Below are 144179 nucleotides of genomic sequence, written 5' to 3'. Positions count from 1 at the left end.
GAGAAAGAACAGCAAATAAAGCCTAAACCCAGCAGGAGAAGAGATATAATAAAGATCAGAGCAGAAATCAATGAAATAGAAACTAAAAGAACAGTAGAACAGATCAAGGAAACTAGGAGCTGGTTCTTTGAAAGAATTAACAGGATTGATAAACCCCTGGCCAGACTTATCAAAAAGAGAAGAGAAATGACCCAAATCAACAAAATCATGAATGAAAGAGGAGAGATCACAACCAACACCAAAGAAATACAAACAATTATAAGAACATATTCTGAGCAACTCTATGCCAGCAAATTAGATAACCTGGAAGAAATGGATGCATTCCTAGAGATGTATCAACTACCAAAACTGAACCAGGAAGAAATAGAAAACCTGAAAAGACCTATAACCACTAAGGAAACTGAAGCAGTCATCGAAAATCTCCCAAGAAACAAAAGCCCAGGGCCAGATGGCTTCCCAGGGGAATTCTACCAAACATTTAAAGAAGAATTAATACCTATTCTTCTGAAACTGTTTCAAAAGATAGAAATGGAAGGAAACTTCCAAACTCATTTTATGAGGCCAGCATTACCTTGATCCTCAAACCAGACAAAGACCCCACCAAAAAGGAGAATTATAGACCAATATCCCTGATGAACATGGATGCAAAAATTCTCACCAAAATACTAGCCAATAGGATCCAACAGTACTTTAAAAGGATTATTCACCATGACCAAGTGGGATTTATCCCTGGGCTACAGGGTTGGTTCAACAACCACAAATCAATCAACGTGATACAATACATTAACAAAAGAAAGAACAAGAACCCTATGATCCTCTCAATAGATGCAGAAAAAGCTTTTGACAAAGTACAGCATCCTTTCTTGATCAAAACTCTTCAGAGTATAGGCATAAAGGGTACATACCTCAATATCATAAAAGCCATCTATGAAAAACCTACAGCGAATATCATTCTCAATGGGGAAAAATTGAGAGCTTTTCCCCTAAGGTCAGGAACGTGGCAGGAATGCCCACTATCACCACTGCTATTCAACATAGTATTAGAAGTCCTAGCCACAGCCATCAGACAATAAAAAGAAATGAAAGGCATCCAAATCTGCAAAGAGGAAGTCAAACTCTTACTCTTTGCAGATGATATACTTAATGTGGAAAACCCAAAAGACTCCACCCCAAAACTGCTAGAACTCATACAGGAATTCAGTAAAGTGGCAGGATATAAAATCAATGCACAGAAGTCAGTGGCATTCCTATACACCAACAACAAGACAGAAGAAAGAGAAATAAGGAGTCCATCCCATTTACAATTGCACCCAAAACCATAAGATACCTAGGAATAAATCTAACCAAGGAGGCAAAGGATCTGTACTCAGAAACCTATAAAATACTCATGAAAGAAATTAAGACATAAATAAATGGAAAAACGTTCCATGCTCATGGATTGGAAGAACAAATATTGTGAAGATGTCAATGCTACCTAGAGCAATCTACACATTTAATGCAATCCGCATCAAAATACCAACCACTTTTTTCAAAGAAATGGAACAAATAATCCTAAAATTTGTATGGAACCAGAGAAGACCCTGAGTAGCTAGAGGAATGTTGAAAAAGAAAAGCAAAGCTGGTGGCATCACAATTCCGGACTTCCAGCTCTATTACAAAGCTGTCATCATCAAGACAGTATGGTACTGGCACAAAAACAGACACATAGATCAATGGAACAGAAGAGAGAGCCCAGAAATGGACCCTCAGCTCTATGGTCAACTCATCTTCAACAAAGCAAGAAAGAATGTCCAATGGAAAAAAGACCGTCTCTTCAACAAATGGTGTTGGGAAAACTGGATAGCCATATGCAGAAGAATGAAACTGGACCATTTCCTTACACCACACAGAAAAATAGACTCCAAATGGTTGGAAGACCTCAATGTGAGTCAGGAGTCCATCAGAATCCTAAAGGAGAATAGAGGCAGCAACTCTTCGACCTCAGCCACAGCAACTTCTTCCTAGAAACATCGCCAAAGGCAAGGGAAGCAAGGGCAAAATGAACTATTGGGACTTCATCAAGATAAAAAGCTTTTGCTTTTTAGAAACAGTCAACAAAACCAAAAGACAACCGACAGAATGGGAGAAGATATTTGCAAATGACATATCAGATAAAGGGCTAGTATCCAAAATCTATAAAGAACTTATGAAACTCAACACCCAAAGAACAAAGAATGTAATCAAGAAATGGGCAGAAGACATGAACAGACATTTTTCCAAAGAAGACATCCAAATGGCCAATAGACACATGAAAAAGTGCTCAATATCGCTTCGCGTCAGGGAAATCCAAATCAAAACCTCAATGAGATACCACCTCACACCAGTCAGAATGGCTAAAATTAACAAGTCAGGAAATGACAGATGTTGGTGGGGATGCGGAGAAAGGGGAACCCTCCTACACTGCAAGTTGGTGCAGCCACTCTGGAAAACAGTATGGAGGTTCCTCAAAAAGTTGAAAATAGAGCTACCATATGAACCAGCAATTGCACTACTGGGTATTTACCCCAAAGATACAAATGTAGGGATCCAAAGGGGTACGTGCACCCCGATGTTTATAGCAGCAATGTCCACAATAGCCAAACTGTGGAAAGAGCCAAGATGTCCATCGAAAGATGAATGGATAAAGAAGATGGGGTATATATATATATACAATGGAATATTATGCAGCCATCAAAAGGAATGAGATCTTGCCATTTGCAATGACGTGGATGGAACTGGAGGGTATTATGCTGAGCGAAATAAGTCAAACAGAGAAAGACATGTATCATATGACCTCACTGATATGAGGAATTCTTAATCTCAGGAAACAAACTGAGGGTTGGTGGAGTGGTAGGGGGTGGGAGGGATGGTGTGACTGGGTGATAGACATTGGGGAGGGTATGTGCCCTGGTAAGTGCTGTGAATTGTGCAAGACTGTTGAATCTCAGATCTGTACCTATGAAACAAATAATGCAATATATGTTAAGAAAAAAAAAGAAGATAGCAGGAGGGGAAGAATGAAGGGGGGGAAATCAGAGGGAGAGATGAACCATGAGAGACGATGGACTCTGAAAAACAAACTGAGGTTCTAGAGGGGAAGGGGGTGGGAGGATGGGTTAGCCTGGTAATGGCTATTAAAGAGGGCACGTTCTGCACGGAGCACTGGGTGTTAGGCAAAACAATGAATCATGGAACACTACATCAAAAACTAATGATGTAATGTATCATGATTAACATAACAATAAAAAATTTAAAAAGTAAAATTTTAATCATAATGCATATAGTATACAAAATGCCACAAAAACTGAGTAAGTCTGGGTTAGAGGACCACTGCCATAATGGTAAATCACATGACAGATGAAAAAGGTTGCTCAGCAAAATGAAGTAACCCTGTATAACTCCCAGCTGGACTGTGGTGAAGCTGGGGCTCAGACCAAGTCTGGCATGATAGGCCACCCCTCTGAGGCCAGGAGGGGAGGGACTGGGCCCAGATCCCGGGGCTCCCCCCAGTGTCTGGCCCTGCTTAGCCCTCCAGTCTCTGTTGGTTCCACATCTGCTGAGGGGGACATCCTCCTGGCCTGTGCCCTCCTCCTGCACAGGATGGCCCTTAGAGTTCTCTAGCAGCTATTTTCCAATGTGGCCAACAAGCACTTTGGCCTCTTTTGGAAATGTCTCTGGCCTAACTGACTTTAATTATTAACAAAGAACCAAACAGTGTGCTTAAGTCCTCTAGTTGGAAGTCCAATCAGAATGGAGAGATGTATGAAAATGAAACCATGGCCAGATTGTTTTTTCTCAAAATGCCGAATGATAAAATTATTTCAAGGATAAGACCTGGCCAAGCTTTTATGAAAACCAGATGCCTGAGGGCCTTCCAAGGTCTCTACAACTCAAACCTTGCACCAGCGTGGGGTGGAGTGGGACTTGACAGGGGATGGGCAGAGAAAGTCCTGTTATTGAACAAACACCTGCTTTCTCCTGGTGGCCTGGAGACCAGGTGATCTGGTGTCTCATAAGCACATGAGGCAGGATCTAGAGAACCCTGACTCAGACCTAGAATACAACTTTCTGTCATTCTCTTGCTATGACATTGATTAATCAATTTCTTCTATGAACCTCAGTTTTCTCATCTGAAAAATGGGGACAACAATCCCTGCTTCCTAGGGTTGTTGTGTAAAGATAGTGGGATATCTATTGTCTATGGGCCACAGGGCCTGGCCTGTGTAACTCCCCATCTTTCCAGGAGCCTTTCCTCTCTCTGCCATTGATAGTTTTTGCAAGCAACCGAAACAGTGTTTGGTTGACTGGAACAAGAGTCAAACAGGGATTTAGGTAGCTCACAGAATCAAAGAAAAAGTGAAAAATCAATTCTTCAGGACCAGAGGGCAGTTCCCACAGAAGAGCTTGAGAATACTTTTCTCAGGGAGTGGCAACAGCGACACTGTGGGTCAACTATTTTCCATATTTGCATTACTCTGCTCAGGATTCAGATTCCCAAGTGAGTCAGAGTCTCCTTGGCTTGTGCCATGGGCCCTTGGCCAGGAAATGTCTTGTTTGATTTCTCACCACAATGGCATGCAATATGGACCTGTGTTTTCCCAAAGCAAAATCAGTAAGTGGTATCAGAAGTGGGACTGGGTATGGAGAATGCAGGAGAAAAGGGGTGGATCGGGGAGGGGGCACAACCATAAGTTCTTTCTCCTGGATGTCATACCTCTCATCCCCATCTTCTCTTCTGACTGAGCCATCCCCTCCATCCTGTGTCTTCCAATCCCAGGCATTCTTCAAGGACTGTTAAGGTTAATGCACCTACCTGATAGTGTTCACAGTGTCACAGGCACATTAACTCCCCATCTTTACATTCCCCAAATCCACTCTCTCCCTGGCTGTTCACAGCACATCTTTGAGCTGACAAGGCCCATTTTCAGGAGGCTCTACAGAGATTCAGAATGGAGAAGGGAGAAGGAGTGGCAGATGCCAGGTCATAAAGTTTATATCTTTTTAAAAAAGTTTTATTATGTTATATTAGTCACCACATATTACATCATTAGTTTTTTTTTTTTTTTAAGATTTTATTTATTTATTTGAGACAGAGAGAATGAGAGACAGAGAGCATGAGAAGGAGAAGCAGACTCCCTGCCGAGCAGGGAGCCCAATGCGGGACTCGATCCCGGGACTCCAGGATCATGACCTGAGCCGAAGGCAGTCACTTAACCAACTGAGCCACCCAGGCGCCCCTACATCATTAGTTTTTGATGTAGTGCTCCATGATTTATTGTTTGCGTATAACACTCAGTACTCCTTGCAGAACATGCCCTCTTTAATACCAGGCTAGCCCATCCCCATACACCCCTCCCCTCTAGAATGCTCAGTTTGTTTTTCAGAGCCCATCGTCTCTCATGGTTCATCTCCCCCTCCAATTTCCCCCCCTTCATTCTTCCCCTCCTGCTATCTTCTTCTTCTTTTTTTTTAAACATACATTGTATTACTTGTTTCAGAGGTACAGATCTGTGATTCAACAGTCTGGCACAATTCACAGTGCTCACCATAGCACATACCCTCCCCAATGTCTATCACCCAGCCACCCCTCCCTCACACCCCACCCCCAAATCCAGCAACCCTGTTTGTTTCCTGAGATTAAGAATTCCTCATATCAGTGAGTCATATGATGCATGTCTTTCTCTGATTGACTTATTTTACTCAACATATACCCTCTAGTTGCATCCATGTTGTTGCAAATGGCAAGATCTCATTCCTTTTGATGTCTGCATAGTATTCCATTGTATACATACCACATCTTTATCCATTCATCTGTCGATGGACATCTTGGCTCTTTCCACAGTTTGGCTATTGTGGACATTGCTGTTATAAACATCGAGGTGCACGTACCCCTTTGGATCCCTACATTTGTATCTTTGGGGTAAATACCCAGTAGTGCAATTGCTGGTTCGTATGGTAGCTCTATTTTCAACTTTTTGAGGAACCTCCATACTGTTTTCCAGAGTGGTTGCACCAGCCTGCATTCCCACCAACAGTGTAGGAGGGTTCACCTTTCTCCGCATCCCTGCCAACATCTGTCATTTCCTGACTTGTTAATTTTAGCCATTCTGACTGGTGTGAGGTGGTATCTCATTGAGGTTTCAATTTGGATTTCCCTGATGCCAAGCGATGTTGAGCACTTTTTCATGTCAGTCTGTTGGCTGTTTGGATGTCTTCTTTGGAAAAATGTCTGTTCATGTCTTCTGCCCATTTCTTGATTGGATCATTTGTTCTTTGGGTGTTGAGTTTGATAAGTTCTTTATAGATTTTGGATACTAGCCCTTTATCTGATATGTCATTTGCAAATATCTTCTCCCATTCTGTCAGTTGTCTTTTGGTTTTGTTGACTGTTTCTTTTGCTGTGCAAAGCTTTTTATCTTGATGAGGTCCCAATAGTTCATTTTTGCCCTTGCTTCCCTTGCCTTTGGCGATGTTTCTAGGAAGAAGTTGCTGTGGCTGAGGTCGAAGAGGTTGCTGCCTGTGTTCTCCTTTAGGATTTTGATGGACTCCTGTCTCACATTGAAGTCTTTCAACCATTTGGAGTCTATTTTTGTGTGTGGTGTAAGGAAATGGTCCAGTTTCTTCTGCATGTGGCTGTCCAATTTTCCCAACACCATTTGTTGAAGAGACGGTCTTTTTTCCATTGGACATTCTTTCTTGCTTTGTCGAAGATGAGTTGACCATAGAGCTGAGGGTCCATTTCTGGGCTCTCTCTTCTGTTCCATTGATCTATGTGTCTGTTTTTGTGCCAGTACCATACTGTCTTGATGATGACAGCGTTGTAATAGAGCTGGAAGTCCGGAATTGTGATGCTGCCAGCTTTGATTTTCTTTTTCAACATTCCTCTGGCTTTTTGGGGTCTTCTCTGGGTTCATACAAATTTTAGGATTATTTGTTCCATTTCTTTGAAAAAAGTTGATGGTATTTTATTTTATTTTTTTCAGATTTTTATTTCTATTATTTTTTCAAATTTTATTATGTTATGTTAGTCACCATACAATACATCATTAGTTTTTGATGTGGTGATCCACGATCCATTGTTTTCGTATAACACCCAGTACTCCATGCAGTACTTGCCCTACTTAATACCCATCACCGGGCTAACCAATCACCCCCCCGCCACTCCCCTCTAAAACCCTGTCTGTTTCTCAGAGTCCATAGTCTCTCATGGTTGCACTCTCTCCCTCTGATTCCCCTCCCCTTCATTTTTCCCTTCCTTCTCCTACTGTCCTCCATGTTATTCCTTATGTTCCACAAATAAGTGAAACCATATGATAATTGACTTTCTCTGCTTCACTTATTTCGCTTAGAATATCTCCTCTAGTCCCATCCATGTTGATGTAAAAGTTGGGTATTCATCTTTTCTGATGGCTGAGTAATATTCCATTGTATATATGGACCACATCTTCTTTATCCATTCATCTGTTGAAGGGCATCTCAGCTCTTGCCACAGTTTGGCTATTGCAGACATTGCTGCTATGAACATTGGGGTGCATATGGCCCTTCTTTTCACTACATCTGTGTCTTTGGGGTAAATACCCAGTAGTGCAATTGCTGGGTCCTAGGGTAGCTCTATTTTTAACTTTTGAGGAACCTCCACACTGTTTTCCAAAGTGGCTGTACCAACTTGCATTCTCACCAACAGTGTAAGAGGGTTCCCCTTTCTCCACAACGTCTCCAACATTTGTTGTTTCTTTCCCTGTCCATTTTTGCCATTCTAACTGGTATAAGGTGGTATCTCAGTGTGGTTTTGATTTGGATATCCCTGATGGCTAATGATGAAACACTTTTTCATGTGTCTGTTAGCCATTTGTATGTCTTCTTCAGAGAAATGTCTGTTCATCTCTTCTGCCCACTTTTTGACTTGATTATTTGTTTTTTGGGTGTTGTGTTTGAGAAGTTCTTTATAGATCTTGGATACCAGCCCTTTATCTGTAGTGTCATTTGCAAATATCTTCTCCCATTCTGTGGGTTGCCTCTTTGTTTTGTTGACTGTTTCCTTTGCTGTGCAGAAGCTTTTTATCTTGACGAAGTCCCAAAAGTTCATTTTTGCTTTTGTTTCACTAGCTTTTGGAGACGTATCTTGAAAGAAGTTGCTGTGGCCGATGTCAAAGAGGTTACTGCCTATGTTCTCCTCTAGGATTTTGATGGATTCCTGTCTCACATTGAGGTCTTTCATCCACTTTGAGTTTATCTTTGTGTATGGTGTTTAAGAATGGTCGAGTTTATTCTTCTGCATGTGGATGTCCAATTTTCCCAGCACCATTTATTGAAGAGACTGTCTTTTTTCCATTGCGTGTTTTGTCCTGCTTTGTCAAAGATTATTTGACCATAGAGTTGAGGGTCCATATCTGGGTTCTCTATTCTGTTCCATTGGGCTGTATGTCTGTTTTTGTGCCAGTACCATGCTGTCTTGGTGATCACAGCTTTATAATATAGCTTGAAATTGGGCAACGTGATGCCCCCAGCTTTGTTTTTCTTTTTCAACATCTCCTTGGCGATTCAGGGTCTTTTCTGATTCCATACAAATTTTAGGATTGTTTGTTCCAGCACTTTGAAAAATGTCATTGGAATTTTGATTGGGATGGCATTGAAGGTATAGATTGCTCTGGGTAGCATAGACATTTTAACAATGTGTATTCTTCCAATCCATGAGCATGGAATGTTTTTCCATCATTTTGTGTCTTCTTCAATTTCTTTCATGAGTGTTCTGTAGCTCCTAGAGTATAGACCCTTTACCTCTTTGGTTAGGTTTATTCCGAGGTATCTTATGGTTTTTGGTGCTATTGTAAATGGAATCGTTTCTCTAATTTCTCTTTCTACAGTTGCGTTGTTAGTGCATAAGAAAGCAACTGATTTCTGTGCAGTGATTTTGTATCCTGCCACATTACTGAATTGCTGGATGAGTTCTAGTAATTTGGGGGTGGAGTCTTTTGGGTTTTCCACATAAAGTATCATGTCGTCTGCGAAAAGAGAGAGTTTGACTTCTTCTTTGCCAATTTGAATACCTTTAATTCCTTTTGGTGTCTGATTGCTGTTGCTAGGACTTCTAGTACTATGTTGAACAACAGTGGTGAGAGTGGGCACCCTTGACGTGTTCCTGATGTTAAGGGAAAGGCTCTCAGCTTTTCCCCATTGAGGATGATATTCGCTGTGGGTTTTTCATAGATGGATTTTATGAGCTTGAGGAATGTTCCCTCTATCCCTATACTCTGGAGAGTTTTAATCAGGAAAGGATGTTGTATTTTGTCAAATGCTTTTTCTGCATCAATTGAGAGGACCCTATGGTTCTTCTCCCTCCTCTTATTAATGTGTTCTATCACATTGATGAACATATGAACATATCTCCTTGCCTCCTGGGGATAAATCCCACTTGGTCGTGGTGGATGATCCTTTTAATGTATTGTTGGATCCTATTAGCTAGGATTTTGTTGCGGATTTTGGAATCCATATTCATCAGGGATATCGGTCTGAAATTCTCCTTTTTGATGGGGTCTTTGCCTGGTTTGGGGATTAAGGTAATGCTGGCCTCATAGAATGAGTTTGGAAGTTTTCCTTCTGTTTCTATTTTTGGAAACAGCTTCAGTAGAATAGGCATTATTTTTTCTTTGAGTGTTTGGTAGAATTCCCCAGGGACTCCATCAGGCCCTGGACTCTTGTTTTGGGGGAGGTTTTTGATCACTGCTTCAATCTCGTTACTGGTTATTGGCCTATTCAGGTTGTCTATTTCTTCCTGTTTCAGTCTTGGCAGCTTATAGGTTTCCAGGAAGGCCTCCATTTCATCCAGATTGCTCAGTTTATTGGCATATAGTTGTTGATAATAATTTCTAATAATTGTTTCTATTTTTTGGTGTTAGTCTTGACCTCTCCCTTTTCATTCATTATTTTATTAATTGGGTCCTTTCTCTTTTCTTTTGAATAAGTCTGGCCAGTGGTTTATCGATCTTATTAATTCTTTCAAAGAACCAACTTCTAGTTTTGTTGATCTGATCTACTGTGTTTCTGATTTCTAATTCATTGATTTCTGCTCTAATTTTAATTATTTCTCTTCTAATGCGTGGCTTGGGCATCGTTTGTTGCTTTTTCTCTAGTTCTGTAAGGTGTAGAGTTAGTTGGTGAATTTGGGATTTTTCTATTTTTTGAGTGAGGCTTGGATGGCTGTGTATTTCTCCCTTAGGAACGCCTTTACAGTATCCCATAGGTTTTGGACTGATGTGTTTTCGTTCTCATTGATTTCCATGAATTGTTTAAGTTCTTTGATTTCCTGGTTGACCCAAACATTCTTGACCAGAGTGATCTTTCGCTTCCAAGTGTTTGAATTCCTGCCAAATTTTTTCTTGGGATTGAGTTCCAGTTTTAGAGCATCGTGGTCTGAGAATATGCAGGGAATAATCTCAATCTTTTGGTATCAGTTGAGACCTGATTTGTGACCCAGTATATGGTCTATTCTGGAGAAAGTTCCATGTGCGCTCGAGAAGAATGAGTATTCTGTTGTTTTAGGGTGGAATGTTCTGTATATATCTATGAGGTCCATCTGGTCCAATGTATCATTCAAAGTTTTTATTTCCTTGTTGATTTTCTGCTTAGATGATCAGTCCATTGCGGAGAGTGGAGTATTGAGGTCTCCTACAATTAACATATTGTTATCAATATGCCTCTTTATTTTGGTTAACAGTTGGCTTATGTAGATGGCTGCTCCCATGTTGGGGGCATAGATATTTACAATTGTTAGATCTTCTTGTTGGATAGACCCTTTAAGAATGATATTGTGTCCTTCTGTGTCTCTAATTACAGACTTTAGTTTAAAATCTAATTTGTCTGATATAAGAATTGCTACCCCAGCTTTCTTGTGAGGTCCTTTGGCATGGAAGATGGATCTTCATCCCTTCACTTCCAGTCTGGATGTACCTTTAGGTTCAAAATGAGTCTCTTATAGACAGCATATGGATGGGTCCTGTCTTTTTATCCAATCTACAACCTTGTCTTGTTTTATGGGAGCATTTAGGCCATTCAGGTTGAGAGTGATTATTGAAAGATATGAATTAATTGTCATCATGTTGCCTGTGAAGACATTGTTTTTATAGATCGTCCCTGTAAATTTCTGTTGTAGATCAGTCTTTGGGTCTTTCTCCTTTTATAGAACCCCCTTTAATATTTCTTGCAGGGCCGGCTTAGTGGTCACATATTCTTTCAACTTCTGCTGGTCGTGGAAGCTCTGCATCTCTCCATCCATTCTAAATGAAAGCCTTGCCAGATAAAGTATTCTTGGTTGCATGTTTTTCTGGTTTAGTACCCTGAATATGTCTTGCCAGGCCTTTCTGGCTTGCCAGGTCTCTGTGGATAGGTCTGATGTTATTCTGATGTTCCTCCCTCTGTACGTAAGGAATCTTTTCCCCCTAACTGCCGTTAAGGTGGTTTCCTTGGTTCTAAGATTTGCGAATTTTACTATTACATGCCGGAGTGTTGGCCTGTTTTCCCTGATCTTGGGAGGGGTCCTCTCTGCCTCTAGGATGCGAATGTTTGTTTCATTCCCCAGATTAGATAAATTCTCAGCTACGATTTGCTCAAATACATCTTCTAGTCCTCTCTCTCTCTCCACTCCCTCCAGGATTCCAATCATTCTGACATTGGAACTGTTCATGGTGTCACTTATTCCTGTGATTCTATTTTCATGGATTCTGATTTGTTTTTCCCTGGTCTCCTCTTTTCCCTTTTTACCTATTATATTTTCTTCCAGGTCGCTTATTCATTCTTCTGCCTCACTTACCCTAGCTGTTAGATTATCTAGATTGGATTGGATCTCATTGGTAGCAATTTTAAGTTCTGCCAATTCAGCTTTCATTTCTGCCCTTAGAGACTCTATGTTGCCATTTATTGATTTCCTCATTCTAGCTATTGTCTTCACAATTGCTAGCCTGAATTCCATCTCCGACATCTTGGTTATATCTGCATCCATTTGTAAATCTGCAGCATAAGTCATAATCTCTGAGTCTTTTCTCTTTTGGGGGTTCCTCCTCCTAGTCATTCTGTTGATGAGTGGTTGAGGGAATGTATAGAGTCCAAATTATTGACCAGAACCCAAGCAAGATGCACCTGTTTTCTAGGGACCTTAGGGTTGCTGGCCTCTTGTTTTCCCAGCCTGTCTTCTGGGAGAGGGGCCTTTTGCGCTGTTACTCAGGCAATCCTGTTTGGGCGGAGTTGCCCTGCCCCCCTGTGGCGGGGGATGGGCTCAATGGGAATCATTTTTGGGGGGCTTTTGTTCTCTGGCGGCTTTCCCTGTGGCTTTCCGCGTCTCTTCTGAGAGTCAGAACAAAAGAGACCATTTCCAACCCTCTGCCTCAGAGCAGAGTGATCGCAGTCTGTTCTTCAGTGAGCTCTCTAGGCCACACTGTCTCCGTTTCTGTCTGTGCCGGTATAACTTGCAGCATCCTGTGTTGTGAGCCCCTCCCCAGCATCCCCAGTCCTGCCTCCAGGTCGGGGTATGTCTCTGCCCTTTGTGCTTCTAAAACCACCAGCTGCTCCCAGTTTGATGGTGCGACCCCACTGCTCCAGGTTTCTGCCCCAAGGGCTGCCCTAAAGTACTTTCCCCACCACTACCGGTCTGTGAGTCTGTGCCCCGTCCCCAGCACACAAGGCTGTTGCTCACCAGTGGTGTAGGATCACCACGGCCAGGGTCTCTCCCGCTGTCATTTATCCTCTGATATCTGCCCGCAGAATCACAGCTCCCCGCTTTGTACCTCTAAACCGACCACCCTCGATATTCTGTTTGTAGAGATCCAGATCTTCTGACATCTCAGGCTGATTTCATGGGTGCTCAGAGTGGTCTGGTAGATATCCAGCTCAATTCCAGGGACCAGTTTAAATGGGGTCCCCTGCTCCTCTGACATCTGTTCTCTAAAAGTTGATGGTATTTTAATGGGGATTGCATTAAATGTGTAGATTGCTCTAAGTAGCATTGACATCTTCACAATATTTGTTCTTCCAATCCATGAGCATGGAACGTTTTTCCATTTCTTCATGTCTTCCTCAATTTTGTTCATGAGTATTTTATAGTTTTCTGAGTACAGAACTTTGCCTCTTTGGTTAGATTTATTCCTAGGTATCTTATGGTTTTGGGTGCAATTTTAAATGGGATGGACTCCTTAATTTCTCTTTCTTCTGTCTTGTTGTTGGTGTATAGGAATGCCACTGCCTTCTGTGCATTGATTTTATATCCTGCCACTGAATTCCTATATGAGTTGTATCAGTTTTGGTGTAGAGTCTTTGGGTTTTCCACATAAAGTATCATATCATCTGCAAAGAGTGAGAGTTTGACTTCTTCTTTGCCAATTTGGATGCCTTTTATTTCTTTTTGTTGTCTGATTGCTGTGGCTAGGACTTCTAATACTATGTTGAATAGCAGTGGTGTTAGTGGACATCCCTGCTGCATTCCTGACCTTAGCGGGAGACCTCTCAGTTTTCCCCATGGAGAATGATATTCGCTGTGGGTTTTTCATAGATAGCTTTTATGACATTGAGGTATGTACCCTCTATCCCTATACTCTGAAGAGTTTTGATCAAGAAAGGATGCTGTATTTTGTCAAATGCTTTTTCTGCATCTATTGAGAGGATCATATGATTTGTGTTCTTTCTTTTGTTAATGTATTGTATCACATTGATTGATTTGCAGATGTTGAACCAACCTTGCAGCTCAGGGATAAATCCCACTTGGTTGTGGTGAATAATCTTTTTAATGTACTGTTGGATCCTATTGGCTAGTATTTTGGTGAGAATTTTTGCATCCATGTTCATCAAGGATATTGGTCTGTAATTCTCCTTTTTGATGGGGTCTTTGTCTGGTTTGGCGATCAAGGTAATGGTGGCCTCATAAAAGGAGTTTGGAAGCTTTCCTTCCATTTCTATTTTTTGAAACAGTTTCAGAAGAATAGGTATTAATTCTTCTTTAAATGTATGGTAGAATTCCCCTGGAGAGATTTTTGATGACTGCTTCAATTTCCTTAGTGGTTATAGGTCTGTTCAGGTTTTCTATTTCTTCCTGGTTCAGTTTTGGTAGTTGATACATCTCTAGAAATGCATCCATTTCTTCCAGGTTATCTAATTTGCTGGCATAGAGTTGCTCAGAATATGTTCTTATAATTGTATTTCTTTGGTGTTGGTTGTGATCTCTCCTCTTTCATTCCTGATTTTGTTGATTTGGGTCATTTCTCTTTTCTTTCTGATAAGTCTGGCCAGGGGTTTATCAATCTTGTTAATTCTTTCAAAGAACCAGCTCCTAGTTTTGTTGACCTGTTCTGCTGTTCTTTTGGTTTCTATTTCATTGATTTCTGCTCTGATCTTTATTATTTCTCTTCTCCTGCTGGGTTTAGGCTTTATTTGCTCTTCTTTCTCCAGCTCCTTTGGGTGTAGGGTAGGTTGTGTATTTGAGACCTTTCTTGTTTCTTGAGAAAGGCTTGTATTGCTATATACTTTCCTCTTAGGACTGCCTTTGCTGCATCCCAAAGATTTTGAACAGTTGTGTTTTCATTTTCATTGGTTTCCATGAGTTTTTTTTAATTCTTCTTTAATTTCCTGGTTGACCCATTCATTCTTCAGTAGGATGCTCTTTAGCCTCCATGTATTTGAGTTCTTTCTGAATTTCCTCTTGTGATTGAGTTCTAGTTTCAAAGCATTGTGGTCTGAAAATATGCAGGGAATGATCCCAATCTTTTGGTACCAGTTGAGACCTGATTTATGACCTAGGATGTGATCTATTCTGGAGAATGTTTATGGGCACTAGAGAAGAATGTGTATTCCGTTGCTTTGGGATGGAATGTTCTGAATATGTCTGTGAAGTCCATTTGGTCCAGTGTGTCATTTGACGTCTTTATTTCCTTATTGATCTGTCCATTTCAGTGAGAGGGGTGTTAAAGTCCCCTACTATTATTGTATTGTTGTCAATGTGTTTCTTTGCTTTTGTTATTAATTGGCTTATATAATTGGCTGCTCCCATGTTAGGGGCATAGATATTTACAATTGTTAGGTCTTCTTGTTGGATAGACCCTTTAAGTAGGATATAGTGTCCTTCTTCATCTCTTATTACAGTCTTTGGTTTAAAGTCTAATTTGCCTGATATAAAGATTGCCTCCCCAACTTTCTTTTGGTGTCCATTAGCATGGTAAATTGTTTTCTACCCCCTCGCTTTCAATCTGGGGGTGCTTTTGGGTCTAAAATGAGTCTCTTGCAGACAACATCTTGATGGGTCTTGTTTTTTTACCTAGTCTGATAGCCTGTGTCTTTTCATTGGGGCGTTTAGCCCATTTACATTCAGTGTAACTATTGAAAGATATGAATTTAGTGCCATTGTATTGCCTGTAAGGTGACTGTTACTGTATGTTGTCTGTGTTCCATTCTGGTCTATGTTGTTTTTAGGGTCTCTCTTTGCTTAGAGGACCCCTTTCAAGATTTCTTGTAGGGCTGGTTTTGTGTTTGCAAATTTCTTTAGTTTTTGTTTGTCCTGGAAGCTTTTTATCTGTCCTTCTATTTTCAATGACAGTCTAGCTGGATATAGTATTCTTGGCTGCATATTTTTCCATTTAGTGCTCTGAATATATCCTGCCAGTCCTTTCTGGCCTGCCAGGTCTCTGTGGATAGGTCTGTTGCCAATCTAATGTTTCTACCATTTTTGGTTACAGATCTCTTGTCCTGAGCTGCTTTCAGGATTTTCTCTTTATCTCTGAGACTCGTAAGTTTTACTATTAGATGTTGAGATGTTGACCTATTTTTAATGATTTTGAGAGGGGTTTTCTGTGCCTCCTGGATTTTGATGCCTGTTTCCTTCCCCAAATTAGGGAAGTTCTCTGCTATAGTTTGCTCCAATATACCTTCTGCCCCCCTCTCTCTTTCTTCTTCTTCTGGGATCCCAATTATTCTAATGTTCTTTCGTCTCATGGTATCACTTATCTCTTGAATTCTGCCCCCGTGATCCAGTAGTTGTTTATCTCTCTTTTTCTCAGTTTCTTTATTCTTCATCATTTGGTCTTCTATATCACTAATTCTCTCTTTTGCCTCATTTATCCTAGCAGATAGAGCCTCCATTTTTTATTGCACCTCATTGATATCCTTTTTTATTTCTACTTGTTTAGTTTTTAGTTGTTTTATTTCTCCAGAAAGGGTTTCTCTAATAACTTCCATGCTTTTTTCAAGCCCAGCTAGTATCTTTAAACTCATCATTCTGAACTCTAGTTCTGACATCTTACTAATGTCTGTGTTGATTAGGTCCTTGGCAGTCGGTACTGCCTCTTATTCTTTTTTTTTTATGTGATTTTTTCCATCTTGTCATTTTGTCCATAGTAGAATAGATGAATGAGAGAACAAAATGCTAACAGGGTAACAACATCCCCAGAAAAATATACACTAAACAAATCAGAAAAGACCCTTCTTGTGATGATCTTGTAAGATGAGAAAATGCCTGTGTGAGGAGACCTGGGAAGTGAAGGCTGCAGGTCATGTGCCCTCCTTAATATCCATCACTGGTCTAACCCATCCCACCAACTTCTTCTTCTCTAAAACCCTCAGTTTGTTTCTCAGAGTCCATAGTCTCTCCCTCCAATTCCACCCCCTCTATTTTTCCCTTCTTACTATCTTCTTCTTCTTTTTAACATATAATGTATTATTTGTTTCAGAGGTACAGGTCTGTGATTCAACAGTCTTACACAATTCACAGCACACACCATAGCACATATCCTCCCCAGTGTTCATCACTCAGCCACCCCATCCTTCCCACCCCCCAGCACTCCAGCAACCCTCAGTTTGTTTCCTGAGATTAAGAGTCTCTTATGGTTTGTCTCCATAAAATTTATATCTTAATAATGATAGTTTTTCTGTTTAGTCTCTTGGGTGTTCTGTGGATCAAAATCACTATATCTGAAAATAGTAATAGTTTACTTCTTCTAATAAATATGTACTCTATTTTTTTTTATTTCTTTACACTATTCCAATATTTTACAATAAAAATGACAACTGATACTCCTGTTTTTTTTTCCGAAACTTAATGAACATGCTGCTTATCTCCTTTAAGCATGATGTTGGTTGACATGTAAAGTGCTTAAAATAGTGTTCGGCATATAGTAAGTGCTACATAAGTGTTATAGAACTATTATCATCACTCTTTAATATAATCACTATAAATTCTGTGCCCATCTGCTTCATATGCATAGGCAATTGCCTCCTTACCCCATCGTGCCTTAGATTTGGGTGTAGCTGAAGAGTGCCTTGGGTTGTGAGGCCAGAGCTCACACACATAGTGTGGACTCAATTAATATTTATTGGCTTAAAATGTATGCCTAGTGAATCTGTTGCAGGAGTTCTAGTAACTTTTATCTGGGACATCCTGGCCTTATGATAGAAGGGAGAGAGCATGGTGGAACCACATGATGGTCTTTAAAGTCTGAGGTACAGATGGCCACCATCAATTCCTTCCCCCCTGCATGAGTGGACTATTACCTTATCCCTGGAATCCGGACTGGCCTTAGGGACTGGCTCGACCAATAGATTGTGGTAGAAGTAACCTTTTGGGACTTCTGAGGCTAGGCCTATCATTAGCCTAGCAGCTTCCACTTGGATCTCTTAATGCATTCACTCTTGGAATACATGGAATTGAACTGTCATTCTGTGAGAAGCCCAAGCCACATAGAGATGCCACATATGTGAGTGCTCTAGTCAAGAGCACTAGCTGAGTTTCCAGGTGACAGCATTAACTGCCAGCTATGTGACAGAACCATCTTGGGTGTTCTGCCCAGATGAGCTTTCAGATGACTTGTAGTCCCAGCCAACAACTGAATATGACCACATACAGAACCCCAGGAAAGAACTACTGAACCCAGGCAATCAACAGGACACACCCTGATTAGGAGTACACACTGCTTCCCCTCTCAGGATCCAACAATGAACAAATTCATTGACCAAGAACTGATGTTCACCTGGTGAAGTATAGTCCTCCCTCAGAAAAGGTAGCAAGTGTTCAGGAGCAACAATAAGAAAATAAAGAAAAGCGGCTGGATATAAGATAAACACAATTATAAGTTGCATTTTTGTATAATAGCAAATAACCCTTTACAAAGTAAAGTAAGGGCCCCATTCACAGCCACAGTAACAACAACAACAACAAAAATATCTAGAAACAACAGTAATGCCTTGGATGCATCTGGTTTCTGGTATAATCCCCCAGGGACACTCTGAGAGGTTTTGTAATGAGCTCATTAGCAGAGATTGAATATTGGAAAATTTCCAGAGAATTTGCAAATAGCCATACTGTTTCTGCCAAATGACTAAAAATGTTCTTTTGAACTGTTAAAATTTTACTGTGTATGTGCTGAGGTTGGTAAAGTAGGGTAGCTGGTCTGATTGGACTATAATTGAGAAATTCTTTCAAGTATGTGCCAACATAGAAAAGCATGATGTCAACTGCAAGTGTGGGACTCATTAAGCTGGCATATCAGCTCCCGTGAGCACAGCTGACCCTGCTGAGCCCTCTCCCTCTCTGGGTGCCCAGCCTAGTTCTGGATGGATGACCCTCCAGGAAGAAACAGGCAGCCCTCAGGGCAGAGTTCCTGACATAAGGCTTGGCAAGTGCCTCTGATCATCCCTTCCTCTAGAAAGGGATATTCTTTAATAAGCCATTAGATATTCTTAGATATTCTTTGATAAACCATTGCATTCATAAGTAACATGGAGTAAACACCCCAAGATTCTTTTTTTTTTAAAGATTTTATTTTATTTATTTGACAGAGAGAGAGAGACAGCTAGAGAGGGAACACAAGCAGGGGGAGTGGGAGAGGGAGAAGCAGGCTCCTGGCTGAGCAGGGAGCCTGATGCGGGGCTCGATCCCAGGACCCTGGGATCATGACCTGAGCCGAAGGCAGACGCTTAACGACTGAGCCACCCAGGCGCCCCCACCCCAAGATTCTTAACTTTTGGGGGTGAGACTGTAACTAAAATTGCAAATCCTCTCTCTGGAAGAAAATACCACTGTGCACAGTACATATAAAATCCTGCATAGTACTCTAATGGTTGTTCATTTACTGAACATTTACTGTGTGCCGAGTACTATTCCAGGACATGGCCCCTGCTCTCACGGAGTTTGAATGGGACAAGTAAGTGAGTAAAATTACATTAATAAACAGGACAATTTCAGGCACTGCTCAGGGCTGGAAGGAACTGTTTCAGGAATGGGAGAGAAGATGATAGGGAAAGCACTTTCCATCAGTACCTGGATGAAGAAGCTTGCTGAGGATAAGAGCACCACATGGGGGAGACAGCGAGTACAAAGGCCCTGTGAGGGGTTGGGCTTTAGGTCTGTCTCCAGAGACTATGAATTCTCCTTACTGGGCAACTCCTCCCTGCCTACCACAGGGCCATAAGTGAATAAATGAATGAAAAGGATGATGTGTGCTCCATGGCCCTCCATGATCTGGGCCCTGGAGGCACCGTGATTCTCATTTACCCCATTTTTCCCTTGCTCACTCAGAAGCTAGCCAGACGCACTTCCTCCCCAGAGCCTATCTTCAGTGTGACCTTCCCGTAGGTATGCCCTTCCTCCAGGTGTATCTTTCTGCCCCCCAACCCCCCAGCGAGGAGGGGGCATTGCCCTTTCCCAGAGGCACATGGCTCCCTCACTGGCTTTAAGCCTCTGCTGAGCCATCACTCTATCATGAATCTTCCCTCCACCCTGGCCCTGATTAAAAGGCAACCTCCCAACTCTCCTCTCCCTCCACTTAATTTTTCTCTATCTCACATACCCTATAATTCCATGTTTATTTTATTTATTGTCCATTCCCAATCATCAGGCATTAAGTTCCATGATATTGTGATGTATTTTTAAGAACTGTTCTTTGCTGTATCCCCAGTCTGACTGTCTGACACATAGCAGGTGCTCAGTGCATACTTATCAAGAAAAAGAATGGATTTTGACACATCCATCTCCCTTCCCTGACTTTGAACTTAAGGAGTGAAGGGAAGTTACCTTTTTTTATCAGGGCCAACACACAGTGGGCACTTGTTTAAATGTTGGTTGAAGTCAGTGGCCCATCTGCTGCAGTGTGGAAACACCAAAAATTTCATGAAGCTTCAGAAAAGTCCTTACAGGAAAGCTCCCTGCACCAATTGTGAAACTTCATGCCCCACGAGTAAACGTTTCATAAGAAGGTGACCTCACTGGGGCTTACTCGGTCTGATCAACAAAGAAATTTCACAAGCACACAGTGTCACTACCATGGGGAACCTAACAATACAGAAAATCAGGAGCTGTCCACCCTTGTCCAAACTCCCAGGAACAAGGAACCAAGTGCTTTAATCAAGCTCACCAGTAACCCTAGAAATGCAGCAATGGCTGTCTGTGAGCTTAACCAGACAAGGCAGCTTGCTGAAGAACTTAGGAGACCAGGGACACGGTGCCCATGTGCCTATTTGAGTGGGGCTTTGTATGTGCAATAGTAGTTGCTCCAAAAAGGTCATTGGGGCCCCCACCTGGAACTGAAACCAGAGCTTGCAATCCCTGGGTCTCCTTCCTTCCCTTCCTGAGCCCATAACCCCTTGCCAGGGGTGGCTCTCCTGGTCCCACATGGCTTGGCCCTTCTGTGGTCTATGAATGCCCTATTCACCTTCTGGTATGCGTGGCTGCCTTCAGGGCCTGGCAGGGTGGGCTAAGCCTGGGTGCAGGTGGGGACTTCAGCGAAACTACCCAAGGTGTAAGTTCTGAGGGCACAGATTCCTGCACCCCTAGGGTCCCAGAGGGATATCCAAGGGTCTATTAATTAGTTCACTCTAGAACTTATTTGAGTACTTCCTACTGCTGGCATTGTGTCAGGTGCTAGAGATCCAACCGTGAGCCGGTAGATCCATTTCTAGACCTTGCAGTGGGGAGGTAGACTCATTAACCGATCTACCTGCAAGTGCATGTTATTGGGTGAGTGGACACTTCCTATTGCCTACATCTCTCCTCTAGTTCCTTCTGACCTCCCATGGTCCTCCGTTGCCCCCAAGGAAGAGTAGAACTCAACAAAGCTGTTGGTTTCTTGGCTTTTTAATTCAAAACCCTTATTCTAAGTTTTGTCAATTGAGAAGGGCTAGATTATGTTGCACTAACATGTTAACCCTCAAATATCAGTGTCTTAGTGCAGCAAAGGTTTATTTCCTGCTTACTCTAAATGTGCCATGGCCCATAGCTCTCAGGATAGCTCTCTTGCAAGCAATGGCTCAGGGACCCTACTGCTGTGTCCTGTGACTCCATCATTCCTCTCCTGGGGGACAGGGAGCTGGAGAGTTGTGTGTATGCTCTTAAATTCTTCAGTCTCCAAGTGATGTTTCTGTTCACAGCCATTGGCCAGAAGAGTGGGGCACACATGGGAAGGTGGGAATTGCAAATGGGGATGTGGGGGGCACATGGATATTTGGAGAGTAGCACATGTCTCAGCCACCACTTCCTCCTACAAAATAAATACTCCACAGCATGGGGGTGGGTGAGGAAGAGGAGTAGAATCACACCCACCACAGAAGTTCACAAAGGTGACAATGAGCTACCCCCAAACAGCACCTGAGTCACTAGTCCCAGGGTGCCCCCGAGGAAGAGCCCAAGCAGAGAGACTGCTGTTAGCCTCTAAGCCATCCTGGGGCCATCTGCTGGCATGGTTAGCATGCTGTCCATAGATCTTCTAGCCAAGTAACTTCTTTGTGTGGGGTCAGGCCTCCCCACCTGACCCCACACAACTGGCCAGTTACTTTCAGCCTCCCAAGACCCCATGGATGGAGGTATGTGTGGGGGTGGTAGGGAGCCCCCAGCACCTGAGTAAGGTGAGCCTGTGCTGAACCAACCTGAGGTGTTACTCTGCCCAGAGCAGACAGCTGTGGCAAACAGCTACTGAGTGGGAATTGGGCGCATTGAGACCAGCACTGCAAAGGGAGGGGACATGGTGCTGTGAGAGGGAGAGGTCAAAGAGGGCCACTGTGACCTGAAGGATGAGTAAGAATTTAACAGAAAAAGTGAGCAGGTAGTGGGAGAGCACACTCAAAGTCTGTGAGTGACACTGAAGGGACCGAGAGGAACATAAATTGAGGTTCGCTGGGCAACCAGAGCAAGTGGATGGTTGCCACATCCTGGACACAGGCTCATGCGTGAGTCCTTGAAATGGGAATGTGGCACCGGAGTGGGACTGAGAGACAGGAGGTGACAGGAAGAAGAGACAGCAGCAGAGCCCACCCTGCAGAACTGGCTTCCGATTGCTTGATCCCATGGAACTTTTGGCAGTGCATCTCAGATCTGTCTTTCAGAAGAGGGGAAGTCAAGGGCTGCCTCGTGGGGCATGGAGATCCCTCACTTCTGGATTGCCCACCAACCCTTAGCCAGGAGCCTGGGAGCCCCCAGGCAGGAGGCAGGAGGTGTTGACTGCCTTCCCTGGCTGCAACATTGCCAGCACCCACAGAGACAAGTGGAGGTCAAGTTCACACAGGCAAACATTTCGACACTAGCTAAACAAAGCATCTTCGATTTCCTACCCTGACAAATATATTTCGAGAATAACCTGGAAGGCAGGTTTGAGTGCAAGCTCTTAGGCACCCATGGGGACAGGCCTGGCTTCCACGGGGATGGGGGGTGGGGGGGGCCTGGGAGAAGCACGGAGGTGATCTGTATGGAGCTGGGGCAGTTTTGTGTGGACTTTTATTTTTATGTTCCTATATTTTAACTTTCAAAAGAAGTCACAGAAAACTTTGGTTGAAAGACATCCTTCCAATCCTTCATCATTACTTGAGAACCAACCCCCCACCCTCTGCCCCTGACCTTTCACTGTTCCGGACACCTAACAGCTAGGCACCCACCTGGTTAAAGCATTCTCTGTTACTGTTATTACTTGAACATAATTTGACTGTTTACATTTGTCAGTTATGTAAGTTTATTCTGATGCATTAATTATTTTTAATTGCTCTCTTTTCATCCAACTTTAATTACTGAACAATACCTTAATTCTCCAATATTTTTGGAATCCTCCTTGATTACACATTGAATTGGAATGTTCTCACCATCATGTCTACCCTGTTGTTCTGTGTGGGGTTGAAGAAACCTGCCAGAATCCTAGCCCACCCTCATGGCGCCTCCAGGGCTCCAGTGGGTGATGTGGGGTTCACAGGGTCTGACGGAAGCGTGCCCCTGCTAGGCCAGGTGGGGTTGCTGTGGCTTGGCCTCAGTGAGTCTGGGAGAGGGCAGAACCTCTCAGCAGTTTGACATGGCGGAGGTAATATCTCCCGTGACCAGAGAAACACCATCTTTTCACCATTATGTGTCCACTCTGTTCTGCAAATACAAAAACTCATCTTCATGAGTGTGTTTTACTACAAAGGAAATTTAGTGTAGGGAACGCTGCACATCATATCTCGAGTTTGGGGCAAAACTGTGGACTTGAGGAAAGGAGAAAGAGAGTGTCCTGGGGATACCTTCTGCTCAAAGGGCTACCTCTAGAAGGGTTTCCATCCCTGCGCTGGGTAAGGAAACACCAAAGATACCCCAAATCTGCCTTTGGGGATTTTCCAGGTCCTCGGTAAAGAGCGGACTGCCTCTCTCAGCATTCCTGTGGAGGAACTGGCAACTGGCAAGGCCACGAGTAATGCCCTTGGTTGCTGTAGTAACAGAGATTTCCCAGAAGCAGAATTTTCAAGAGTAAGGTTGGGTTTGCTTTGCTGCTCAAAGCAGGTGACAGAACAACCTGCTTCTGCTGCACACCAGGTGACATCTAGCTGGTGGCCTCACCTCAGCTACTGCCCGGACCCTGTCCTAGCCTTTCCCTGAATCTTCACCTGCATGTGGCTGCAAATAATTTGAAATCATTGCAACCGGTACCAAACCAAAGGATTTTTCTACTCCAGTCAGGACAAGGCGGGGCAGATAGCCCAGAACTCAACACTGTGGTTAGGGATCCTGCTGTGGCACCCCAAGCAGGCACTCTGTCCCTCCTGGTGGACAGAGAGCAATGGCATCTGCAGGTGTAAGCTGGGATCTGGGGCAGAATGTAGGGGGCAGCCCTCTTCAAGGACATCTGTCACATCCCACCTGACTGTCTCATGGCCACCTGAATGTCAAGAGGGATGGGAAATCCTGTATGATGTAAGAAAGACATTCGAGTTTGAAGGTGACGGCCAAGAAAGAATTCTTGAGACATCTTTGGTGCAAAAAGGTGGTTTTATTAAAGCACAGGGACAGGACCCTTGGACAGAAAAAGATGCAATGGGTCATAAGGAGTGGCCCATTATATACTTTCAATTTGGAAGGGGGTTAGAGATAGTGTAGGTCTCTAAGTAATTTTGGAAGCAAGGTTTCCAGGTCCTTGAGGGGGCTAGCTATTGTTGGGAAAAGGTCATTTATTACAGTCTAATAAAACCTTAGTCATGAGACCCCTCAGATGTATATCAGTGGGCCATATGTTTACGGGGTGATTGCCAACAGGTATCTTCAGCAGTTTAGAGATAAAGGAAATTTCTAAAGGAATTCTTACATGTTAAAGTAGACTTATAGGATGCTGGGGACAGGGGCGGGGAGAGGGGTGTTGCCTTTCGACCTTAGTGAAGTATTAACATCCAGGCAGTTGAGTCCCTAGAGGAATGTCACTCTGCCTGTTTCAAGGACTTGTCAGTGTGCTGTAGGTAGTAAGGAAATTTAATAATTTTTCTTCTGCCTTTGTTTCCCACATCACTGTATTTTACTTTTCTAGTCCCTGTAGAAGAGAAAAGGAAGAAAGCAAGTAATAATAAATGTTAGGTGATCCTGCTTAGAGTTTCCAACACAATTATTAATGTTTGTTTTTATAAAAACAATACATGCACAGAATGAAACATTCAAATAGCACTAAAAGCATATGAAAAAAAAAAAAAAGACCAGCTTTTCACACCCCACCTATCTGCTTGCTGGCTCTGTTTCACACAGGCAATCACATCCATGTCTTCAGGTGCTGGCTATGCTCACCTTCATGTCCCCAGTGCCTGGAACAGGGCCTACCACATAGTAGGCATTTCACAACTATGAGCTGAGTACTGAGGTGATCAATATTTCTAAATAATATGTTTATACTATTATTGCTTGATGAGCCATTTTTGACATGAGCTATTGAGAGTCTGTTATGACAGATAAGGATTTAGTCCTTATCGGTGACCCCCTTTCTCTGTAATTTTCCCTCAACAACCCCCCATCTCCCCATATGGGTATAGAAAAATGTTGGTAAAATGAATAGTCTGTTACAAAATTAATAACCCACTATGGTTATGTAATGCTATGCATTGCAGAGGCAACTGTGGTATATGGTGATGTTCTCCTGGTCCAACTCTTGTTAATCTTAGAGCTGGCTTAAGACTTTTCCTTAATTTTCAGTGTACAGTAGTTCCCACTTACCTGCAATCTTGCTTTCCACAGTTTCAGTCATCCGTGGTCAATGGTGGTCCAGGAAGGTCATAGTGACCTAACACTACAGCATGATGCCCATGTCATTCCCCTCACTTCATTTCATCACGTGAATATGTTATCATCTCACACCATCACAAGAAGGGTGGGTATAGTATTGTAAGGTATTTTGAGAGAGAGAACATATTCACATAACTTTTACGATAGTACATTGTTATAATTGTTCTATTTTTTTATTAGTTCCTGTCGTCAGTCTATTAAAGTTTATCAGAGGTATGGATATATAGGAAAAACAAAGTATATATAGTGTCCGGTAATATCTGTGATTTCAGGCATCCACTGGGGGTCTTGGAACATATCTCCCCCTAAGAGGGGAGGACTGTACTGATCCTTATTTTTTGTTTTTTCAAAATGTCCCATTAGACCTGTCAAATGCACAAAGACGTTCTTTCTAAGGTGCTTCATCCCAGCGGAGAACCTGGTAGTTCCTCTCCTGGTGCCTCCAGCTCCCACTCTATGTGGACTCCTTGTTGTCCAGGATGACCTGCTATCCTGAGACCACCTTTAACCCATTTCCTGTACTGCCCCCCCCCGCCATTTCCGTGATCCAAATCATACTGTTTCTTGGTTTATCCTGTTGTTTTCCTAGCTTATGTACGTCAATGACTTCTAAGAAAGAATGTGGTGTGTGCACGTGCATGTGTGTGTATAAATTAAGTACTGGTTTGTCTTCAAAAGTGCTCCTTCCACTCTCCATGTGTTTCACTTGATTTGGGAATAAAATATGTGGTTGAAAGAAATTCCCCCTCCTATTTTTGAGCGCAGTGATTCTTGCTTTGGGGAAGATTACTGTATTTGCTCCCCCATTTCTTTTTCTCTGACCTATTTGGAGCTGAGTTTTTTTGTGTTTCCTCTTTTTCGTGTGCTCTGAGGTTGCATGGACATGCGCTTCCCATCTGGACATCAGGGTCCTTCCATTCCTTCATGAGAGCAGACTGAACTTAACTTCTGAGGGCGAGAGGAGGGGTCATGGATAGGAAGGCACACAACACCGCTATCCGAGACTGTCAAGTTATTTTTCACAGGAATCTTGTTTCAGAACATAAGAGCCTTTCCTAGTTCTTGGCTGATATTAATTTATGAGTTGGAACTTTTTTTTGGTCCTCTACAATGTCTCTAACTTCCTTGAGGTGTGCGTGTACGCTCTTGCATGTGCACGTTCACATGTGCGCTCACCTGTCTACAAAAGACACAAAGCAGACAAAAGGTTTAACTTTATTTTTAAAAAGATTTATTTATTTATTTATTATTTATTTGAGAGTGCAGGGGGGAGAGGCAGAGGGAGAGGGAGAGAGAGAATCTCAAGCAGACTCTCCACTGAGCAGGGAGCCTGACATGGGGCTTGATCCCCAGACCCATGAGATCACGACCTGAGCTGAAATCACAAGTTGTTTGCTTAACCGACTGAATCATGCAGGCGCCCCCAAAATGTTTAACTTTTGTATACAAAGGGCTTCTGTAAATTGACAAAAAGACGGCAAAGAGAAAAAAATAAAATGCAGAAAAATTACAGAAGAGGCATTCAGATCACCAGTAAACAGTAAAAGATGATAATAAAAGATGTGGTGGCCAGAGAACCATTATCGTAAAGCCACAGAAAAGATTCCAGTTTCACAAGTCTGAACGGCAAAAATGAAAAAGTCAGATAACGTCCAGGGCTGCCTAGTCACTGCTTTCTTACCCTGAGCTGGAAGGGTCGGTAAAATGTTATATTTTAAAAAAGCAAATTTGGTAATACCTATGAAGATCAAAACTATCCATACCTTTTAACTCAGTAGTTCGACTTTTGGAAAACTATCCTGCAGAAAAAGTTCCAGCATATAAGGATATTTGCTACAATGTTGTTGGTTGTTGGGAGGATGGGATACGGAACCAGGGTGATGTGCATCAGAATGGCTGACTACACCATGGTACACCTATGTGCATTCCTTAGCAAATGAGCCCATGTCCCCCAGCTGTGCGCTTGTGGATAAATGATGGTACACACACTCAAGGGAGTCCTATGGAGATACACAGAAGAATACTAAAAGGAAACAATTCAAATATTTTCAGTCATCAGATCATCAGAGGTAGTGTCAGAACAGTTATTCCTATACTGTTGTATGGTGTGGGATAAAGAAAGTGGATATGACCATTGGTATCCTCGGGATCAGGGATTTTCAGCATGGGAGGAAAGTGATACAGATGTGAGATCAAAGAGGCTAAATAAAATGTTGCAAGCCTAAATTTGAATGGAAAGTTTCAGTATGAACTTTTGATAAATTTTACCTTACTGAAAGTATTTCCTATGACCACAAATACTGAACACATACTAATTTTGTAATTTGGGGGTGCAGGTGTTTTGAGAAATAACTGATTCCTGGTCTGGGGTAGGAAATGCACAAAATGAACCTGCCACATCCTCTCATATCAGAAAACAAGAACTTTCAAATACCATGGGAGGCATGGCAACCGTGCCCAGGAGCCCACTTAATTGGTTTCACTGGCTGAAGACAGGACATTTGAACAATAGGAAATAATGAAAATTAACTGCAAAAATAGGAGTACAGAAAATATACCAAATTCCATGAGGCCATATAGTGGTTAAGAAAAATTATTGGCCACTGTTAGAGATGCTAGTGAACCTCATAAAATGAAATAATGGATCCTGGTTATCAACATTGATGATAAATAACACAAAAAAAGAGACACAATCAGATATCACATGCCTCTTGATGAAAGTAACAATACTACTTAAGAAGTGTTCTCACCAACAAACACATGAACAAATCAAACCCAGGTCTGACAATGCCTCTAGCTCCAGCTACAGATGTACAACAAAGGGATGTAACCCGAAAATCCAGCAGGAAACTCTGCAGGGAAAACCACTTTGTTTCTTCAACAAGTGAATTGCAAAAAATTGACAGAATGGGGTTGGGGGGGAAATACGGAAACGGAGAGGGAGAAAGAGGGAAGGGGGAAGGGAAAAGAGGAAAGGGGAGAGGGAGTAAGGGAAGAGGGAAGGAGAGGGAGAAAGAAAGAAGGGGGAGAGGAAAGGGGAAGGGAAAGGGGGAAGGGGAGAGGGGGAGGGAGAGAAAGAAAGAGGGAAGGGGGAGGGGAAGAGGGAAGGGGAGGTTGAAAGGGACTAAAGAGACTTACCAACAAATTGCAGTGTGTGGACCTGACTCAGACCTGCTAAATGTACTATATTTGACAACTGGGGGAATTTTTAACACATCTTGGATGTTTGATGATATTGAAAGATTATTGTTAAATTTTAGTTGTGATATGATGTGGCTGTTTCTTAAAAATAATTTTATCTTTCAGACATGCATACTTGATATTACAAATGGGATGACATGATGTCTGGGTTTTGCTTCAAAATAAGCTAATGTTGGGGAGGAGAAAGTGGGTACAAATATACAAGATTGGCCATGAGCTGATAATTTTGAAGTGGGAGTACATATTTAAAATATTCCATAATAAAAATTTAACCAAAAGCAGGCAAATACATGCAACACACATTTAGTAAATATTCCTGAGGCCAATGCTTTTTTAACTATTGAATCTCCTAAAAAATAAGACTTTTAAAGGGCACTTGAAAAAGCAATCAATAAGTGGTAGCATTCTACAATATTTTTCTACAAATTATGAATATACACTTGCAGAAGGATTTTAAATAAACCCATCAATGTGATGCAGTGGGTTCTTGTGGCTTAGGACAAATTTTCTAGTGACATCACAGATTTTAAGGCTGCTGTATTTCTCTTTGACTTGAAGATGATGAGCTCTGGAAAAGTATGTTAAGGACTTGACAATGGCCCTATAATGATAACAAAGGCACTCATACAGTTTCTATAAAATTGTTTTACAGGGCAAAAATTAGTTAGATTTCATATCTGCTGACTTCTAGGGATATCTGTGACGCATTTTTAAATGAGAAGAGGCATTGGGGCGCCTGGGTGGCTCAGTGGGTGAAGTGTCTGCCTTTGGCTTGGATCAGGACCTCAGGATCCTGGGATCAAGCCCCCATGGGGCTTCACACTCACTGGGGAGTCTGCTTCTCCCTCTAGCCCTCTCTCCACTCATGCTCTCTTTCTGTCTTTCTCTCTCAAATAAATTAAAATTAAAAAAAATAAATGAGGCATTGCAGAGTAACAAACATAGTCATGTGACTGTGATTTTATAAAATCAACCATCATAGTATCAGCTACGTCAGAAAAGTCCAAAGGGGGTGGATGTGTGCATGTGTGTGTGGGGATTATTCTTTAACCACCTTTGAGTTGTTTTGCATTTTATACTGAGCATACATTAATTTTGTATTATTTTTTAGCTTTTTAATATTTCAATGCACAGATCTTACGTGTTCAGTTTAATGAGTTTAATGGTAACTGCATGACTTGCGCAGCTGTCATTTGCATTATCTCAGAGAGTTTCCTGGTGTCCCTTCCCAGCCAACTCCCGACCTAGTCAACTGCTGTCTGACTTGTACCACCAGGGACTGGTTTTGTTCATCTCAGACGTCCAGCCTGTATTTCTTTGAGTCTGGCTTCTTCCACTTAACATAAAGTTGCTTCATGTATTCCTTCCCTTTCATTGATAAGCCACATACTACTGTATAAATAAATCACAAGTTGCTTCCTCTTTCTCCTATTGGTGGGCATTTGGGTTGTGTCCTGTTCTTGGCTATCATGAATAAGGCGGCTGTGAACACTGTGTAAGTCTTATATGGATATATGTTTTTCTTCTCTTGGGTAAAATATCTGGTTGTGAAATGGCTGGGTCACAGGGTTTGTGATTAATTTTTAATAAAATAAATTGAATAATAAAGCTAGAAAGCTACAGCAATTAGAAAACTTGGCTGCTGGCCCAGGAATAGGCAAACTTCAATTAATTACAGGGAATACAAAAATGGGGCTCTTTCGGGCGCCTCGGTGGCTCAGTTGGTTAAGCGACTGCCTTCGGCTCAGGTCATGATCCTGGAGTCCCGGGATCGAGTCCCATATCGGGCTCCCTGCTCAGCAGGGGGTATGCTTCTCCCTCTGCCCTCTTCCCTCTCGTGCTCTCTGTCTCTCATTCTCTCTCTCTCAAATAAATAAATAAATAAAATCTTAAAAAAAAATGGGGCTCTTTCAATTGCCAGCCTCAAACGGGCCCTCACAGCTACTCATGACACTTCCTTAGAACTATGTCACCTGGGACCTCTCCACTTCCAAACCACTGATTCAGGCATCCCTCTCCTCCCATTCTCTGTACACATGTCCTCTCACTCAGTCTCCGGTTCAGCTGCTCCAGGATGACCGTTCACCCATCTTAGTGGACCTCTAGTTCACTGACCTCTTTAATTTCCCACACCCACCAGCATTTTCCTTGTCCAGCTGAGATTCTAAAGTTCACTACTGCCCTTTGCTTTTCACTGAAACCATCTGAGCAAATTTTCAGCCTTGGATGAATCCAAAGACCTGTTTACTTTTCCTTAGTGCTTGCTCTTTGAGTAGCCTGGTGCTGCTGGCAGAGTGTCTCAAAACAGTATAGATTGGTCCTACTCATGACCACTAATATCAAATGAACCTTCAGTACTGCCCAGGCTACTCACACTTGCCCAAACCAACCCCCTTTCCTCTATTCCACCTCAGCAGATAGCTTCACCTTGTTCTTTAGAGAGAGAAGCAAAGCTGTGAGGTGAGATCTACCATCTTATACCAACAAGAAACACAGTCAAATCCACCATTCATCCAATTACCCACCCATCCATTCACCCATCCATCATCTATCCAGCTACTACATATCTGTTCCTCCGTTCTCCCTCCCTCCCTCCCTCCCTCCCTCCCTCCCTCCCTCCCTCCCTCCCTCCCTCCATCCATCCATTCATCCATCTATCCAATCCACTCATCCATCCTGCCTGCCTGCCTTGTTTCCCTCTGGTTATAGTGTCATTGAAGGCCACTCCCAAATCTGTTTTTAGATGCCTTCCCTTCCCACCTTTTCAGGAAACTCAGACACTAATAATTCTTCTCTTTCTTTTTACTCAACTTTTCCTGCTCAGCTGAATCCTTCCCCCTGGCCTTTTACACTCTTAAGTCCCTCTCATTAAAAACCTTTCCCTGACTTCAGGTCTTTGTCAATCATGCCCTCTCTCATTATCTTTCCCTTCACGGTCAAACACTTAACAAGTGCTTGTGTCCATGTCTTCACTGCTTTCTAACTTCTCCTTCCCTCCATGCTGGCTCTGTCCTGTCACTCTACACAGTGCTCACTGAGGTCACCAATGACTTTTAGGTTGACAAACTTAATGCACATGCTTCTTCCCCCCCCCCACCCTGACCTCTCCATAATAGTCAATATCCTTGACCCCCTGTGTCAGCCATGTGCCTGGTTGCTCTCAGGTTTGCTCTTTTTCTCTTCCTCCTCTGCTCCACATTGCAAGTGCCCAGCTCCCAAAAAACACACTTCTCAGGCTCTCTTGCCAAGTGAGTGGCTTCCAGTTCATTGAGGCACTAGGAAGCCCTCGTGGGAGATGGGAAGAGAGTGAGCCAAAGCCAGGGTATTTCCCCCTTCTCTTTGCTTCAGGAAGAATTTCCAGGAGTAGCTGCATCTCTTCTTTGATCCAACTCCCCTTGGGCAGCCCTGCCAGTCCCAGTTTCCGAGTGGTCCTCTTTTATGTTTTTTTTTTCTTCTGCTGAGTGACTCCAACTTCAGAGTCTGCTATAATGGACTAGAACAGGACAAGGATTTGAGCAACCAAGCCCATGGACTGACATGGGCCAGCAGTATTGACTATAATGGAGGAGTCATGATGGGGACAAAGTGTGTGCATTAGGTTTGGCAACACAAAAGGCATTGGTGACCTCATCTTCCCTTCATGTGTCCATCTGGCTTTAAGGCAGTGTCAGCTTTCTATCTGCTGCTAATCTTTGGCCTGCCTCACCATTTCATGTTTGCACTCTCAACTCTTCTAATGCTTTTGTAACCATATATTAAGTTCCCGCTATTGAACTTTGGTGGGCTCATCTATTGGTCTCTCTAGGTCTACTCTCCACCCTTCCCTTGTTGCTTGCTGCCCAGGGGTCTGACTTGATAGAATGAATCCACTGGCTTCTTTGTCTTTGACTAAAATGGATTTAACCATTAGAGAGTCCTGGAAGGAGATGGAGAAGAAGGAGGAGAGTGAGATGGGTGCTTTTTCCCTGGGCTCTGTTGGTGGCTGGCTGTGTCCCTGCCCAAGGTTACTGCTCTTAAACAGTCCTCTTTCCACAGCACCCTCCACTGGGTGCAGCAAATGCTCCCTGGCCCTCTTTCTTAACCCCTGAGGGCCTAGAGGTGGTAACACCTCCACTGTCACTGGCCCTGGGCACCACCTGTGCTCCTTGGGACCAGTGCCATGTTCTTCTCACTGGTCTCCTACCTTCTAGTCTCTCTACCTCATGTTTCTCAAACGTGGAAACTGCTGGTTCTACAGCCAGAGGCTGCTTCCCAAATGCCAGGCCCAGGACCAGGATAAGCTGCACAGTTTCCAGCAAGGCCCATCCATCCATTCATCCATCTATCCAATCCACTCATCCATCCTGCCTGCCTGCCTTGTTTCCCTCTGGTTATAGTGTCATTGAACTTTGGTGGGCTCTCTCCTAACTGGATAGGAGTTTTTTGATGCTGAATAGCCTTTTTTTAAAAATGAAATTAAGATGAAGGTCAATGGAAATTACTTTTAAAACAATTAATTGTGGTAAAATAACATAAAATTTGCCATTTCAAGCATTTTTAAGCGTCCCATTCAGTGGCAATAAGTACATTGATGTTGTTGTGCAACCATCCATCTACATACAGAACTCTTCATTTTCCCAAACTGAAACTCCATCCCCATTGAACACTAACTCCTCACTCCCTTTGCTCAAACCCTGCAACCACCACCTATTTTCTGTGTCTAGGAATCTGTTGACTCTAGGGACCTCAGATAAGTGTAATCACACAGTATTTGTCCTTCTGTGTCTGGCTTAACCAGCTACACGGTGAGTCATGCTTTCTCATTGTTCCTTAGAAACCACTTACACTCACAATCCCACCTCCACAACCCCTGCATTCATTCTTACTCTTCTCTCTGGCTGGAGTCTTTCTCATTTTTTCCTGGTAAAATTCATCCTAGTCTGCCAGTCATATTGTCACATCATTTCCCCACCTTTGATTTCTGCTGTGTCTGCACATTCATGTCCCACACTAGGCTATAAGCACTTGAGAAAGAGTTCACCTGCCTTTCCTCCATTCTCATTTGTTCCTATGCCATGAGCTCCTATCTTCAGGCTAGGGACTGTCCTGGGCACTGGGATACAACCACAAAACAACCCCAAGCTTTGATTTAACACAGGGGTTAACAGGTTCTGCTGGAGGCTGGCAAGGTCCTCACAGGAGATGGCTGTGAACCTCCTGACCATCAGCTTAGCTCTTCAGAAATATTTCCGTTTGTAATTCCGGGTCCTCAGATGGATCCTGGTTCAAGGCCTAAGTTGTATTAAAGCTAACTCATATTTTTGCCTCTATACGTGCTATGGTCTGAATATTTGTTTCCCCTCTATAAATTCATACGTTGAAATCCTAACCCCAAAGATGATAGGATTAGAAGTAGGGCTTTGGGAGTGATCAGGTAATGAGGGTGGAGCCCTCACCAAGGGGATTAGTGCCCTTATGAAAGAGACTCCACAGAGCTCTCTGGCCCCTTCCACTATGTGAGGACACAACGAGAAGTTCCCCAAAAGAGGGCCCTCACCTGAGCATGCTGGCATTAGCTTGGACTTCCAGCCTCCAGAACTGTGAGAAATAAATTGTTGTTGTTTATAAGCCACCTGGTCTGGCATTGTGCTATCACAGCTGGAACAAACTATGACAATATGTAAAATCACAGGTTGGCCATTTTAAGAGGGAATATCAAGGAAAACCCTTCTAAGTGCTCAGCTCCCACTGGGGAGAGATTCTAAGGGATAGGACATCGTATGACACCATGAGCTATTCACAAGGTGGGATAGAAGTGTGGGGTGGTCTCACTTTGCATTTGAACTGGAAGCCTTAGGAGTTCAGCAAAGTGGAGCACTAGCCCCAGATTTGAAAAGAAAGTTCAGGCCATGCACCCTGCCAGCTTTGCTTTCCAATAGGCCACAGACCTTGGCAAGTTAATGTTTCCTTTGCAACATACACAGAGCACTCAGTTATTGAGTTCCCAAAAGATAAGCTGAATCATCCTTACACAACAGAAAGAGAATCCATCTCTTTATCCATCTTGTCACTTTTCTGTGTGGGCCTGAGCCAGACTCACCTCCTAAACTACCTCAGGTTTGGAGCAGTAGCTCCATCCCCTTACTCGCAGTGTAGGGCTTGCAAATCCGCTTACCCACAGCGTAGGGCTTGCAAGTACTCACTATATTCCCAGTCACTGAGGAACCAGCAGAAAGCTCAAGGAGAGGGTCTCTCTGTTGGGACACCCTCCATCCACACTCACACACTGGTACCTTTTCTGAGTGAGGTCCTGTGCAAGTCTCTGGGGTACACAGATGAAGTAGACCCTGCCCTTGCCCTCAGGGGTCTTACAGTTGAAAGACAGGGAGACAGACAGACAAACATAAGGGAAATTATATTAGACTGTGAACTGGGCTATGAGTGTGGGAATTCCCAAGGGACGAGAGTTGGGGAAGGCTTCCCAAAAGAGATAATGCACAGACCAATCCCCAAAGCATAACTGGGGCTCAGAGAGATGAAGTGAAGGGGCATTCCTGGCACAGTGAACAGAACTGGCAGAGGTGGGCTCAGTATGACTCATTCAGAGAGTATCATCATTCTAGGGTATAGTAGAGCTGGCTCTGCCACTATGAACTCAGGCCCTGCTTCTCTCTCTAGTCTATGATAGTATAGATTTAGGAGTCACATGCTGTCACTTCTACTATGTGTTCTCTTTGTTAGAAGCAAGTCATTGAATCCAGCCCATGCTCCAGGGCTTAAGGAATTGCACTCCTCCTCTTGAATGCAGGAAGTGTCCACCCAGTCCACAGTCCACCCAGTGGCCACAGATTATTTACAGACCTCCCACATGCAAAACATATGCAGTCTTCCAAATACCCCCCACCAAAAGTCCCATGCTATTACAGAATCAGCTCAGAGCCTAGACTCTGCATCTAAATCAGGTCCTGATGTGGAGGAAGCTCCTTGGGCATATTTCATTCCATGGAGCTCCTTGAGTACAATCACTATCTGAAGAACTATGGATTCAAGGGACAAGCTGTCTGCACCCCTTCCCCCCTGCCCACACCCAACATATAATGGTGGGACAGGCACAGCATGACCACCACAGACATCCTTGTTCCAAGGGGATGGGGATGGGAGGCACACAGTTCTGAACCCTACCTGGGCAGAAGTTGGAAGTTCCTTGATTAGCACTCAAGCCGACTTTGGCCTGAATGTGATTCTCTGTGCTCTTCTTCCACCCTTTGAACTCTTCATTCTGCTCTCCAAGTTGTCCTTTTGTTTCCATGAAATACAGCCTGTGTTTGCATCTGTGTGCTTTCTCAGGCTGCTTCTTGCCAGTAGAATTTGAGAGGAGGGGGTTCTAGAAGTCTCTTTTCACTTAGTACTATCTCTGATTCTTTCAGTCCAAGTTGGCACTGTTTTGTCAATGTAATTCTTTTGAAAACTTTGTGTCTTCTGTGAATCTTATTGAGGTTTATTCCTTTAGCCAACTGGCAGACCCACACATGTCTTTGAGATAAACCCTGCTCTACCTTGGGCTTCTGCTAAATGGCAACTTCAAGTGTCTTGGAAGTCCTACTGTTTAACCAAATACTCTGAAGTGCCACTTTTGATCCTTTTGAGGACTTAACAAAGGATGTTTAGCCACCCCCTTGGCTTTATCATGCCATCTCTTCCTGGCATGGCCCCGCATTACATCTTTGCCGGGAAACCATTTGTTAATTTTAGCATCATTTGACATCTGGGAACTTTCAAAACCAGCATTCTTTTTTATTTAGTAGTCTCTCTTTTGGCTTATTTCTCTTCTCTCACATTTTAGTATAAGCAGCAATAAGAAGCCAGGAGGCACCTTCAACATTCTGCCTGGAAATCTTAGCCAGATCATCCGGTTCATCTGGCGCATTTTTTATTTTCTCTGTGACCGCATAAACTTTCTGTGTAAACTCCCCTCCTCTTCAGCTCCATGCGCTGCTAAGGCTGTGGGTTCTTCCCTGACTTCCTGACACTTTTAAGGGTGTCCAATCTCCCAAGCCCATTTTTCAGGATTTCCGGTCACCTATCCTTCTGCCTTCTCTATTCTAGCCTCAAAGCTCTGCTCATGCTATTTTCCCAGTCCAGGCCCCTGACAAAAGTGAACACATTCTACAGGTTTCCTGTCCTCAAAGAGTTGTAGTAGCTGGAGAGGCAGATTAATAACCAAATAATGAACTAAAAAATGTCAGATATGCAGTAAGTGCTGTGCAGGAAATAAAAGAGTGAAGTGATGGGGACTGGCTGAGAAACTTCTTTAGATTGTGTGACTTGGAAAAGCTTCTCTAAGGCTCTGGATCAGATATTGGATATATCAGCTAGGATGTGAAGGCAGGGGCATGCCTCTGTAGTATTTGAGAGAGGAACATTCTGGCAAGGGCCAGTGTAAAGGCCCTGAGGCCAGAACACACTCGAGTGTTCAGGCACTGTGTAGAGGTCCAGGTGGCTGAGCTCAGGTGGAGAGAATCTCAGAAGGAGCGAGGCTAAGAAGGCCATAGCAGAGTCCAACAGCAGGTGTGGCAGGAAGGGCATGCTTGGTGGCTTGTCCAGGAGCCACTGGACATGGGCTCACAGTCAGAAAACAATGTGCAGATTTATCTTCCTCTGTATTCTCTTTTCTGGACTTTGGCCCAGAGTGGGACAGATAACCCTGCCTGAGACAGGGGAGGCATCGGGGCACCAGACTAGGTGGAAGGGAGCAAAAAGAAGAATTGTCTAGAGGGAGGCCTGGGGCTGCACCAGGCAGGAAGAGCGCTGGGCAGGCAGAAACCCCATTATTCACCTGGACACAGTTACTGTCTTTGGCTCTGCCCTTGTCCATTGCAGACGGTAGGAACTTGGCACATTATTCTTGAATGAGTGAGTGAGAGTGAAATTATCAGGGTTGGCGAGTTTCTTCCCACCAACTCAGCCTTGCAGATATCCCTAACCGCCAGACATTTGAGCCTTTTCGAAGCCCTGTGAATTCTGAAGGGTCCATAGCAAGTCCTTTCGCCTGTAAATGCAAGCAAGCCCAGAGAGGGTGAGTGACACGCCCAGGCCACACTCACACAGCCAGTGAGAGCCCTCCCCACCCCTGCCCAGGGCGACATTCCGCCCGCCCCGCGCCCCGCCCCTCTGGCCTCAGCCAGGGGCCCCTCCCTTCTGAGGCTCTGGCCTTGGCCGAGGCTCTGGGACAGGCAGGGGCGGGTCCCACCTCTCCGCCGCCCTGGGCCGGCCTGCGCCAGCCTCTGTCCCCCGACCGAGGCTCTCAGAGGTCCCTTCTGGCCCGCGACTCCTGTGCCTCCTCCCGCGCTTGGTGAGTCCCCCCACCCCCAGCCCCGAGCCCCGACCCTCCGAGGGAAGGAGGCTGCCAACTCGCGACTCCAGGGTTTCTGGGCTCGGGTCCCCCAGTGGGGGCGCCTGGTGGACGCACGAGCTTCGCTGCGGGGACGCAGGGCCTGGGGTCCAGGTCCGGGATTCCCCCTGGGGCAGCCGAGCCTCCAGCTTAGCCAGGGGTCCTCAGGCTAAAGGGTTTGGGCTCGCCGAGGATCCAGCCGGGCCGGGTGGGCAGGGCGCTTTACCGAGCCCGCTCAGCCCTGTGAGGCGGGCGTTATCTGAGGATCAGAGAAAGAAAGGGACAAGTCGAAGGTGACAGGGCTGGTCCGTGGCGGAGGGGCCCTCGGTCTGCTGGGCTAAGTCCCTCACCCCATTCTCGGGAGTGGAAAAGATTGCCCCCCCCCCGCCCCGATTGGCCAAATCTGGGGGCCGGGCACAAGGGCCTTTTGTGATTGGAGAGTTTCCACCCCCTCCCCCTCCGCCGTCCCTAGTGCACAAGAGCATTGACCCCTGGGCCCCAGCTTGACCCCAACACAGTTCTTGAGGTCGCGCTACTTAGAGCCCAGCCCCTCCTCCCCGCACCTGTTCAGGTCCCTCATTTGTCACCTCCCTAGAAGAGGCAGGAATATCCCTTAGGTGCAGATGGAGATAGAATTTAACAAGTATGCTCAGACGCTGAGTTAAGGGTGGTGGGCTTTGGCTTCAGGTGACTATTTTCTCCCTACTCCCTCGCTTCTCAGTGATCTTGGTCAAGTTTCTCAAACTCTGACTCTTAGTTTCTTTGGCTAAAATTGGGGTGGAGGGATAAATACTAAGTTGCTTCAGAATGACATTAGATTATGCACTTTGGACCTAGGAGACCTTCTGTGAATGTGGGCAGCTGTCCCTTCTACGAGTATTAACCTTCAGGACAATGTTGGGAGACAATCTTGTGACGTCTCGTTTGGAGACAAGGAAATTGAGCCTTAAGAGTTGAAAGCGATTCCTTAAGGTTGATTACAGGTCTGCGGGCTCAGGTGTTCTGGGGAGCCTGTACCATGGCCAGCCCCTGTGCACAGGATAGTGGGAAAGACAGCAGATGAAACAGGACCCCCCAGGGACCCTGCTGTGGGAGGGACACAGTAGCCTCCCTGCCAGGTGCCTAATGGAGCAGACTGATTGCCGAAGAAGAGTCAGCTTTGCTCTCCCTTGCCTCTCCTGCCCCCCCTCCCCTGCTGCACCCAAGGCAGCTGGTGGAATGGGATGCCTTGGGGCTGTGCCTTGCAGCTTGGCTGAGCCTCTCCCCGCTACTAGAGCTGCATTCTTCTGCAGGCTCCCAGGACCACAGCTTGAGAACAGGTGGCCCCGAGCTGCTGCTCCTGCACAGTGCCACCCAGCTTGGGTGAGTCTGAGAGCCGGGTCCTGGTAAAGCGGGGGAGTGAGTTTTTTGTGTCACGGAGTCGAAGAATGAATCTCTAGGACAAAAGAGAGTGAGTAAAGAGAGTTTTATTAAGCAAGGATACAGAAAAAGTTCTCAGGAGTGAGAGGGGTCCTTACAGGGTTGCCACGGAGGGCTTTTAGGGTTGGTTTTTTATTGAAGACTAACCAGGTAACTTAAATCCTTTTAACATCTCTAATGATAGCACCATTCAATAAGGACTAGTGATTACACCTTTAACAACTTACTTCCTTTTTAGGGTCTGGTAGTTCTTTGTTGGTCACAAGTGACTGTTATAACAAGACCCCACTTCTGACACCTAGGGGCAGGGTGGTCTCGTTTGTTCCCTTATCTCTGATTTTCTTACAACTCTGCATTTTTGGGATTTCTGTGAGCCTGATCCTGTGGCCCCCGAACTATCTCTCCCTACCTAGACCAGCCTGTCCCTTAATGAGACCCTTCAGATGTATATCTGTGGGTCATATACGTGGGGGATGATTGCCAACATGTATCTTGGGGGGTGGGGGTAGAGATAAAGGAAGTTTCCAAAGGAATTTTTATATGTTAAAGTAGACTTACAGGGTCCTGGAGGTCAGGCTAAGATTGCCTTTTGCCCTTAGCAAAGTGTCACCGTCCAGGCAGTGAAGTCACTAGGGGACTGCCACTCTGCCTGTTTCAGGGACTTGGCAATGAGCTCTAAGTAGCAAGGAAATTTCACTGGGGACCGAGGTCTGAGCTGGGTGCTTGGGGTAGGAAGCCTGGGAAGCCCTGACAGTCCTCCTGCTGCCAGGGCAGCCCCAGAGTGTACCCACGCAATGCCGGGGCAATGGTGCTGAGCACGCCAACTCAGGAAGGAAGAAGAGGCTTGTTGGCTGCCTGCCAGCCAGCCCAGCTGCCTGGCAACAGCTCTGTAGTCCCTTCGCTGACTCCGCCCCCTTGTGGTTCCTGATCTTTTCCGAGGCCAAAGGTCCAGATTGGCTGAGGCCCCTCCCAGAGCACCTGTGCCTGCCAAGCTCAACTTCCTTGGATTGTGACAACAGCCCCCCTGGTGGCTACCCTGACTCTACCTCCCCGCTTCCAAAGGGATCTTTTTTGTACTGCTTTACTTTCCTGCAAGTAATATACGCTCAGGATAGAAAAAGCCAGAACATTCTGGTAAAAAAAGATAATTACTGTCATTGAAAATGCCCCAAACCCAAACACTCTACTCAGTGACATTTAACATTTCTGTGTGAATCCTCCCAGGTTTTTGCGCTGCAAGTACCCAAACATACACACACACACAGCACTTTTAAAAATCATGGTGGCTTGTTATCTGTTGGGGTGTCATGGCCTTCATATTCCTGGTGGTGAAGCAAAGTGTGTTGCCCTAACCGGCTGTATGGCCCACCCAGTGTGAATGTATCATAATTTTACAGTACTCATGCCTTTATTTGCTCACCCAAACATAATTTAGAAGTGAAAATGCTGAGTCAAAAGAAAAGAACCATTTCTAGGATTTTTATATTTATTGCCAAATTTTCCTTTAGAGAATTTGCGCCAATTTGTTATCCCATTAGTGTGACAGGAGAGTGTTCATTTTCCCATAACCTAGACAACATCAGATATTTATATAGTCTTAAGTGCCTTCCAATTGTATAGGAGAAAAACAGTCCCTCGTTTTATTATGCATTTATTTGATTAATTGTAATTTGAACACATTTTTATTCATCTTCTGGCAATGGGCTTTTATTCTTTTGGCAAATTGCTTCAGATACATGTAAAATCTCCCTGCATGAAAATTTATCACATGCTTCCTTTATGTTTTTCTTTTAGAGTCAAGTTTCTAAAGCCCATGATGTTTTTTTCCTATATTTGATTTTTAAAATATTTATCTTAACCCAATTGAACTGCATTTTAAAGTAAGAATGTGAACTATAGACCTAGATTTGTTTGTTTGTTTAAATTAGTTTTTAGAACAATTTTAAGTTTACAGAACAAGTGAGCAGAATACAGAGTTCCCACATGCTCCCTCAGCCCCCATGCTCCTCCACTGTCCCAAATATATAAGTAACACCTTGCATTAGCACCAATGTGTGGCACACTTGTTACTCTGGAGGAGTGGATATTGATACAGTATTCTTAAAGTCCATAGTTCACATCACTCTTTGTGTTATGTATTCAGTGGGTTTTGACAAATGTATAAGGACCTGCATCTGCCATTATAGTAGGTAACTGTGAAAAAATCTCCTGTGTTCCACCTGTTCATTCCTCTCCCCCCTCCTCCAAGCCCCTGTCAAACACTAATTTTTTCTCCCTAGTTTTGAGACTGTTATTATAGTTACAATAATACAGTATGTAGCCTTTTAGAATTGGCTTCTTTCACTTAGCAATAGGCATTAAAATTCCTCTGTATCTTTTCATGGCTTGATAGCTCACTTCTTAGCGTAGAATAAAATCCTATTGTCTGGATAGACCACAGTTTACTTACCTACTCACCTACTGAAGGACATCTTGGTTGCTTCCAAGTTTAGGTAATTATGAATAAAGCTGCTATAAACATCTGTGTACAGGTTTTTGTGTGGCCCTAAATTGCCAACTCATTTAGGTAAAGACTGTGGAGTGTGATTGCTGAATTGTATGGTAAGAGTGTGTTTAGTTTTCTTAAGAAACTACCAAACTATTTTCCAAAGTGACTGTACCATTTCTCATTCCCACCAGCAATGAATGAGAGTTCCTATTGCTCCACCTCTTCACCAGCATTTTGTGTGGTTAGTGTTTTGGATTTTAGTCATTCTAATAGATTTGCAGTGGAATCTCATTGTTGTTTTAATTTGCAATTCCTAGTGACATGTGATGTTGAACATCTTTTCGTATATTCATTTCCCATTGGTATTGCTTCCTTGCTGAGGTGTCTGTTCAGATCTTTCCAATTTTTAGTTGAATTGTTTTCTTATTGTTGAGTTTTAGGACTCCTTTGTATATTTTGGATACTACTCCTTTATCAGATGTGTGTTTTGCAGATTTTCCCCCCTCTCTGTGGCTTGTCTTTTGCAGAGCAGTTTTTTTAATTCTAATAAAGTTCATTTTATCACTTTTTTTCTTCGATGGTTTTGTTGTTATATCTAAAAAGTCAGACCCAGCATCATCTGGATTTTCTCCTATGTTATCTTCCAGGAGTTTTATAGTTTTATCTATAAAATCTCCTGTGTTCCACCTGTAATGGTATGTAAAATGTAAATTTTACATGTGATTGATGTATTGATTTGAGGGTTTTTTTTTTAATGTGGATGTCCATTCATTCAAGAATTATTTGTTGAAAAGTCTATCTTTTCTCTATTGAATTGCCTTTACTACTTCGTCAAATATCAGGTGACTTTTTGTGTGATTCTATCTTCTATTTGTCTACTCTTTTGCCAAAATCACACTGTCTTGATCCCGAAGTTGGGTAGTGTCAGTATTTTGACTTTGCCCCTCTCCTTCATTATTGTGTTGGATATTCCAGGTCTTTTGCCTTTAGTATAAACTTTAAAATCAGTTTGTTGCTATCCACAAAATAACTTGCTGGGATTTTCATTGAGATTGTGTTGAATCCAAAGGTCAAATTGGAAAGAACTGATATCTTGACAATATTGAGTTTTCCTAATATCTCCACTTATTTAGGTTTTATTTCACTTCCTTAATTAGTCTTGTGGTTTTCCTCACATAGCTCTTTTACATATTTTGTTATATTTACACATAAATAATTCCAATTTGGGGTGATAATGTAAATGATATTGTGTTTTTAATTTCAAATTCCAATTGTTTATTGCTGGCATATAAGAAGCAATTGACTTTTGCATATTAACTTTCTCTCCTGTAACCTTCCTGTAACCTGAACTTATTAGTTCCAGTAGTTTTTTGTTGATTCTTTGAGATTTTCTATATAGACAATCATGTCATCTGTGAACACAGACAGTTTATTTCCTTCTTTCCAATCTGTATAGCTTTTATCACCTTTTCTTATTTCTTTGCTAGAATTTCCAGTAGAATTTTGAATGGAAGTAATGAAAGGGAGCACCCTTGACTTGTTTCTGATCTTAGTGGAAAAGTTTCTAGTTTCTCACAATTAAGTGTGATGTTAGTTATAGGGTTTGTTTGTTTGTAGATGTTCTTTATCAGGTTAACTTCCTCTCCATTCCTAGATTGCTGAGAATTTTTATCATGAATGAGTGTTGGATTTTGTCAAATACTTTTTCTGCATCTATTCATGTGTTCATATGATTTTCCTTCTTTGTCCTGTTGGTGTAATCTATTACGTTAATTGACTTTTGGATATTGAATCTGAATCTTAAATGTTTGGTGGAATTTCCCAGTGAAGGTTGGTGCTTTCATTTTGGAAGGGTGTTAATTATTGATTCAATGCCTTTAATAAATATAGGCCTATTTCTATTTTTCCTTATATAACTTTTGGTAAATTGTGTCTTTTTTATTAACATATAATGTGTTATTTGTTTCAGGGGTACAGGTTTGTGATTCGCACAATTCACAGCGCTCACCATAGCACATACCCTCCCCAAAGTCCATCACCCAGCCACTCCATCCCTCCCACCCCCCACCACTCCAGCAACCCTCAGTTTGTTTCCTGAGATTAAGAGTCTCTTATGGTTTGTCTCCCCCTCTGGTTTTGTCCTGTTTCATTTTTTCCTCTCTTTCCCCTGGTCCTCTGCCTTGTTTCTCAAATTCCACATATCAGCGAGATCATATGATACTTGTCTTTCTCTGATTGACTTATTTCCCTTAGCATAATACCCTTTAGTTCCATCCATGTCATTGCAAATGGCAAGATTTCATTCCTTTTGATGGCTGCATAATATTCCATTGTATATATATACCACTTCTTCTTTATCCATTCATCTCTCGATGGACATCTGGGCTCTTTCCATAGTTTGGCTATTATGGACCTTGCTGCTATAAACATTGGGGTGCAGGTGTCCCTTTGGATCACTACATTTGTATCTTTGGGGTAAATACCCAGTAGTGCAATTGCTGGGTGGTAGGGTAGCTCTATTTTCAACTTTTTGAGGAACCTCCATACTGTTTTCCAGAGTGGTTGCACCAGCTTGCATTCCCACCAACAGTGGGAAAGGGGAAAGGGTTTCCCTTTCTCCGCATCCCCGCCAACATCTGTCGTTTCCTGACTTGTTAATTTTAGCCATTCTGACTGGTGTGAGGTGGTAGCTCATTGAGGTTTTGATTGGGATTTCCCTGATGCCAAGCGATGTTGAACACTTTTTCATGTGTCTGTTGGCCATTTGGATGTCTTATTTGGAAAAATGTCTGTTCATGTCTTCTGCCCATTTCCTGATTGGATCATTTGTTCTTTGGGTGTTGAGTGTGTTAAGTTCTTTATAGATTAAGGATATTAACCCTTTATCTGATAAATCATTTGCAAATATCTTCTCCCATTCCATCAGTTGTCTTTTGGTTTTTATTAACTGTTTCCTTTGCTGTGCAAAAGCTTTTTATCTTGATGAAGTCCTAGTAGTTCATTTTTGCTTTTCTTTCCCTTGCCTCTGGAGATGTGTTTAGCAAGAAGTTGCTGCGTTCGAGGTTGAAGAGGTTGCTGCCTGTGTTCTCCTCTAGGATTTTGATGGATTCCTCTCACATTGAGGTCTTTCATCCATTTTGAGTCTATTTTTGTGTGTGGTGTAAGGAAATGTTCTAGTTTCATTCTTCTGCATGTGGCTGTCCAATTTTCCTAACACCATTTGTTGAAGAGACTGTCTTTTTTCCACTGGACATTCTTTCCTGCTTTATCAAAGATCCATTTCCGGGCTCTCTCTTCTGTTCCATTGATCTGTGTGTCTGTTTTTGTGCCAGTACCATAATGTCTTGATGATTACAGCTTTGTAATAGTGCTTAAAGTCTGGCATTGTGATTCCACCAGCTTTGGTTTTCTTTTTCAACATTCCTTTGGCTATTAGGGGTCTTTTCTGGTTCCATACAAATTTTAGGATTATTTGGTCCAGGTCTGTGAAAAAAGTTGATGGCATTTTGGTAGGGATTGCATTGAATGTGTAGATTGCTCTAGGTAGCATAGACATTTTAACAATATTTATTCTTTCAATCCATAAACATGGAATGTTTTCCATCTGTTTGTGTCTTCCTCAATTTCTTTCCTAAGTGTTCTACAGTTTTCAGAGTACAGATCTTTTACCTCTTCAGTTAGGTTTATTCTTAGGTATCATATGGTTTTTGGTGCAATTGTAAATGGGATCAGTTCCTTAATTTCTCTTTCTTCTGTCTCATTGTTAGTGTAAAGAAATGCAACTGATTTCTGTGTATTGATTTTATATCCTGCCATGTTGCTGAATTGCTGTATGAGTTTTAGCAATTTTGGGGTGGAGTCTTTTGGGTTTTCTATGTAAAGTATCATGTCATATGTGAGGAGTGAGAGTTTGACTTCTTCTTTGCCAATTTGAATGCCTTTTATTTATTTTTGTTGTCTAATTGCTGGGGCTACAACTTCTACTTCTATGTTGAACAGCAGTGGTGAGTGTGGGCACCCCTGTTGTGTTCCTGCTTTTAAGGGAAAAGCTCTCAGTTTTTCCCCATTGAGAATTATATTTGCTTGGGCTTTTTGCAGATGGCTTTTATGATATTGAGGTATGTTCCCTCTATCCCTACACTGTGAAGAGTTTTAATCAAGAAAGGATGCTGTATTATATGCAAAATGCTTTTTCTGCATCAATGGAGAAGATTGTATGGTTCTTGTCCTTTCTTTTATTAATGTGATGTATCACATTGATTGATTTGCACATGTTGGACCACGCTTGCATCCCAGGAGTAAATCCCACTTGGTCATGGTGAATAATCTTTTCAATGTACTGTTGGATCCAATTGGCTAGAATTCTGTCGAATTTTTTGGCATCATGTTCATCAGGGATATTGGTCTGTAATTCTCCTTTTAAAAATTTATTTATTTATTTATTTATTTATTTGAGAGAGAGAGTACGAGTGGGGAGGAGAGGGAGAAGCAGGCTCCAGGACCCTGGGATCATGACCTGAGCCAAAGGCAGAAAATTAACTGACTGAGCCACCCAGGTGCCCCTGTAATTCTCCTTTTTGATGGGGTCTTTGGTTTTAGGATCAAGGTAATGCTGGCTTCATAGAATGAGTTTGGAAGTTTTCCTTCCATTTTTATTTTTTGAAACAGCTTCAGTAGAATAGGTATTATTTCTTCTTTAAGTGTTTGGTAGAATTTCCCTGGGAAACCATCTGGCCCTGGACTCTTGTTTTTTGGGAGGTTTTTGGTTAGTACTTCAACTGCCTTGCTGATTATGAGTCTGTTCAGTTTTTCTATTTCTTCCTGTTTCAGTCTTGGTAGTTTATAAGTTTCCAGGAATGCATCCATTTCTTCCAGATTGCCTAATTTTTTGGCATGTAGTTGCTTATAATATGTTCTTAAAATTGTATTTCCTTGGTGTTGGTCATGATCTCTCTTCTTTCATTCATGATTTCATTAATTTGGGTCCTTTCTCTTTTCTTTTTGATAAGTCTGGCTAGGGGTTTATCAATCTTAATTCTTTCAAAGAACCAGGTTCTATTTTTGTTGATCTATTCTACTGTTCTTCTGGTTTCTATTTCATTGATTTCTCCTCTAATCTTTATTATTTCTCTTCTCCTGCTTGGTTTAGGCTTTACTTGCTGTTCTTTCTGCAGTTCCTTTAGGTGTAAAGTTAGCTTGTATATTTGAGATTTTAAAAAATTTTTTGAGAGAGACTTGTATTGCAATGTACTTCTCTCTTAGGACCGCCTTTGCTGTATTCCAAAGGTTTTGAACATTTGTGTTTTAATTTTCATTATTTTCTATGAATTTTTTAAATTATTCTTTAATTTCATGGTCGACCCATTCATTCTTTAGTAAGATGGTCTTTAACCTCCACGTGTTTGAGTTCCTTCCAAATTTCCACTTGTGATTGAGTTCAAGTTTCAAAGCACTGTGGACTGAGAATAGGCAGAGAATAATCCCAATCTTTTGGTATAGTTGAGACCTGATTTGTAACCCAGGATGTGATCTATTTTGGAAAAAGTTCCATGTGCACTCGAGAAGAATGTGTATTCTGTTGCTTTAGGATGGAATGTTCTGAATATATCTGTGAAGTCCATCTGGTCCAGTTTGTCATTTAAAGCCCTTGTTTCCTTGTTGATCTTCTTAGATAATCTGTCCATTACTATGAGTGGGGTGTTAAAGTCCCCTACTATTAATCTATTGTTATCAATATGTTTCTTCAATTTGGTTATTAATTGGTTGATATAATTGGCTGCTCCCAAATTAGGAGCATAAATATTTATAATTGTTAGTCCTTGTTGGGTAGACCCTTTAATTATGATATAGTGTACCTCTTCATCTCTTACTATGGTCTTTGGTTTAAGATCTAATTTGCCTGATATGAGAATTGCTTTCCTAGCTTTCTTTTGAGGTCCATTAGCATGATAAATTGTTCTCGACCCCTCACAATCAGTCTGGAGGTGACTTTAGGTCTAAAGTGAGTCTCTTGTGGACAGTATATGGATAGGTCTTGCTATTTTTTTCTTTACTTTTAATTTTTTTAATGGTTTAATGAAGTTTAAGTCTTTGGTTTAAAATCTAATTTTTCTGATATAAGGATTGCCACCCCAGCATTCTTTTGATGACCATTAGTGTGGTAAATGGTTTCCCACACCCTCACTTTAAACCCAGAGGTGTCTTTGGGTCTAGAATGAGTCTCTTGCAGGCAGTATATTGATGGGTCTTCTTTGTTTTGTTTTGTTTTGTTTTTTAACCAATCGACAGCCTGTGTCTTTTGATTGGGGCATTTAGCCATTTACATTCAGGGTAACTATTGAAAGGTATGAATTTAATGCCATTGTATTGCCTGTAAGGTGACTGTTACTGTATATTGTCTGTGTTCCGTTCTGGTCTATGTTGTTTTTAGGCTCTCTCTTTGCTTAGAGGACCCCTTTCAATATTTCTTGTAGGGCTGGTTTCGTGTTTGCAAATTCCTTTAGTTTTTGTTTGTCCTGGAAGTTTATTATCTCTCCTTCTATTTTCAATGACAGCCTAGCTGGATATAGTATTCTTGGCTGCATATTTTTCTCATTTCGTGCTCTGAATATATCCTGCCAGTCCTTTCTGGCCTGCCAGGTCTCTGTGGATAGGTCTGTTGCCAATCTAATGTTTCTACCATTTTTGGTTACAGATCTCTTGTCCCGAGCTGCTTTCAGGATTTTCTTTGTCTCTGAGACTTGTAAGTTTTTACTATTAGATGTTGGGGTGTTGACTTATTTTTATTGATTTTTAGGGGTTTCTCTCTGCCTCCTGGATTTTGATGCCTGTTTCCTTCCCCAAATTAGGGAAGTTCTCTGCTATAATTTGCTCCATTATACCTTCTGCCCCTCTCTCTCTTTCTTCTTCTTCTGGGATCCCAATTCTAATATTGTTTCATCTTATGGTATCACTTATCTCTCAAATTCTGCACTCGTGATCCAGTAGTTGTTTATCTCTCTTTTTCTCAGCTTCTTTATTTTCCATCATTTGGTCTTCTATACTGCTAATTCTCTCTTCTTTCACCTAGGAACTCAACTGGAGATCGAAGAAAAGAATAGCAGCAACTCTCTGAACAGAAAAGTGACCACTTTCTGGAAGGTAGGACATGTGGAGAAGTGAATCCGAGGCAATATTCGGGAGGATAGACAGCAGGGGAGGGGTCCTCTATCGGCCACTAAGTGGAGAGGTGGGGGGAGGTGTGTGGAAGCCTCGCTGGGACAGTGTGGTCTCAGGACACTTGGGGCTACAGAAAGACTAGGGGTGCCTGAGTGCAGCAGAGCTCCCAGGTATCAGAGCAGGGAAACTGGCTACAGAGATGGAGCCAAGGAGTGGGCTCTCAGCTCGGGATTGCCATAAACCATGATCTGTGGCACAGTCAGGCCACTGCTACTCCAGCAGGGACCCAACAAGCAGCAGATCCGGGGAGACTCTCCTTCCTCCCCTGGGAGGAGTGGTGTGGGAGAACACTGCAGGAATCTGCTGGGTTTGGAGACTCCACACGTGGTCGTGTGCCAGAGATAGAAATGCTAGGTCACAGGCCAGGTGAGCACAGAGTGGGGCCAGAGACCAGGGAGACGGGAGTGACTGCTTTTCTCTGGGGGCTCACTGAGGAGCGAGGCCCTGAGTTCCCGCTCCTCCGGGGCAGACACTGGGAGGCTGCCATTTTCACTCTCATCCTCCAAAGCTGTACCGAAAGCTTGCAGGGAACAAAAGCTTCTGAGAGCAAACCCAAGCAGATTACTTAGCCCAGACCAGGCAAGGGCAGGGCAATTCTACCTCCAGCAAAGACATTTGGGAACCATGGCAACAGGCCCCTGTCCCCGAAGACCAGCAAGAACAGCCAGGCAAGACCAAGTTTACCGATGGATGAGAATGGCAGAACTCCAGTGCTAGGGGAATACAGCACACAGAATTCATGACTTTTTTCCTCCTGATTCTTTAGTCTTTCAAAGTTAAGTTTTTTAATTTTCTTTTTCTTTTTCTTAAATTTTTCTTTTTCCCTTTCTCAACCAACATTTTATCATCCCTTTTTTAAGAATCTTTTTTATTTTTCATTTTTAGAGTCATATTCTATTCCTTCATAGTAGTTAACCTTATTTTTGGTATACATATAAGTTGTTTTCACTTTAAAATTTGGGGATACAGTTTCTTCTACCAGACCAAAATATACCCTAAATCTCTACTGTATGGTTTTGTTCTACTCTCCTGCCTGATCACATTCTCCACCCCCCCCTTTTTTTTTCTTTTTTAATTCCTCTTCTTCCTTTTTTCAAACCACTTCCTTTCTTATTAACTCCTTTTATAAAATCTTTTATAATTTTCATCTTTATAATCATATTCCATCCCTTCATTGTATTTACCCTTATTTTTGCACATATGTAAGTTTTTCTTTCTTTAAAATTTTGGGAGGCACTTTCTTCTAACAGACCAAAATATGCCCAAAAGCTAGTGTGTGTCACTGATCTATGCACCAGCTGGATCATATTTGATCATATTCTCTTTTTTTTAAATATTTTTTTTCTTTTTCTAGTTTTTCTTTTTTCTTTCTTTCCCCCCAGTTTCAGGTCTTTTCTGATTTGTTTAGTGTATATTTTCCCAGGGTCATTGTTACCCTGTTAGCATTTTGTTCTCTCATTCATTTGTTGTCTTCTGGACAAAATGACCAGATAGAAAAAATCACCTCAAAAAAAAGAACAAGAGGCAGTCCAACTGCCAGGGACCTAATCAATACGGACATCAGTAAGATGAACTAGAGTTCAGAATGATTATTTTAAAGATACTACCTGGGCTTGAAAAAAGCATGGAAGATATTAGAGAAACCCTTTCTGGAGAAATAAAAGAACTAAAATCTAACCAAGTTGATATCAAAAAGGCTATTAATGAGGTGAAATAAAAAATGGAGGCTCTAACTGCTAGGATAAATGAGGCAGAAGAGAGAATTACTGATATAGAAGACAAAATCATGGAAAATAAAGAAGCTGGGGAAAAGAGAGATATAAAAACCACTGGATCACGAGGGCAGAATTTGAGAGATAAGTGGTACCATAAGATGAAAGAATATTAGAATAATTGGGATTCCAGATGAAAAAGAAAGAGAGAGGGGGGCAGAAGGTTTATTGGAGCAAATCATAGCAGAGAACTTCCCTAATTTGGGGAAGGAAACAGACATCAAAATCCAGGAGGCAGAGAGAAACCCCCTAAAAATCAATAAAAATAAGCCAACACCCCAACATCTAATAGCAAAAACTTACAAGTCTCAGAGACAAAGAGAAAATCCTGAAAGCAGCTCGGGACAAGAGATCTGTAACCTACAATGGTAGGAACATTAGATTGGCAACAGACTTATCCAGAGAGACCTGGCAGGCCAGAAAGGACTGGCATGATATATTCAGAGCACTAAATGGAAAAATATGCAGCCAAGAATACTATGTCCAGCTAGGCTGTCATTGAAAATAGAAGGAGAGGTAAAAAGCTTCCAGGACAAACAAAAACTAAAGGAATTTGCAAACGCAAAACCAGCCCTACAAGAAATATTGAAAGGGGTCCTCTAAGCAAAGAGAGACCCTAAAAGCAACATAGACCAGAAAGGAACACAGACAATATAAAGTAACAGTCACCTTACAGGCAATGCAATGGCACTAAATTCATACCTTTCAATAGTTACCCTGAATGTAAATGGGCTAAATGCCCCAATCAAAAGACACAGGGTATCAGAGTGGATAAAAAAATAAGACCCATCAATATGCTGTCTCCAAGAGAATTATTTTAGATCCAAAGACACCTCTATTTTTAAAGTGAGGGGGTGGAAAACCATTTACCATGCTAATGGACACCAAAAGAAAGCTGGGGTGGCAATCCTTATATCAGGCAAATTAGATTTTAAACCAAAGACTATAATAGAGATGAGGAAGGACACTATATCATACTTAAAGGGTCTATCCAAGAAAAAGAGCTAACAATTGTAAATATCTATGCCCCTAACATGGGAGCAGCCAATTATATAAGCCAATTAATAACAAAAGCAAAGAAACACATCAACAACAATACAATAATAGTAGGGGATTTTAACACCCCCCTCACTGAAATGGACAGATCGTCTAAGAAAAATATCAACAAGGAAATATAGATTTTAAAAGACACACTGGACCAAATGGACTTCACAGATATATTCAGAACATTCCATCCCAAAGCAACAGAATACACATTCTTCTCTAGTGCCCATGGAACATTCTTCAGAACAGATAACATCCTAGGTCACAAATCAGGTCTCAACCAGTACCAAAAGATTGGGATCATTCCCTGCATATTTTTGTACCACAATGCTTTGAAATTAGAACTCAAACACAAGGGGAAAGTTGGAAAGAACTCAAATACCTGGAGGTTAAAGAGCATCCTACTAAAGAATGAATGGGTCAACCAGGAAATTAAAGAAGAATTTAAAAAATCCATGGAAACAAATGAAAATGAAAACACAACTGTTCAAAATCTCTGGGATGCAGCAAAGGCAGTCCTGAGAGGAAAGTATATAGCAATACAAGCCTTTCTCAAGAAACAAGAAAGGTCTCAAGTACACAACCTAACCCTACACCTAAAGGAGCTGGAGAAAGAACAGTAAATAAAGCCTAAACCCAGAAGGAGAAGAGAAATAGTAAAGATCAGAGCAGAAATCAATGAAATAGAAACCAAAAGAACAGTAGAATAGGTCAATGAAACCAGGAGCTGGTTCTTTGAAAGAATTAATAAGATTGATAAATCCCTGGCCAGACTTATCAAAAAGAAAAGAGAAAGGACCCAAATAAATAAAATAATGAATGAAAGAGGAGAAATCACAACCAACACCAAAGAAATACAAACAATTATAAGAACATATTATGAGCAACTCTATGCGAGCAAATTAGATAACCTGGAAGAAATGGATGCATTCCTAGAGATGTATCAACTACCAGAACTGAACCAGGAAGAAATAGAAAACCTGAACAGACCTATAACCACTAAGGAAATTGAAGCAGTCATCAAAAATCTCCCAAAAAACAAAAGCCCAGGGCCAGATGGCTTCCCAGGGGAATTCTACCAAACATTTAAAGAAGACTTAATATCTATTCTTCTGAAACTGTTCCAAAAAATAGAAATGGAAGGAAAACTTCCAAACTCTTTTTATGAGGCCAGCATTACCTTGATCCCAAAACCAGACAAAGACCCCATCAAAAAGGAGAATTACAGACCAATATCCTTGATGAACATGGATGCAAAAATTCTCACCAAAATACCAGCCAATAAGATCCAACAGGACATTCAAAAGATTATTCACCATGACCAAGTGGGATTTATCCCTGGGCTGCAAGGTTGGTTCAACATCTGCAAATCAGTCATGTGATAGAACACATTAACAAAAGAAAGAACAGGAACCATGTGATCCTCTTAATAGATGGAGAAAAAACATTTGAAAAATACAGCATCCTTTCTTGATCAAAACTCTTCAGAGTGTAGGGATAGAGGGTATACACCTCAATGTCATAAAAGCCATCTGTGAAAAACCCACAGCGAATATCATTCTCAATGGGGAAAACTGAGATCTTTCCCCCTAAGGTCAGGAACATGGCAGGGATGTCCAGTAACACCACTGCTATTCAACATAGTACTAGAAGTCCTGGCCTCAGCCATCAGACAACAAAAAGAAATAAAAGGCATCCGAATTAGCAAAGAAGAAGTCAAACTCTCGCTCTTTGCAGATGATATGATACTTTATGTGGAAAACCCAAAAGACTCCACCCCAAAACTGGTAGGACTCATACAGGAATTCAGTAAAGTGGCAGGAGATAAAATCAATGCACAGAAATCAGTGGCATTTCTATACACCAACAACAAGACAGTAGAAAGAGAAATTAAGGAGTCCATCCCATTTACAATTGCACCCAAAACCATAAGATATCTAGGAATAAATCTAACCAAGGAGGCAAAGTATCTGTACTCAGAAAACTATAAAATACTCATGAAAGAAATTGAAGACGCCACAAAGAAATGGAAAAATGTTCCATGCTCATGGATTGGAAGAACAAATATTGTGAAGCTGTCAATGCTACCTAGAACAATCTACACATTCAGTGCAATCCCTATCAAAATACCATCAACTTTTTTCAAAGAAATGGAACAAATAATCCTAAAATTTGTATGGAACCAGAAAAGACCCCGAATAGCTGGAGGAATGTTGAAAAAGAAGAGCAAAGCGGTGGCATCACAATTCTGGACTTCAGGTCTGTTACAAAGCTGTCATCATCAAGACAGCATGGTACTGGCACAAAAACAGACACATAGATCAATGGAACAGAAGAGAGAGCCCAGAAATGGACCCTCAACTCTATGGTCAACTCATCTTCGACAAAGCAAGAAAGAATGTCCAATGGAAAAAAGACCGTCTCTTCAACAAATGGTGTTGGGATAATTGGACAGCCACATGCAGAAGAATGAAACTGGACCATTTCCTTACACCACACACAAAAATAGACTCAAAATGGTTGAAAGACCTCAATGTGAGACAGGATTCCATCAAAATCCTAGAGGAGAACACAGGTAGCAACCTCTTCGACCTCAGCTGCAGCAGCTTCTTCCTAGAAACATCGCCAAAGGCAAGGGAAGCAAGGGCAAAAATAAACTATTGGGACTTCATCAAGATAAAAAGCTTTGCACAGCAAAAGAAACAGTCAACAAAACCAAAAGACAACTGACAGAATGGGAGAAGATATTTGCAAATGACATATCAGATAAAGGGCTAGTATCCAAAATCTATAAAGAACTTATCAAACTCTACACCCAAAGAACAAAGAATCCAATTAAGAAATGGGCAGAAGACATGAAAAGACACTTCTCCAAAGAAGACATCCAAATGGCCAACAGACACATGAAAAAGTGCTCAACATCGCTTGGCATCAGGGAAATCCAAATCAAAACCTCAATGAGATACCTCCTCACACCAGTCAGAATGACTAAAATTAACAAGTCAGGAAATGACAGATGTTGGTGGGGATGTGGAGAAATGGGAATCCTCCTACACTCTTGGTGGGAATGCAAGCTGGTACAGCCACTCTGGAAAACAGTATGGAGGTTCCTCAAAAAGTTGTAAATAGAGCTACCATACGAACCAGCAATTGCACTACTGGGTATTTATCCCAAAGATAAAAATGTAGGGATCCAAAGGGGTACATGCACCCTGATGTTCATAGCAGCAATGTCCACAATGGCCGAACTGTGGAAAGAGCCAAGATGTCCATTGACAGATGAACAGATAAAGAAGATGTGGTATTTATATACAATGGAATATTATGCAGTTCTCAAAAGGAATGAAATCTTGCCATTCACAAAGACGTGGATGGAACTGGAGGGTTTTATGCTGAGTGAAATAAGTGAATCAGAAAAAGACATGTATCATATGACCTCACTGATATGAGGAATTCTTAATCTCAGGAAACAAACTGAGTGTTGCTGGAGTGGTAGGGAGTGGGAGGGATGGCGTGGCTGTGTGATGGACACTGGGGAGGGTATGTGCTGTGGTGAGCGCTGTGAATTGTGCAAGACTGATGAATCACAGTCCTGTACCTCTGAAACACAGTATATGTTAAATACATACATTATATGTTAAAAGAAGAAGATAGTAGGAAGGGAAAAATGAAGGGGTGAAATTGGAGGGGGAGACGAACCATGAGAGACTATCGACTCTGAGAAACAAACTGAGCATTCTAGAGGGGAGGGGGGTGGGGAATAGGTTAGCCTGGTGATCGGTGTTAAAGAGGGCACGTATTGAATGGAGCACTGGGTGTTATATGCAAACAATGAATCATGGAACACTACATCAAAAACTAATGATGTAATGTATGGTGATTAACATAACATAACATAACATAACATAAAACATAACATAACATAACATAACATAAATAAAATAAAATAATCATGAGAAAAAAACCCCTCCAATTCTATATATAATTTTCCCCTAGTGCTGGAGTTTTACAGTCTTGTGTCTTCCATAAACTTGCTCTTCACCTCTTCTGGAGGAGGGGCCTGCTGTGCTGATTCTCAGGTGTCTTTGCCTGCCCCTTGCCAGGGAGCCAGGCTCAGTGTTAAGCTGTTTTTGGTTGCTCTCTGTGGCTTTTTTTCCCTGAAGCCTTTCAGTGCCTCCTTAGAAGATCAAAATAAAAATGGCTATGCCCTGATCTCCAGCCCCAGAGCCAAAAGATCATGGTCCCCTCTCTTCAGTAAACCCTCAGGGATAAGTGGTCTTCACTTTTGTGTGTGCCAAATGCTGCTGACTCCTGGGTTGTGCACTCACACTGATCCTCCCGGGGGGAAGGCAGAGGGTCCTGGACTTCTGCACTTTGTAGGGCCCTGGCACGGAAAGTGGTCTCAGGATCATGTGTGCACCCGCTCCATCCCTACCCAGGGAAAGTGGAGGGTCATCACTTTCCTGTCTTTTGCAAGGCTCTGGCACTGAGAGCTGTCCCCCGGTCATGTGCACACATGCTCCGCCCCTCCCAGGGCAAGAAGGTTGGTCCCCACATTCCTGTCCTTTGTAGGGTCCCCACATAGAGAGCAGTCACCTGGTGGGGCCATGGCTCATGGTTTATGGTGAAGGGGGCTGAGAGTCCCCTCCCAGTCTCGCTGGGTGTAAACAGTTTCCCCACTCCACTGCTTGGGAACTTTACTGGCTCAGGCACCCCCATTCTTTCTGTGACTCCAGGGATCCTGAGACCACACTGTCCCACTTAGAATTATGCCCCGTTTCACCATCTGAGCACCTTTCATGCAGGGATATCTCTCACTGGAGCAGATTTTTTTTTAAGATTTTATTTATTTATTCATGAGAGAGAGGCAGAGGCAGAGGGAGAAGCAGGCTCCCTGCAGAGCAGGGAGCCCAATGCGGGACTCAATCCCAGGACCCTGGGATCATGACCTGAGCTGAAGGCAGATGCTTAACCGACTGAGACACCCAGGCGTCCCTGGAGCAGATTTCTAAGGGTGCTGATTTTGCCCTCTGGGGCTATATCACTTTCTGGTAGCTGGCTTACTGAGACTTCCCCCAACCCCCGCCAATTACCTTCTGATATATCCCCTCTGAATCATTTCTCCACACATCCTACTTTGCAAAAAGTGGTTGCTTTTCTACTTGTAGAGTTCCAAATACTCTTTTCTTACATCTTGGGTTGAATTCATGGGTGTTCAGGATGATTTGATAGTCATCTAGCTAAATTCAACAGACCAGATGAAACATGGTTCCCTACTCCTTCACCATCTTGCCTCCTCTAGCAGCCCTGGGTATTGTATGAAAGCAATGAATCACTGAATTGTACACCTAAAACTTTAAAAAATGTATGAAACATCTAGGAAGTAGTTTAACCAAAGAAGTGAAAGTCTTGTACAATGAAAATCATAAAACATTACTAAAGGAAATTACACAAGACCTAAATAAATAAAGACACGCTATGTTCATGGGTAAAAAGCTTTAATATATTTACAATACTACTCAAAGTTATCTACAGATACAACACAATCCTTATCAAAATTTCAAGAGCCTTTTAGGCAGAAATAGAAAAGCCAATCCTAAAACTCTGATGTAATTGCAAGAGGCCCTAACTAGTCAAAACAATCTTGAAAAAGAATACATTTGAAGAACTCACTTTCTTTTTGTTTGTTTGTTTTTTTGGGTTTGTGTGTGTGTGTGTTTTGTTTGTTTGTTTTTGAGAACTCACTTTCTGATTTCAAAACTTACTACAAAGCTACTGTAATCAAAACAGCATCACCCTGATCAATGGTTAGAAGTGGGAGTCTAGAAATAAACCCATACTTGTCTGGCCAATTGGTTTTTAACAAATCCACTAAATGGGGAAAGATTAGTGTCTTCAATAAATGTTGTTGGGGCAGCTGGATTTCCACATGTAAAAGAATGAAGTGGGATCCCTAGCACACAGCATGTACAAAAACTAACTTAAAATTGGTCAATCACCTAAACGTAACAGCTAAATCATAAAACCCTAGAAGAAAAGATAGGGGTAAATCTTCATGATGTTGTGTTTGGCATTGGAATTTTAGATATATACCAAAAGCAACAAAAGAGAAATAGGTAAATTTGACTTCACCAAAGTTAAAAGCTTCTGTGCAGCAAAGGATATTATCCAGAAAATGAAAAGACCACTTTCAAAATGGGAGAAAATATTTGCAAATTATATATGTGATAAGGTATTAATATTCAAAATTTATAAAGAATTCCTACAACTCAAAAACAAAAAGACAACCCAATTATATAATATACCTAGGAGTGGAATTGCTGAGGAATATAGTAATTTTATGTTTGGATTTTTGAAGATCTCCAAACTCTTTTCCACAGTGACTGCACCATTTTACATTCTTTACCAGCAATGTATAATAGTTCTAATTTTCCACATCTTTGCCAACACTTGTTTTCCCTGATTGAAATATTATAGACGAACCAAAGTAGGTATGAAGTGATATTTCATTATAATGGCATTATAATTGGCATATAATTTCATTATAATTGACATTTCCCTACTGACTAATAAGGTTGAACATTTTTTTATGTGCTTATTGACCATTTGTATATCTTCATTGGAGAACTGTCCATTCAAGTCTTTTTTCCATTTTTAATTGTTTCACAAAACAGATATTCAAACAGATACTTGGTTTCATTTTTTTATTTTTAAATTTTTATTTTTAAATTTTGTATTTAAATTCAATTTAATTAACATACACTGTCGTATTAGTTTCAGAGGTAGAATTCAGTGATTCATCAGTTGCATACAACACCCAGTGCGCATTACATCAAGTACCCTCCTTAATGCCCATCACCCAGTTACCCCACTCCCCCAGACACCGCCCCTCCAGCAACACTCAGTTTGTTCCCTGTAGTTAAGAGTCTCTTATGGTTTGCCTCCCTCTCTGTTTTCATCTTACTTATTTTTCCTTCCCTTCCCCCATGTTCATCTGTTTTGTTTCTTAAATTCCACATATGAGTGAAATCAATGGTATTTGTCTTTCTCTGACTGATTTATTTTGCTTAGCATAATACCCTCTCGTTCCATCCATGTCATTGCAAATGGAAAGATGTCGTTCTTTTTGATGGCTGAGTAATATTCCAGTGTGTGTGTGTGTGTGTGTGTATTTTGGCAATTGTGGGCATTGCTGCTATAAACATTGGGGTGCATGTACCCCTTCGAATCACTATGTGTGTATCCTTTGGATAAACACCTAGTAGTGCATTCCTGGGTCATAGGGTAGTTCTATTTTTAACTTTTTTAAAAAAAGATTTTATTTATTTATTTGATAGAGAGAGACACAGCAAGAGAAGGAACACAAGCAAGGGGAGTGGGAGAGGGAAAGGGAGAGGGAGAAGCAGGCTTCCCGCTGAGCAGGGAGCCCAATGTGGGGCTCCATCCCAGGACCCTTGCTGGGATCATGACCTGAGCCAAAGGCAGCTGCTTAACGACTGAGCCACCCAGGTGCCCCTATTTTTAACTTTTTGAGGAACCCCTGTACTGTTTTCCAGAGAGATTGCACCAGTTTGCATTCCCACCAACAGTGTAGGAGGGTTCCCCTTTCTCCACAACCTTGCCAACATCTGTTGTTTCCTGAGTTCGAACAGATACTTGTATACCAATGTTCATTGCAGCATTATTCACTATAGCCAAAAGGTAGAAATGGCCCAGTGTGCATCAATAGATGAATGGATGTATACAGACATGCACGCACATGCATACACACAAATAGATAAAATTCCTTCATAAAAAGGAGTAAAGTTCTGACACATGCTACAACATGCTTAAACCTTGGAAACATTGTGCTAAGTGAACTAAGCCAGATACAAAAGGAAAATATTGTATGATTCCACTTATATGTTATACCAAGAATAGTCAAATTTGTAGAGACAGAAAGTAGATTAGAGGTTAACAGGGGATACTGATGGTGGTTGGAAATGGGAAGTTATTGCTTAATAAACATAGAGTTTCTGTTTGGGGTGATGAAATAGTTGTGATGCTTACACAATACTGTGAATGTAAAAAATGTCTGAACTGCACATTTAGAAATGATTAAAATGGCAAGTTCTTTTTTTTTTTTTTTTGCATTTGTAAATATTTTATTTATGAACTTTTTTTTTGGTAGTTTTTAATTTTATTATATTATGTTAGTCACCGTAGATTACATCATTAGTTTTTGATGTAGTGATCCATGATCCATTGTTTTCGTATAACACGCAGTGCTCCATGCACCACGTGCCCTCCTTAATACCCATCACCGGGCTAACCAATCCCCCCTCCCCCCTCCCCTCTAGAACCCTGTTTGTTTCTCAGGTCCATAGTCTCTCATGGTTCATCTCTCCCTCCAATTCCCCCTCCCCTATTTTTCCCTTCCTTCTCCTAATGTCCTCCATGTTATTCCTTATGTTCCACAAATAAGTGAAACCATATGATAATTGACTTTCTCTGCTTGACTTATTTCACTTAGCATATCTCCTCTAGTCCCATCCATGTTGATGTAAAAGTTGGGTATTCATCTTTTCTGATGGCTGAGTAATATTCCATTGTATATATGGACCATATCTTCTTTATCCATTCATCTGTTGAAGGGCATCTCGGCTCTTGCCACAGTTTGGCTATTGCGGACATTGCTGCTATGAACATTGGGGTGCATATGGCCCTTCTTTTCACTACATCTGTGTCTTTGGGGTAAATACCCAGTAGTGCAATTGCTGGGTCCTAGGGTAGCTCTATTTTTAACTTTTTGAGGAACCTCCACACTGTTTTCCAAAGTGGCTGTACCAACTTGCATTCCCACCAACAGTGTAAGAGGGTTCCCCTTTCTCCACAACGTCTCCAACATTTGTTGTTTCTTTCCCTGTCCATTTCTGCCATTCTAACTGGTGTAAGGTGGTATCTCAGTGTGGTTTGTTTTTTTTTTTTTGTATTTTTATAATTTCCGCAGTTTATTTTGAAAACAATCTTTTCTGCCATATATCCATATGAATTTTAGATTAGTTACCTCCAAGTGCACAGAAATTACCTATATTTGTCTATAAATTAAGCACTGATGAAAGAATACTTAATGTCTCAATATTTAAGCAGCTCGACATAAAAGAACTTTCCCCGACTTTTTAATTATTTTTTCCCACCTAGGCTAATCTATATTTGACATTTGGGTTCTACAGGCATTGAAAAACAGACACGTTCCTCAAACAGACAATAAGATAAACCAGCATACAGTGTCCTTCTTTCTGGCTGTAACTTTCCAGAGGCAAAATGGTTCCAATGGAATCAAGCTGACTTCCTGATGAAATAAACTAGCAGGTTGGAAAGGTTCTGCAGACTAACACCTTAACTCTTCTATGTAAACAGTGTGCACTGCGAGCAAGGGTGAGTCTCGGCTGGGAGCTCCTGTGGATGGGCTGCTGGGGCTGGCTTGTGCAGACAGCGGAGGACAGGGTCCCCATCGGTCGTCCACAAACTTGAGGAAGAGGCAGAACTCGTGTGCCCGAAAGGGACGCTGGATGTCCTCATGCTCTGGTGCCTGTTCTATTTTGTTTGTTCCACTATTTTTGTAACTGGGGCAAAGCGGGAGGTTCAGCGGGTCTAAGAACACTTCTCATACCCCATAAACTGTCTGGATGAAACATTTTTATTCATTTGTCTGTCAGATACAATAACTGATTTCCATCTACAATTATTTAAGGTAAGAAACCGAGTGTCAACTGAAGAAACAGCTGCAGCCTCACAGCAGAGCCTGCGGGGCCCAGCCTGGGGCTGCAGGGAGAATGGGTGTGGCATTAGCGGGCCTTCTCCAGGAAGGTTCTGCAGCACCTCACACACTGCTGGTAGACAGTCTCAAAGTTGGACTCATTCCCATAATAGGGGTCTTCAATAATGAGATGATTTTGCGGATCATAGCTCCCAAGTAGTTCAATTTTAGCTTTGCAGTTTTTAATTTGATTACTTTTTCTATTCAAGTCTCTTAGATTGCTTTCATCCATATATAGTATATAATCAAATGTGGCAAAGTCTTCCTTGGTAACCTGTCTTGCTTTATGGGCTGTGTTAATGCCATGATTTCTGAGGAAGCTCAGAGTTCTTGGATCTGGTGACCGGCCCACGTTCCAGTCAGAAATAGCACCACTGTCAATGACCCAATGATCTGAAAGCTTTTGATCATTTACAAGTTTTCTGAAAACTGTTTCTGCAATGGGTGACCAACAGATGTTACCCAGACACACGAAGAGCACAGATTTCGGCAACTGCTCAGCCATCTTCCCGCGCGCACACCCAGGCACCCACTCTCAGTGTGGTTTTGATTTGGATTTCCCTGATGGCTAATGATGATGAACCATTTTTCATGTGTATGTTAGCCATTTGTATGTCTTCTTCAGAGAAGTGTCTGTTCATCTCTTCTGCCCACTTTTTGACTTGATTATTTGTTTTTTGGGTGTTGAGTTTGAGAAGTTCTTTATAGATTTTGGATACCAGCCCTTTATCTGTAGTGTCATTTGCAAATATCTTCTCCCATTCTGTGGGTTGCCTCTTTGTTTTGTTGACTGTTTCCTTTGCTGTGCAGAAGCTTTTTATCTTGACGAAGTCCCAAAAGTTCATTTTTGCTTTTGTTTCACTAGCTTTTGGAGATGTATCTTGAAAGAAGTTGCTGTGGCCGATGTCAAAGAGGTTACTGCCTATGTTCTCCTCTAGGATTTTGATGGATTCCTGTCTCACATTGAGGTCTTTCATCCACTTTGAGTTTATCTTTGTGAGTGGTGTTAGAGAATGGTCGAGTTTCATTCTTCTGCATTTGGCTGTCCAATTTTCCCAGTACCATTTATTGAAGAGACTGTCTTTTTTCCATTGCATGTTTTTTCCTGCTTTGTCAAAGATTATTTGACCATAGAGTTGAGGGTCCATATCTGGGTTCTCTATTCTGTTCCATTGGTCTGTATGTCTGTTTTTGTGCCAGTACCATGCTGTCTTGGTGATCACTGCTTTGTAATATAGCTTGAAATCGGGCAACGTGATGTCCCCAGCTTTGTTTTTCTTTTCCAACATCTCCTTGGCAATTCGGGGTCTTTTCTGATTCCATACAAATTTTAGGATTGTTTGTTCCAGCACTTTGAAAAATGTCATTGCAATTTTGATCGGGATGGCATTGAAGGTATAGATTGCTCTGGGTAGCATTGGCATTTTAACAATGTGTATTCTTCCGATCCATGAGCATGGAATGTTTTTTCATCTTTTTGTGTCTCCTTCAATTTCTTTCATGAGTGTTTTGTGTTCCTAGAGTATAGATCCTTTACCTCTTTGGTTAGGTTTATTCCGATGTATCTTATGGTTTTTGGTGCTATTGTAAATGGAATCGTTTCTCTAATTTCTCTTCCTACAGTTGTGTTGTTAGTGTATAAGAAAGCAACTGATTTCTGTGCATTGATTTTGTATCCTGCCACATTACTGAATTGCTGGATGAGTTCTAGTAATTTGGGGGTGGAGTCTTTTGGGTTTTCCACATAAAGTATCATGTCGTCTGCGAAAAGAGAGAGTTTGACTTCTTCTTTGCCAATTTGAATACCTTTTATTTCTTTTTGTTGTCTGATTGCTGTTGCTAGGACTTCTAGTACTATGTTGAACAACAGTGGTGAGAGTGGGCACCCTTGACGTGTTCCTGATGTTAAGGGAAAGGCTCTCAGCTTTTCCCCATTGAGGATGATATTCGCTGTGGGTTTTTCATAGATGGATTTTATGAGCTTGAGGAATGTTCCCTCTATCCCTATACTCTGGAGAGTTTTAATCAGGAAAGGATGTTGTATTTTGTCAAATGCTTTTTCTGCATCAATTGAGAGGACCCTATGGTTCTTCTCCCTCCTCTTATTAATGTGTTCTATCACATTGATTGATTTGCGAATGTTGAACCACCCTTGCATCCCAGGGATAAATCCCACTTGGTCGTGGTGGATGATCCTTTTAATGTATTGTTGGATCCTATTAGCTAGGATTTTGTTGAGGATTTTGGAATCCATATTCATCAGGGATATCGGTCTGAAATTCTCCTTTTTGATGGGGTCTTTGCCTGGTTTGGGGATTAAGGTAATGCTGGCCTCATAGAATGAGTCTGGAAGTTTTCCTTCTGTTTCTATTTTTGGAAACAGCTTCAGTAGAATAGGTATTATTTCTTCTTTGAATGTTTGGTAGAATTCCCCAGGGAATCCATCAGGCCCTGGACTCTTGTTTTTGGGGAGGTTTTTGATCACTGCTTCAATCTCGTTACTGGTTATTGGCCTATTCAGGTTGTCTATTTCTTCCTGTTTCAGTCTTGGCAGCTTATAGGTTTCCAGGAAGGCCTCCATTTCATCCAGACTGCTCAGTTTACTGGCATATAGTTGTTGATAATAATTTCTAATAATTGTTTCTATTTCCTTGGTGTTAGTTGTGATCTCTCCCCTTTCATTCATAATTTTATTAATTTGGGTCCTTTCTCTCTTCTTTTGTATAAGTCTGGCCAGTGGTTTATCAATCTTATTAATTCTTTCAAAGAACCAACTTCTAGTTTCGTTGATCTGATCTACTGTGTTTCTGGTTTCTAATTCATTGATTTCTGCTCTAATTTTAATTATTTCTCTTCTAATGCGTGGCTTAGGCGCCATTTGTTGCTTTTTCTCTAGTTCTTTAAGGTGTAGAGTTAGTTGGTGAATTTGGGATTTTTCTGTTTTTTTGAGTGAGGCTTGGATGGCTATGTATTTCCCCCTTAGGACTGCCTTTGCAGTATCCCATAGGTTTTGGACTGATGTGTTTTCGTTCTCATTGATTTCCATGAATTGTTTAAGTTCTTCTTTGATTTCTTGGTTGACCCAAACATTCTTGAGCAGAGTGGTCTTTAGCTTTCAAGTGTTTGAATTTCTGCCAAATTTTTTCTTGGGATTGAGTTCCAGTTTTAGAGCATCGTGGTCTGAGAATATGCAGGGAATAATCTCAATCTTTTGGTATTGGTTGAGACCTGATTTGTGACCCAGTATGTGGTCTATTCTGGAGAAAGTTCCATGTGCGCTTGAGAAGAATGAGTATTCTGTTGTTTTAGTGTGGAATGTTCTGTAAATATCTATGAGGTCCATCTGGTCCAATGTATCATTCAAAGCTCTTGTTTCCTTGTTGATTTTCTGCTTAGATGATCGGTCCATTATGGAGAGTGGAGTATTGAGGTCTCCTACAATTAACGTATTGTTATCAATATGACTCTTTATTTTGGTTAACAGTTGGCTTATGTAGATGGCTGCTCCCATGTTGGGGGCATAGATATTTACAATTGGTAGATCTTCTTGTTGGATAGACCATTTAAGAATGATATAGTGTCCTTCTGTGTCTCTTATTACAGACTTTAGTTTAAAATCTAATTTGTCTGATATAAGAATTGCTACCCCAGCTTTCTTTTGAGGTCCGCTGGCATGGAAGATGGATCTCCATCCCTTCACTTTCATTCTGGATGTATCTTTAGGTTCAAAATGAGTCTCTTGTAGACAGCATATGGATGGGTCCTGTGTTTTTATCCAATCTGCAACCCTGTGCCGTTTTATGGGAGCATTTAGGCCATTCACGTTGAGAGTGATTATTGAAAGATATGAATTAATTGTCATCATGTTGCCTGTGAAGACGTTGTTTTTATAGATTATCCCTGTAAATTTCTGTTGTAGATCACTCTTTGGGTCTTTCTCCTTTTATAGAACCCCCTTTAATATTTCTTGCAGGGCCAGCTTAGTGGTCACATATTCTTTCAACTTCTGCCGGTCGTGGAAGCTCTGCATCTCTCCATCCATTCTAAATGAAAGCCTTGCCGGATAAAGTATTCTTGACTGCATGTTCTTCTCATTTAGTACTCTAAATATGTCTTGCCAGGCCTTTCTGGCTTGCCAGATCTCTGTGGATAGGTCTGACGTTATTCTGATGTTCCTCCCTCTGTACATAAGGAATCTCTTCCCCCTAACTGCCCTTAAGATGGTTTCCTTGGTTCTAAGATTTGCAAGTTTTACTATTACATGCCGGGGTGTTGGCCTGTTTCCCTTGATCTTAGGAGGGGTCCTCTCTGCCTCTAGGACTCGAATATTTGTTTCATTCCCCAGATTAGGGAAGTTCTCAGCTACAATTAGCTCAAATACATCTTCTAGCCCTCTCTCTCTCTCCACTCCCTCCGGGATTCCAATTATTCTGACATTGGAATGCCTCATGTTGTCACTTATTTCTCTGATTCTATTTTCATGGATTCTGAGTTGTTTTTCCCTGGCCTTCTTGTTTCCCTTTTTATCTATTATACTGTCTTCCAGATCGCTTATTCTCTCTTCTGTCTCAGTTACCCTAGCTGTTAGATTATCTAGATTGGATTGGATCTCATTGATAGCATTTTTAAGTTCTGCCAATTCCCCTTTTATTTCTGCTCTTAGAGACTCTATGTTGCCATTAATTGATTTCTCCATTCTAGCCATTGTCTTCACAATTGCTAGCCTGAATTCCATCTCTGACATCTTGGTTATATCTGCATCCATTTGTAAATCTGTAGAATAAGTCATAATCTCTGAGTCTTTTCTATTTTGGGGGCTCCTCCTCCTAGTCATTCTGTTGATAGGTGTTTGAGGGAATGTATAGAGTCCAAATTATTGACAGAACCCAAGCAAGATGCACCTGTTTTCTTGGGACCTTAGGGTTGCTGGCCTCTTGTTTTCCCAGTGTGTCTTCTATGGGAGGGGCCTGCCACGCTGTTACTCAGGCAATCCTGTTTGGGCGGAGTTTCCCTGCACCCCTGTGGCAGGGGATGGGCTCAGTGGGAATCAGTCTTTGGGGCTTTTGTTCTCTGGCACCTTTCCCTGGTGGCTTTCTGTGTCTCTTCTGTGAGTCCGAGCAGAAGAGACCATTTCCAACCCTCTGCCTCAGAGCAGAGAGACCTCAGTCTGTTTTTCAGTGAGCTCTGCAGGCCACACTGTCTCTGTTTCTGTCCCTGATGCTATAAACTGCAGCGACCTCGGTTGTGCACCCCTTCGCAGTGCTCCCAGTCCTGTCTCCAGGTCGGGGCTCGTCTCTGCCCTTTGTGCTTCTAAAACCGCCAGCTGCTTCCAATTTGCGCACGCGCGTGCACACGCGACTCCACCGCTTGGGGTTTCCACCCCCGCGGGTTGCAGTTCACCGGCGTGACCCTGGCGCACTGGGTTTCCATCTCCGAGGCTGCAGTTCGCGTGCGTGTGACCGTCGCTCCGGTTTCTGTCCGGGAGGCCTGCGGTTCACGTGCGCGTGACCCCACCAGTCTGGTTTTCCACGCCAGGGGCTGCCCTAAAGTTCTTTCCCGACACTACTGGTCTGCGAGTCTGTGCGCCGTCCGCAGCGCGTGAGGCTGTCACTCACCGGTGATGTAGGATCCCTACATCTAGGCACCCTCCCGCCTCCTTTTATCTTCCGCTATCTGCCCGCAGAATCACGGCTCTTCGCTTCATACCTCAAAACCAACTGCCTGCAATATTCTGTTTGTAGAGATCCAGATCTTCTTACATCTCAGGCTGGTTTCGTGGGTGCTCAGAGTGGTCTGGTAGATATCCAGCTCAATTCCGGGGACCATTTGAAATAGGGTCCCCTACTCCTCTGCCATCTTTCCCCCTCCTCGAAATTCCTATTTGTTCCATTTCTTTGAAAAAAGTTGTTGGTATTTTGATAGGGATTGCATTGAATGTGTAGATTGCTCTAGGTAGCATTGACATCTTCACAATATTTGTTCTTCCAACAAAATTTTTAAGCTATAATGAACTCAAAGATAGACAAACTGACAATGGAATAGAATACAAGTCCAGAGACAGATTTACCCATATATGGTACTGGAAAAATATCTCTGGACTTCTATGTCATACACAAAAGTCAATTCCAGAAGGATTGCATGCAATGAAATATAAAAAAGCAAAACAATGAATTTTTTTCCTAATATCTCTTTTAAAACTAAGAATTTATTTTTTAGAGTAGTTTTAAGTTCACAGCAAAATTAAGGGGCAGGTACAGAGATTTCTTATATACCCAGTGCCTCTTGCCACACAAAACATCCTCTGTTATCAACTTCCTCCACCAGAGTGATAGATTTGTAATGACTGATGAACCTACACCAATACAGCATCACCCAGAGTCCATAGTTTACATTAGGGTTTACTCTTGGTGTTGTACCTTATATTAAGGGTTTGGACAAAAGCATAATGATATGTATCCATCATTATGGTATCACACAGAGTGCTTTCATTGCCTAAAAATCCTGTGCTCCACCTATTCATCTCTTTCCCTTCTCCCACCCTTAGTAGCCTCTGATTTTTTACTGTCTCCATAGTTTGCCTTTTCCAGAACGTCATATAATTGGAGTCATACATTATGTAGCCTTACAAGATTGACTTCTTTTACTTAGTAATATGTATTTGTTTCCTACATGTCTTTTTATGGCTCGATAGCCATTTATTTTCAGTGCTATTGTCTGAATGTACCACAGTTTATCAATCCATTCACCTACTGGAAGACACCTTGGTTGCTTCCAGGTTTTGGTAATTATGAATAAAGGTGCTATAAACAGCCATGTGCAGGTTTTTGTGTGCATGTAAGTTTTCAACTCCTTTGAGTAAATACCAAAGAATGTGATTGTTGGATCGTATGGTAACAATATGTTTCCTTTTGTAAGAAACTGCCAAAATGTCTTCCAAAGTGACCATGTCATTTTGCATTACCATCAACAGTGTATGAGAGTTCCTGTTGCTCTACATTCTCACCAGCACTTCATATTGTCAGTGTTCCAGATTTTGGTCATTCTAATAGGTGTGTAGTATCCCTTTGTTCTTTTAAGTTGCATTTCCTTGATTACCTATGATGTGGAGCATCTTTTCATATACTTATTTGTCATCTGTATATCTTGTTTGCTGACATGTCTGTTTAGGAATTCAGCCTACATTTTATTCAGGTTTTTTTGTTTTGTAATTGTTGAGTTTTCAGAGGTTTTTTTTGTATATTTTGCATAACAGTCCTTTATCAGTGTGTCTTTTGCAAATGTTTTCTCCCAGTCTGTGAGCTTGCCTCCTCATTCTCTCTTGCAGAATGGAAGCTTTTAATCTTAATGAAGTCCAGCTTATCAATTTTTCTTTCATGAATTGTACTTTGATGTTGTATCTGAAAAGTCACTGCATACACAAGGTCATTAAATTTTCTCCTGTGTTATCTTCTAGGAGTTATAATCTTGCATTTTACATTTAAGTCTGTGATGTATTTTGAGAAAATTTCTGTAAAGGGTGTAATATCTGTGTCTAGATTCACATTTTTGCATGTGGATGTTCAGTTGTTCCAGAGCCATTTGTTAAAAACTATTTTTGCTCTATTTTATTGAGTTTGCTCCTTTGTCCAACAATAAAGACTTTAGGACACAGAGAGGACATCTTCATGAACTGGCATAAGCAACAATTTCATAAATAGATTACAAAACCCACTAACCATAAAGGGAAATTTTGATGAGTATACTGTGTTAAGTTTAAGAACTTGGGTTCATTAAAAAACACCATAAGACAGTGAAAAATCAAGCCACAGAATTGAAGTTATGTTTCATAAATATATGTGACAAAGGATTGATAGTCTAGATTATTAAAAAACAAAATAAAACAAACAAACAAAAAACCCTCTTGCAAATCAGTAAGGAAAAGACCACCTAATAAAAAAAGACAAAAAGCTTAAAGAGGCAGTTCCCATAAACAGATGTTCAAGTGGCCAATAAACATAGAAAAAGGTGCTCAACCTCAATAGTCATCAAGGAATTGCAAATTAAACCCCAATGACATGGCTATATTTCACGTTAGCAAAATAGCTGAAAAGAAAAAGACACAAGGCCTCTATGCCAAGTACATGGGCTTGGAAATAGGTACAACCACTTTGGAAAATGGACAGAATCTGTTAAAGCTGAACATTTTCATGTCTCTGACCCCAAAATTCCACTCCTAGGAATAGAATTTGCCCAACGGAAATTCATATCTATATACAGTAAGAATCGTGTGCCTGAGAATCTTGATAGCATCCCTATCGTAATAGCCTCAAACTGGAAACTACCCAAATGCCCATCAACAGTAGAATGGATGAATAAATGTATTTATTTACATTCACACAGTGAAATACCATGCAGCAATGAGAATGAACACAGTACAACTACATGCAACAATGTGGATAATGTTGAGTGGAAAAAAATCCACAGAACATTACACTGCATGATTCTATTTATATAAATACAAACATACATATATGTGGACTGCTGGAGTATTTCTTTCTCTGAGTGCCGATTACTGGGGTGTGCTTAGTTTGTGAAATTCATTGAAGTATATACCTATAATTCTGCACTTTTCTGTATGTATGAAGCATGCTAATACTACAATAAAATTTTCCAAAAGACATGTATATTTTTACAAATGGATGATTTAAAGAAATGTATCAAGTGAACAATTGGTGTTATAGATATGAGCATGGTAATTGAGTGACCAAACTTTGGAGACATTTGCATGATGTAACTACTCATTATTTCACATATCTTCCCTCTACTTGGCCAGCCCAGTGGCACCCCATTTCATTCCCCCTGGCCCCACCTTCAGTCCTCAGGGCCCATCCACCCAGGCATTCTTTTCTGTGAGGCCGAGATAAACAGGCCCTTAGGTCCAGGCTCCCTTGCTGCTTTCTGGCTCAGGGAAATAAGCCTGATGTGCAGGCTGAAAGCTGTTTGAGGAACACAGCATCTGAGAAAACTGAGGCTTGATGTAACCAGGTCACAGAACTGGTTAGTTACAGAAATATGCTCAAATACATCTCAGAGGTCTTGACTCTCAGTGTTCCATGCCAATTTGGAGGGTTTCAAGGAGGAATCCCTAATTCTATAATCTCTATTCGAATCACCCACTGTGGCATCTAAAATCCCTTCCTTGCAAAACCTTCTCCTCTGGCCCTTTTACAGTAGTGGTTCTCTGCAGAGATCTGATGCTCAGGGAGCCCCAGAGGTGACCCCAAGTGGTTGAGGTGGGCTGGGCAGGCAAGGTGCTGTGCAGTTGTCCACTTGGACTAGGGCCGGCTTCCTGAGGCCAGTGAGCCCTGTCTAACACTATGGTCTTATTCCATCCCCAGATCCTTCTGACCCATCCCTTCTGTCATGAAGATCGCAGTGATTGGGCAGAGCTTGTTTGGCCAGGAAGTTTACTGCCACCTCAGGAAGGAGGGCCATGAGGTCGTGGGCGTGTTCACTGTCCCAGACAAGGATGGGAAGGCGGATCCCCTGGGTGAGTGGATGGCCCAGGAACAGGGAAAGGGGGTGCCCAGGCAGGCAGGTAGCAGTGGGCAATGGGTGGAAGCAGAAGTCTTGCGGTGGTCATGGGCATCCCTGGCTGGAGGCAGGCTTACATGGTTCACCTTGAATCCTGCTCAGGTGCCAACCAGCTTCCCGGCTTTTCTAGAACAAAATAGCGACCCCTTCCCCAACTGATCATAGGATGGAGTTTGTGTCCTGGAGAAGGGCCAGGGAGAAGCCCAGTCTGCCCCCAGGGCCCTGCTGTCTGACCATTCCAGGCTCCTCTGACCCCAGCACCATGCTCTGAAAGGGCTGCTAGATGCGAGACACTGAAGGTCAGTGTTCTCAAATGTGAATGTGCAGGGTATCCCCAACAGTGGGAGTGCCTGTTATGCAAAGTGCTGAGCCCTTCCCTGGGAGTTTCTGTTCAAAAGGATGGGATTGAGTCTAAGAATTTGCATTTCTAACAAGTTCCCAGGTGATGCTGATGCATCTGGCTCTAGGAAGAGCACAGTTTAAGAATCACTGGCCTCTAGGCTGGGAGCCTCAGCAGCACTTCAGGATGCAAGGACCCTCAGCTCAAATGAACCTCCAGGATCACTCAAGTCCTTCTCAGGCCAGATGGATGCAGAATATAAAGCAGGGCTTAAAATGGAAGGCCAGATTGAGAAAGGAGCCTTGTGGGGCTGGCCAAGCACAGGGGCATGGTTCATAGGAATAATGAATCTCCCTAGACTGAGAAGCCCAGCTGACCCCTGGACCCAGCTCCAGGACCACTGCAATGCTAACCAGGCCTCAGTCTTAGACTTGACCCCAGTGTGACCCATGATATAGCCTGACCTCACCACAGCCTGAGCCCTGCCCTCAGCCACTAAGTGACCACTGATACTAGTCTCTGAGCTTAGACCCAGACAGAGCTTAGCTGGGACTTGACCCTGACCTTGGATGTCTTGTGGAAGTGTTTCTTTGATCACAGCATGGACAGCTTTTTCAAGCACAGTGTCCAGTCTGCTCGCTTTGATCCCACCCTCCCTCAATACCCCCGAATGCAGGGCAGAGGCAGAGAGGGCTAGAGAGCAGGTCAGGTCCAGTCAGAGGCCAGTCATCATACTGGCTGTTCTAACAGAGAACCCAGTACAGGGATGTATTTGTTAAGTGCTGCAGAGGGCAGGCAAAAGAGAACTCCAAGCTGTCAGGGTAGTGACTGCCGATGGCAGCTGCCGCCTCTCAGGCTGGGGCAACAGAGGGAAGCTCTAACTCTTACAACTTGGCAGCTTGAGGCTCTAATTCAGACCTGTGAGGACTGAGCATGCTGCCCATAGGTGCTGGTAACTAGGTGGGGTGGGGTGCCTGAAAACTGAGACCCCGACCCTGGAGGGCAGACATAGTGGGAGGAAGGTGTACATTGGGGCTAATTCTGCAGATATTGGGAAAACAGCAAACTAAGTCAGCTGCTACTCTGGGAAGACAATGCTGCCTCTAGGGTGAAGAAGTGAGGTGGGGGATGGGGGACTCTCAGGACAGGAACCTGACCGAAAGGAGTGAGTCCCTGCTCCCTTGCCTTCTTTCCTCTTCTCTTCAACCTTTTAGTCTCCCTCCAGCACCCCTTATCAGCAGTGCTTGGCAGGCAGCTGATGAAACAGGAATGTAGTTTGCAGGGTCCCAGCTGCCATCCCAGAGAGCAGTAGAAGGGTGGAGGACATTAACTTGGGGACAGCATGATGAGGCTGTGGGAGGGGTTGAGGAGAAGAGCTCAGTCTTTGGGGGCCAGACAGGAGTCTGGGCAAGGGGGACTTAGATGTCTTGGAGGTCAGCAGCAGTCCGTCCGTGCGGAGCAGCCCCTGAAACCTTGCCATTGGCCAGTGCTATCCCCTTGGTGCTGTCCCTTCTGCACTGCCCAGTGGAGCCTGTGCAGTGGGGAAGGACAGGCGGGACAGACTGGGAGAGAAGATGCAGGAGTCACTTTGCTGGGAAGGCAGCGGTAGCTGTGGTTGGGTGCATGCAGGGAGGGGCCAGTTTCTCACCTGCTGTCCCACAGGCCTGGAAGCTGAGAAGGATGGAGTGCCAGTGTTCAAGTTCCCCCGCTGGCGGGTAAAAGGACAGGCTCTGCCTGATGTGGTGGCGAAATACCAGGCTTTGGGTGCCGAGCTCAACGTCCTGCCCTTCTGCAGCCAGTTCATCCCCATGGAGGTCATCAGTGCCCCCTGCCACGGCTCCATCATCTACCACCCAAGTCTGCTCCCCCGGCACCGAGGGGCCTCGGCCATCAACTGGTGAGACAGGGCAAAAACACCCCCATCTGTCCAGAAGTCATCCTCCCTTAGCCCAGAGCTTTCCTCTGGGGCTACAGAGCAGGCATCATGCAGGGGCCTGTCCTACGCTGCCAGATGGCATCCACACAGCTGACTGGTGAGGTGTGAGGGGTAATCAAGAGTGCCGGAGAGAACCGGGACAGGCATCATCAAATGCTCTGCGTTCCCCCAGTAAACTGTGAAGTGAGCACTTCAGTGTTCCCATCCTGCAGCAGGGACACTGGGACAGAGGGGGTTAAGGTGTTCACCCAAGGGACCAACCCAGGCCATGTGGCCAGAGGCCTGTTTTAACCCACACCCATTGCCAGTACATGATAGCATCCCACTTGGAAAGGGATAGAGAAGAAGTAAAAGGGCACCTGAACAAGATAGTTTGACATGATAAGCACTCAGGAGACAATAAACGGGATGATGTGACTGATGGGTGGTGCAGTTTAGTTGGGTGATCAGCAAGGAGAGACATCTGAGCTGGGAAAAGAGTGGGTTTGTAGTCAGACTGGGATTCAGGCTCCCTGACCTCTGGTTACATCTCTTCACTTCTCTGGGCCTCAGTTTCCTTATCTGCAAAAGGGGCATACAATGCCTGTGACACCTGTTGGGGTATTATGTCATATCAGGCATATAGGGCTTTTACCACAACACCTAGCATGTGGTTGGTGTCAGTAAATACCCTCTCTTTCCAGGTCTCACCAGAGCAGGTATCGGTCCTCTCAGGGGCGGGGCATGAAGGGGGTTGTTGGAGGGTGACCAGGGGCCACAGGAGCTGCCCCCAGTTTGCCCTTCTCCCTGGTCCTTCCTCCTGGACTCAGGCTTTCATACTTGTGCTCCCCAGGACCCTCATTCATGGAGACAAGAAAGGGGGGTTTACCATCTTCTGGGCAGATGATGGTCTGGACACTGGGGACCTTTTGCTCCAGAAGGAGTGTGAGATCCTCCCGGACGACACCGTGAGCACTCTGTACAACCGCTTCCTCTTCCCTGAAGGCATCAAAGGGATGGTAAGGGCTGGGATCTGGCCATGCCACATGTGGGCCTCCCTATGCTGGTACCCTTTCTAGGCCCAGCCTGCCCCCCCACCCAGGCTGCTCCCCCAGTTCCAGGATTCTGGAGGGAGAGAGCCCTCATGTCAGGGTCTCAAAGAGGCAGGATTAGGACATACAATGTATGGTGTCAGGCGAGACTCTTGCTTACAAGTGACAGAACCCTATTCAAAAAGCTTTATCCAAAAAGGGAACATTTTTGGCCCATTTACTATAGAAGACAAAAGGCAAGGGTGGTGTCAAGCATGGCTGAGTCCAGAGGAATAAGCCATGTCATAGGATTCTGTATCTCTGTCTTCCTACTGATTCTACTTTTCTGTTTGATTAGCTTCATCTTCAGGTGGGCTGCCCTCAAATGGGAGGAAAGGGAGTCACTGGTGGCTCAAGGCTTATACCTCTTGATTCCAAAGGAAGAAAAACTCCTTTTCTCACAGAATTCATGAATGAAAAATCAGAGAGGCCGACTGGTAGTCATGCAGGCTGAGTTGTCTGCAGAGAGAGGTTTCTGTCATCAGAGCAAGACAGACAAAAAGGCCTGAAGTCAGACACAGTTGTGGTTGGCACAGAAGGCAGGCCCCGTGGGGCCTCACCTCCCAGGGACTGCTGTGTCTGTGGGGCTACTGGTGGCGGAGCCAGAAGAGGCCAGCCAGGGTTGGCCAAAGGCAGACACACTGGAGCTTCCCATTGATACCATCAGGAGGCAGGAGGCAGACAGGAGGCCATATCGAAGGGGAGAACAGACCCTGTTTGGAGGTAGCAATAAACATTGCAATGACTGAGAGTGTTCACCACTGCCCCTATGTCAGCCATCCCCTTCCTTCTGCTCCTGCTTCTTGCCAGCCACCTTTTATTTTTCACATTGTGTCAAACAAGATGCCTCTTGTATTCTCTCCCATGGAATCCCCCTACTCACAAAAGTAGTGAACAGAGTAGATTTGCTGGAGATTTGATATGAGAGACAGAGAAGGGGGTTATCGGGCACATCCCACAGGAAACACTAAAAACACCCTTTGGGGCTACGCTGTCCAATATGGCAGCTGCTAGTCATATGCAGCTATTAAATTAATTAAATTGGATTTTAATTAAAAATTGAGTTCCTCAGTCCCACTAGCTACCTTTCACGTCCCCAAGACAGGAACTATGCATGGCCGATGGCCATTGTATTGGAGAGTTCTGACATAGAACATGTCTACCACCACAGAACATTCTGCAGGGCAGTCCTACTTTAGACATTTCTGATGCTCATCACTTCTTGGTTTGGGCGGCTCTGGGGCTCTTCCCCCAGGACCCCTTCAGGATGGGCCCAGGCTCCCTGGCTCTCCTTCTCACTTCCCTGATTCTTTCTTCCACAACCTTCCCCTTTCTTTAACAGAGAAACTGCTTCCTGCTTAATCTCAGACTTCCAAACACATCATGGGGCTCAGGATCCATTGTCCTTAAAAGATAGGGAAGGTTTTAGACAAAAACATGGCAATTTGTGTTTGTTATACCTCTACAGGGCTCTGTAGTTTATATAGTCTTCTAAGATCTCAGAAGGTACAAGATCTTCTATATAATCCTCTAAAACTGTGTGTGGTAGAGAGGGCAGGATTTTGTACTCATTGTTCAGATTGGAGTTAGATTCAGGCTAACTGTACCCATTCCTATGATGGATATTCCTTGGGTGCCCATTGTGTACCAGGTGTGGGGCCAGGCAAGTCTGGTCGGTGTGGGGCTGAGTCCAGGCTCATGGTGAACCCAGGGGCTGGGAGTAAGGGGAGGATAGTAATGCTGGGGATGCCAACTCACCTGGTCTCCCCAGGTGCAGGCTGTGAGGCTGATTGCAGAGGGCAAAGCCCCCAGACTCCCTCAGCCTGAGGAGGGAGCCACCTATGAGGGCATTCAGAAGAAGGAAACAGCCAAGGTGAGTGCAGGGCCCTGCCCACCCTGAAGCTTGCCTGTGCATGGGCTGGGATGCAGAGGGTGTCCCAGGGAAGCTGGGGTTCAGGCTGAATGGCCAAGTTGTAATTGCTTAAGGCCTGAAGAGAGAGCAGCCCAGGCAGGAGACGCATGAGCAAAACTCATGTGGCACCTGGACAGGCAGGGAGCATGGTGTGTTCTGAGTTCTTCTCTGTTCCCTTAGGGAAGAATGGGCAGGGAGGGTCCCCCAGGAGAAGAGCTGGGGTGGGGCAGTGTGTAAAAAAATCAGCCATAGGGCTGGAAGTCTCTAAGATGGGGTATGAGAGGTAATTCAGTTTCTTGGAGCTATTGCAGCCTTGGGGGTCTGGGCGGGACCTATGGGCTGTACCTCTGCTCAGGGCTTATGAGGTGCATAGAGATCTATGTGAGCCCTGCAGGTGAGGAGAAGCTGTCGGGGTGCCTATGGGATGGGCCTGCACTCTGTACTGGGGAGGTTGTGTAAAGCTTTGGCCATCTTAACAGAGTGTTTTCTTCCCTTATCATCCTAAGGTTTATCTTCACCCAGTCAAGGGTCATCAGGGCACAGTTGGGGTGGGAGGTGGCTGGGAGGTGGGGAGTTGAGGGGAGGTGGGGGAATGGCAGGGACCAAGGAGTAAGGAAGAGACTGGCTGAGCACACATGTCTTGCCCCACAGATCAACTGGGAGCAGCCAGCAGAAGCCATTCATAACTGGATCCGAGGGAATGACAAGGTGCCGGGCGCCTGGACAGAGGCCTGTGGGCAGGTATGTTTGTGCATGGCTGGGATTGGGCTAGATGCACTGGTGTGCCCTACTGGCTGTAACTATCAGAATATGTTTGAATTGGTTGGCAAATAGACACTGCCCTGACCCCCAACCCCACCCAAGTGCCCTCAGTCACCTCAGCCCCTCCCCCAGGACCATGAGACCTGTCCACCATCTGGTAGCTGAAGGATAAAGATCCAGGACAGCTCAAGGCCTCCAGGTCCCTGCAGCAACTCTGAGTTCAAGCTATATTTCTTTCTTTTTCTTTTTTTTTTTTAATTTTATTATGTTATGTTAGTTACCACACATCATTAGTTTTTTTTTATTTTTTTATTTTGTGACTATTTTACACTTTCCATGCATTTACTTATTTAATCCCTATGTAACATGTTCTACCATTATCGCTGCTTTGAAATTTTCTTCTCATTACTTTTTTTTTAAATTTTATTATGCTGTGTTAGTCACCATACAATACATCGTTAGTTTTTGATGTAGTGATCCACAATCCATTGTTTTCGTATAACAACCAGTGCTCCATGCAGTACATGCCCTCCTTAATACCCATCACCGGGCTAACCCATTCCCCCTCCCCCCTCCCCTCTAGAACCCTGTTTGTTTCTCAGGTCCATAGTCTCTCATGGTTCATCTCTCCCTCCAATTCCCCCCACCCATTTTTCCCTTCCTTCTCTTAATGTCCTCCATGTTATTCCTTATGTTCCACAAATAAGTGAAACCATATGATAATTGACTTTCTCTGCTTGACTTATTTCACTTAGCATAATCTCCTCTAGTCCCATCCATGTTGATGTAAAAGTTGGGTATTCATCTTTTCTGATGGCTGAGTAATATTCCATTGTATATATGGACCATATCTTCTTTATCCATTCATCTGTTGAAGGGCATCTCGGCTCTTGCCACAGTTTGGCTATTGCGGACATTGCTGCTATGAACATTGGGGTGCATATGGCCCTTCTTTTCACTACATCTGTGTCTTTGGGGTAAATACCCAGTAGTGCAATTGCTGGGTCCTAGGGTAGCTCTATTTTTAACTTTTTGAGGAACCTCCACACTGTTTTCCAAAGTGGCTGTACCAACTTGCATTCCCACCAACAGTGTAAGAGGGTTCCCCTTTCTCCACAACCTCTCCAACATTTGTTGTTTCTTCCCTGTCCATTTTTGCCATTCTAACTGGTGTAAGGTGGTATCTCAGCGTGGTTTTGATTTGGATTTCCCTGATGGCTAATGATGATGAACATTTTTTCATGTGTCTGTTAGCCATTTGTATGTCTTTTTCAGAGAAGTGTCTGTTCATCTCTTCTGCCCACTTTTTGACTTGATTATTTGTTTTTTGGGTGTTGAGTTTGAGAAGTTCTTTATAGATTTTGGATACCAGCCCTTTATCTGTAGTGTCATTTGCAAATATCTTCTCCCATTCTGTGTGTTGCCTCTTTGTTTTGTTGACTGTTTCCTTTGCTGTGCAGAAGCTTTTTATCTTGACGAAGTCCCAAAAGTTCATTTTTGCTTTTGTTTCACTAGCTTTTGGAGATGTATCTTGAAAGAAGTTGCTGTGGCCGATGTCAAAGAGGTTACTGCCTATGTTCTCCTCTAGGATTTTGATGGATTCCTGTCTCACATTGAGGTCTTTCATCCACTTTGAGTTTATCTTTGTGAGTGGTGTTAGAGAATGGTCGAGTTTCATTCTTCTGCATTTGGCTGTCCAATTTTCCCAGCACCATTTATTGAAGAGACTGTCTTTTTTCCATTGCATGTTTTTTCCTGCTTTGTCAAAGATTATTTGACCATAGAGTTGAGGGTCCATATCTGGGTTCTCTATTCTGTTCCATTGGTCTGTATGTCTGTTTTTGTGCCAGTACCATGCTGTCTTGGTGATCACTGCTTTGTAATATAGCTTGAAATCGGGCAATGTGATGCCCCCAGCTTTGTTTTTCTTTTCCAACATCTCCTTGGCAATTCGGGGTCTTTTCTGATTCCATACAAATTTTAGGATTGTTTGTTCCAGCACTTTGAAAAATGTCATTGGAATTTAGATCAGGATGGCATTGAAGGTATAGATTGCTCTGGGTAGCATAGACATTTTAACAATGTTTATTCTTCCGATCCATGAGCATGGAATGTTTTTCCATCTTTTTGTGTCTCCTTCAATTTCTTTCATGAGTGTTTTGTAGTTCCTAGAGTATAGATCCTTTACCTCTTTGGTTAGGTTTATTCTGAGGTATCTTATGGTTTTTGGTGCTACTGTAAATGGAATCGTTTCTCTAATTTCTCTTCCTACAGTTGCGTTGTTAGTGTATAAGAAAGCAACTGATTTTGGGGCACCTGGGTGGCTCAGTTGGTTAAGCGACTGCCTTCGGCTCAGGTCATGATCCTGGAGTCCCTGGATTGAGTCCCGCATCGGGCTCCCTGCTCAGCAAGGAGCCTGCTTCTCCCTCTAACCCTCCCCCCTCTCATGTACTCTCTCTCTCTTAAATAAATAAATAAATCTTTAAAAAAAAAAAGAAAGCAACTGATTTCTGTGCATTGATTTTGTATCCTGCCACATTACTGAATTGCTGGATGAGTTCTAGTAATTTGGGGGTGGAGTCTTTTGGGTTTTCCACATAAAGTATCATGTCGTCTGCGAAAAGAGAGAGTTTGACTTCTTCTTTGCCAATTTGAATACCTTTTATTTCTTTTTGTTGTCTGATTGCTGTTGCTAGGACTTCTAGTACTATGTTGAACAACAGTGGTGAGAGTGGGCACCCTTGACATGTTCCTGATGTTAAGGGAAAGGCTCTCAGCTTTTCCCCATTGAGGATGATATTCGCTGTGGGTTTTTCATAGATGGATTTTATGAGCTTGAGGAATGTTCCCTCTATCCCTATACTCTGGAGAGTTTTAATCAGGAAAGGATGTTGTATTTTTTCAAATGCTTTTTCTGCATCAATTGAGAGGACCCTATGGTTCTTCTCCCTCCTCTTATTAATGTGTTCTATCACATTGATTGATTTGCGAATGTTGAACCACCCTTGCATCCCAGGGATAAATCCCACTTGGTCGTGGTGGATGATCCTTTTAATGTATTGTTGGATCCTATTAGCTAGGATTTTGTTGAGGATTTTGGAATCCATATTCATCAGGGATATCGGTCTGAAATTCTCCTTTTTGATGGGGTCTTTGCCTGGTTTGGGGATTAAGGTAATGCTGGCCTCATAGAATGAGTTTGGAAGTTTTCCTTCTGTTTCTATTTTTGGAAACAGCTTCAGTAGAATAGGTATTATTTCTTCTTTGAATGTTTGGTAGAATTCCCCAGGGAATCCATCAGGCCCTGGACTCTTGTTTTTGGGGAGGTTTTTGATCACTGCTTCAATCTCGTTACTGGTTATTGGCCTATTCAGGTTGTCTATTTCTTCCTGTTTCAGTCTTGGCAGCTTATAGGTTTCCAGGAAGGCCTCCATTTCATCCAGACTGCTCAGTTTACTGGCATATAGTTGTTGATAATAATTTCTAATAATTGTTTCTATTTCCTTGGTGTTAGTTGTGATCTCTCCCCTTTCATTCATAATTTTATTAATTTGGGTCCTTTCTCTCTTCTTTTGTATAAGTCTGGCCAGTGGTTTATCAATCTTATTAATTCTTTCAAAGAACCAACTTCTAGTTTCGTTGATCTGATCTACTGTGTTTCTGGTTTCTAATTCATTGATTTCTGCTCTAATTTTAATTATTTCTCTTCTAATGCGTGGCTTAGGCGCCATTTGTTGCTTTTTCTCTAGTTCTTTAAGGTGTAGAGTTAGTTGGTGAATTTGGGATTTTTCTGTTTTTTTGAGTGAGGCTTGGATGGCTATGTATTTCCCCCTTAGGACTGCCTTTGCAGTATCCCATAGGTTTTGGACTGATGTGTTTTCGTTCTCATTGATTTCCATGAATTGTTTAAGTTCTTCTTTGATTTCTTGGTTGACCCAAACATTCTTGAGCAGAGTGGTCTTTAGCTTTCAAGTGTTTGAATTTCTGCCAATTTTTTTCTTGGGATTGAGTTCCAGTTTTAGAGCATCGTGGTCTGAGAATATGCAGGGAATAATCTCAATCTTTTGGTATTGGTTGAGACCTGATTTGTGACCCAGTATGTGGTCTATTCTGGAGAAAGTTCCATGTGCTCTCGAGAAGAATGAGTATTCTGTTGTTTTAGGGTGGAATGTTCTTCAAGCTATATTTCTTGTAAAATATTTTGAGTCCCACCCCTGGGCTCACAGAGATCCCAAGTCCAGCTCTGACTTTGACTTGGCCCTAGTGGAGAGGGGCAGTATGCTTAGGCCAGGGTTTGGGCAGTGGCATTCTTCAGATGCTGAAGATGGTGAGCCCTGGGGCTCACAGGCTCTTGAGAGGCACTGGGAGTTGTTGGCAGGACTGTGAGTGGGGACCTTCATCTGTTCCCCACAGAGGGCAGTCCTGTCCTCCACAAAGCTTCAGACTGTCCAAACCCCTGACTGCTGTCCAGCTGCCCAGACTCTGTCCAGGAGTCTCTCTCCTGCCCTCATCACCACAAGAGTCTTTGCAAAGTGACCAGTGCTTGGTGGCATCCCCAGGGCACTCTGTGATGCCTTGAGCATATTTTCTCCTGGTGTCTGTCTGCCTGAGATCTGAGGCCAAGGGCCAGTTAATAGGGTCTAAAGGACGTCCAGGGCTTGAGGGCTCCATGAGGCCTCCAAGGCTCCTCCAGGTCTTGTTTGTGCCCCCAGAGGCAGAGTTCTTGGGTTTGCAGTTCTTGCGTTGTGGCTGCCCTGGCCCCCTCCTTCCTCTCCCTGGCCCTGCCTGGCCCCCCTTCATCCCCTTAACCCTGCTCAGACTTGCCTGGGCTGCCAGCAGTGGGAGGTTTTTTCATCCACCATCTTCTGGTTTTCCTGTCCTCAACAGAAGCTGACTTTCTTCAACTCAACGCTGAACACTGCAGGCTTGGTGCCCGAGGGAGAAGATTTGCCCATCCTGGGAGCCCATCGGCCAGGGGTAGTCACCAAAGCGGGACTCATCCTTTTCGGGAATGATGACAGAATGGTAATGGTGCTGCTGTCAGTCACGTGTCTATACTGTAGGCTCCAGGGGCTCAGGTCTGGAATTAGCCCCCCAGGCTGCTCTGGAGAAAATGGGAAAATGAGACTGTAGGCTCTGGGAGTCTGGAAAACCCTATGTTTGTACTTCCCTGTTCTGGGAAGGCTGGCCCCTTCCTTGCTCTTCCTGACCAGGCTCCTCAGCCAGAGCTGGGTGCCCTGTGAGGGTACTGGAATCAGGGAGAGGCCCTGTCCCAGGGGCCCTGAACTTGGAGCCTCATTTTGGTCCAGCAGAGTGTCCAGGTGCCACTGGTTGTGGTCACTGAATCTCTGTGCCTCAGTTTCCTTCTTTCTGAACAGGGACATCACGGTGAAGAACCCCTGAAGCCATGCTGGGCACACTCCATGCCCTGACTCACGTTAGGAGACTCTGCGACTCTGAGTAACAGCTAACATTGATGAAGTGCCTTCTGTGTGCCTGGGCACTATTTTAAAACAATTTATTAAATTTGATTTTCCCAACAACATATAATACATATGAGATATGTATTATACTCATTTTACAGAAAAGAAAACTGAAGCAAAGAGGTTTAAATAACCCTCCTAACATCACCAAATTAGTTTGTGGCAGAGCTGGGATTCAAGCCCTAAAATTCTGGCTCCAAGGCCCACCTCTTCACCACTAATACTTACTCCATCCAGTGGTTGGCAGGTCTGGACCTTAAGATACTGGGGGCAGAGAAGAAGGAGTACAAGGAGGGGTCTCCAAGCACTTTGAGGATTTCAACTAACCCTATGGATGTTGAACCATTGGCTGCATCGGTGTGTATAGGCCAGATGGAGAGTGGAGCAGTTTTGCTGGGGCTTGGTGTGAGCTCACTCTGGGTGCCCACCCTGCTGTGCCCTGCCATTGGAGGGCCTGAGGCTGCCATCAGTGTCTGCAATTTATAGTGATCAGGTGTTTTAGGTATTCATGCTTGATACATGCAGTTGAAATATGCTATCTGTCTTGGGTCAAGTTCCCTAGAAGCAGCATCTGAGATAGGAGTTCTTGTGCATCTAATTTATCGAGGGAGTACTCTTGGAAAATCCCATACAACCTAGGGCTAAGCTGAGGCAGAGGACAATGATAAGCAAAGATATAGGGGTTCTGGAGTCTTCCAGCCTTTATCTCATCCAGTGTGAATTGCATCTGCTGATTATGCCCCTGCATGCTCACATCACTAAGTCCTCAGTTTCTGCTGCCCCTGGGGAAGGGGATTGGCAATGAGGCATAGTCCCTGGGCCTCTCTGTCTGTGGCTGTGTCTATCCAGCAACATCCATGGAGTAGGAAGGTGCAGATGTAGGCTGCTAATGGCTCACCCATGCAGCAGCTGGAGGATGGGGACACCATCCAAGAGGAGCTCTGGATAGGGGGGCACCAACTGCACCTTCCATGATGTCCACAGGACAGCAAAGCAAAGGAAGCAGCCTTGGCAGAGACCCCTGGTTGAAGCATCTTTCAGAAACTTCTAGCTGAGTCTGGCTGGGCTTTAGCTCACAGAAAGCTCCCAAGTATCTCCAAAAGGCAAAAGGGTGGAGATCAGGCAGGGAACCTGGCTCTAGTTATATCAGAGTGGATATAGAGTGTGCCATTCTTAGAAACCACTCTTGTCAAACACAGATGTCCTCGTCTGCTCCTCTTCCCACCTCTAGGCCCCATGGGACATCCAATGACCTTCACCAGATGTTTCCATGGGGTTTCTGGGAGCTGGACTATTGCGGGATTAGTTGTTTTCTTGATTGACTTTCAAAGTCGTGATTGAATTATTTTTGTCTAATAAGTAGGCATTTTTATAGAAATAATAAAATCATTACACTTAAAAAGAAGTGAGAGCTTGGTGGGGGTGGGTGACCGGCAGACATGAGCTCTACCATTCCCTCCGTGTCCCTAGGTTAGCCAGCACGCCCACTCTGAACGTCTCTCTTCCTCATTAATCTTGTGCCTTTCTTGTGGTGAGGGTTGGAGATGAAGTGTGTGGGGTGCCCAGCACAGTGCTCTGTGTGAAATTGCTCTTTTCCCTGAGAGGAGGGCAACCTTAGGTGCTGTGAAACCTTCTTTTTGCAGTTGCTGGTGAAGAACATCCAGCTGGAGGATGGCAAGATGATCCCAGCCTCCCACTTCTTCAAGGGAGTGGACAGCAATGCCCTTGAGCTGACTGAGGAAGAGCTGGTCATGGCAGAGGCTGTGAGGGTAAGAGACCCCTCAGGGATTCTGTCTGATTGTACAGGTTGTGCACTGCACATGTGTTTTTTGACTCATGCTCCCTGGAGTTGGGTATGCACACGCTCTATGGATTTATGTGCTTACCCTAGGCATAGTGATGGTTCTGTCCTGTCTTGGGGTTTTCTGATGTCTCCTTACTCTCTTCTTCTGTCACTGGAGCACTGGGATTTGGCTGGCTGGGTCTGACTTTCCTAAGGACTCCTTGTCAGTGGTGGACAAATGAAGCAAGAAGCCCCTGGGTAGATGACAAAGGCAGGTGCCAAGTCCATGACACTTTGATGAGAATGTGTGCACTGTAACCTTCCAGAAAAGCTCCCTGAGAAGGAGTCTCTTGCACTGTGACCAGCATGGGCATCATAGTCAGGCAGACCTGGGCTCCAGTCCAGCTGCCCTGCATGATGCCAGAGAGCACTTCCCTCTCTGAGACTCAGTCCCTCCAACGACAAGTTGAATCAGTGGTCACCTCCTAGAGTTGTTCCTCGTCCTGCCTGCTCCCCCCACTCATCTCTCTCTCCTTGGGAGACATGGTATCGATGGCATTTAGCCTTATTGAATGGAAGGCGTTAGATGAATTTTCACTCATTCAATCATGTACTCAGTGACTTATTTAAGAAATACATATGGGCTCCTATCAAATACCAGGTGCTAAGTCAGACACTAGGAATATGACAATAAGCAGTGTCCCTGTTGTCATGAAGTGTCCCTTTCCATGGGGAAGAGAGCCAATGAACAGCCAAACATAAACCAGATAATTTCAGACAAAGAGAAGTACCATGAGCGAAATAACAGGGTGATGGAAACAAGGTCCTTGGAGGCCGGAGGACGACTTCAGAAGGAATAATCAAGGCAGGCTCCCCTGGGCAGGAGGAGGGGAGGTGAATGGAGAGAGTTCTGGGGGAAGGAGAGATGTGTTTAGTGAAGGTGGGCCAGTTTGCAGCCACAGTGGTGACCGTGGGTGTTGATGACAAGTGCAGGGGACAGGACTCAGCAAGGGAGGGACATGAGGAGCTGGCCTTGCTCCAGAGGGCACTGAGCACTTCCTTAGTAGAAAGCTAAATATTCTGAATGTCTGTAAAAAAAGGAGAAAAAAAAAAAAAGCCTGTTCATTCAAAACTATTCTTGGAGCCACTGCTCTGGCCCCAGCCCTGTGCCCACTGGGGATTACTGGGCCAGCTGCTGGACAAATTGGCCTTCTGGAGCTTCCAGTTGAGTGGCACTTGGGGTGGGCTAAGGTTGTATGTTAAACCTGAGTCAGAAGCTGCTACAACTGTGTCCTTCATCTGTGCACTGGGAAGAATAAACCCCACACCCATGGGTGTTGTGAGTGGTAGAGGAGAGAACACATATGGAGAGGGTCCACTCAGCAGCACCTATGAGGGCCTCAATAAATGTTGGCAGGGAGCCTAACGGTCATCAAAAGAAGCACATACTTGCAGAGTGTGTACCCGTGTCATGTTCTAAACACTTCAGGAATGGTATTGTGTTTAATTACTGTAATAATTCCATGAAGCAGGTGTTATTATTACCTTCATCTCCCAGCCGAGGAGCTGAGGCCCAAGGCGGGGTCACAGCAGATGAGCACAGGCCTGGGCTTGGAGCCCAGCTGGTGGGGCTGGAGTCCTGGCCTCCACTGCTGTGCTGCTTGCCACATGGCCTCGGTCATCCATAGCATTGTTATCATGACACCTATTGGTCATAGCTGGGCTGGCCCTTTCAGAATGCCTGGAGGCAACTGAGGGGGAGGGGATATAGCCAGGGAGGAGAGGGCAGTGTGGGGTGGTTGTGGCCCTGGTGTTGATAGAGAGAGCCCAGCCTAGTGGCGCTAGCAGGGGTCAGCTGTGTTCTCCATTCAGCAGACCTCACCAAGTGCATGCCATGGGCTGGAGTGGGCCGTGGGCAACAAGCCCAGCCAAACACCCTCCTGAGCCAGGGCTGTGCAGAGCACTGCAGGTGGCACAAATGCCACATTTGCTGAGCTCCTCTGTACACCAAATGCCCTTCCTGCCTCAGGCAAGACATCTCCACAGCCGTTATCAGCCTCTTGCACAGATGAAGAAGTAGGCATTGAGGGGCTGTCTACATCTCCATGGCTTGTCAGGAGCCAAGCTGGGGTCTGAGTGAGGCAGTGCGGCTTTGAGGTGCACTGCCTCTCAGAGGTTCCATATGCATCTTATAAGGGCCAGTGCATCTCGTAGGCATCATAGGATGGTACACCCATATATCAGCAGGTGACTTGTGGCCCCAGGCCACTTGAGTCTGAAGAGGGTAGCCCTTGCCAGCAGAGCAGTCAGTGAAGATTTCAGGGAAGAAGTGACACAGCAGTTGGCCCCAGAGGATGCCCAGGATTTAAACATGAGCTGGGGTTCAGAGAAGGGCATCACTGGTGGGCAAAGACCCAGACGGAGGCCTGAGGGCAGGCAGGAGTCCAGTGGGGATAAGGAGTGGCTCAGCATGGCTGCTGACGGTCACACTGAGGATGGGAAGGGCAAATCACAACACCCTTCCAAGAATGAAAGAGCCAAGGAGAAGTTGGGTTAAGAGTGCCAGGGGGCTGGTCCTAACTGGACCTTCCCACCTCCATCTGGACCAGTGACCAGCCAGGCCTGAAGTTCAGACAGAGTGTGAGGCATCCTCTTCTGTCCTGAGAAGCCCAACTGGGAACTCAGCCAGAGAACAGCCATCCCATCCTGACCCACTGGATGGTCTTAGAATTCTGGATGGTGTTGGCCACTGGCACTGCCCTTTCCATGCTCATCCATGGAGCTGGCTGGTGGGCACTGCTGCCCTCCACAGGCCCCAGGACAGAGGGGCATAGAACCAGCTATCAGTGAGAAGACCCAGGCCTCCTGAGCCCCATCAGTGTGCCTCATTTTTACCCTGAGAACCACCCCCACACTTTGCTTTCCCTTCCACAATGCAACATACCCAAACACCAGTGTCACTCTGGGGACCTCCCTTGGATGACAGCACCCAGGTGAGGCTGGGCATGAAGTGGGCTTGGGAGTAGCTGGTCCACAGCCACGCCCTGAGCTCTCTATGTCTGGTCTTCCTGCTGCCCCTGAACTGGTATGGAGATCCCAAAGAAGTTGGGGTCAAGGTGAGGTGGGCAGGAGGACAGTAGCTGAGCTCCTTGGGCTTCTACTTCCCCAAGGAGGCAATTGCTCCATTACCATGAGGCTCCTGAGAGCAGCAGCGCCTTGGAGTGGGCAGAAAGCCCAGCCTGGCAATAGGTGGTCCAAACACATATCAGGGGCTGCTCTCACCCCAAAGGTGCCTTCTCCCAGCTCCCCTGTGAGCCCTTTCTCATTGCACCTTTTTTTTAGAGTGCCTGGAAACGGATTCTCCCCAGTGTTCTGGAGGTGGAAGACTCCACTGATTTCTTCAAGTCAGGGGCTGCATCAGTGGACGTTGTGAGGTAAGGCCAGGAGTGGAGGGGTCTGGTCCCAGGTGTCTGTGGCTGTGTCACAAACCACACTAAAACTGAGTGGCAGGAAACAATCTCCATTTGTTATGTCTGTGGATCATTTAGATCAGGATCCAGAAAGGACCCATGTGTATAGGCCTTGGGGGATCACCTTGAATGGTGATGGGTCAGTGGACTGGCAGGATCTGGAAGAGCAGGGAAGGGGTATTGTCCTCCAAGGTGGCTTCTCACTGCCGTGTCTGGCCATTGGGCCTGGAGGGCTGGCATCTGCTGAGGTGGCACTGCCGACTAGGCACCTATGTGTTGCAGCCCCAGAGTGGCTGCTCTGGGATTTGGTGGCATTGTAGGTGGTGGCTTATGGCTCTGAGCATGCTGGTGCCAACAAACAAGGCAGATGAAGACCAAGCCTGGAAGGTCACATGACATCACTGCCACTGACCTGATTGTTCTCCGTGGTCACAAGCCTGTCCAGATTCAATGGCAAGAGCTGGGGCACTGAGACCCAGCCCTCAGTGGGAGGAGGATCAAACAATGTGCAGCTCCATCTTAAAACTGCCATAAGCTCCGACATCCCCAGTGAAAGACAAAGTGTATAGGGAAAGGAAATGGGCAGCTAGGGATCACCATAGACTAGGTTAACCATTCTTCAACTTCATATGAATCATCCTGCTTTCCATTTAACAGTGGTAAGTTCTAATCTGTATAAAGGGAAAGATGTGGGATGTAGTAGAACATCTTTGTTTGCAAGCAACCGTAACTTAGTTCAGTCTGGTTTAAACAAAAAAGAACAAAAAAGTCAAAAGGATCATGATAGCTTTCTTAGGCATGGCTGATTACTCCAAAGACTCAAATTATGTCATTAACATTGTCAGTGTCTGTTGCTTCATTTTGGGGCAGGATTTCTCTTCATAGTGACAAGATGGCTGCCCAGTAGCTCTGTTCTAATTTCTTGTGTTATCAGCATTTCCAGTCAAAAGGTGGGTGGTCTCTGACAGTTTCCACATAAGTCCTAGACTTGAATTTGACTGGTTCTGATGGAGTCATGTGCCCCAGTAAGAATCGATTGCTGGCCAGGAGGAGGCATGCTCTGACCTGCCAGAGCTGGGTCACGTGCCCACCTCTGCAGCCAAGGGTTGATAGGACTACATTCAACCCACATCTCTAGAAAGAGAGGAGGAAGTTGTTCCCTTGGAAAGTGTCAATGCTGTTCCCAGAAGAAGGGGAAGTGGGTGTTGTGAAGGCAGAAGCAAAGATGTGTACCACACATGGAGAGAGGTTTCTTGTGCTTCAGGAAGGTGCAAAGGAAATTCTGTGGAGCTCACTTAAGTAGAGAAAAATTCATGTGTGAAATTAAGGAAGTATGTGCTATTGATACAGTGTTCAGAAGAGTGTCAGAAACACTCAACTGAGCTCTGCATTTGGGTTCCTTCAGTAGAGCTGTAGAGTGGGGAGTGCCAATCAGAGGAGTGCACTGATGAGGGAAAGGGATCCAGAGTGACCTAGAATATGTGAAATCTAGTCCCCTGTGAATGCAAGGGAAGACTTACATGTTTCCAAGAACTTTGGGGGAAAAAAACAAGGAGGAGGCTAACATTTGTGCTCTGGGGTGAGCCAAGAATGAAGCTGCTGTCTGACCAAATTGAAAAGTCCACCTGAGCCTGAATTGAGTAACGACAAATTATCCTGATGAGAGGCCTCTCTCCTTTATTTTAATGATATTATAATAAAAAGCTTCATGCAAATAGTAGTTTGAGGAAGAGATCCATGCTGTGTACCTGGAGGAGATTCTGGGGAGGATCTTAAAAGGGGTTAATTCAGAAGAGCAACTATGATCATAAGAATTGGGGATATATATTGTATCAGTTAGTTTTTGCTGTGTAACAAAGCACCTCAAAAGATAGTGGCTTAAAACACCACCATTTTTTAAGCTCATGGTTCTGTGGGTCAACAGTTTGGGCTGGGCTCAGTTGATCTGGGCCAGACTGATGTCAGCTGGGCTCACTTAAGTGTTTGTGGTCAGCTCCCAGGTCAGCTGGGGGCTGGTTGGTCTAGGATGGCCCCGTTAGAGGGCCAGTGCAGGCTTGTTCATATGATGGTGAGAAGGTCCTAGGAGGCAGAGGGTCCAAGAAAGTACATCATATCTGCTGCATTTATTGGCCAAAGCAAGTCATGGAGTTGGCCCAACTTCAAGGAGTAAGGAAATGGACACCACCTTCTAATGGCAGGTGCTCTAAAGGCTGGGACTACAGAAGGGGTGGAGCATTGTAGCCAGTTTTGCAACCTACCACACATTAAAAGGGCTGAAATGGGCCTGTATGCTTGGAAACCTTGGACACTATAGGTCTCTTATATCTCATTCTGATTTATGTGTGTGGTCAGTATGAAGAATAAAATCAGTGTTTGCTTTTTTTTTTTTTTTAATACTGCTCAGAAGAAGAATTTCAGACACCTGAGAAAATGATGTCCTGAGGACAAGCCAGAACTGCCTAGAGCTTCTGAGCTGAGGTCAATTGGAGGATGCAGATAAAACTGATGCTTTTTTTTGTTTTGTGAATACTTAAGAGCATATATCCTTTTGTTTCTATTATGGTAAAAAAACATATGAGATCCACCTTCTTAACAAATTTTTAAATGTACATTCCAGTATTGTTAACTATAAGCACATGGTGTACAACAGATATCCAGAACTTTTTAATCTTTCATGAATGAAATTTTATACCCATTGAACAGCAAATCCCCACCCAGCTCCTGGCAACCATCATTCTACTCTCTGCTTCTATGAGTTTGATTACTTGATATACATTATATGAGTGGAATCATTTAGTATTTGTCCTTCTTTGACTGGCTTATTTCACAGCATAATCAGGTTTAAAAGTGTTGTAGTATGTGACAGGACTTCCTTCTTTTTTAAGGCTGAATAATATCCCATTGTATATCTACACCGCATTTTCTTTATTCATCCATTGGTGGACATTTAGGTTGTTTCTGCCTTTTCTTTATTCATCCATTGGTGGACATTTAGGTTGTTTCTGCCTTTGGCTCTTGTGAATAATGAATATGGGAGTGCACCTATCTCCTGGAGATCCTGATTTCAATTCTTTTGGGTAAATACCCAAAAGTGGGATTGCTGGGTCTTATGGTAGTTCTAATATTTTAAATTATTTATTTATTTAAGTAATCTCTACACCCAATGTGGGCTTCAAACTCATAACCCTGAGATCAAGAGTCATATGCTCCTCTGACTGAGCCAGCCAGGTGCCCTTGGCAGTTCTATTTTTAATGTTTTCAGCAGTATCAACACTGCTGTCCATAGTGGCAGCACCATTTCAGATTCCTACCAACAGTGCACAAGGGTTCCAATTTCTCTTTTAGCACTTAAAAAAAGACCATCCTCATAGTTGTGAGGTGATATCTCATTGTGGTTTTGACATTCATGTCCCTAATGATTGGTGATATTGAGGATCTTTTCATATACCTGTTGGTCATTTGTATATGTCTTTGGAAAAATGTGTATTTAAGTCTTTTGCCCATTTTAAATTGGATTATTTGGGGGGTTTTGCTGTTGAATTGTAGGAGTTCCTTATATATTTTGGATATTAACCCCTCAGATATATTGTTTGCAAATATTTTCTCCCTTCCTATAGATTGCCTTACCACTCTATTGATTGTTTCCTTTGCTGTGCAGAAGATTTTTATTTAATGTAGTTCTACTTGTCTGTTTTTGCTTTTGTTGCCATGATTTTGATATAATACCCAAGAAATCATAACTAAAACCAATTTTATGAAAAATTTCCCTATATTTTCTTCTAGGAGTTTTGTAATTTCAGGTCTTTGATTAAGTCTTTAATACATTTTGAGTTGATTTATTTATTTATTTATTTATTTATTTATTTATTTATTTTTATTTTTTATTCTTATGTTAATCCCCATACATTACATCATTAGTTTTAGATGTAGTGTTCCATGATTCATTGTTTGTGCATAACACCCTGTGCTCTATGCAGAATGTGCCCTCCTCAATACCCACCACCAGGCTAACCCATCCTCCCACCCCCCTCCCCTCTAGAACCCTCAGTTTGTTTTTCAGAGTCCATCGGCTCTCATGGTTCATCTACCCCTCCGATTTCCCCCCCGTCATTCTTCCCCTCCTGCTAACTTCTTCTTCTTCTTTTTTTTTTCTTAACATATATTGCATTATTTGTTTCAGAGGTACAGATCTGAGATTCAACAGTCTTTCACAATTCACAGCGCTTACCAGAGCACATACCCTCCCCAGTGTCTATCACCCAGTCACCCCATCCCTCCCACCCCACCCCCCACTCCAGCAACCCTCAGTTTGTTTCCTGCGATTAAGAATTCCACATATCAGTGAGATCATATGATACATGTCTTTCTCTGTTTGACTTATTTCGCTCAACATAATACCCTCCAGTTCCATCCACATCATTGCAAATGGCAAGATCTCATTCCTTTTGATGGCTGCATAATATTCCACTGTGTATATATACCACATCTTCTTTATCCATTCATCTGTTGATGGACATCTGGGCTCTTTCCACAGTTTGGCTATTGTGGACATTGCTGCTATAAACATCGGGGTGCACGTACCCTTTAGGATACCTACTTTTGTATCTTTGGGGTAAATACCCAGTAGTGCATTGCTGGATCATATGGTAGCTCTATTTTCAACTTTTTGAGGAACCTCCATACTGTTTTCCAGAGTGGCTGCACCAGCTTGCATTCCCACCAACAGTGTAGGAGGGTTCCCCTTTCTCCACATCCCCGCCAACATCTGTCATTTCCTGACTTGTTAATTTTAGCCATTCTGACTGGTGTGAGGTGGTATTTCATTGAGGTTTTGATTTGGATTTCCCTGCTGCTGAGCAATGTTGAGCACTTTTTCATGTGTCTATTGGCCATTTGGATGTCTTCTTTGGAAAAATGTCTGTTCATGTCTTCTGCCCATTTCCTGATTGAGTTATTTGTTCTTTGGGTGTTGAGTTTGATGAGTTCTTTATAGATTTTGGATACTAGCCCTTTATGTGATATGTCATTTGCAAATATCTTCTCCCATTCTGTCGGTTGTCTTTTGGTTTTCTTGACTGTTTCCTTTGCTGTGCAAAAGCTTTTTATCTTGATGAAGTCCCAATAGTTCATTTTTGCCCTTGCTTCCCTTGCCTTTGGCGATGTTTCTAGGAAGAAGTTGCTTCGGCTGAGGTCAAAGAGGTTGCTGTCTGTGTTCTCCTTTAGGATTTTGATGGACTCCTGTCTCACATTGAGGTCTTTCAACCATTTGGAATCTATTTTTGTGTGTGGTGTAAGGAAATGGTCCAGTTTCATTCTTCTGCATGTGGCTGTCCAATTATCCCAACACCATTTGTTGAAGAGACTGTCTTTCTTCCATTGGACATTCTTTCCTGCTTTGTCAAAGATGAGTTGACCATAGAGTTGAGGATTCATTTCTGGGCTCTCTATTCTGTTCCATTTATCTATGTGTCTGTTTTTGTGCCAGTACCATGCTGTCTTGATGATGACAGCTTTGTAATGAGCTGGAAGTCCGGAATTGTGATGCCGCCAGCTTTGCTTTTCTTTTTCAACCTTCCTCTGGCTATGCGGGGTCTTTTCTGGTTCCATACAAATTTTAGGATTATTTGTTCCATTTCTGTGAAAAAAGTTGATGGTATTTTGATGGGGATTGCATTGAATGTGTAGATTGCTCTAGGTAGCATTGACATCTTCACAATATTTGTTCTTCCAATCCATGAGCATGGAACGTTTTTCCATTTCTTTGTGTCTTCCTCAATTTTTTTCATGAGTATTTTATACTTTTCTGAGTACAGATCCTTTGTCTCTTTCGTTAGATTTATTCCTAGGTATCTTATGGTTTTGGGTGCAATTGTAAATGGGACCGACTCCTTAATTTCTCTTTCTTCTGTCTTGTTGTTGGTGTAAGGGATGCCACTGACTTCTGTGCATTGATTTTATATCCTGCCACTTTACTGAATTCCTGTATGAGTTCTAGCAGTTTTGGGGTGGAGTCTTTGGGGTTTTCCACATAAAGTAACATATCATCTGCAAAGAGTGAGAGTTTGACTTCTTCTTTGCCGATTTGGATGCCTTTGATTTCTTTTTGTTGTCTGATTCCTGTGGCTAGGACTTCCAATACTATGTTGAATAGCAGTGGTGATAGTGGACATCCCTGCCGCGTTCCTGACCTTAGGGGGAAAGCGCTCAGTTTTTCGCCATTGAGAATGATATTCACTGTAGGATTTTTCATAGATGGCTTTTATGATATTGAGGTATGTACCCTCTATCCCTATACTCTGAAGAGTTTTGATCAAGAAAGGATGCTGTACTTTGTCAAAAGCTTTTTCTGCATCTATTGAGAGGATCATATGATTCTTGTTCTTTCTTTTGTTAATGTATTGTATCACGTTGATTGATTTGTGGATGTTGAACCAACCTTGAAGCCCTGGGATAAATCCCACTTGGTCGTGGTGAATAATCCTTTTAATGTACTGTTGGATCCTATTGGCTAGTATTTTGGTGAGAATATTTGCATCCATGTTCATCAGGGATATTGGTCTGTAATTCTCCTTTTTGATGGGGTCTTTGTCTGGTTTTGGGATCAAGGTAATGCTGGCCTCAGAAAATGAGTTTGGAAGTTTTCCTTCCATTTCTATTTTTTGGAACAGTTTCAGAAGAATAGGTATTAAGTCTTCTTTAAATGTTTGGTAGAATTCCCCTGGGAAGCCATCTGGCCCTGGGCTTTTGTTTCTTGGGAGATTTTTGATGACTGCTTCAATTTCCTTAGTGGTTATAGGTCTGTTCAGGTTTTCTATTTCTTCCTGGTTCAGTTCTGGTAGTTGATACATCTCTAGGAATGCCTCCATTTCTTCCAGGTTATCTAATTTGCTGGCATAGAGTTGCTCATAATATGTTCTTATAATTGTTTGTATTTCTTTGGTGTTGGTTGTGATCTCTCCTCTTTCATTCATGATTTTGTTGATTTGGGTCGTTTCTCTTTTCTTTTTGATAAGTCTGGCCAGGGATATATCAATCTTGTTAATTCTTTCAAAGAACCAGCTCCTAGTTTCATTGATCTGTTCTACTGTTCTTTTAGTTTCTATTTCATTGATTTCTGCTCTGATCTTTATTATTTCTCTTCTCCTGCTGGGTTTAGGCTTTATTTGCTGTTCTTTCTCCAGCTCCGTTAGGTGTTGGGTTAGGTTGTGTCCTTGAGACCTTTCTTGTTTCTTGAGAAAGGCTTGTATTGCTATATACTTTCCTCTTAGGACTGCCTTTGCTGCATCCCAAAGATTTTGAACAGTTGTGTTTTCATTTTCATTGGTTTCCATGTATTTTTTTAATTCTTTAATTTCCTGGTTGACCCATTCATTCTTCAGTAGGATGCTCTTTAGCCTCCATGTATTTGAGTTCTTTCCGACTTTCCTCTTGTGATTGAGTTCTAGTTTCAAAGCATTGTGGTCTGAAAATAGGCAGGGAATGATCCCAATCTTTTGGTACTGGTTGAGACCTGATTTATGACCTAGGATGTGATCTATTCTGGAGAATGTTCCATGGGGACTAGAGAAGAATGTGTATTTCGTTGCTTTGGGATGGAATGTTCTGAATATGTCTGTGAAGTCCATTTGGTCCAGTGTGTCATTTAAAGTCTTTATTTCCTTGTTGATCTTTTCCTTAGACGATCTGTCCATTTCAGTGAGGGGGGTGTTAAAGTCCACCACTATTATTGTATTGTTGTCGATGTGTTTCTTTGCTTTTGTTATTAATTGCCTTATATAATTGGCTGCTCCCATGTTAGGGGCATAGATATTTACAATTGTTAGATCTTCTTGTTGGATAGACCCTTTAAGTAGGATATAATGCCCTTCCTCATCTCTTATTACAGTCTTTGGTTTAAAATCTAATTTGTCTGATATAAGGATTGCCACCCCAGCTTTCTTTTGGTGTCCATTAGCATGGTAAATGGTTTTCCACCCCCTCACTTTCAATCTGGGGGTGTCTTTGGGTCTAAAATGAGTCTCTTGCAGACAGCATATCGATGGGTCTTGTTTTTTAATCCAGTCTGATAGCCGTCTTTTGATTGGGGCATTTAGCCCATTTACATTCAGGGTAACTATTGAAAGATAGGAATTTAGTGCCATTGTATTGCCTGTAAGGTGACTGTTACCGTATATTGTCTGTGTTCCTTTCTGGTCTATGTTGCTTTTAGGCTCTCTCTTTGCTTAGAGGACCCCTTTCAAGATTTCTTGTAGGGCTGGTTTTGTGTTTGCAAATTCCTTTAGTTTTTGTTTGTCCTGGAAGCTTTTTATCTCTCCTTTAATTTTCAATGACAGCCTAGCTGGATAGAGTATTCTTGGCTGCATATTTTTCTCATTTAGTGCTCTGAATATATCCTGCCAGTCCTTTCTAGCCTGCCAGGTCTCTGTTGATAGGTCTGTTGCCAATCTAATGTTTCTACCCTTGTAGGTTACATATCTCTTCTCCCGGGCTGCTTTCAGGATTTTCTCTTTGTCTATGAGACTCGTAAGTTTTACTATTAGATGTCGGGATGTTGACCTATTTTTATTGATTTTGAGAGGGGTTCTCTGTGCCTCCTGGATTTTCATGCCTGTTTCCTTCCCCAAATTAGGGAAATTCTCTGCTATCATTTGCTCCATTATACCTTCTGCCCCTCTCTCTCTTTCTTCTTCTTCTGGGATCCCAATTATTCTAATATTGTTTCGTCTTATGGTATCACTTATCTCTCAAATTCTGCCCTTGTGATCCAGTAGTTGTTTATCTCTCTTTTTCTCAGCTTCTTTATTTTCCATCATTTGGTCTTCTATATTACTGATTCTCTCTTCTGCCTCATTTATCCTAGCAGTTAGTGCCCCCATTTTGATTGCACCTCATTAATAGCCTTTTTTATTTCAACTTGGTTAGATTTTAGTTCTTTTACTTCTCCAGAAACGGTTTCTCTAATAACTTCCATATTTTTTTCTAGCCCAGCTAGTATCTTTAAAGTGATGATTCTGAACTCTAGATCTGACATCGTACTAATGTCCGTATTGATTTGTCCCTGGCAGTCGGTACTACCTCTTGTTCTTTTTGTTGAGGTGATTTTTTCCGTCTTGTCATTTTGTGCAGAGGAGAATAGATTAATGAGAGAAGAAAATGCTAGCAGAGTAACAACGTCCCCAGAAAATATACTCTAAACAAATCAGAAAAGACCTGAAGCAGTGGAAAAAGAAATGGAAAGAGAGAAAAAAGAAAAAGAAAAAGATAAAGATAAAAACAAACAAAAGCAAACAAAACAGAACAACAACAACAAAAAAAAAACAGAATGTGATCAAATATGATCAGACTGGTATATAGATCAGTGCCACACACTAGATTTGGGGTGTATTTTGGTCTTTTAGGAGAAAGTGCCTCCCAAAATTTTAAAGAAAGAAAAACTTATATATGTACAAAAATAAGGGTTGATATGATGAAGGGATGGAATATGACTGTAAAGATGGAAATTATAAAAAATTTTATAAAACGAATTGATAAGAAGTTGTTTGAAAAAAGAAAGAAGAGGATTTAAAAAAAGAAAAAAGAAAAAAAAGGGAGAGAATGTGATCAGGCAGGGGAGTAGAAAAAACCATATACTAGATATTTAGGGTATTTTTTAATCTGTTAGAAGAAACTATCTCAAAATTTTAAAGAGAGAACAACTTATATATATAAGCCAAAAATATGGGTAACTACTATGAAGGGATAGAATATGACTCTAAAAATGAAAAATAAAAATGTTTTTTTAAAAAAAGGGATTGATAAGATGTTGGTTGAAAAAGGGAAAAAGAAAAATTCAAAAAAGAAAAAAAGACAGTTAAAAAAAATTAACTTTGAAAGACTAAAGAATCATGGTAAAAAAGCCATGAATTCTATGTGCAGTATTCCCCTAGCGCTGGAGTTCTGCTGCTCTCATTGATCGGTAAACTTGGTCTTGGCTGGCTGTTCTCGCTGATCTTCTGGGGCAGGGGCCTGTTGCTGAGGTTCCCTAATGTCTTTGCCAGAGGCGGAATTGCCCTGCCCTTGCCAGGTCGGGGCTAAGTAATTTGCTCGGGTTTGCTCTCGGGAGCTTTTGTTCCCTGCAAGCTTTCCGTACATCTTTGGAGGATGAGAGTGAAGATGGCAGCCTCCCAATCTCCACCCGGGAGGAGCTGAGAACTCAGGGCCCCACTCCTCAATGCACCCCCAGAGAAAAGCAGTCAATCACTCCCGTCTCCCCGGTCTCCGGCTGCACTCCATGCTCACCCAGCCTGTGACCGCGCGTTTCTGTCTCTGGCTCATGACCCCATGTGGAGTCTCCAAACCCATCATCCCTGCAGTGTGCTCCCGTGCTGCTCCTCCAGAGGAAGGAAGGGGAGTTTCCCCCAATCTGCCGCTTGTGGAGTCCCTGCTGGAAGAGCAGTGGCCCGACTGTGCCATGGATCACAATTTATGGCAACCCTGAGCTGAGAGCTCGCTCCTTGGCTCCGTCTCTGCAGCCGGCTTCCCCACTCTGATACCTGGGAGCTCTGCTGCACTCAGGCACCCCCGGTCTTCCTGTGACCCCGAGGGTCCTGAGACCACACTGTCCCTCAAGGGTTCCACCCCCCGCTTAGCCACTGGAGCGATGTCCCTCAGCGGAGCCGACTTCTTAAAGTTCCGATTTTGTGCTCTGCTGCTGTATCACTTGCCAGTAGCAGCTGATGGAGGCCCCCTCCCCCGCCATCTATCTTCCCAAATATTGCCTCAGATTCACTTCTCTGCACGTCCTACCTTCCAAAGAGTGGTCGCTTTTCTGTTCAGAGAGTTGCTGCTACTCTTTTCTTTGATCTCCTGTGGAGTTTGTAGGTGTTTGGAATGGTTTGATCCCTATCTAGCTGAATTCCTGGGATCAGAAGAAATTTAGGTCTCCTACTCCTCCACCATCTTGCTCCTCCCCCCATACATAATTAGTTTTTGATGTAGTGATCCACGATTCATTGAATCGTGTTTCCAGGAATTTTAAAAAATTCTTCTTTAATTTCCTGGTTGACCCATTCATTCTTCAATAAGATATTCTTTAACCTCCATGTATTTGTGGTTCTTCCAATTTTTTTCTTGTGGTTGACTTCATATTATAGCATTGTGGTTTGAAAATATGCATGGTATGATCTCAATATTTTTTTACCAGTTGAGGCCTGATTTGTGACCTAGTATGTGATCTCTTCTGGAGAACATTCTATGTGCACTCGAGAAGAATATGTATTCTGCTGCTTTGGGATGAAATGTTCTGACTATAGCTATAAAGTTCATCTGGTCCATTGTGTCAATCAAAGTCTTTGTTTCTTTTTTGTACTTCTGCTTAGAGGATCTGTCCATTGCTGTGAGGGGGGTATTAAAGTCCCCTACTATTATTGTATTATTATCAATGAGTTTCTTAATTTTGTTATTAATTGGTTTATATATTTGGCTGCTCCCACATTAGGGGCATAAATACTTACAATTGTTAGATCTTCTTGTTGGATAGACCCTTTAATTATGATATAGTGTCTTTCTTCATCTCTTATTACAGTCTTTGGTTTAAAATAAACCAAGTTGTTTGTTTGATATAACAAAGAGTTATTGTTTGTGTGATATAAGGATTGCTACTCCAGCTTTCTTTTAATTTCCATTAGCATGACCAATGGTTCTCCACCCCCTTACTTTCAATCTGGTGGTTTCTTTGAGTCTAAAATGAGTACATTCTGAGTAATTGTTGAAAGATATTAATTTAATGCCATTGTATTACCTGTAAAGCCACTGTTCCATAGACTGTCTCTGTTCCTTTCTTTTTTTTTTTTAAAGATTTTATTTATTTATTTGAGACAGAGAGAATGAGAGAGACAGAGAGCACATGAGAGGGGGGAATGTCAGAGGGAGAAGCAGGCTCCCTGCCGAGCAGGGAGCCCGATGCGGGACTCGATCCCGGGACTCCAGGATCATGACCTGAGCTGAAGGCAGTCGCTTAACCAACTGATCTCTGTTCCTTTCTGATCTTATTTACTTTTGGGCTCTGTCTTCATTCAGATGATCCCCTTTAATACTTCTTGCAGGGCTGGCTTTGTGTTCACAGATTCCTTTAGGTTTTGTTTGTCTTGGAAGCTCGTTATCTCTCCTTCTATTCTGAATGACACCTTGCTGGATAAAGTATTCTTGGCTGATTTGCAACAACGTGGATGGAACTAGAGGGTATTATGCCAAGCAAAATAAGTCAATCAGAGAAACACATGTTTCATATGATCTCACTGATATGAGGAATTCTTAATTTCAGGAAACAAACTGAGGGTTGCTGGAGTGGTGGGTGGTGGGAGGGATGGAGTGGCTGGGTGATAGACATTGGGGAAGGAATGTGCTATGGTGAGCACTGTGAATTGTGTAAGTCTGATGAATTACAGACCTGTACCTCTGAAACAAATAATACATTATATGTTAAAAAAAGAGAGAGAGAGAAGATAGTAGGAAGGGAAAAACGAAGGGGGGGAAATCGGAGGGGGAGACGAACCATGAGAGACTATGGACTCTGAGAAACAAACTGAGGGTTCTAGAGGGGAGGGGGGTGGGGAGATGGGTTAGCCTGGTGATGGGTATTAAAGAGGGCACGTATTGAATGGAGCACTGGGTGTTATACATAAACATTGAGTCATGGAACACTACATCAAAAACTAATGATGTAATGTATGGTGATTAACATAACATAATAAATTTTTTTAAAAGTATTCTTGGCTGCATATTTTTCCCATTTAGCACACTGAATACATCATGCCCATCCTTTCTGGCCTGCCAGGTCTCTGTGGACAGGTCTGCTACCAGCCTATGTGTCTACCATTGTAGGTTAAGGACCTCTTGTACCAAGCTGCTTTCAGGATTTTCTCTTTATCTCTGTAATTTGCAAGCTTCACTATTATATGTTGGGGTGTTGACCTATTTTTATTGATTTTGAGGGGTTTTCTCTGTGCCTCCTGGACTTGAATGCCTGTTTCCTTCCCTAGATTAGGGAAGTTCTCAGGTACAATTTGCTCAAATAAACCTTCTGCCCATTTCTCCCCCTCCTCCTCTTCTGGGACCCCTATTTGGATATTATTTTGCTTTATGGAATCACTGAGTTCTCTAAGTCTCCCTTCACGATCTAATAGTTTTCTTTCTCTCTTCAAGTTCCTTATTTTCCATCATTTACCTTCTATATCACTGATTCTCTCTTTTGATTCATTCATCCTCATTTTTATAGCCTCCATTTGGGATGGTGTCTCAGTAATAGCATTTTTAATTTTGGCCTAAGTTTTAATTCTTTTATCTCTACAGTACGGAATTCTCTAGTGTCTTGTTTGCTTTTTTCAAGCCCAGCTAGTATCTTTATTACTGTTGTTTTAAATTGTAGTTCAAACATCTTACTTATATTTGTATTGATTAAATCTCTGTCAATAAGTACTACCTCCTTTGAGGTGAATTTCTCTGTGTTGTCATTTGGTCTAGAAAAGAAAAGAAGAAAGAAAGGGAAACAATGACAAAAGAAAAAGCAAAAGAAACAAAACAAAAACAAAAACAGAACTAAACAAAAACAAACAAAAAACAAAACAACAAGTTGGATCCTGGGTGTGTTTTGGTGTGCTTGTTAAAAGAAACTAGATCCCCTGGGCGCCTGGGTGGCTCAGTCGTTAAGCGTCTGCCTTCGGCTCAGGTCATGATCCCAGGGTCCTGGGATCGAGCCCTGCATCGGGCTTCCTGCTCAGCGGGAAGCCTGCTTCTCCCTCTCCCACTCCCCCTGCTTGTGTTCCTGTTCTCGCTGTCTCTCTTTGTCATATAAATAAATAAAATCTTAAAAAAAAAAAAAGAAACTAGATCCCAAAATAAGAAAGAAGCTGAAAGTTCACACCCCTCACTCCTCAGTGAGCCCTCACAGAAAAGCAGTCAATCACTTCTCTCCCCAGTTTCAGTCCAAACTCTGTGTACACCAGACCTGTCACTGAGCGTTTTTATCTCAAGCACATGACTGAATTTCAAAACTGCAAGTTTTATGGACTCCTGCAGCACAGACCCATGCTGTTCCTCCCAGGGGATGGAAGGGGGTCTCACCATGCTTCTGCCTTTGCTGGACCCCTGCCAGGAAGGTGGTCACATGACCATGCAGCAGTTCACAGTTAATGGCAACACAGAGCACTGTTTTCAGCCAGCTTCCCCACTCTTGTGCCTGGGAACTCTGCCACACACAGACACCCCTGTTCTTCTTGTGACCCTGGGGATCCTGAGACCATCCTTTCCCACCTGGGATTCTGCCCTGCTTCACCACCTGAGCACCTTTAAACCAGGGACATACCCCACTGTAGCAGAATTCTAGCTCTGATTTTGCTCTCTGTTACTTATAACACTTTGCAGTAGCCTCCTTAAGCAAGCCCCTCCCCCTCCACTGTATCCTCAGATATATCACCCCAGCTCAAGTCTCCACACCTCCTGCCTTCCAAAAAGTGGTCACTTTTCTACTTGTAGAGTTGCAGCATTTCTTTTCTCAGATCTCTGATTACTTTCACAGATGTTCAGAATGATTTGACAACTATCTAGCTATATTGAAGAGACAAGACAAACCTAGGGTCGCCTTACTCTTCCAACATCTCTCCTCCCCGTGAGATCAGACTTTAATTTTAGATATTCTGGTATGTGTGTAGAAATATTTCATTGTTGTTTTAATTTTCATTTCCCTAATGATTAGTGATAGTGAACATATTTTCATATGGTTTTTGCCATCTGTATTTCTTCTTTGGGGAAACATCTGTTCAATCTTTTGCCCATTTTTACTTGGATTGTTTTTTTTTTTTTTCTTAGTATTGAAATTTGAGGGTTCTTTATATATTCTGAATACAAGTCCTTTATCAGATATGTTATTTGGAAATATTTCCCCCAATGTGTGGTTTGTCTTTTCATTCTTTTAACAATGTCTTTCAAAGAGTATTATTAATCTCATATTGATTATTATTACCAGCATGTAGATTGTGTCATTTACTCATCAGAAACTGGTGAAGGAGCTATTACTATTCCAATTTTGCAGCAAAGAAACTGAAGTGCAGAGGAGTTTTTCACTTGCCCAAGGTCACAAATTAGTAAGTGGTGGAACCAGAACTCGAAACTGGGGCCTTCTGAATCCATGGACTGGGCTCTGAACCCCAGTTCTAAACTAATACTCACACTTTGGGTGTTGAGATGAAGGTCCGTTCTAGGAAACTGTTTGGCACCATAACCTCTGCAACTACAATGATGCAGTTTTGCCAAGCCTCTTCCCATGCTCCCACTTTTCCATCTTCTTTTCTCCAGACTGGTTGAGGAAGTGAAGGAGCTGTGTGATGAACTGGAATTAGAAAATGAAGATGTTTACATGGCAACCACTTTTGGGGACTTCATCCAACTATTAGTGAGAAAGCTACGAGGGGATGACAAAGACCACGAGTGCATCATTGACTATGTGAGTCCTGGGCCTTCCACATGGGCTTGGCCCTACAGACACCCACATCTGTGGATCCACAATGACACATGGAGGAAATCTGGACATCAGGAAGGCAGGGCACCTAAGAGCCCACCTTCAGTGTCCCAAGCTCTCCCTGGTAACCGTGGATACCCTGAGGGTGCCAGTGCAGTTAGGCAAATACAACAGAGGAAATTGTTATCTATAGAACAAATTCTGATCCCCAAGACATGAAACTAGGATATATTTTTTTATTTAAAATATTTTTTTAGAGAGAGAGAGATTGAGCATCAGCATGGTGGGGAGGGGCAGAAGGAGAGGGAGAGAAACTTAAGCAGGATCCACACCTAGCGTGAAGCCAGACACAGGGCTCACGACCTGAGATCATGACCTGAGCCAAAATCAAGAGTTGGATGCTTAACAGACTGAGACACCCAGGGGTCCTGAGACTATGGTATTAAGAAGAGACTGGGATGCCTGGTGGCTCAGTTGTTTAAGTGTCTGCCTTCGGCTCAGGTCATGATCCAAGGGTCCTGGGATCGAGTCCCGAGTTGGGCTCCTTGCTCAGTGGGGAGCCTGCTTCTCCCTCTGCCTGCTTCTCCCCCTGCTCGTGCTCTCTCTCTCTCTATTTCTTTCTCTCTGTCTCTCTGACAAATAAATGAATAAATAATCCAAAAAAAGAGAGAGACTTTTACAGTGTACTTCTCACCCTCCTCCTTTGGTGGTTTTTCCCAGCAGTGGCCTCATCTCTCCTGTGGCTCCAGCCCCTGCCAGATCACCCTGCCAAGATTCTAGTTCCTCTGGGGGACTCTAGACCCTAGTTCTGGTCCCACCACTTTCCTGTCCTTCTAGTCTAGTAATTTCTGGGACTGCCTGCTATTGTCAATCTCTGGGTCAATCTCTGGGTTGACTCATGGCCTCTCAGCTCTTTCATCACCTGTGAAACCAATTTCCTGCATTAAATTCCTTTTGTTGAAATGCCAAAAGAGGAAGAGAAAGAAAGGGAGAGAGGGAGGTAGAGGGAGGTAAAGGGGAGAAAGAGAAAAGAAAGAGAGAGAATGGGGAATTGGGAATATTTTCCTATTAGCAAAACAAGTGATCCTGTACATTCAACTTGTATATATGGAAGTGTAATGATACAATTGCAAATTATATATATATATATATATATATATATATATTTAAGATTTTATTTATTTATTTGAGAGAGAGAGTGAGAGAGAATGAGCAGGGAGAGTAGTATCTCCACTGAGCAAGGAGCCTGATACGGGGCTCAGTCCCAGGATGCTGGGATCATGACCTGAGCTGATGGCAGATGCTTAACCGACTGAGCCACCCAGGCACCCCACAAATTTAATTTTAAAACAGACTCTTGAAAAATCATTCTGAGGTGTCTTGGTAGGCTACCAGCTCCCATAGGACTCAGCATTGGGATAATTTGTTTGGAACAAAAGATGAAGTGACCAGGTGGCCAGGATGAACACCAGGTTGACCTTGGGATTGTGGACAGATGATTGATTAACAAATTTCAGGAGAGAATGACATCCCAAAGGATGCCATTCAGTGTGAAATTTCAGGTCTATAGGGAAGTGAGCAATGGAGTTGGCGTCATGTCTGGTGACTCACAAGTGTCTGTCTACCAGCTGGCACTTCCTACGTGTGGAGGCCAGGCAACCAGCCTGAAGTTACACAGTGGGTAAATGGCAGGACTGGGGTTGTAGCCCAAGCAGTCTGGCCTCAGATTCTGTCATCTCTTCTTATCACTCAGCTGCCACCACTGTGCACATTGGGCCAAGGACGGCAGCAGGACCAGATTTGGCAAAAGAAACCTGAGAAGGCTGAAGGACCTTAAGCCCTGGCCCCTTTGGCAGTGTGTGCATCTGTGTTTGTGTGTGTGTGGTGTGTGCACAAGTGGTTACCATCTGTCTGTGAGTGTTTCCTGTGTCTCTCTGTGGGTTTGTATCTGTCACTGATGCACCATGTGAAGAATCCACACTGCAGCTAACACCTGCAAAAACTCCCTTCCCAGGTGGAAAAGGCAATGAACAAGCTGAACCTCCGAATGCCCCACCAGCTCTTCATTGGGGGCATGTTTGTGGATGCTGAGGGTGCCAAGACCTATGAGACCATCAACCCAACAGATGGAAGTGTGAGTGCGGGCCTAGAACCCCCTCCTACCCTCTCTCCCCCCTTCTTACCCCATAGCCTCTTCTCCCATCTACTCCACCACCTGGCATCTGGGGATTCTGGCCCAAGAGGGCCTCTGCTTGGATGCAGAAAGGTTGCAGTCATTTTCCAGTCCTCCCTACAGGAATGGCCCAGAGGGGAGAAATGGCAGGGAGTCAGGAGGACTCTAAAAGTCTGGAGCCTGCTTCATAGAATGGGAACAGAGTTCAACCACCCCCCCACGCCCCACCCCAAAGAGGAAATGAAGCCATTCCCTCCTCCTCCACACTTCAACAATAACCCTAGCATGGCCCCTATCTTCTTAAATATGTGTGCACCCTACTGTTGGGAAATTCTTCTTGAATCCCATGTTTGTCAGACTGTCTTGACAGTGACCCTCTTATGTCATGACCCAGTACACAGATACTGTATTCTCTTATGCACACACCTACCTGAAACAACACTTACTCCTACAGGTGCATACTGATAGTTTTCCATTCTGCCCCACCCTATAGCATCCTTCAGGGCCTGCAGAAAACAGATAGCACGCTCAAAATGAGTCCTTTGAGGGGAGTTTAAAGAAAGTGATGGACAAAGGGGTGGACAGGGAGTGGGGGCACACACAAGGGGGTGCAGTGCCCTCAGGCAGAAATCGGGAGCTGTTACCACCTTGAGGCCTATTTTGAGAATCCCAGAAAGGAGGTTGTGTGGACAGTGCTGCCTGGGTGCTGGGGTCTTGGGCAGGGAGGGTGCACCTTACCTGTAGTGACCAGCAAGGTGCTGGCCTTGCCTCTCCCACTTCTGTCTCCTCCTGGCTTTCCCTTTGGTCAAGCCCAGGTGGCAGGCGGTGTGGGAGCCTGCCCTGTAGTGCATGTGGGCACTGTCAGGACACAGAGCAAGGATGGGGGACAGGAATGTTTCTGCTACCGTCAATGTTTAGACTATTTCACTTAAAAATAAACCTTCCACCTGGGACTCACTAAATTAATGGGCTTCTGTTCTTGGCTTGAAAACACTTAGCTAATCCTCAGCCTTGTAGCTGCAGCCTGAGTCTGTTGCCCTGTTTGGGCTCAGTGGCAAGTGAAAAGAAGGATCCTGGTATGTGGAAACACAAATAGGTCTCTCTGAAGGCCCTTGCCTTTCCTAATTGTGCACACCCTTCCAGGGCCCTCCCATTGGCCGACCATCCCCTCTGAGCCCTTCCAGGTGGCCGGGGGAGTGGGTGGTGTGGGGCTTCTGTGTACATGGAGCCCAGGGAGGGCCTCACAGCTCTGATCCACCACAGGTCATCTGCCAGGTGTCCCTGGCCCAGGTCAGCGATGTTGACAAGGCAGTGGCTGCCGCTAAGGACGCCTTTGAGAACGGATTGTGGGGGAGGATCAGTGCACGGGACCGGGGCCGGCTCCTGTACAGGTGAGAGCCCCACAACCACCTGTCAGACACCCGACCTTTGGCTTGGGTTGGGGCTGCATGCCTGGGTCCTGCCAGGAGGAGGTGGGGTCCTGGACACATTTGTGTGACCAAGGCCTGAGGCTCAGAAAAAGTTTCTCAGAAGAAGTGGCTTGAGAGACAGGAGGGATTTCGCCAGACACAAGTAACCTTGAAAGGAAAGGTGTCCTCGGTGGAGGGGACAGTGTGATAGAAGATGAGAGGGTACAAAAGTGAAGGTGCTAATCAGATTGGAGCAGCAAACTGGCAAAGCTAACAGATGGTCCTGGGCAGATTCAGACAGGTACAGAATTTACCTGGAGTGGCCTGAACTGGAGGTGGGATCAGGGCTACTTTATGCCGAAGCCAGCAAAGGAAGGATGGAGCCTGTTCTTGTCTCCAAGACCTCTCAAGACCTGTCTGCTGGTCCTTGCTCAGCTTGACCCTGACTGCTGGAATCTCACACTTCCCTTTTTTTTAAAACCAGGGCAGAAGGGACTCTCTCCCCTTAGTTCTATCAGAAATCTTAGGGAAGGACTTGGGGTTGCTCTAGCTTATGAGAATGGGGTGGGAGTGAGGCCTGAAGGAGAAATACTGCTCCCTTAGAACCAAGTGGTCCCAGTGGGGGAGGAGCAGCCACCCCCAAGGAAGTGGAGTGATGTTTCCAGAAGGGGGACTGCTGGGCAGATGAACTAAACAGTGATGAAAAGACTGGTGATCACTGCTTTGTAATATAGCTTGAAAGACATACAAATGGCTAACAGACACATGAAAAAATGTTCATCATCATTAGCCATCAGCCTTACATCCACAGCCAAGAATGTGGTGGTGGCCCATGCTGCTGTTAGGGAGCCAGGGGGAAGCAAGGCTGAGCCTGCCTGGCACCCCACACTTGCCCTTCCTCACGTCTATCCAGCCAAATCAAAACCACACTGAGATACCACCTTACACCAGTTAGAATGGCAAAAATGGACAGGGAAAGAAACAACAAATGTTGGAGACGTTGTGGAGAAAGGGGAACCCTCTTACACTGTTGGTGAGAATGCAAGTTGGTACAGCCACTTTGGAAAACAGTGTGGAGGTTCCTCAAAAAGTTAAAAATAGAGCTACCCTAGGACCCAGCAATTGCACTACTGGGTATTTACCCCAAAGACACAGATGTAGTGAAAAGAAGGGCCATATGCACCCCAATGTTCATAGCAGCAATGTCCGCAATAGCCAAACTGTGGAAAGAGCCGAGATGCCCTTCAACAGATGAATGGATAAAGAAGATATGGTCCATATATACAATGGAATATTACTCAGCCATCAGAAAAGATGAATACCCAACTTTTACATTAACATGGATGGGACTAGAGGAGATATGCTAAGTGAAATAAGTCAAGCAGAGAAAGTCAATTATCATATGGTTTCACTTATTTGTGGAACATAAGGAATAACATGGAGGACATTAAGAGAAGGAAGGGAAAAATGGGTGGGGGGAATTGGAGGGAGAGATGAACCATGAGAGACCATGGACCTGAGAAACAAACAGGGTTTTAGAGGGGAGGGGGGAGGGGGGATTGGTTAGCCCGGTGATGGGTATTAAGGAGGGCACGTACTGCATGGAGCACTGGGTGTTATACGAAAACAATGGATCGTGGATCACTACATCAAAAACTAATGATGTATTGTATGGTGACTAACATAACATAATAAAATTTAAAAAAAAAAAGAAAAGACTGGTGAACAAGCTGGTTTTAGGAATCTGGCTTTTGTGCTCTGGGTCCTGGGGAAGCTGTCAGGCATACAGCCTGGTCATGATGTGGTCCAAATGTGCTTGTCATCTGGTGGGAGAGAGACCCCGTCTTGGCCTTGCAGTCAGAATGCCATTTTTTTCTATTCCAGAGACCAGACACACCAGGATAGCCCCCAGCACAATGAAACAGAGAGGGGGTCCTGTATGGTTTTGAAATGGAAGAAATGGTGGGGTTTGGGGCAGACCAAGGTGCACCCAACCTGCCATAAGTCAAGTTAGTTTCAAGACCCCTTGAAGAGCCCATCAATTTTAGGAAGCCATTGGCTTCCTAGAGCCCCCAGATTAGGCAAAACTGAAACGTGAAAGCCCAGGCTTACGGTGCTGAGCCTTCTGGCCCCGAAGCAGGGACTCTAATGGTAGATTGTGCTGGCCCAGAAGAGGTTTTGTTCCTTGAGGTGCTCTGCTGCCATCTAGTGGCACATGCCATAACAACACCACTAGCAACACAACAGTGAGGGGTTGGTCCCTGCGCAGCTCTAAGTAGAGACCTGGACTGCTTGGACACACATCTCAAGGCCAGGCTTGAGAGCTCCTAACAACCTGGTCCCTGCTTCATGCAGTCTCCCAGTCGCCATGGTGGAGGTGTGCCCATTGCTGGCCCAGGAGGGAGCAGCCCCTCGTTCAATGAGGAAAACAGGACCACCATGGATAGATATTACAGAATGCATTATAGGGATAAGTTGGGAAGAAAGATCCAGAAAGGAATGTTAGAGAAAGTCACTAGACAGCTCCAAGAACCACTGAGGGACAGGATAGAGTCTCTCAGGAACCTGGAGAGCCAGTGTCCCCAGCTGCCAGAGCAGGACCACCAAGAGCTGGTGGGAGAGTCTGTGGGAAGCTGTCACCTTGTGTTCAGACACTTCCTTACGTCCACAGCCAAGAATGTGGTGGTGGCCCATGCTGCTGTTAGGGAGCCAGGGGGAAGCAAGGCTGAGCCTGCCTGGCACCCCACACTTGCCCTTCTTCACGTCTATCCTGCAGACCTGTGAGGTGATGGAGGTTGCTTCCTCTGCTTCCCCCACTGGCACTTTCTGGGGGCAGGACTCTGGGAGGCAGAGCTGCAGCTTGACAAAGTTGATGGTAGAACAATCCCACTCAGTTCTCCTGGAAGAGCTTCCCAAATGGTGTGCTTGGGTGATAGTTACTTTAGGGATTTATGACATGGCCACATCACATGCACGTGACATTGTCTGGCAGAGTTGGAGGGATTTGGGGCTGATCAAGGAAAAAGATATGACCATGAGCAGTAGTAACACGCAATGGGCTTCATGGCATGGTTGCCCCCACAGGGGGAGACCCTCCAGAGATTGTAGTCAGGGGGTCCCTACTCAGAATGGGAGGGGTGCGAGGGAACTCTCGGTGCCAGGGGGTCAGGGAGGGGGCTCCCATGTCCCGGCACTGTTGCTCAGTAGCAGAACAGGAGTCTCTGGGTCAGAGGGCTGGGAAAAGCGGCAGTTAAAACTGCATGGTCCATCTCACCAATGGTAACAGCTGTCAAGTGAGGTTCCTGGAGGATGCAAAGCAACAAGGCTCTAAATGGCTAAAAGTTTGGACTATTTTTAAAATAATTGGATACATTAACGTGTATTCAGCAAGATTTTGAGCTGACAGGTCTCACCCTGCAATGAAGATGTGAACAACCTAGGGGCCAATACACAGAGGCCATCTTTGGCTTATTTATAATATAGATTTATGCCTTTGGCACATCTGTTTTTCTAGTTGATGAAACCCTAGGCCTTGAAATGCCACAACACAGTGTTTCCCTTATTTGGTCTAGAATAGTTCTCAAAAAGTGATTTACACCTTTGTTATTCTTAACTAGAGAATTACCTGGGTATATCACCATCTCTGAGGTAACAGTGTGGCTCTGCCACTAAATTGCTTGTGTCTGTTTGGTCCACTTTCACTCACCAGCCTTGTGGTACATGCTGACTGTGTGCCCGGTGGGTGTAGGAGGTCCAGGAAGGAGCAGAAGACCAAATACTGTCCCAGCCCTCAGAGAGAGGCACATAGTACTAGAATACTTGTCTAAGAGGGTATCTATAATAGTCAGGCGAGGTTTGAAGAAAGAGGGAGGGCGCTAGGAGGACACTGCAGGGAGATATGATTGGTGTGGGATGAGGGTTGGCTTCCCAGAGAGTGTGAGTGTGTAATTGGGAGTTTAAGACATGCCATTGCTGTGTGCAGAGAGGAGCAGCTCAGCAGGCTTTGGCCCCAGACTCATCACTGGGCCAGAGCTCCCCCATGTACAAAATTGAGAGCTGCTCTAGATCTGTGGTCTCCACCTTCCCCTGCCCACCCTGCCCCCTGGGTACCCTGCTCCCTGAGCTCCCTGACATCAGGGAAGGGGGCAGAGTCCTAATTCCCAGGCTGCCCATAGCAGCATACCCACCAGAAGCATGGGAGGGCAGCTGGCTGTCGGAGTGCTCACACTTAAGGAGGGCTGTGTAGATGCACCTTCCCTTGAATCTCTCCCATCATCCCCCCCCAACTTCCCACAGATGTCATCTGTGGGGGCGCACTCCACTGGATCGGCTGGTGCTTGAAGCCAGACATGATTTCCCCTGGTTAAGGCTGTCCAAGATGGAGAGGGTGGCCTTTTGGAATGGTAACCTTCTTATTATAGAGGCAGAGGGACTGTTTTTGCAGGATTATTTGTAAGCATTATTATAAAGTAGTTAATCCATCAATATTTGAGAAAGGAAGAAAGGAAAAGAGAGGAGAGGAGAGAGGGACAGAAGGGCACCATTTCTTACACTCACCCAGCAAAGGAAACCTTACTGTCCCATCTCACAGATGGGGAAACTGAGGTGAGCACATCGGAGTGTGGCAGAGCTGGGAGTGCAGGGCCGGGCCCCTGACTCATTGAAGAAGGGCCTTGAAAGAGCAGGCAAGGCTATTCCAGGCCTGAACCCATCTGCCTCCTGTCCCCACCCACCCCCTGGCCAGGTTGGCAGACCTCATGGAGCAGCATCAGGAAGAACTGGCCACCATCGAGGCTCTAGATGCAGGTGCTGTCTACACATTGGCTCTGAAGACCCATGTGGGCATGTCCATCCAGACCTTCCGCTACTTCGCTGGCTGGTGTGACAAAATTCAGGTAAGGCTGAGGCTCCTGCCCACCAAGTGAGTTCACATAAACAGGCTGGGCCCAGCAGGAAACTCTGAGGGCAGTGCGTTAGGCTGCATGCTGCATAACAAACGAGCACAGCTTCCTGGCTTAAAACAACCCCATTTATCAGCTCACATTTCTGCAGATGGGAAGTCCAGGCAGGCTGGGCTGGGTTCCATGCCAGGGTTTCACAAGGACAGTGTCAAGGTGTGCCCAGGCTGGGCTTTAGCTGGAGGCTTTGGGGAGACCCTGCCTGCAGGCCCATTCAGGTATTGGCAGAGATGCAGGACTGAAGCCCAGGTCCTTGCTGGCTGCTGGCCAGGGCTGCTCTCAGCTACTGCAGGCCTTGCTCTGGCCCTTGCCCCAGCCCTCCATCCCCTTGCCATTCTCAGGCTTGGCATTCCTCTGCCATGAACTGAAGAAAACTTTGCCTTTGTGGGGGCTCCTCAGGTGGTTCTGGGGACACCTGCATCATCTCCCCTTCCTAAGGTCAACTGTGCCATTCCACATCTTTGCAGGAGTAGCTCACCATCTCCCAGATCCCAGGGATCAGAGTGTGACCATGGGAGCCATTTTCAGAGATTTGCCCGCCATAGGCAGTGATGGGACACCTACCAGCGAGGGTTTTGTGGGGTCTCTGCCAGAACTGGGCTTCACGCCATCGGCTTCACGCCCTCTGTCCTCTCCATGGGGCTGAGGGGTGCAGGTGTGATGGAAGGCCCACCTTCTGCTCCTGCTGCTGCTGCGTCTCTGCTGGCTGGAGTTGCCCCCCCCCCGGGGCCTCCTGGGCTAGCACGGCCTCCAGAGGCAACGTGGCCCCCCACTCCCCGCTTCCTTGCCTCAGTGTCAAAGCCAGAGGTCTTACCTGTACCAGGACCAACTTCCCACCTGAAGGCTGTGCCAGGCCCAGTGCAGCAGGCACCTTGCGCCTGTTGGCTGCCCAGTCCACCTCTATCTGGAGTCTTCAGATGCCCCTGTCATACATAATCTGGAAGGTTTGGGTCTCTTACCTGTCTGGTTCATGGGGGCTTCAGGACACAGACAAGACTCTGTTTAATTCTGAGCTCCAGGCACAGTCTGGCTGCCCAGGGGGAACGGGTGAGGAAACAATGGAGCCCCCTCCCAAGTGACCCCCCCCCACTCCGTGCTTCTTCCAGGGCTCCACCATCCCTATCAACCACGCCAGACCGAACCGCAACCTGACCTTGACCAGGAAGGAGCCTATAGGGTGAGTCATAGCACAGGGCGAAGATTCACCACACACTGGGTGCTTTTCAATGCTGTATGTTGTACGGGCACTCATCCCCTTTCTGCATATCTATCCAATGTCTATCTGTTCACCAATTACTACAGGCCAGACACTTCAGGTGCTGGAGATACAGCAATAATCAGAACTGATGAAAATGCGTATCCTCAGGGGACTACATTCTAGCAAATAAAACAGCTTTGGCTTCCAAAGTACCTGCTCTGCGCCAGGCAGTTTTAATGACTTTACAAGTATGATTTTACTTAATCCCCTCAATAACCCTATAGCAGTCAGTCTCGTAGAGGGTGCACCTGAAAAATTTTATCTGAGAAGAGTGTAATGATGAATGTGTGCATAAAAACAGAACTACAGCACCAAGGAACAGGAAAAAAAAATAATAAATAGGCAAAGGATAGGAACCAGTGCTCCACAGGAGAAAGACAAGTGTCCGCTCCACACAGAACAGACTAGGGGCTGGGGAAATGATTTACACCCAGCAGTGAGGGGCCTCGCCTCACCATCAGATGGCCCAATGGCCTAGGGAGAGAGAAGCCCCCTCATGCTGCCTGGGGGCAGCGGAGGGGGTCCCCCCTTGTGAAAGGCAGCTTGGCAGTGACTGTTCAGTCCCCAAATGCACCCCTGCCACAAGGCACAGCTATGGCAACTCACTGACACCGGTGTGCCAGGAGACCAGCCCGAGAGTGCTCACAGCAGCTGTGCTGGGGCCCTGACCGCAGAACCCAGCACAGCCCCTGCTGAGCTCTGCAGCATCCTTACCAGGGCATGGAGTGCAGCTGTGCGAACGGGTGGGGCAGAGCTAGGGGGACCCCAGGGAACAGCTCCAAGAGAAACTTGCGTGAGGAAAGCACACTGAGGAATGTCCTCTAAAATCATCTAAAATGGGTCAGAGGCCCAGTGTGGTCAGCACCCAGCAGGCATTCCCACCTGCTCTGTGTCCCTTACGGTGTGGGGACATCGTGACCCACGAGCAGGGACCTCGCATCCCCATGCATGGTGGCCAGAGGCACTCCGTTTCCTGGAGAACGTGGGAGTGTTTCAGAAGGAGAATGGGTTCCAGTGTCATTTGGATCAGCAGAAATGAGCACAGATGAATGAACATGCCAGGTCCTGAAGGACGGGCCTGCTGGTAAGGGAGGCTCCTGTCGGGAGAGTGGCTGTGGACACAGTAAACCCTCTCCTGTAGCCCACAGAGAGGGGCAAGGCTGGGGGGAGATGGCACGGACTCAGGGCAGCGGTGCCCACCCAGCCTTTCCCCCAGAGGACACGAGATGGAGGGAGTGCTCCAGGACAGCTCCCCACAACAAAGAACTACCCAGCCAAGGCATCAGAGTGTGGAGTGAGAGTCCTGTAGGGCCAGAGTGCTGGGAGCCCCTTCCTATGAGAGGGGCTGGGCAGGGGGACCAGGGCCCAGATGAACACTGGCTGCCAGTCACATGAGTCTGTAGGGTCATTGATCATCCAGACGCCTCTCGGGGAGTCCGTCCTGTCAGACTGAGGAGGACACTGGTGCTGAGCCTCCCAGTGAGTTGGGGGAGTGGGGAGGTTTTCCCTATGTCGGCAGGTGTATGAGTCTGCTAGGGCCATCATAACAAAGTACCGAAACAGGAGGCTCAAACAGCACACATTTACTGTCTCGGCATTCTGGGGCTGGAAGTTCCAGATTCAGGTGTCAGAGAGTTGGTTTCTTCTGAGGGTGTGAAGGAGAATCTGCTCCAGGCCTCTCCCCTAGCTTCTGGGGGTTTACCGGCAATCATTGGTGTTTCTCGATCTCTGCCCTCATGTTCACATGGTGTCCTCCTTCTGTGTGTCTATGTCTTCACATGGCCCTGTTTTTATAAAGGCATCAGTCGTTTTGGGTTAGGCACCCACCCTGTTCCAGTAAGGCCTCATCTAAACTAATTAATCTGGAATGACCCTAATTCCAAATAAGGATGTTCTGGAGTTAGGATTTCAACACGTGAATTTTGGGGAGTACAGATAAGCCATGACAGTGGGACTTCCCTGATGTCTTTTTTTCTTGGAGCCCTTACAACCCTGATGACCTCACCCCCTTCCCTGAAAACACTCACTGTGCTCCCTCAGCCGTCTCAGCCTGCTGAGTGTACTGGGGGTGGGAGCGGCTTTCCTAACCCCTCAGTGCACCCCATTGCTCCCAGAATGATGTGCCAGCCACCCCCAGTTTGTCCTGCCCTCAGCCTTTGTCCACACTCTTCCCCCTGCCTGGGTTTAGCTAAGAAGTCATCTTTTTGGGAAACGTTCCCATGGTGATCATGATCATGAAAATGATGATGATGAAGAAAACAAGTCATGTAGCCTGTGCAAAGTTCTTGTGTGGACAGGCTCATTAATTGTCTGACACTGACGAAGATAGTGCACTGTATTTTACAGGAGTCAGGGGAAAGCAGGGCCACATGCCTACTAGGACCACATGTGTCATCATTAGGCCCCTCAGGACAGTGGGGAGGTCTCCCCTTGAGGGATACACTGCTCAGCACAGGCTTTCTCTGGGGCCGAGGGGCACACTGACACTGGGTACCATCTCTTAATGCAAAGTAGGCAAGCCTATCGGGCCTCCCAGGCTGACTGCTTCCTTCTCTCCATGGGACTGACCCCTGGCCTCATGCCTAGGAAGACCCTCACCTGCTTCCTCCTATCCCACCGTGTGATCCCAACCCTCTCCCATATGCTCTCAGACTGCCCGTGTGATCCTTGGCCTTCTCCCAGGCCCTGCCTGCTGTCACCTCCCCACTGCCTGGTGTCATGCCCTACTCAACTATCCCTATGCAGGTCTCAGAGCTCCCCTCAGAAACTTCCCGGCCATCATGCCCTGCTGGGAAGAGGGGCTACTGCCAGATTGAACATACTGCCCCATCAGGGACTTTTGGAAAGGCAGGCATGAGCTATCTCTCAGGGGACTTTTGGCTCCATATCAGGAAGCCCGGAGTGGAGTGGGGTAGAGTGGAGTGAGCAGAGTGGAACAGAGTGGAGTGTTGTGGAGTGGAGTGGAGTGGGGTGGAGTGGAGTGGAGTGGGGTGGAATGGAGTGGAGTGGAGTGAGCAGAGTAGAACAGAATGGAGTGTTGTGGATGGGGTGGAGTGGGATGGAGTGGAGTGAGCAGAGCGGAACAGGTGGAGTGTTGTGGAGTGGAGTGGAGTGGGGTGGAGTGGAGTGGAGTGAGCAGAGTAGAACAGAGTGGAGTGTTGTGGAGTGGAGTGTTGTGGAGTGGAGTGGAGTGAGCAGAGTAGAACAGAATGGAGTGTTGTGGAGTGGGGTGGAGTGGGATGGAGTGGAGTGAGCAGAGCGGAACAGGTGGAGTGTTGTGGAGTGGAGTGGAGTGGGGTGGAGTGGAGTGGAGTGAGCAGAGTGGAACAGAGTGGAGTGTTGTGGAGTGGAATGGGGTGGAGTGGAATGGAGTGAGCAGAGTAGAACAGAGTGGAGTGTTGTGGAGTGGAGTGGGGTGGAGTGGAGTGGAGTGAGAAGAGTAGAACAGAGTGGAGTGTTGTGGAGTGGAGTGGAGTGAGCAGAGTAGAACAGAATGGAGTGTTGTGGAGTGGGATGGAGTGGAGTGAGCAGAGTGGAACAGGTGGAGTGTTGTGGAGTGGAGTGGAGTGGAGCTGAGTGGGTGTCAGGCTTGGGAACGAGGACACCGTTGGCAGGTGCACTCTGGCCCCCAGGCTGTTTGGAGAGATGGAGTCCCCCTTCTTTTGTATGGCAGGGTCTGTGGCATTGTCATCCCTTGGAACTACCCCCTGATGATGCTCTCCTGGAAGACGGCTGCCTGCCTGGCTGCTGGGAACACAGTGGTGATCAAGCCTGCCCAGGTGGGTGTGGATGTGTTCCGGGCAGGGCCTGTGAGCTGTAAAGGGTATCAGTAAGCACCCTATAAAGGAGATGGGTGGCCCCTTGGCCCCTTTACCCACCCAGGACTGGTTTCTCCTCAAGGGAGGAGGGGTACTACTGATGAGGGCTGGCCTTCTGTGGGCCCTGTTCACAATGGCGGGGACAGCATGCAGCAGGGGCCGGTGGGGGCTGTAGGCAGGGTCTGTTCTTTCAGTGGTAGGGTGGCTGAGTCACGTTAGCTGACCCTGTACTTACAGCTGCTTGGTGAGCAGTCAGAGATTTCTCCACAGATGCCAGCATTCTGGGCTTGGGGGAGCAGAAACCCTGTTTGGTAACCCTTGTCCAGGCCTCATGCTCTGAGACTGAAGCCCAGTCCCTCATAGAGAAGCTACAGAGGTAGGATGTCGGGGTCACTCAGGCTGGAAGGGCCTGAGCAGGGTCCCCCAGGGATGAGGACACCCCCTGCATTAGCCTCAGCTTCTTGCTCTGTATAGTGGCAGTAGCAGCCCCTCCCCTGCCTCCCCCCGGGGTGTTAGGAACCGAAGGCAAGATGCTCCATCACGTGGCTCTGGACAGTGTGCCCAGGAGGTCTCTTGCTCCCCTGGCTGCTTTGGGGCAATTTGGCTCCCAAAGTATTATAATATAAAAACCAACCACAACAATAGTTGACATTTAGTATTCATCCTGAGTCAGGCACTCCTAAAGCATTTTAATACATAACAAATTAAACTAAAAATTTGCATATATTTGCTTATTGAGCATCACAACAACCCTCAGATGACCCATAACCTCCCCCGTTAGCATGGGGGTGCTGCGCACAGATCCAGGCGATTGTCTCTGGAAAAGCACCTGACAGGCCTGTGCCCTCCCAGGGCCAGCACCCCACAGATGTGGCGGCTCTGAGGGCTGGTGGTGGGTGGGGCACAATCCAACCTTTACAAGGAAAATTACCTGGGTCTGAAGAGGAATGGCTGCTGGCAGGTCAAGAGGAGAGGAATGGCCTCCAGCAGTGAGGCGGTAACCAGAATCTTGCACAGACCACTGCGTGCTTCCAGGCAGTCCTGGGACTCCGCACTCCCTGAGTGAAGGAGTTATGAACATTCAGGAAGGGGCCAGGCCTGGCCACACGGCTGGAGCCTGCCAGGAGAAGGCACTAGAAGGTACATGAAGTAGCAGGCCTTCCTCCCAGCTTTCCACTGGAGCTGTAGGGGAAGCTGGCTGGGTTGGCAATACCCGCTATGATGGGGCTTCCTCTGGAGGGTCTTCCTGCCATGACTGCTCCTCCCTGCTTGCTACCTAGGCTGCTGGGAGAGGAGGAAGAACCCCACTTCCCAATCCCTCCTGACCCAGTCTTCTTTCCTGCCTCCTCAGGTGACCCCACTCACAGCCTTGAAGTTTGCAGAGTTGACCTTGAAGGCTGGCATTCCCAAGGGTGTGGTCAATATCCTCCCAGGATCTGGTAAGGGATGGGGACATGGGCATCTGGGGGCGCCAGGGCTCCAGGCAGCTGGAGATGCATTTGGTCAGAACAGGGCTTGCTACATGATGTACTCTAGTGGGACAGAGCAACTGGGGGCAGAGTGATCCAATGGGAGTGGCCAGCCTGGTAGGGAGATGGCCCTCTCCCATGGTGGGAGAGACACACACCTGGAAGTGTTCTCTCTTTCAGATGCTTCCCATTTTCCCCAAAATGCTTTTCCATTTTTTTTTTTTGTATGTAGATATGTGCTCTGGAATAAATTACATAAGTTGGGAATTATCTGTCCTTGGAAGTTGGACAGGATTTATCTAGGCTTAGAGCATCTGGGGAGGTATTACATGAATTGCTTTTTTCGTTTCTTCTGTGATTAGTAGTCTAGTTTATTGGAAAAGTTGTCTCTTCTTGCACACATTTAAAATATATTGACATAGAGTTGTATTCATAATTTCTTATAAGTAATTCTTTTTTGATTCTCTATCCCCCTTATACTTTTCACTTTTTCTTTCTCTTTTAAAATTGATCAAATTTGTGAGAAGTGCTTGTTTGTCCCCATACTCTCCTCAAAAACAGAAATAAAAACAGCTCTCAAATTTCTTTACCCATTCCATTGCTGTTTTGTTTTTTTCCTCTGCTTTCATCATTATTTCCTTCTGTGTTCTCCTCTGTGGTTTTGGGTTTTTTTTTTTTTTTTTTGTAACTTTTTGAGTTGAAAGTTTAATTCATTTATTTTTGTTTTTTGTCATTTAAATAAGGAAAGCGTTCAAAGAGAGCTTTGGTTACACCTCATACCTTTTGATTGACATTTTCATTATTATAAATGCCCCTTTTTATTTTTCATAATAGTTTTTGTCTTATAGTCTACTTCATCTGATATTACCATAGATTTCATATGGTCTTTGTTTGCATGATATATATTTTTTCATCCTTTTACTTGCAACCTACTTATATCTGATGTCTCCTTGGACAGCAGGTACTTGGATCTTGTTTTGATCCAGTGTGACAGTCTCTGCCTTTCTGAATGGATTGTTTAATCCATTCACATTTACTGTTATTATTGATAGAGTTGGATTTATGTCTGCAATTTTACTTTTTGCTTTCTGTGTCTCCTGTCTTTTGTTTCTATTTCTCTTTTATGGTTTTCTTTACATTGAGTGAATATTTTCTAGTGTAACATTTTAATTCTTTTAACGATTTTTTTCACTATATAGTTTTTAGTTATTTTCCCAGTGGTTACTCTAGGATTTACCATATGCTTCTTTTTTTTTAATTTTTTTAATTTTTTAATTTTATTATATTATGTTAGTCACCATACAATACATCATTAGTTTTTGATGTAGTGATCCACAATCCATTGTTTTCATATAACAACCAGTGCTCCATGCAGTACGTGCCCTCCTTAATACCCATCACCGGGCTAACCAATCCCCCCACCCTCCCCTCTAGAACCCTGTTTGTTTCTCAGGTCCATAGTCTTTCATGGTTCATCTTACCATATGCTTCTTAACTCATCAGAAAATACCTCAGATTTATGCTAACTTAATTCCAGTGAAATATACAAATGCTATTCCTACCTGGCTCTGTTATCCCTACTCCCTTTCACATATTTTTCACATATTTCTGTGTACTCTTCACTATGTTACAAACTCAATAGTACATTGCTATAACTTTATATAATTTTATGTCTGTGGAAGAAGTTAAAAAGGAGAACAAATATGTAATTACAGAGTTTGCTATACTAACCTTATTTACATTTCTGGTTCTCTTCATTTGTTTCTGTTGTTGAATTACTCTGTTATCACTTTCTTACTGCATTTCCTTCCTACCTTCTTTCTGCTATTATTGTCAAATATATTTCATTTGTAGTTGTTATAAATCCAACAATACAATTATTTACATATTATTTTATATAATTGCTTTTTAAATCAGTTAAGAAAGGAAAGGAAATATTCATTTAAGCTTTCTTTTGTAATTATATAATTACCTTTACTGGTGCTGTCTGGTGGATTCAAATTATTGCCTATGTCATTTGCTTTCAGCTTGAAGAACTTCCTTCATATATTTCTCTTAAGGTGGGTCTGCTAGCAATAAATTATCTAAGTTTTTGTTTATCTGGAAATGTCTTTATTTTTTGAAAGATAACTTTGCTGAATATAAGATTCTTGGTTGACAGTTTTGTTCTTTCAGCATTTCAAATGTATCATCTCACTCCCTTCTGCCTCTATTGTTCCTGAGAGGTCAGCTATTAATCTTATTGGGGTTCCTTTATATACAATGAGTCATTTTTCTCTTACGGCTTCCAAAATTTTCTTTTGTATTTGTTTTTCACCATTTTTACTAAGATGCCTTTGGGAGTGGATCTCCTTAGGGTTATTTTACATGGAATTCATTGAATTTCATGGATTTTTAGACTAATGTTTTTCATCAAATTTGGGAAGTTTCAGCCATTATTTATGCTAACATTTTTCTCTGCTCCTTTCTTTTTCTCCTCTCCTTCTGGTACTCCCATTATACATATGTTAGTATGTTTAATGGGAACCTACTCTCCTCTGAGGCCCTTTTCATTAATTTTTTTTCCTCTCTCTGTTCTTTAGATTGCATAATCTCTAACTATCCTCAAGTTCATGGATTCTTTCTTCTGCCAGTTCAAACCTACTATTGAGCCACTCAATTTCTTATTTCAGTTACTGTACTTTTTAGTTCCAGAATTCCTACCTGTTTTTTTTTTATTTATTGCTTATTGTCTACTTGATGAGACATTGTCATCATAGCTTCCTTTATGCATGGTTTCCTTTAGTTTGTTGAACATATTCATAATGGCTGCTTAGAAGTCTTTGTTAAGTATAACATCTGGGCCCTCTCAGCTTATATTGCCTGCTTCTTTTTTTTTTCTTGTGATGGGTTACACTTTTCTATTTCTTTGCATGCATCATAGCTTTCTTTGTTAAAAGCTAGATAAGTTAGGCAATATATTGTACCAACTCTGGATACTGATCTTCGTCTTCCCTTTCCAAAGCTTGTTTTCATTATTTGCTTGTTTATGTCTTTATTGACTTGGCTAGGCTATAAAGTGAAGTCTGTTTTCCCTGTGGTGTATAGCCAGTGATGTCACTCAGGGAGCACAGCCTTGAGCACAAGATGACAGCAGTTTTAGTGGGGCTCTCTTTGACTCTCTTTTTCCCTGGTTTCCCTGTTAAGCTATCTGCCTCCTTTGGTATCACACTCAACAGTTCAGTTCCACTAACTACAATCTGCTTGTTCTATTGTTTTCAACAATGCCCTGGGTCATAAATTGCTCTACAATCTGATCCAATTAAATTTGGGCCCCTTTGCAGGGGTAATTTTTGAGGACATCCTTTGAGGTTTGTTCTTACCCAGAGAGCTCTTCCCTGGTTCTCTCTGGTAAACTAACTGACCTGCAGTTTACCTCATTGCTGTCATAAAGCTGTCAGCCTTCCCTAATTGCTCACCCCCAAAATCTCCATTGTTTTTCAGAATGCCCTTAGAATTGAACTTTCCCACAGTTTCAAATAAAGTCAATATCTCTGTTCTTATAGAAAGCTTCTCCCCCTGCCCCAAATCACAGAACCACTGCATCAGGTGTTGGGCCCTGTAAGGAAGCTGGGGCTAGGTGGATTAGGTCCCAGTAGTCTCAACCTGCCACACCCAGGTTAGAGCCTTCACTTTCTGAATGGGGACTGGGTGGAAGCCATACTCACCAGGAATTTAGCCTCTAAAACTCAGAGTTGGAGGAGATGAAAAAGATGTCATATCCCTGGACTGGGAGCTTGAGGAGAGGAACCATACCTTCCTGACCACCCCTACCTGGGGTGGAGTTTCCATTAATTGGAGGGAGAGGGGAGATGTGGAGGGAGAGAATTGTTCATGGCTCAAGTACCACAGACTCTCATTGTTCTGCCTGAAAGTTACTAGATTTACTTGAATAAATGTTTCTTTTCTTGCTATATGGAAATTTAGGAAAATTTCCATAGACTTTAAATGTTTTCTTTTAATGATTTTCACCAATTATACTTATTTCCCTGGGAATTGTCAACAAGGCTCCTCATGTTAGCCTTCAGAAGTGACTCCAACCTCATACCTTTTGAGTTTATTGTGTTCATATTTTTATTATTCATTTCTTAAGCTGACATTTTTATTTTATTTTAAAAAAATTTTTTATTAAGTTCAGTGATTCATTAGTTGCATAACACCCAGTGCTCATCACATCACATGCCCTCCTTAATACCCATCACCCGGCTACTCCATCCCCCCACTTCATCCCTTCTATAACCCCCAGTTTGTTTCCCAGAGCCGAGTCTCTCATGGTTCGTCTCCCTCTCTGATTTCTTCCCATTCAGTTTTCCTCCCTCCCCCTATGGTCCTCCATGCTATTCCTTATGTTCCACATATGAGTTTTCACTGTATGATAATTGTCTTTCTCTGCTTAACTTCTGTCACTTAGCATAATCCCCTCCAGTTCCAACCATGTCTATGCAAATGGTGGGTATTCATCCTTTCTGATGGCTGAGTAATATTCCATTGTATATATGAGCCACATATTCTTTATCCATTCATCTGTTGAAGGACATCTTGGCTCCTTCCACAGGTTGGCTTTTGGGACATTGCTGCTGTGAACATTGGGGTGCATATGCCCCTTCTTTTCACTACTTCTGTATCTTTGGGGTAAATACCCAGTAGTGCAATTGCTGGGTCATAGGGTACCTCTAATTTTAATGTCTTGAGGAACCTCCATATTGTTTTCCAGAGTGTCCATACCAGCTTGCATTCCCACCAACAGTGTAAGAGGGTTCCCCTTTCTCCACATCCTCACCAACATTTGTTGTTTCCTACCCTCTTAACTTTAGCCATTTTAACTGGTGTAAGGTGGTATCTCATTGTGGTTTTGATTTGTATTTCCCTGATAGCTAGTGATGATGAACATTTTTTCATGTGTCTGTTAGCCATTGTATGTCTTCTTTGGAGAAGTGTCTGTCTGTTCATGTCTTCTGCCCATTTCTTGACTGGATTATTTGTGTTCTGCCTTTTCATTTCCAGAGCCACTTTCAGAGAGGGATGTCCCTCCCTAGAGCAGATTTCTAAGGGTTCCGATTCTGTGCTCTGGTGTTATATCACTTTCCAGGTGCCAGCTTATGGAGCCTCCCTCCCCCTTCTGTTTATCTCTCTATATCTCCCCACAGATTCACGACTGCACTTCCTACCTTGCAAAAAGCAGTGCTTTTCTGCTTGTAGAGATCCAGATATATACTCTTACATCTCAGACTGATTTCATGGGGGCTCAGAATGGTTTGGTAGATATCAAGCTAAATTCAGGGGACTGGTTGAAACAGGGTCCCCTACTCCTCTGCCATCTTGCCTCCTCTATTTTTATTATTCTTAAATAACATGCAACTGTAGTTTTGATATCTTCTCTGACCCAGTAAGTAAGAAGACTAAAAAACTCACCAAGTTTTTTTTTCTAAAATTCTGTTCTTATATTTCTAGTTTTATTATGTCATGATTAGAGAATATGGCTTGTGTGTGTGTTTGTTAGTGCTGCGATAACAAAGTACCACAAACTAGATAGCAAATAAAGTCACATTCTGAGGTACTAGAGGTTAGGATATCAACATATGAATGGGGGAAGACACAATTTAACCCATAATAGCTTGTAAACATTCTTCTTTCTAAAATGGAGAACTTCATGGGGTGCCTAGGTGGCTCAGTCATTAAGCATCTACCTTCAGCTCAGGTCATGATCCCAGGGTTCTGGGATTGAGCCCCGCATCAGGCTCCCTCTTGTGTTCCACCTGCTTGTGTTCCCTCTCTCACTGTGTCTCTCTGTAAAATAAATAAAATCTTTAAAAGAAATAAATAAATAAAAATAAAATTGAGAACTTCTGGGGCACCTGGCCAGGTCAGTCAGTGGAGCATGCAACTCGTGATCTCAGGATTGTGAGTTCTAGCCCCACATTGGGTGTAGAGAGTACTTAAAAACAAAACCTTTAAAATGGAGAGTTTCTTTGTAATCTGATATGTGATACCTTCTTATAAATATTAGTATTATTAAATACACTTTATTTTTCAGACCAGTTTAAGGTTCACAGAAAAATTGAGTGGAAAGTGTAGAGAATTCCCATATACCCTACATCCCCATATACTCACACCTCCTTCACTACCAACATCCTACGCCAGAGTGGTCGGTTTGTTACAACTGACAAACTTACACTGACACATCAGTATCACTCAAAGTCCATGGTTTTCATTAGGATTCACTCTTGGTGTTGTACATTATATGACTAATGTATAATGACATGCCTCCACCATTGTGGTATCATATAGAATAGTGTCACTGCCCTAAAACTTCCCTGTGCTCCACCTACTCATCCCTCCCTCCCTCCAATCCCTGGCAGCCACCAATCTTTTACTGTCTCCATAGTTTTGCCTTTTCCATAATGTCATATAGTTGGGCTCACACAGTATATAGTCTTTTCAGATTGGCTTCTTTCACTTAGTAATATGCATTTAAATTTCTTCCACATCTTTTTATGGCTTGATAGCTCATTTCTTTTCAATGCTGAATAATACTCCACAGGTTACTTATCTGTTCACCTAGTGAAGGACATCTCAGTTGCTTCCATGTTTTGGCAGCTATGAATAAAGCTACTAATAACATCTATGTGCAGTGTTTTATGTAGACAAGTTTTCAACTCATTTGGTAAATACCAAGGAGTGTGATGGATGGATCTTACGGTAAGGTTATGTTTGCTTTTGTAAGAAATGGCCAAACTGTCTTCCAAAGCAGTTGTACCATTTTGCATTCCCACCAACCATGAACAAGAATTCCTGTTGCTCCATATCCTCTCTAGCATTTGATGTTGTCAGCATTTTGGACTTTGGCCATTTTAGTAAGTGTGTTGTGGTTGTTTTCATTTGCAATCTCTAATGATATATGTTGAGCATCTTTACATATACTCATTTGCCATCAGTATATCTTCTTTGATGAGGTGTGTGTACAGATATTTTCCCCATTTTTTAATTGGGTTGTTTATTTTCTTATTGTTGAGCTCTTTGTATATTTTGGATAACAATCCTTTATCAGATATATCTTTTGCAAATATTTCTTTCCCAAACAGTTTTCTTTTTAACAAGAATGGTGGAATGGAATTAGTATCAAAATCATTTATAGAGCTGTGGCATCTGGGTGGCTCAGTCAGTTGAGCGTCTGACTCTTGGTTTCGGCTCAGGTCATGATCTCATGTGTTGTGGGATGGAGCCCTGTGTCGGGCTCTGCACTCAGTGGGGAGCCTGCTTGAAGATTCTCTCCCTCTGCCCCTTCTCACACTCACGCTTTCTCTTTCTCTCTCTCTCTAAAATGAATAAGTAAATCTTTAAAAAATCACTTATAGAGCTTTAACTATATTTAGAGCTTTAACAATATATAGAACTTTAACTATATAGAGAGGATGCAAGTATCCCACTCCAAAACTACTAACCAGAATCTTCACAGGTGCACCTGAGCACATGCAGTTTTATGAGCTCGGAGGCAGGGGAGCAGTGGAAATGGAGGGACTGGGTGGGTGGAGGAGCCCAGGACTGGGCAATTGATAAGGTGGGGAAGAGAAGTGTCAGGACTGACTCCCAGGTTCTTAGCTTCAACAACTGATTGCAAGGAGAGGCTGTTTGCTGAAATGGAGAACCTGGAGGAGAAGTACATCAGGGGAAAGATTAAGAGCTTGGTTTCAAATATGTTGAATTTGAGAGGCTGTTAGATATCCAAGTGGAAATCCCAAACAGTCAGAGGAATCACAAATGGATCCAGATCCAGACGGACTTAGAGGATGATGTGTCTGGAGATGGCATTTGAAGAGGTGTGCCAGGGTGAGATCAGCTGAGGAGACAGTGTGTGTTGAAGAAAGGAGAAGATAGCCTCATTTTAACTTAATCACTTCTTTAAAGACCCTGTCTCCAAATACAGTCAGATCTGAGGTACTGGGGGTTAGGACTTCAACATAATGAATTTTGAGAGGACACAATTCTGCCTGTGGCAGGCAATGAAGCCCAGTGAGCCCTGGGCACTGAGGGCACTAAGCACTTGGGGTGCACAGCCCAGAGTTCTAGCCTCAAGATGGACATGTGGAGAGTGGTGGAGCTTGTATCTCCCCTTCAGCACCTGGCAGCCGCCCTGACCCCCTTGCCCACTCTTACCTACAGGTTCTCTAGTTGGCCAGAGACTCTCAGACCATCCCGATGTACGGAAAATTGGGTTCACAGGTTCCACAGAGGTGGGAAAACACATCATGAAGAGGTAGGTGGTTGAGGCTACCTCTGGTCACAGTGTTGGGATGTGGACAGTGCTGTGTGTGAACTTGATGCAGGTTCTGACTCTGTGTCTGGGTTTCTGACAAGCCCTTGGTGGGTCTGGTGCAGCTGCTCTGTGGAGCATACTCAGACCAGGGGGCTGCTGAAGACAATGTGATTTGGGGCCATGAGCACAAGTGGGACAGAGCTGCTCTGAATTGAGATGTGCTTCAAGTATAAAAGGTCCACTGGATTTTGAAAACTTAGTACACAAAGTGGCTCGTTAATAACTTCTTATATTAGGGCACTTGGGTGGCTCAGTCGTTAAGCATCTGTGTTCAGCTCAGGTCATGATCCCAGGGTCCTGGGATCGAGCCCCGCATCAGGCTCCCTGCTCTTCAGGAAGTCTGCTTCTCCCTCTCCCACTCCCCCTGCTTGTGTTCCCTTTCTCGCTGTGTCTATCTGTCAAATAAATAAAATCTTAAAAAAAAAACCAAACATATTGATTGCAAGTTGAAATAGTACTTTTTATTAATTGGGTTAAATAAAATATATTAGAATTAATTTCATTGGTTTCTTTTTCGTTTTCCCTTAAAACTGGGGCGCCTGGGTGGCTCAGTTGGTTAAGCGACTGCCTTCAGCTCAGGTCATGATCCTGGAGTCCCGGGATCGAGTCCCGCATTGGGCTCCCTGCTCGGCAGGGAGTCTGCTTCTCCCTCTGACCCTCCTCCCTCTCATGCTCTCTGTCTCTCATTCTCTCTCTCTCAAATAAAAAAAAAAAAAAAGAAAATCGTTTTCCCTTAAAACTAAAAGAAATTTAACTTAGTTTTTTAGTGGCTACTAAAGAACTGCCATTACATACGTGGCTGGTATTTGAGGCATTTTTTCTAGTCTATTGGACAGCCCCGTTCTAGAACATCCTCTCATATTCAGTGGACTTGCCTCAAGCAGCTGGGGTTGTGTTTCTTTCTCTGTCACTAATTCATGATATGACTGGGGCCAAGCCTGACCCTTCCAGGCCTCAGTTTCCCCATCAGTTCAGCAAAGGTAGTTTGCATGCTCCATGGCGCTGGTCTATGTAGCTGATGAGCTTGGAGAGGGCTGGACCACAACACAGTACCTTGTAGCCCTGGCTTCCCCAAGACAACCATGGGATGCCTGAGCCCCACCCCACTGAAGCTGGATTCTGGAGGTGGGTTTCAGGCATCTATAGGTGAGTGAAAGGTACAAATAGAGAGGAGCTGGGGCTTCTGTTGGGCATATTAACACCTTTCTCTGAGGTCATGTGACCACCCTCATCTGTCTCTTGTTGTAAGACTCATGCATGGGAACTCCCGGGGCAGTCCAGCTATGACATGACAATTCCATGGGGAGAAAGATTTCTCTTGTGTTAAAACAGCATCTCATTGTAGCCCCCAATGCAGAGCAGTGTTTTTTCTCCCTGGGACTCTTCTTCAGCCTCTGACCCTGCTCTCCATGGGCCCCTCTGTGTGCCACAAGATGGGATTCTCACCCCTTGGCCCCACGACCCCTCTGTGAGCTGGGGTGCAATCTGGCCCTGCCCCCTTACTTGAGTGGCACCCTGCTTGATCACAGCAGCTTTACATGAGATCCTCTTCTGGGTCAGGAGCCACAGCCAGTGTGGCTCAGGGAGCATGTCTTTAGGGTCGGTAGGGGCTGATGTCACAGCCTGTGAGCGGGCCTGGTGGAGCTGTTCTGATTCATTTTGAGTGTAGGAGAACGAGCCTGAGCATTGAAGAGAGGGAAGCTGGCGGTGGTGCAGGACTGACGGACAGAGGGCAGATGGATGGATGAGAGAGTTGGAGGGGTGGCTGCAAGTAGTCACAGCAGCTTATTTACCTGTCCTTACTCAAAAGCTAGCTAGTGTCTCCTGTGCTGTACAGGCGATAGTCATATGTGAGCACATGTGTGCTAAGGCCAGAGGGAGGGCTCAGTAAATATCAGCTCTGAGGAGTCCAGGGCAGGAGGGCTTGGGTAGGTATCCTGTGGCTCTGGGACTGCCATCTTCTGGGGGCTTTCCAAAACCCCTGTGGCTGGTGCCTGAGATGGAAGCCCTCTTCCTGGGTCAGTCCTGAGTGAGGAGACCCCCCACTCCCACCCTGTGCCATGCCTGTGTTTCACTGGTCCAACCCTTTAATGTCCCTTGAGAGGACAGTATCAGTAAGCCCACTTTATGCCCACCGATGCAGCGTGCACAGGATCCCCAGCTTCTCTCTGCACCTGTCAGTAAAAATCTGAGGTGCCAGAGTCCCTGTGGCAGTGCAGCTGCCCCAACTGGGGAATGGTTCTGTGTTTGGTTTATTCATTGGATATTTACCAAACACAGCTGCATGACCAGACGAATGCCCACCTGCCCCACTGGGGCTTATGTTTTGATGGGCAGGGTTGGAAACAAATACAATGTGCAGCAAAACACAGCAGGGGCGGAGCACAAGAGCATGCTATTTATAGGGAGCAGTCGGGTCAGGTACCCCAACCAGGGGATAGAGCAGAGGCCAGAAGGAAGTGAGGAACAAGTTTTGAGGATATCTGAAGGAAGAGTGATCCAGAGAGGGCTGTGACAGCAAAGGCCTGTGGTGGGTGTGGGCCTGGGTGTGGAAGAGGAGGAAGAGGTGTGGCAAGGGGAGGGAGGTGGGGAGAGCTGATGAGCATGGGAGTGGGGAGAAGCTCCTTCTGACCCCCTGCTTGCTCTTTGAGTAAAGCATGCTTTGGAGCTTCCCACCTGGAGCCCCTGTGTCTCAGTCTCCCAAGGACCCAGCCCTACCAACCTCTGTCCCTTTCAGTTGTGCCCTGAGTAACGTGAAGAAGGTGTCCCTGGAGCTGGGAGGGAAGTCGCCCCTCATCATCTTTGCTGACTGTGACCTCAGCAAGGCTGTGCAGATGGTAAGGGCCTGCCTTGTGGGGTGGAGGTGGGGCACTTATCTCTGATTCTACAGTCAAACTCACACATTGGGCCTAGACTGGCAGGAAGGGGCCTAGGGGACGGATGACATATGCCTTCTAGAAAACAAACTTCCCAAGAAGTTTCATTATTGTCAAGATTACTGAGATCAACTTCACAGGATGGGAAATGTAAGCCACGGTTCCATCTGTTCTGAAATCAGCATGACTTTTCCTTTTTGCCATGTCCACTTGCCCAGCTCCACCGCTGACCCACTGGGCAGCCTCAGGCAAGTTACTCAACGTTTCTGGGCCTCCTGTTCTCACCTATACCCTAAGGTATACTTACTTAAGTATATATTATACTTAAGTATATATATTACTTAAGGTATAACCTACTCCTTTGGTTGTTACAGGGATTCAACAAGCTATTAAGTCTGAAGGGCTTAGAAGATGTGGCAGGTGCTGTGTGTCAGGGGTTCTTATGCTTGTATTATCATTGCCATTGTTATGCTTCGGTCCCCCTCTCCACACCTGTGGGAGCAAGCCAGTTCAACCAGGTGTCCAAGTATGCCCCATTCTGTCTAAGTCTCACTGTGCCTTGGAGGACAATGTGATGCCCAGCATGGGCACGAAGGGGAGTGAAGCCTCAGATAGGGAAACTGAGGGAGGCAAGTCCAACAGCCCAAGGGTCTTGGCCCCAGTGCCAAGGCCACTGCTGCAGGGCCAGAGGCCCAGGCCATGTCATTGGGCAATGCAATCCCAGCTGCCAGGAGAGCCAAGCTCTCCCTCCTCCCTTGGCCCCCCACATAGGGCTTCCAGGTCCAAAATGCAGGCTCCCTTGAGCCTCTGAGGACATTTATTCTGGAATCCTGCGAGGAGTTCTCTCAGGCCTGGGCTGCCACCCAGTCTCTCCCAAGACAGGGGGGTGCCTGCCTGCCTTTGCCTTCCATCTGCTGCCTGCCCCAAGCTAACAGACTCTCCAGGCTCAGCCCCAGGAGTGTGGACTCTGACCCCTCCTGCGTCACCCCAGGGAGCACACCGGCATACAGGGTCTCCAGGTTCACTCCACTCCTCTCCACTCCCTCTTGTTCTCCACTCTCTGTAATGTGGACACAGGTGTCTCCCCAGGGGATGGGACTCAGCTCTCCTCTTGAGGTGACTGAAGAATGAGTAGAGCCTGTATGTCCATTGCTGGCTGGGCCTGGCCCACCATCCCATTGGAGGTCAGGACACACACATTCCTCCCCTTCCCTATAAGAAGGGGGTACATGGGCCTGGTGGGGTGTGGGGGGCTGGCACCCTGGGAGCAGTTGTAAGCCAGCATCCTTATCCATTCTCCAAAGGGGATGAGCTCCGTCTTCTTCAACAAAGGGGAAAACTGCATTGCCGCGGGACGACTTTTTGTAGAGGACTCGATCCACGACCAGTTTGTACAGAAGGTGGTAAGTTCTGCTGCGGAGTCTTCACTGAGACAGCCACCTGTGCTGCAGGGGGTAGGGGGCAGGGAGGCAAGGCTGGGCCAGGTGGAGTCAGGCACTGTCCATCTGAGTCAGGAAACCCTCACACAAAGCTGTATCCTTTTTCACGTGTTTTCATTATTTCAGCAAGAAATAGTAACTCTGCAGCTCAGACTGACATAACCAGAAAGGGCCTGTCCTAGGTCAGCTCCCCAGCAGTGAAGCCTAAGCCAGGAATTCAGGTGCATGTGGCTCACTATTGGCGAGCTGTCAGGTGAAGCCTGGGAGGTGAGAGGGACCAGGAGAGGACAGGGACAGGACATGTTCTCAAGTGATATCCAGCCCTAGCCTGACCCACAGATAGGAGCTCTGGAGCACGAATGATACCTCTTAGGTGTACCCCTGGGGTCCAGGGGCCAGGCTTTTGTCCCCTGTCAACAGTTGTTGGCTGTGAGTGTTCATGGGCTAAAGGAGGTCTCCCTGGGACCTGGGATCATCAGCAGCCACCTCTCTTGGCTGCTGCAGGGTGGGTACTCACAGGTAAAGAGGATGGGGTGTGGTACTCACAGCATCTCCTACATTCTTACAACATAGAACCAGAAAGGAAGTCACTCTGTCCCCACTGATTCTGTTGGAAAAGGTTGTGGGGAAGGATGCTGGTTGGTGTGACTGGGTCCCAGGTCTATCGCTGGTCCATTCAGTGATTGCAGGGCCTACAGAGCTCTGGTTGGCTCAGCTTCAGCCAAAAGCCCTTCCTCACATCCTGGAGAGCAGAGTCTGATCCCAGCGGATATGAGAGGGGATGCTGGAACACAGCCCCTATGTGCAGGTTTTAAAAACTATATTTAGGAAGCCAGGAAAAAAGAGAAAGCAGGACTGGTACAAGGCGAGGCAGCTGTTAGGAAGGAGTTCTGGAGAGGGTTTTGGATAACGGGTAAAAATATGAAAGGCAGTGAGGAAACAGGATTTCTAGAAGGGAGTGTAACAGCTTTTGCCACATAACAAGCTACTCCCAAAACTTAGTGGCTTGGGATAACAGCAGTTCATGCAGTCACAGCCCTGTGGGTTGGCACTGTGGGCACCAGCCCAGGTCCACCAGAGCTTGCTTGTACATCTGCGGTCAGCGGGGGCACTTGGTGGCTGTGTTGGGATGGCTTATCTTTGTACCTGGGGTCCTTCATCCTGCAGCATGTGCTCAGACACATGCAGGGCCAATGGTAGGACTCCTAAGAGTGAGAATAGGAGTGTAGAGGCCTCTTGGGGAGTGTAGAGGCTTCGTGGGACCCCTAAAGTTTGCTTCTGCCACATTCTGCCAAGTCACAAGCCAGCTCAGATTCAAGGGGTGGGAAACCAACCCTATCCTGATGAGAAATGAATACAATACATAACCCACTGTAGTTTGGGAGCTGGGCAGCCTAGCTGAGTGAGTCCATCACTGCTATAGGCCCAGCACAGGACTGGCTGAACCTGGGGCATGGATGGGGAGTCACGATGGAGGGCCCATGAGGGGGCAGCTCACTGAGTGGATGTAGTTGCAGGGAACATAGCTGGGCAAGCCCCAGGCCCCTCCAGGAGTCTGCAAGGGAGTCGTCAAACCCCCACAGGGTGAGGGCAGGGGTCAGAATCCCAGGAGAATCCCAGAATCCCAGGAGAACTGTCAGGCTAGTTTCAGCTCCCAAATATAGGAAGCAAGAGGCACATCCAGGACACTCAGCATTATTACTCTTGGCATCCTAGGGATGGAGTTGGGGGTGGGGGGTAGTTGGTGGCCAAGTGGGAGCAGAGAAGGGGAGCAAGGCAGGGGATGGGGACTCCCTTCAGCACAGAAGAGCTAAGGGGTCCTTGGTGAGAGGGCAGGGGTGGTCCTTGGGGGCTTGAGTGTCTTCTGATTAGGCCTGGCTGGGGGGTGTAGAGCCTGAATGGAGGGGTGAAGTAGCCCTGGCCTCGGAGGAGGAGGAGGAGGAGGAGAAGGCCAGTCAGGCCTGACCTTGATGCAGCCACAGTGAGGGTAGAGATGACCTTGTTTGGTCTTAAGAAACTGAGGAAAAACCTGGAGATATGTGACAATAACAGGAGGGGTGAACCCCAGCCAGGAGTCCAGAAAGTCTAATGTCTACCTCCCACTGGAGGTGGGACATGCCATATGAGTTCTTTTCCATAGCACAGCATCCCATATTCAGGGGCTTTTCTGACTCTCTGCATCCAACCCCAGAATCCATCAGATACCATGTAGCACATCTTTTGTGGAGACCCAAATCCAGGGCAAAGCCTAGACCTACTTTTAGGTTGGCTGAGGCAACAAGGAAGGCTTTCCAGAGGAGGGGGACTTGAAGCTGGGCTCTGAAGCAGGAAGAAGTAGAAGCAGGAGTGGGTGGACTCAAGGCCCAGGCCCCTCCACTCCACTTAGAGTCTATTCCTCTTGTCACCAGGGCATTGCAGCAAGACATGTGTTTACCTGCCCCACCCCCATTCCATATTCTGGAGGCCCCAGACAAGCATTCTCTCAGCTTCTCAGCCTATGAAGCTGGGTGCGGGACCACTGTAGGGACACACTTTTTGCTGGCCCATGTCTGGCCCTCACCCTGTCCCTGGACACCTCCGTTTTCTCAGCCTGTCTGATGCTAGGCTTGGGTCTCCTTGCACATTGGATACGTTTGGGGTCTCAGCCTGGGAGGCGGGTTTGGAACCAGAATAGAGACCATCCTGAGGACATGTGGACTTTCTTCACAGCCCAGTGGCTGGTCACCGAACATGCAAACACGTTAGGCAGGTCAGGCTGGGAGTATCGTCAGAAACCATGGTACCTGAGCAGAACCTGACTGGGAGGACTCTCCACAGGTAGAAGAGGTGAGGAAGATGAAGATCGGCAACCCTCTAGACCGGGACACCAACCATGGGCCACAGAACCACCAAGCCCACCTGCAGAAGCTGTTGGAGTACTGCCAGTGCGGCGTGGAGGAAGGGGCCACGCTGGTCTGTGGTGGGAGTCAAGTAGCTCGGCCAGGTCAGTCAGAGCACTCGTGGCTCACCTCAGAGCACTCATGGCCCACTGGGCTGACCCGGAGGGCAGGCAGCATGGTCTCTGGTCTCCTGCCCCACTCTAACTGGAGGTATGTGAAGGCCACGGTTAGGCTCCCAGGCCTCAGGGCTCATCCGGGACATTGGCTGCGGTGGCCTTGGATATTTGGACCCCAGCCAGACCAGGTGTGGTACTGGCAAGGTGAAGACACCAGGGCTGAAATCCAGTCAGTGCTGGTTTAATGTGTATCATAGTGGACTTTGATTTGCCATAAACATCTCCGCATCCTTGAAGTTCTTTCCTCCCGTGGATTCCATGGCACTGGCTTTCATGGCTTTCTGTCTTTGGCATTACTTCTCAGCAGTCACTTTTCGCTGAACCTCCCTCTCCACCTGTGCCTTAAATGGAGGTATATCCCCAAGTCTCTCCTGAGCTTGGAGCGCTTCTCATGGCAGACCCTTTCCCTGGAGGATCTCATCCCCCGCAGTGGCTCACACCCTCCCAAGTATCTGTCTCTGGGCTCCTCCTCATCCAGAAATCCTGACCACCTAGACACCTCCACCCATATGTCCCCAGGCCCTTCAGACTGAATGGGTACCAAATCCATCACATCATCTGACTGTCCTGACCCAGACATACACTTGCCTCTCTAGAATCTTCCATTTGTTCAGGTCACTGGAGTCAGAGGAGCAGGGGCTGCAGCACGGACTGTTTGAGATGCTTCCTTGTGGGCACCACATGGGGACAGGCACCGTGTCTGTCTTCTACACCATTAGGTCCTTCACACCAGCACTGAGACTCAACCAAACCTGAGTTAATTTGATGGAAGGAAGGAAGGAAGGAAACAATGAATTCTAGACTCCTCTCTTTTCTTGACCGCCTACTTTAAATTAATTGCCCCATTCTCTTAAATTAAAAATCTGTCTTCCTCCCCTGCATCCCTACTGCCATACTGCTGACTTTGCAGCTCGTTTTGCCTGCGCCATCATATCTGCTTCCTGAGGAACCTTTTGTACCATGCTAACCCTTTACCTATGGTAGCTGCCAGAAGTCTGATTATGTCTCCCCCAACGTTGAAGCAACTTATACAGTGACCCATCCTCCTGCAGCAGCAAGCTCAAACTCCTTACTTCATACCCAGGGTCTTCCATGGTCCTAAGCTAACTGGCTTGCCCATGACCCATGCTCCAGCCACATTTTACTCTCTCTGAGTACATCTCACGCTTTCCTGCTCCCTGGGCTTCTGCTGCTCCTCTGATTAGCAAACACCTCCCCATTTCCTCAACTGACAAATTCATCAACGAGCTCAAATAACATCCAGGCCCAGACCCTAGGTGCTCCTGTGTCACAGACGCTCCCTGGCACCTCATACAGTGACAGTTTTATAGCCACTGATGGCCACTGATGGCTACCCCCTTCCTTGCCCTCAGTAGACTAGGGGCTCCATAAGGCCAGAGTTCAGGGTCTGATGGGAGGGAGTGAAGTGAAGGCATGGTTTGCAGAACAGTTAGGGTGGTGCAGCCCCCAGAAACCAGGATACTGGAGAGCCACTATCACCACCCCCTGGCCTGAGGGCTCAGAGGAGGGAGCAGAATTCCTAGAACCTGGTGAGGAGCAGAGCTGTAAGCTACAAATCCAACTGGACATCAGAGGATGAGGGAGGCTCATCTGGGAGGGGAAGAGTATAGAAAGAATAGAAAAGGGACAGAGCCCGGCCAGTGCAGAGCCTCCAGCACCTGGTGGGCAGCAGCTCGTTTGCAGACGGAGAGAATACAGGCCATACCACATGAGTCAACATGTGTTCATACCTAATGTAGCTTTTTAAAAACTGTAGTTAATGTTAAAATATAATTTATAAATGTATGAAAAGTATGGAATATTAAGTTGTCTTTAAAGTTAATTTTTTTTTAAAGATTTTATTTATTTATTTGTGAGAGAGAATGAGAGACAGAGAGCATGAGAGAGAGGAGGGTCAGAGGGAGAAGCAGACTCCCCGCTGAGCAGGGAGCCCGATGCGGGACTCGATCCTAGGACTCCAGGATCATGACCTGAGCCGAAGGCAGTTGCTTAACCGACTGAGCCACCCAGGCGCCCTAAAGTTAATTTTTTTTCCTAAAAACTGGAAAGAGAAAATTTCAAGTCTCTCAATTTTCCCTTAGTCAGGCTAAATTACATCTCAGTCCATTAAGGTCTCCAGGTCCCTGGGCTCTGTGTCTAGAGGAGAAATAGAGGAAGCATTTCTGCTGTCAGAGGTGGCTCCATCTACAACCAGGGCCTGTAGGGACAGCAGTCTGGATGGGAGGAGGTGGTGGCTTGTGTTGACAAGATAGCAGGAGGCTGTATCCTGGCTGAAAGTAGTCACCTTTGCACCTGGGGCATGTACCTGCACTGAGGGGCCAGGAATCAGGGAGACAGTCCTGAGAGGTCCTGTCCGTCAAAACCCATGTCCAAGGCTCCCCCACCCCCAGCTCAACCTACTCCACAGGGACTGATGGAGAGCCATCCGAGGGGCTGCACTAGGTAAAGAATCTCCACTGTATCACAGACCAACACTGAGCTGCTCATCTTCCTCAGCAGCATTTAGTTGAAAGGTTGTGAGGATCCTCCAAACTCATACACCTGGGGCAGGAAAGCCACCCACCGTCTGTAGCATCCACCACACAGGTGTCACAAACTGCAGAATGTGTGCATGGTGGCTGGTGGGGCCCAGGCCTGGCTGGGGAGAGGACCGCCCACCTGCACACCATGAACCTCTGTCTCCCCTGTAGGTTTCTTCTTCGAGCCGACTGTTTTCACGGACGTGGAGGACCACATGTTCATAGCCAAGGAGGAGTCCTTTGGGCCCATCATGATCATCTCTCGGTTTGCTGATGGGTAGGGAGTCATGCTTATATCTCTTGAGAGCCTGATCCTCTTCCATGCCTTACTGGGGTCTTCGCTTGAGCTTCATGGAGGGGAGTGCAGAAGGGGAATGCAGATGGGGTGGGGGCTGTGGATACAGCCTAGCTTCCTGCCAAGTCCTTCTCAACCACTGAAGGTAGGAGAGCCCTAGGGGACCTGCAAGGCTGGGTCCCACTGAGGGTGTCTTCCTTGTCTCTCTGATGCCTCTCATGGCATTCTGGGTTCTGTTCCTATCCACTGCTGCATAATAAACCACCCCAAACCTTGGTGGCTTAGAATAGCAAGTTACTTAATTCACTTGTGAGTCTTCAATTTGGTCAGGGTTCCATGGGGCTGGCCGCCTCTGCTCTGGGCCATGTCGGGACAGCTGCTCCCCAGCACCCAGCTCAAAGAGGCCAGGTGGAAGATGCAAGTCTCCTCAAGAACTATCATTTGGCCTCAGAAAGCCCAGAAGCTCACTTCCACCTGTCTTATTGGTCCAGCAAGTCACTGAGGCCAGACCTGGCTTAAAGGGAGAGGAAATGGGCTGGCCATAATTGCTCTACCACGGGCTCTTTTCCTGACTATTATTCTTCAGAGTAGCACCTTTGAGCAGATTACAGAATGGCATCTCATCCTCGATACCCTATATTTCCAACTATCAAAAAATTACCAAAATTTTCTTTACATGCTGGTTGTATTAGAATGAGATACTTTTCTCCCATCTACCAAGCATTATGGTCAGTCTTCAAGCCTGTGATGTCTGTGGATGCCCCCAGTGTAGCTGCCCAAGGAATGCCTTTCCATGTGTGGTGGATCCCCAGCCTGCCCCCCTCCCTGGGCTCCCATCCCCCTGTCTACACAGTGAGGGGCTCACCCATGATGACCAGAAGGGTCTGACTCTGCTCTACCTCCTCTCTGTCATTCTTTCCTCTTTGCTTGGCTGGCCTATCTCCTCCACACTTGCTGTAGGCCCGGCACGTTTGCTCAGAGGGTCCTATGTGGTGGGGAGCTTGCAGTGGGCCAGGCACCCCCCTTGGAAGAAGGGGTGCCCGTCTTTCTGTGTCCCATGTCCAGGTTGGCCCCATGGTCCTCCTCAGGGAGTTCTTCCTGGGTTTTCCCTGCAGTGACGTGGACACTGTGCTGTCTCGGGCCAATGCCACGGAGTTTGGCCTGGCTTCCGGCATCTTCACCAGGGACATCAACAAGGCCCTGTATGTCAGCGACAAGCTGGAGGCCGGCACCGTGTTTGTCAACACATACAACAAGACTGATGTGGCCGCTCCCTTTGGAGGGTTCAAGCAGTCCGGCTTTGGCAAAGACCTCGGTAATCTAATCCCGAACATATATTAAGGCCCCTTGGTGCCAGGCCCTGTCCTGGGGGCCAGGGGTATAGCATTGACAAGATGGCTCCCGGTGCTCACTTCTTACTGGGAGTGGACAGGGGATAATTAAGGCAGTAAGCAAGATCCAGCTGGGAAGTGAGGAATGGAGGAAGTGGACAAGACAGAGTGACCTGGCCAGGAAGACTGGGAGGGTCATTTTAGAGGGGACCAGGGTGGGCCTCTCCAAGGAGGTGGCGCCTGCACTGAGGTTCGAGTGGCTGGAGGAGGCGGTATAAAGACCTGAGGGTACGTGTTCCCAGCTGAGAGGACAGCAGGTCCTGAGAGAACCAGCTTCGGTCTTGGAGCTGCAGAGAGGGGCCTGAGTGCAGGGATGGGGAAGTCCAGAGGGGAGGAGGCTGGGGAGGCAGGCAGGGGGCCAGAGAGCAGGGCCCTGGGGGCAGCAGTCAGAGCTTCATCCACAGAAAGAGGGGAAACTGTGGAGGCCGAGTATGGAGGCCAGTGGGGCAGTGTGAGTCCCCAGTGTAGAGACAATGTCACCTGGGTGGGTAGCCAAACTCAAGCCCTGCCTGGCCTGCCAGGAGAAGTGGAGGTCTGGTCTGGCACTGGGCTATTGCATGATTTAGGATGAGCGCTGCTCTCCCCATCCTGCCACCATGGAATCCAGCAGTTGAGAACTGGCTCCAGTTGGGGATCCCAGCTCTGATGCCTAGCAGTGGTGGTGACAGGGAGGGCAGGGTCTGGGAGAGCAGCTGTTTCCAAGAGCCTCCATCCCTGAACCCAGCTCAGGATGCTCAAGGAGGTTTGAGCTGAAGCTTGACCATAGAGAGGCTGCTATCTCATTTTCTCCCCCCACTCCATCCCTCATACCCTGCAGAAAACCCCAAGGATGCTTGTGAAAGAAGCCCCAACAACACCCCCAAAGCCTGGCACTACACTGTGCACCCAGAGGTGGGACTCACACTCACACACACATGCACATACACAGTGTTGGACAGTCCTGCTCCCTTTGTCCCTGTCTGCCACCCCTTCTTGTTTCCTCCACTGGAATCTACAAGGGCCACTGTTATTCAGGAGGCTGTGGGTGCTGGGTCCCCAGGATCTGGTCTGTCACTTATGACCCTGGCCCTGAGCTGCTCCAGCTCATCCCCTCTGCTGCCCCCTCTTCCTGTGTCCTGTGCACATAAACCAGGCACCCCCAGTAACCCATCGGGGTTTGGCCCAGAGACCTCAGCAGGCCCCAGCTGGTGAAGCGTGGCTCCTGGGGCCAACCTTAGCGGGTGGGGGAGATGTCAGGCAACCACAGGCCCCACATACGGGTTGTGGGACCGAACACACCAGCTGCAGAACATAGCCAAATTCTGGGTGCCTCTGACTCCCTTTCCCAGGAACAGCATGACCTGGAATTAGTTGGGGGGGCAGCAGTGGGGACAGGTGATGGACTGGCACCTCTGGGTGAGTAGGAGGGTACCAGAGAGCCTCTTGACTGCCCTCGGGGTGATGGGGCTGCCATTCCTCTAGAGGAGGTAGTCAGAGCAGGGAAGTTTCTGGAACAGTGGAACAGTTGCTCCCAGTTAGTCTGTATTCCGATGCCTGTGGTGGAATCCTTACCACCCCCACCCTACAACTGATGCAGGACCTGCCAAGACCTTGGTTTCTCTTCTGTAACTGGGGCTGAGCCTGGGCGGACCCCACATGGTTGCTGCAGGGATCTGTGAGATAAAAGGGCTGCAGCGCTCGCAACAGTGTGGGGTCCATCCTAGGAGCTGCTGTGAAAGTGACCTTTCCCCATGGTACGTGCTGTCTTGCAGGAGAGGCAGCCCTGAATGAGTACCTGCGGGTCAAGACGGTTACTTTCGAGTACTGATGAAAGGTCTCTTGCGAGAAAGCTCCCCTCTCCACAATGTGTCCTTGCCCTCCATAACCAGGCCTGAACCAGCCTGCCTTCTCAGGGAGAGACCAAGGCTGCTTCCCCGGAGTTCCTGCCCTCTCATCTCCTCCTGAGCAAGCAACACTTCCACAGGAAGCACTGGTGGAAGCCCCCTGCCTGCACCTCTGTCCCCGCTGGGACATCCTCACCCCTGTCTGATCACAGTGGCCTTTGGCGAGGTGAGAAGGTGGCCCCAGGGTGAATAAAGGTTCTGGCCATTGGCAACCCCGTGTCTCTCTGTTCCATCTGTGGGTGCTCCTGGGTGGCCCTGCAGGTCCAGGCACTCGTGTGTATTGCCCAAGGAGGGTGCCCTGGGGAGAGGTGCAGCAGTGAAATGTGGGTGTACATCAGTTAGGATGAAGCTAGGCATGAGAGACATCTGTGGGGTGACTCCTGGGAAATGCAGAGCAGAGGAAGCAGGACGGGTTAGGGTTAGGGTTGGAACCAGCATCCCATCCCTCCACTTTGCTCTCTCTTTCTCCTCTCACCCTGCAGGACTCTGGGGCCTTCCCTTCTTCACCCCTACCCCCTAGGTCCCAAACATTACACCACCACTTACCTGCTGTTCCCTCAGTTTGCCCCACATGGCACTCTCTGCTTGGCATTTCAACCCCCTAGCCCACCTGCTCTGCCCCTCTGGGCTCCACAGCATCTGAAGATCTTCTCTTCCCCCTGCAGTTTCCCTGGCTGTGCTAGGAGTGGCCTGGCCCAGGCTGCGCATCTGTTTGCTCATCTGCAAGCAGCCCTTCCCAGCAGAAAGCAGGCAACATGTGGAGCACAGGCACATCTGAACCCAAATAGAGCCAAGAAACCCTTTTCTTCCCTCTTCAGACACACACACAGAGCTTGGTTTCAGCCAGGCTGCCTCTCTACAGTTCCACTTGAGACCTCTGGTTTAGATGTGCAGGGCTGGGCTCCTACCTTTCTAGCCTCCCCTCTCTTCAAGAATTCTCCTGAAACTATAAGGTAAGTATATAAGAAAAGCCACCCTGCTTCCCCCTCCTATTTCTTTCCTGTTGTGACTCCTTTACTTTTACACAGAATACTTCACTTCTGACACTTCTGGTCATCACATGTGGGGGCTGTGTCCCACATTGAGCAATTCTCTGTGACACCAGTTGGGTGTCCTACAATTAAACTCAATTCTGACACTATCCACCCAGAGATATAGTGTCAGATCCCACAGGTTAAGAGCTCAGTCCCACAAAACTGTTCCCACCCACTTTAGGTGCCAGTCACAAGTAGCAGATCTCCAGGTTGCCCCACAACTTCTGTCTGATTTGGCTACAAATCGGAGGTTCCCATGACTCCCACCTGGAGTTACATTAATTTTCTAGAGGGGCTCAGAGAACTCAGAGAAACACTTATGTTTCCCAGTGTAATAAGGATATGATAAAGGATACAGATGAGCAGCCAGATGAAGAGATGCATAGGGTGAGGTCTGGGAGGGTCCTGAGCACAGGAGTCTCTGTACCAATGGAGTTGGGGTGGGTGTGGATGTCTTTGCCAACCTGGAAGCTCTCCAAACCCCATACTACTGGAATTTTTATGGACTCTACCTCGCATAGTCATGATCAGTCATTAACTCCATTTCTAGCCCCTCTCCTGTATCTGGAGATTGGTTGGAGGCAGAGGCTGAAAATGCCAAGCTTCTAATCATGGCTTCATCCTTTTGGTGACCAGTTGCCATCTAGGACCCTCCCAATCACCTCAATAGAATAAAAGATGCTCCTAGTGCTCTTCTCATTTAGAAATTTACAAGGGTTTTGGGAACCCTCTGTCCAATATGGGGTCAGAGACAAATATTAGTGTTCTTACTTAGGAAATTACAAGGGTTTCAGGAGCTCTGTGCCAGGAACCAAGGGCAGAGACCAATATGTATTTTCTATTATCTCACAGTAACAAGGATGAAACTATTAGTTTACTCATTTCCTTTATCCCCTTCTTTCTTGAGTTATAGAACCCCAAATTTTACATGGGCACATGGCTGACCAGAAGAAAGACAGAATTCCCAACCTCCTTTGCAGTTAGGTGATGGTCATGGAACTGAACCTAGCAGACGAAATGTGAATGGAAGTAATACCTGCCACTCCAGAGACATGCCCTTTAAAGGGGGGTCATGCTGTTGCTCTCCCTCTTTTCCTTCCCCTGGGCTGGCTGGAAGCAGACCCAGGAGACAGGGTGGTGGGCATTTTCCGACCATGCAGATATGGCAACACCTGTGGAGGGGGATAAATGGCACAGAGTGGCAGACACTTAAATACCAAACATCATGGGGTGATGTTCCAGAGTACCAGATGGTGACTGGTACACGGAGGTGACTGGCACATGAGGGAAATAAACTTGTTGTCTTTTTGTGATTTTTTTTTTCCCTCGGAGTTTACCTACAGTGGTAGGAGGGATGCTTTATTTACTTTTTTTTTTTTATTAACGTATAATGTATTATTTGTTTCAGGGGTACAGGTCTGTGATTGATCAGTCTTACACAATCCACAGTGCTCACCATAGTACTTACCCTCCCGAATGTCCATCACCCAGCCACCCCTTCCCTCCCACCGCTCTCCACTCCAACAACCCTCAGTTTGTTTCCTGAGATCAAGAGTCTCTTACAGTTTGTGTCCCTCTCTGGTTTCGTCTTGTTTCATTTTCCCCTCCCTTCTCTTTGATCCTCTGTCTTGTTTCTCAAATTCCTCATATCATATGATACTTGGCTTTCTCTGATTGACTTATTTCACTTAGCATACTACTGTCTAGTTCCAGCCACGTCACTGAAAATGGCAAGATTTCATCTTTTTGATGGCTGCATAATATTCCATTGTATATATATACCACTTCTTCTTTATCCATTCATCCGTTGATGGACATCTAGGCTCTTTCCATAGTTTGGCTATTGTGGACATTGCTGCTATAAACATCGGGGTGCATGTGCCCCTTTAGATCACTACATTTGTATCTTTGGGGTAAATACCCAGTAGTGCAATTGCTGGGTCATAGGGTAGCTCTATTTTCAGCTTCTTGAGGAACCTCCATACTGTTTTCCAGAGTGGCTGCACCAGCTTGCATTCCCACCAACAGTGTAGGAGGGTTCCCCATTCTCTGCTTCCCCACCAACATCTGTCGTTTCCTGACTTGTTAATTTTAGCCATTCTGACTGGTGTGAGGTGGTATCTCATTGAGGTTTTGATTTGCATTTCCCTAAAGGCAAGTGATGTTGAGCACTTTTTCATGTGTCTATTGGCCATTTGGATGTCTCCTTTGCAGAAATTTGTGTTCATGACTTCTGCCCATTTCTTGATTGGATTATTTGTTCTTCGGGTGTTGAGTTCTTTATAGATTTTAGATACTAGCCCTTTATCTGATATGTCATTTGCAAATATCTTTTCCCATTCTGTTGGTTGTCTTTTGGTTTTGTTGACTGTTTCCTTTGCTGTGCAAAAGCTTTTTATCTTGATGAAGTCCCAAATAGTTCATTTTTGCCCTTGCTTCCCTTGCCTTTGGTGATGTTTCTAGGAAGAAGTTGCTGTAGCTGAGGTCGAAGAGGTTGCTGCCTGTGTTCTCCTCTAGGATTTTGATGGAATCCTGTCTCACATTGAGGTCTTTCATCCATTTGG

The 144179-nt window shown here is 44.8% G+C and overlaps 2 protein-coding genes across 7 annotated transcripts; one reads left to right on the top strand and one right to left on the bottom strand.

Moving 5' to 3' along the window:
- Window positions 1–37905: 37905 nt before the first annotated feature.
- Window positions 37906–140793, top strand: ALDH1L1 (aldehyde dehydrogenase 1 family member L1). Of its 6 annotated transcripts, XM_064590885.1 has the most exons (25): window positions 37906–38063; window positions 49079–49149; window positions 61443–61610; window positions 71220–71371; window positions 73418–73652; window positions 74524–74689; window positions 76533–76634; window positions 77325–77414; window positions 82323–82460; window positions 84562–84687; window positions 88044–88135; window positions 103502–103649; window positions 105679–105798; window positions 107101–107228; window positions 111991–112141; window positions 113311–113381; window positions 117136–117241; window positions 118632–118719; window positions 126949–127042; window positions 129840–129939; window positions 131283–131381; window positions 134235–134400; window positions 137184–137289; window positions 138423–138622; window positions 140567–140793. In XM_064590885.1, exons 4-25 carry the CDS (start codon window positions 71245–71247, stop codon window positions 140725–140727), a joined length of 2814 nt encoding a protein of 937 aa, XP_064446955.1. In that variant the 5' UTR covers window positions 37906–38063; window positions 49079–49149; window positions 61443–61610; window positions 71220–71244; the 3' UTR covers window positions 140728–140793. The 6 variants fall into 6 exon arrangements, with proteins under 6 accessions (XP_064446955.1, XP_064446953.1, XP_064446970.1 ...); XM_064590883.1 differs by lacking the exon at window positions 61443–61610; XM_064590900.1 differs by lacking the exon at window positions 61443–61610 and having other exon boundaries at window positions 140450–140793.
- LOC123842616 (low molecular weight phosphotyrosine protein phosphatase-like) lies at window positions 61842–62363 on the bottom strand. Its single transcript, XM_045871880.2, has one exon. It carries the CDS (start codon window positions 62345–62347, stop codon window positions 61871–61873), a length of 477 nt encoding a protein of 158 aa, XP_045727836.1. The 5' UTR covers window positions 62348–62363; the 3' UTR covers window positions 61842–61870.
- Window positions 140794–144179: the final 3386 nt, after the last annotated feature.

This window comes from Mirounga angustirostris, unplaced genomic scaffold, assembly GCF_029215605.1.
Source record: "Mirounga angustirostris isolate CCGP_5_RB_7025 unplaced genomic scaffold, mMirAng1.0.hap1 SCAF_1, whole genome shotgun sequence".
In the NCBI taxonomy this organism is placed as follows: Eukaryota; Metazoa; Chordata; class Mammalia; order Carnivora; family Phocidae; genus Mirounga; species Mirounga angustirostris.
Note: the sequence above shows the minus strand (reverse complement) of the source record. Positions and strands in the feature narration are given on the sequence as shown.

Bases quoted from the DNA above. Each gene is read 5' to 3' on its own strand.
- ALDH1L1 (XM_064590883.1), top strand. From the start codon at position 71,245: ATGAAGATCGCAGTGATTGGGCAGAGCTTGTTTGGCCAGGAAGTTTAC. The intron at 113,382-117,135 runs GTGAGTCATAGC...TTTGTATGGCAG, and splicing joins ACCAGGAAGGAGCCTATAGG to GGTCTGTGGCATTGTCATCC. The intron at 134,401-137,183 runs GTCAGTCAGAGC...TCTCCCCTGTAG, and splicing joins GAGTCAAGTAGCTCGGCCAG to GTTTCTTCTTCGAGCCGACT.
- LOC123842616 (XM_045871880.2), bottom strand. From the start codon at position 62,347: ATGGCTGAGCAGTTGCCGAAATCTGTGCTCTTCGTGTGTCTGGGTAAC.